The sequence below is a fragment of the Lissotriton helveticus genome, chromosome 3_1 (genome assembly GCF_964261635.1).
Source record: "Lissotriton helveticus chromosome 3_1, aLisHel1.1, whole genome shotgun sequence".
Classification (NCBI taxonomy): domain Eukaryota; kingdom Metazoa; phylum Chordata; class Amphibia; order Caudata; family Salamandridae; genus Lissotriton; species Lissotriton helveticus.
In genome coordinates this window covers 1,410,456,837-1,410,601,015 of record NC_136061.1, presented here as the reverse complement: position 1 = coordinate 1,410,601,015, position 144,179 = coordinate 1,410,456,837, and positions in this window count along the sequence as shown.

Genomic DNA, 144,179 nt, shown 5'->3' with positions numbered 1-144,179 from the left:
AAAAAATATATATTAATGGAATAAGATTCGGTATATAGGACTGCGTTTGTCTAAATTGATGCGTCGTTTTTTTTATCCAGTCTGCTGCAGCCCATCTACTCCCTCTGATGTGCACCCAGGCCTCACTGCTCACCTTTTCGTGAACAGGACACCTTCTACATCATGCAGTCCCGCTCTGTCACCAAGAAGTCTGACATATGGTGCAGAGTCTTGATATCGGTATGGCTAACAACATACTCCCATCATCATCGCAGGTTCCTCACCTGCTCAGTCCTTCCAGTACCACTAACTCAGTGACCAAAGAGGCCACGCACGTAGTGGTGGGCCCTTGTACTCGGTGGTTCGGGCCTACATGAGGCGTCCAAACCACTAGGACAGGCCATAACAGCGCTTGCGATGGGAGCAACTCTAAAATGGCATACAGCATGTGCGCCCCGTCTTTTTTATTGGTAGGGTCACGTGTGTAGTGACAAATGCGCTGGATGGGTGTGGTGTGGGTGTATATCAGCCATGAGGGAGTGTGTGTGTGCCGTTCCGACAACTAGACCTGGAACTCAGAAATCCCTACAATGGAAATCTGGGCAATGTTTTGTTTTTGTTTTTTCCTGGTAGCGTAAGTGTGTGGGCTGGTCTGATGTATGCCAGGGCTGTGCGAGGCTCTGAACCATGATTCCAGAGCTATGGGCGTGCTCTCGTTATGAGCTATATGAGAAATCAAGTGATTTGGGTGTCCGTTTTGTAGTGCTGATATCACCCGGTTCTTAAAAGCAAATGTGTCATTATATCTGTAAAGTTCCATAACTTGGCCAATATGGAAGGTACAGGGTATCACTGATTCTATATTCCTTTATAGTTGCATACATAAAAGATGGTGGACATGACGCATTTCTGCGATTATGAATGTTTGTTGTACATTCAGTGGAGTATCGTAGCTGTAATAATACAGGGCTGTGAAAGGTTTCAGTTTCAGTTTTTGGCACATGAAGGGCAGCTAATATATATACGTATGTGGTTATTCAGGTACACTGTAGAACTTGGTGCTGGAAATCAGTGTTCGAGGCTCGGAGTTGCACCCACATCCTGTTATTGTAGAGTAATGACGTAATGTACGCGTGCCTGAAAATGTATTGTAAATACGGTGCTCATGTAAATTGCTGATATAGTTTTGGGTTGATTTTGCGCTATATAAATATGCTAAAAAAAAGGAGGAATATCCCACACTTACTGGCACAGGTAAGATGGCTGCATACGCTATTTATAGCACAATATAATGTGGTAGGGCGGAGGAGCAGCATTTTACAAACACAATAAATACACAGACACAGATAGATAGTTGAAGTGGGTACGGGCACGTGTGCTCAACTCCATTTTATTACGTTGTTGTTGGTAACAAGTAGAATAGTAATCATGATATCATATACAGATATTTAAGCATAAATGGGGTATGACTTCTGCTGTACAAAGGTAGGAGCATTGTATGTGAAATAATACACAGAAGATTCTATCGTAAAGAGTTTATGAGTTGTGGTGCACTGAGGTAGGAGCGGTTTTTGTGGAGCCTGCGATGATGTATGGTCCAGGCAGACCGCACTGATAAAAATGTGTTTTGACTATTGAATTGTGCCTGAACAAGGGCACATGGCGATTATATACGGTGTACTGAGTTTGGGGTACATCTGGTGTTTATCGTGTGCTCACCCTACGATGATGCGTGGTCTGAGCGGGCTGCACTGAAATCATTCACTGTTGCATACTGGACTATTTGAACGTTGAGGGGGGAAGAAAAACTAGCATTGATGGTTATCAATTACTGTGCAAACTAGGTGTACTGATTGCTCTCCATATCAAATTAAACGATTCCACTTCACGCAGTGCATTCTAACTTTCCGAAATTGGGGACGTATGTCTGGTGGCGATGTTGAAGGTGATACCCGAGAGGTACTTGGTATTGCCGGTGGTGGAGGTACATTTTGGCACAATCTTCTACATTCTTTGTTATCATAGTTCACACGATGCAGCGATTGAAGGTTCTTGCACATACTAGCAGTGCAACAGCACTATTTTTTTCTCTGCTTTAAATAAATCGAGGCTGAATTTAATGCTGTCTGTAGTGTAGATGAAAAGGAAAATTTAAGTTGTGAACCCTACTGTGCACAGTGAACATCAAAGCTAGTAGTCAGTACAGTTATAGAACAATGTTTTTTTCATTTATTTTAACAAAATCTGAATACATACAGTATAATTGTCTCTGCATTAAATAAATCAAGGTTGAATTTCCTACTGTCTATAGTGTAGATGTAAAGGTGAATTCAAGTTGTAAACCCTGCTGTCCGCAGAGTAGATCTTAGGGTGGAGTGCATCATCTGCAATTATGATTGAAGTGGAAGATAGAACATGTATGCAGCGTGCATTTTATTATTCAACTAAATCTATAAGTGATATAAAAATGTTTTTGAAGGAAGCATACCAAAGGGATATTGTGTAGGGTTTGGTAGGTTTTATACTTAGTTTGGTTTCCACTGAGTTAGTGGTACTTGAAACAACAAGTTTCTGTGGACCCTGCAATGATGTGTAGTCTGGGCAGGCCGTACTGATAGTAATGTTTTTTGTCTTGTGAATTCTGGCTTAGTAAGGCCATGTGGTGATTTTGTGTAGGTTTGAGGGATGTTACTTTGTTTGGTACTGTACTTTATAAATAATGAATGAAGAATCAGTTAAATTCTGCCTGAATAGGGCCATGTGGCGATGAATTATGGTGCACTGAGTTAGTAGTACCTTTGGGACTGAGCGTGTATGTAACCTGCAATGATGCGTGGTCTGGATAGGCCGCACTGGGGATAATGTTTTTTGACTACAGAATTTTGCCTTAATAAAGCCTCGTGGTGATTATTTATGATGTACTGAGTTAGTGGTACGCCTGGTGTCTAGCGTGTGCTCACCCTGCGATGATACGTGTTCTGAACGGGCTGCACTCAAAGTATTGACTGTTGCATACTGGACTGTATGAACTTTGAGGGGGAAAAAAAAGTACCATTGATGGTTATGAATTCTTCAGCAACAAAATGATCAGAATCAGATGATTCTTCCAATGGTGTAGCCATTGTTATCTCCAAAAAAGAAATTGAGGTTTCCAATGAAGAAAAAGTGTGACCTATGCTATCCACAGTGTAGACTATCATTAAGTGTACCTTTTCACTTGCAGCGTGAAATTTATTATTCAAGTAAATCTATAAGTGATATAAAAGAAGTTGTTAAAAGAAGCATAATAAAGGGATATTGTATAGGGTTTGATGAATGTTATACTTAGTTTGGTATTGGTATTGTATTGTACTCTGCAAATAATAAATCAACATTGTAATTAATTGTGAGCTATGATGCCTGCAGTGTAGGCAGAAGGCAGTGGTTAGCAAGAGCCCACGACCACATGGCATTGATTAGAGCTGCACAGTATTGGTAATTTAGTGTGTGTGCAGCCAGCGATGATAAGTGGTGCACAGAGTTAGTGGCACCTGAAGCAAAAAAGTTCTGTGGAGCCTGCAATGATGCGTGTTCCGAGCAGTACGCACTGGTAACAAAGTCTTTAAAATCATGTTTTCTTATAAATATGGTAAATAAATAATTAATTACCGGTACTATTTTTGAATACATTAATGAAAACAGATAGCTCAATAAATAAGAGGCAGGATCCGGGGTATCTGAGTCGAACAGGCTTTAATCAGGCATAAGGGAAGGGACAGGATCGGAACAGCCTGAAAAGGAATGGCATGGACTGGCAGCTGCAATGTTTCATTAACAGTACATAGTATATATAGGAAAACATTACAATTGCATTGAATACAGTAGGCGTAACAAATGACAAACGTAAGATAAGAACACATGGGCGTAAAAAGAAGGCGTGCACAGGGCGTGCACGAAGACATGTGATGAGAACGTCACAGAAGTGTCATAAATGGGTGGATACATGGAGGGGGCTACCTGGGCAGCTGGAACCTTTAACCTAGTGGTGCGCGCAAACGGGCCATGACGTGTAACTGGGGAGAGCTGGGGGCTCTGACTTCTGTGCTAGAAGAGGAGACTAAAGTCTGCGATGTCAGGACGACATGTACCTATAGCATATCTGGTATCTTGTGTTTGGAGTACATGTTGATAGAATCTAAAAGTTATCAGAGCAAAGGCTACTGGACACTAAGGCTGGTGTAGGCATATATTCTACATGTATTGCGTGTGCTATGAATCTTCTATGAATATTAATACAGTAATTCACTTGCCTGGAGACAGGAAGACTAGACTATAGCTGAAGATGTTTATGCGGTTCGTTAGCTTAGGAATGTGAAGACGGAGAGCTGAACTGATAACTAGAGGCATAACATATTCTTGGCAGACAGGCAGGCAGAGCCAGGCCGGGCACCGCGCTGCGCGGCAGGAAGTAAGTGAAGGGTCAGGGATGCGGGTGGGGGCTGCATCGCTCCTCAGAGTGGTTTCAGGAGACTGGAGCTTGAATCTGGTGACCGGGCCCTTTTGAGGCCTAGTAACGGGGACAATTCGATAAATTAACGTGCACAATGTAAAACGTGGGCAACATAGGCCTAATACTCGTTGCTTTCACGGGGACTGGAAACTGGCATACTAACGTTTGACACAACTATAATTGCGTCTTTAATCGATCAAGAGGGATATATGCATATTGATCATGCACATATTACATAGGATGGGGAACACGTAGGCACACATGACAAGGCAAAATTCAATTTTCCTCATTCCCTCCTTGTGCCCTACGGTTCCATCAGGAAACATCAATATTCATGATACCATCTATCTGTTCATAGAGCATCATTTGCTCGTCTCGAATTTTCTTGGAACGGGACTTAGGACTAGGAATACAAGAGGTAGCACACAAGCCGCAAATCGCAGGGCCACATTGTAAACAGAGACAGCAACTGAATATGATCATTACTGTTATACCCAGGAATGACAATACTTTCCATCCCCAGGCAGATATTATACTCCAGAGCCAACCGGACCATGTCCAGGTGCCTGGATTCTGGTGTAACTGATGGGCAATTTTATGAAGTCTGGTTATAGCTGAATAAACAGACGGTGCGTTATTAGGAATGAAAATGCAGCAACTAGATCCGATGACTCTACAAGCTCCGCCCCTATCGGCCAGTATGAAGTCAAACACGAGACGATTTTGAAGCACGACAAATCTCATAGCAGATTGTTCTTCAGTTAAGTTACCTAGAGCGGAAGTAGTCTCATTCACTACTGCTTCAAGGGTTCCGGTTAGCCTACGTATTAATTAATTACTATTCTGGACAGGACCTATGAAGAAAAAGAAACCTTTATTGAAATCTTGATACTGTTCTAAAGCAGTTTCAGTCTGATCGACAATTGGGGACTCGATCTCCCTTCTATGTCTGACGTGTACTAGATGCGTATTTCTGTGGTAATCGGATGGGGCTAGGAAAACTGGTGGCAGTAGGAAGGCAAGGTAACATGTTCCATCCCAATCGAGGGGCAGACGAACATATGCGGTCTGACCACATACAAAATACGAATGACGTGAGGCTTTGAAATTAGATTTCCCACTGTCACTATACTTGACCACAGTAGTACAATCACTATGTCCTAGATGTACTGAACCATTCTTTCTGACACATAATTCGCCTTTCACTGGTAGAACTGTAATAGCAGGCAAATCTGGAGTAGTTTCGGACTGAACATTCAAAACCATGAAATACGAGGAATAATTACCTAGATCATATACTTCATTTTCTAGATCTAACCCTGTTCTATGGGAAAGACCTTCCTTGTCTGGGAAACATGTTCTATTCAGAAGGGACATATCATTTGAGGATGACGTTAACGTGGACCATGCTCCACACGAACCATTGTGTGTAAACGGATAGGGAAAGAGTGGCAGAACTCCCTTCGGTGTCTGAAAAGGGGGGAGTCGACCACACACCCAACAATTTGTGGCATTGCTAGTCTGGTGTGAATAGTGTAACATTCGGATAAAGGTATTATTGCGCATGGCAAGACGATAGGATAACTCGTGAGGAGGCAGTTCACTGAATGTGTGCTCTACTGTAACATTAGAAGACAAATGTACATGTGAATTAATAGGAAAGCATAAATGTAAGGCATAACTTATGCAGGTAACCATAAGACTCAGAAATAACAAAAATAATAGAGTCACAATGCAGCGACTTCGAAGATTCTTACAATAACGTATTCTCTTAGAGTTTTGACTAACTCTCTCACTATGTTGGTCTATCTCATACATGTCAGGAACCTGTCTAACCGTTTCACCCGAGAGGGACTTAGACAATTAAACTGGCTGACTTACTAGACCTTAACTTTTCTTTATACTCCTGCTGCGGAGTTTTCTCTAACAGGGGAAGTTTAGAGTCAGTATCTGGGCAGTCCTTGAGAACGGGGCAGTCCTTGAAAAAAGTTTTTGTACGGAGTCCATGAAATCGCTTCACGTGACTGGAGTGCAACCACCCCTTGCGACCTTCGACCTTGATTGCCGTTCTTGTTGTCATCAGTACGAGTTTTGGTTCTTTCCATCGGGGCTCCAGCGGACTTGAACGATCAAAATTTCGAATCAAAACGAGGTCGCCTGGTATGACCTCGTGCGGTTTCACTTGAGTGTTGTCTGGAAAAGCAGCGGCGACCTGTGAACGACAAGAGAGTAGTGCAGACATCAAGGAAGCCAGGTAATCTGTCAGCATATTACTGTCAACATCAGTTATTGTACGTGGTCTAGGTGTACCCCACATGTTTGGGGGACGACCGAAAATTACCTCGTAAGGGGACAGACCTGAACGGGAGTGAGCGACCATTCTCAGGTAAAAAAAGGGCGACTGGCAGTGCTACCAACCAATCTACGCCTTTCTCTGCGCATACTTTGGCAATGCGGATTTTCAGGGTCTGATTATGTCTCTCTACGAGACCAGCTGCTTCAGGATGTCGTACACAGTGGAACTTCCACTGGTACCCTAACAGAAGGGATACTTGTTTCATAAGTTCGGATGAGAATGGCTGGCCGTTATCTGAATACACGACCCTAGGTAAACCATAGCGGGGGAAATACTCACGAACCAACTGCCTGGCAGTGGTCGCGGCAGTGTAATCAGGGACTGGATATGCTTCTGTCCATCTGGACAAAGCGCATACAACTACGAGGACATACTTGAAACCTCGACATCGATCCATCTGAATATAATCCATCTGGAGGACTTCAAAAGGGTGGTCAGGAGGATGGAATCCACCTTGTTCCACCGGGACACCTTTACCTGGATTGAACTGACAACAGATCATGCAGGTACGCACTTTCTGTTTGGCTGCGGCTCGTAAATGCTTGTTAAACCAGAGATTCTGAATACTGTCTAACATGGCTTTTTCTCCTAAGTGTGCTGGACTATGTGCGGTGTTAATAATGACTTGAACCATACAGTCGGGGAGAAACCATGTGGCTTTTCCCTTCGTCAACCATCCTTGATCTGTCTGGACCCCTCCTTGTTCAGACCATTTCTTGATTTCGTCGGGAGTAGCATGTGACTGTATATCTAGTACGTCTTGTGTAGGGTCCTTAACTGTCATACAAGTCGTCTGATCTGGAACGTCTGTCTGTGTCGTGTTAACTGGAATGTCTGGAGTCTGGGCTGTAAGCTTGGCTGTTCGATCTGCCAGGTCGTTACCCTGGGAAATGATGTCAGTGACTTTCGTATGTGCCTTGCACTTCATGATAGCGATAGCTGTCGGTAAATGTATTGCATCTAACAGAGCTTGAATGAGGGGGCCATGCTGAATCTTGGTTCCATGAGAAGTCATGAAACCTCTTTCTTGCCAGAGTACTCCAAAGTCGTGTACGACTCCGAATGCATAACGTGAATCTGTGTATATGTTTACTTTCAGGTTCTTGGCTCGTATGCAGGCTTGGGTCAGAGCGACAAGCTCTGCTGCTTGAGCAGACAGGGTGTCAATACGATGTGTTTCTATAACTTCAGTTTCAGTAGTCACTGCATACGCGGCTACTAGTTCTCCTGTACTTGTCCTCATACATGAACCATCCACATAAAGTGTCAGGTCGGGATCAGGTAATGCAATGTCTGTCAAGTCTTGTCTTGGCTTTGTCATGGTGTTAACAACTTCCACACAGTCATGTGTGGCAGGATTTGAAGTAACTGAGGGTAACAGTGTAGCTGGATTTAAAATGTTGCAGCGTCTGATTTCTATGTGTGGCTGAAACAATGTCAGTTCATATCCTGTTAAACGTGCAATTGTCAAGTGTTGAGTCTGTGTTCGGTTTAAAAGAACTTCCACGGAGTGTGGAACTTGTACTTTCAGGGAGTGTCCTAACACTATGGAATCACTCTGTCTGATAGCTAGAGCTGTGGCTGCAACTGACTTGAGGCACGCAGGCAGAGCCTGGGCCACCGGATCTAAGGTGCTAGAAAAATAAGCACAGGGCTTGTATTGTCCTGCTTGATCTTGTGTGAGAACAGATAATGCAGTACCATCACGTTCAGTGACAAAAAGTGTAAAAGGCTTACTGTAGTTTGGTGTCGCTAGAACAGGTGCTTGGCATAAAGCTTTCTTTAATTCATTGAAAACAAGTGTATGTTCTTGGGTCCAAGGGAGGACAGTCGATGCGGCTGCCTCCTGTGTCGTTAACTGTATCAGTGGTTTAGCTAGATATGCGTACTGAGGAATCCATTGTCTGCAATAAGAAGTGAGGCCGACAAAAGCTCGCACCTCCTTCTGAGTCTTGGGCTGTGGAAGATGTGCTATTAACTGGATACGGTCTGGTGTCAACTGCCTACCCCTCTTGGACAGTAAGTGTCCAAGGTAGACCACTTGCTGGACACAGAATTGCAGTTTCGAAGGGAACACCTTGTGCCCCATCTCGGCCAGGAAATACAAAACTGTAAGTGACGCACGTTCGCAGTCACGTTCAGAACGGGCTGTGATCAATTGATCATCGACATATTGGAGCAGGGCAGTGTCAGTTGGCATGTGAATATTGTCTAGTTGTCTTTTAAGTGCTTGACTGTAAATGCTAGGACTTTCTGTGAAACCTTGAGGAGCTCGTGTGAATTTATAGCTTCTTCCATTTAAACAGAATCCGAAAAGAAACTGGCTGTCTGGATGAATGGGGACACTAAAGAATGCGTTCTTGAGATCAATAACAGTAAAGAACTCTGCTTCGGAATCAATAGCTGTCAATAGGGAAGAAATATCTGGAACCACAGGGTACTGGGGTATGATACATTTATTAAGTTCTCGAAGGTCAATCACTAATCGATAAACTGGAGGTGCATTGGGATCTGTACGTTTTAGAATCGGGATGATAGGGGAATTACATACATTGGAGTCAGTTTCTACAACCACTCCTTGAGCAATGAGCTCGTCAATAATTTTCGATAAGGCTGCTACAGCCTCAGGTGGCAATTTGTACTGTCGGATTCGTGGTAATACAACACCTTGCTTCAGAGTGACACGATAGGGTGTAATGTGCATACAACCTACATCAGTTGGACCTTGCGCCCATAAATGCTGTGGTACATTCAATAATCTTGGATCAAAATCACGTAATACATAATGACCTTTAAAATCTCGCAAAAACAATCGCACTCCTTCTGGAGAACAGCATATAACTGCTCCTAATTCTTTCAGGGTCTTAATACCTAGTATTTCTCTGGACATGATTTCGTGAGTAACAAGTCTGTAGTTCGGGACAATGGACCGACTTCTAGGGAAACTGGTTTCGATATTTCATTAACAATAGGCTTTCCTGAAAATCCATGGGAAACATTTCTAGAGCCTGAGAGCGGAGCCCCTGGAACCTCGTCATGACTGATGGTAGTCCTACTTGCCCCTGTATCAATCAGAAACTTTCTGTCTTTCCCTAATACTTGACTATGTACATAGGGACCCTCTTGATCTACAGGAATCTCGATGAGAGGCAAGCCAACCTCCCTCTCTAGGCTGTTTCATGAATACTGCTGATAGTCTGGATATTCTGACTGTGCATACTGGTACATCTGCTGTGTAACGTGTTGTGTGGCAGCTATAGGCTGCGGTACAGTAACTGTCTGTTGTGCATTCTGCGGTGGCTGAGAATTCTGCGGAACTTGTTCTTGTCTAGGAGGATGTGGTCTCTCTTTTGTTTTACCTGTAGCTATGTTGTGTTTCAGAACTGCACATTCGTTTATGTAATGACCTGGCTGTTTACAGTAATTGCATGTCCCTTTAACGGGAGCTGCAGGATGACTAGCTTGATTCGTACCCCTCTTCTGACTGTCTGGTGGAACAGACTGTGCAACTAGTACTTTCATTTTCGTGTCTTTCATACGCCTCCTCTCATGTTCCTGCTCTTCCCTGATTCTGTTCTGGTGATACTGGAGCATCTGGAGCATTTGTGACGGAGTATTAGCTTGCCAGGTACTTTCAACTTTCAGTACTCGATTTTTAACTTGTGGTAGAGAATTCTCAACTAGTTTGGTAACGAAAAGATGTGGATACGATTCACTACTTGTTTTCAGACCACTATTTATAATGAAACATTTCTCAAATCTAGAATAAAAATCACTAGTGTGTTCGTCTTGTTTCTGTTTACAGGCTGAGATGGCATCCCAGTCTTCCTTTTTCGTGGCTAGTAATCTTGGCAAGACTTGTATTAACAATTCGGGCAATGCTTTAGCTTTTTCCCCAAGACCGGTACCTGGGACTCGTGTATTATCTTCAGTCTCTAATGCGGTCCAATCTATCTTTTTCTCTCCCACCTCCCATTCTTTTTCTTTGAGTTTTTCATATATGCCCGCAGGCAACAGGACCTTTAACATTTTGATGATATCAGGATACGTGTATTCTCCCATACGAAGCATGTCTTTAAATTCACGGTGGAACCCTGCTGGATCTTTATCGTGACAGGGTATTAACTTTTTCATTTCTAGAAGTTCTATTTTCGTGATAGGGGTGTAAACAAATACTCGTTCTAGATCACCCCCCTCTCCCTTAACTGGATGTACTTCTCGCAACGGATTCTGTCTGTCTATGTAGAATGATTTTCTTACTGGGGGTGGAACAGGGACAAAATGTGGATTCAGGAACGTTCTGTATTTGTGGCGCTGTTCTAAAATGACACTAATTAAATCGGTACCTAGACCTTTCCATCTGTTTAGGAGTAACTCGTTCAGTACATCATGTAAAGGACCTGGATCAGAATGCTGATCCTCATACAGTGTAATGAGGTGCTGGATCATATACATACCCACCAGACGCTGCTCGGCTGGGGGCAGCTTCAGAAACGTTTGGGCCACTATTTCATCTGGAAACGTGGTAGAATCACTGGTCCATCGAACTGCTGATCGGGCTAGTTCTTGTTCATGCATGGTACTGAGTTCACTGTAACCTATTCGTAATTTCAGAACTTTATCGGTGGCCTGGAATACTTGTTCTAGAGAACACTGTTCTGGTACGGGAGAAGGAAAAAATTTCTTGTAATCTAGACGTGAATGTCTGTCGGAAAATCTAGTTTTACCTACATACGCTATTCTGACGGGATTCTCGCTGTCTACCTCTTCACCTGAAGAGTCATTCTCTTTCTCGGTTGCTCTTTTTGCTTCCTCCTTCTGGTGTATACTTATAATTTCCTTACGAATTTTCCTGTACATATTTTCTATACTACCTTGTGTCTTGTGTTTTCCCTCGGCTATATTGTCACTCCACCTAGTCAGGCCTTTCATCTCGTCTTTGTCTTTATCAGGATAATCCTGTTCTCTTATTAAACAGTTAATCAAGAACTGTAAAATCATATTTTGAATCTCGGCTTTCCTGTGTGCCATAGCTTCGTGAATACTTCCTGGATTCTCTCCTGTACGGACAAAATGATATATTCTGTCTAGATGTTCTTTCATGTCAGGCAGGGTGGCCAAAAAGTTGGCAACTCGTCTTAAACGTACCGAATATAATATCATGTGATCTTCGCCTGGAACTGAATCATATATGCAGTCAGTAAGATGTCGCTTGAGGTCTGCGTATGTAGTCATTTTTGGCGTACGCTGCTTCTCTCAGCATCATTCGTTTTACTTGAGGCGGGGTGATAGGAGCACCTCCCCCCGCTCCTCCTGAACTGGAATCGTCAGTTAATACTGTACGTGCTGGTAGAGTGACTGGCAAAACGGGCACACCTAATGTGGGCTGGTCCGGGGGTACTGGCACATTAACGTGGTCCCCGGGGCCAGTGGCTGGAGGAACAGGAATTACATTATTAACAGGGTGCTGAGGGTGAGCAGGCGGAATAGGATTTGCATATGCTGGGACTGTATCGTCCAAATAGGACGAAAGAAAAATTTCAGCTGCAGTCGGTTTATGACGTAGCTTAATCGGGACCAATGGTGGCGGTAAATTACAGGGTGCTTCCGGGGTTGCCTTCGGCAAGCCCTCGGCAAGAAGAGGATACATACCTTTAATAAGGGCATTTCTCTGTCTATCGGACTGTTCTGCTCTAACTCGTTCACCTTCTTCGATTAATTCCCTTTCTTGGGCTTTTTCTGAGGATTCCCTACTTAACTCTGCTTTTCTGAATTCTTTTTCGGTTCTTCTATGAGATTCTTTGCGCCATAACTCGATGGCATCTTTCTGGGACTGTCTAGCCTTATTTTTCCATAATGCTTCTTCTACTCGCATGATGCTCTCGGCATCCCATGTACCTGATACAGGCCATCTATATTTCTCTTCAAGATTCTTTGTATAATCCACCCATAAGTCTAGATATAATATGGCATCTAAGCCATGCTTGTGATACATAAAATGTCCAGGACTGTCCCTAGGAGGGACAGGAACTGATTCTTCGAGTAACCCTTTTCTGGTTTTTATCTGACGTAACTTCGAAAACAGAGGCATGTCTAAACACAATACACAATAATCACAGTAATGAAATGGCAAACAAATCACTCATACCACGCCATAAAAATACATTAATAACAGTTCGAACAGAATACTACCTGATACACTGAAAACATAACACTTGAATTTCTCGAGAACGGACTTACTAGAATTTCTGGATGCACTGCTAAAACAGTACAGAACATACCGGTCTCATAAAGAGACACGTCATACCGTATCCACCTAGGTGAATACTTCGGACTGGATCTGTGTACCCAAACCCATCGGACCAGGGACAAACTAATGAACCTGTCTAGATACTTCCCCCGCAACAGTACTCACCGGGAAGCAGAACTTGAAGGCCTCGGACTGGACTGGACTGCTATGACATCTGGTTACTACGCATGCGCTTCGAACTTCGGTGCTTCGGTTACAGGTGGGCCTCCGGATACCTCGGACCTTGCTCTCTCGGCTTGGGCTCTGGTCGGGACGAACTGCATTCCTCACCGCCTCGTCTGCATGCCGGACCGCAGTCTCCGTCTCCTCCGTGGGCCTGAGGGAGACTTGATGAAGCAGAAATATCTGCACGTGCACGGTAGAGTTCCGTCACGGCTGTAGAAGGGTCAGGGGGCCTGCGTTACATCGCCGGCGCGTGGGGAAGGGGCTCGTCCCTATTCGGGCGCCATTATGTGGTAAATAAATAATTAATTACCGGTACTATTTTTGAATACATTAATGAAAACAGATAGCTCAATAAATAAGAGGCAGGATCCGGGGTATCTGAGTCGAACAGGCTTTAATCAGGCATAAGGGAAGGGACAGGATCGGAACAGCCTGAAAAGGAATGGCATGGACTGGCAGCTGCAATGTTTCATTAACAGTACATAGTATATATAGGAAAACATTACAATTGCATTGAATACAGTAGGCGTAACAAATGACAAACGTAAGATAAGAACACATGGGCGTAAAAAGAAGGCGTGCACAGGGCGTGCACGAAGACATGTGATGAGAACGTCACAGAAGTGTCATAAATGGGTGGATACATGGAGGGGGCTACCTGGGCAGCTGGAACCTTTAACCTAGTGGTGCGCGCAAACGGGCCATGACGTGTAACTGGGGAGAGCTGGGGGCTCTGCCTTCTGTGCTAGAAGAGGAGACTAAAGTCTGCGATGTCAGGACGACATGTACCTATAGCATATCTGGTATCTTGTGTTTGGAGTACATGTTGATAGAATCTAAAAGTTATCAGAGCAAAGGCTACTGGACACTAAGGCTGGTGTAGGCATATATTCTACATGTATTGCGTGTGCTATGAATCTTCTATGAATATTAATACAGTAATTCACTTGCCTGGAGACAGGAAGACTAGACTATAGCTGAAGATGTTTATGCGGTTCGTTAGCTTAGGAATGTGAAGACGGAGAGCTGAACAGATAACTAGAGGCATAACATATTCTTGACAGACAGGCAGGCAGAGCCAGGCCGGGCACCGCGCTGCGCGGCAGGAAGTAAGTGAAGGGTCAGGGATGTGGGTGGGGGCTGCATCGCTCCTCAGAGTGGTTTTAGGAGACTGGAGCTTGAATCTGGTGTCCGGGCCCTTTTGAGGCCTAGTAACGGGGACAATTCGATAAATTAACGTGCACAATGTAAAACGTGGGCAACATAGGCCTAATACTCGTTGCTTTCACGGGGACTGGAAACTGGCATACTAACGTTGGACACAACTATAATTGCGTCTTTAATCGATCAAGAGGGATATATGCATATTGATCATGCACATATTACATAGGATGGGGAACACATAGGCACACATGACAAGGCAAAATTCAATTTTCCTCACTTTCACAGGAGTAAGTTGCAGTAGATCTCAAAAAACTATGATAGTTTTTCTTCCAAATAAGACATCTGACTCAACACGGTCACGTGGCGATGATTTTTGGTGCACTGACTCAGTAGTACCTTTGGCGCTTAGCGTGCACGTACCCTGCGATGATGGGTGGTCGGGGGGGGAACAGTAATTGAAGTAATGTCTTTTGTCAATTGAATTCTGCATTAATTCCATTTAAAAGTGATAGTATGCCTCATTGCTGACATACAACTGTTCACTCTTGTTTGCAATGATTTATGGTGCACTGAGTTAGTAGTATCTTTGGCTCTGAGCTTGTACGTACCCTGCAATAATGAGTGGTAAAGGGGGGCCGTATTTGGACCAATGTCTTTTCTCTATTCAATTCTGCCTGAATACGGCCATGTGGCGATGAATTATGGTGCAGTGAGTTACTGGTACTTTTGGCACTGAGCGTGCAGGTAACCTGCGATGAAGCGTGGTCCGGGTAGGCCGTACTGGAAGCTATGTTTTTTGCCTAGTGAATTCTGCTTTAACAAGGCCACGTGGAGATGACTTGTGGTGCAGTGAGTTAGTGGTACATGAAGAACCCAGCGTGTGCACACCCTGCGATGATTCGTGGTTCAGGCCGGTCGCACTGGTACAATGTCTCTTGGCTATTGGAATGCGTCATGTGCAATCCCAATTCCACCTGAATCGTGAGCCCTCACAATGTAGATTGAAGGCAGTTGTCAGCACAGATATCGACAAATGATTTTTGTGACTTATGTAAAACAAATCTGAACACATACAGTAGAATTGTCTCTGCATTACATAAATCAAGGCTGAATTCCCTACTGTCCATAGTGTAGATGGAAAGCTGAATTCAAGTTGTGAACCCTGCTGTCCGCAGAATACATTTATGGCAGTAGTCCACAGAAACATCGACAAATGCTTTTTTGGCACATACGTTAACAAAATCTGATGACACAGTAGAATTGTCTCTGTCTTAAATAAATCGAGAATGAATTCAATGTTGTCTGTAGTGCTATTGCGCTTCTAGTATCAAGTAGTGTACTCTGTTGATCGCAGTGTACATTTGAAGGCAGTACTTAGTACAGACATTGAGGAATGTTTTTTGTGACATCCATTAATAAAATTGTCTCTGCCTTACATAAATCAAGGCTAACTTGAATGCTGTTCGTAATTGTCTCTACATTAAATAAATTAAGGCTGAATTTCCTACTGTTCAAACTTTAACATAATCTGAGGACATAGTACAATTGTCTCTGCTTTAAATAAATCAAGACTGAATTCAATGTTTTCTGTAGTGCTGATGCGCAACTGGTATCAAGTTGTGAATTCTACTGACTGCAAAGTAGATTGAAGGCAGTACTCAGCACAGATACCGACAACAAATTTAGATCGAAAGTTGAATTCAAGTTGTACACCCTGCGGCCGCAGTGTAGATCGAAGAGAGTAGTCGATACAGACATAAGTCTCCGGTGCTGTGGCGCTAAGTTCGCAATGGGCCTATATCGAGGAGGCACGCGGTCATGGCGGCAGCCACGTGGCAGGGTGCAGAGCTTTGCTGCGGCGCAGTCTCTTCTCTTTGCAGAAGTGAACCACGCCCAAGGCGTAGCCTAATTATTTATAGTCTTACGTTGACGATGTTTACATTGGACTAGCCCACTCTGCTTCTGTTTCAAAGTGGGGGTGAACACAGCTACATGCCTGAAATATTCCCCAGTGTCTGAGATAATATGGTTGCGCTCACTATTCAGTACACTACACGTATCAATGGTATATCTACACACTGAAAAGTTTTTAGTTTGTATAGTGAATTGTGTATAGTATTTCACCGGTAGCCTTAGCGCTGTGTACATTATTGTTGATGTTCGAGTACTTTCCCTTACACATACTTGGTTGCCACATCTCTGTAGATTGAGCTAGTGTACTGTTGAGGGGATATATTATTTTGGAAAGGTCTGTTGTCCTGTTTTGTGCTGCCTCTGAGGTAGTAGGGGGGAGGGGTTCGGGGGTGGATGTGGTGGTGGTGGCATTGGGTATTGTGATTTTCTTTGGAGTCGGAAGTGTATAATTAGAACCTCTATCACATATTGATCTTTAAATATGGGTGTGAGTTGGATGTAATTCACGCAGTACATAGTCGACGTTCTTACATTAGTTCAATGTTGATGTTAATTTGTTAGTGGTAAGTGGAACTATTGCCTGATTTTTTACGTAGCATTGCAGATTTGGTTTCTTGTCTAAAATATGGGGAAGTGGTCAACATTATAAGTAGGAATTGTCATTTAAAAAAAAACCTTTGAAATTCACTGAAAAACCATTAGTTTCAGGCAGGTTTATAGTTAGGAATTATAATTTAACAAACCTTTGAAATTCACTGAAAAACCATAGGTTTCAGACATGTTATAGTTAGGAATTATCATTTAAAAAACCTTAGAAATTCATTGAAAAAAACATAGGTTTCAGTGGTAGAAAACCATTGAAATTCCTCTGTTATAGTTAGTTGTACTAACTGTAACTCTCGCTCCCGCAATCCACTGGTGATGATGTCACATATTACATCATTCATGACATGGTCAGTGACATCACTGATGACATCTCAAATGACATCACTGATTACATCACTGTTGACATCATCCACGTGACAATGAGATACACCTCATCATACACTACTATAACCTTTCATCACTCAGTGAAAAATACAGAGTACCCTATTTGAATCAATTGACACAGCAATACAATTATCTAAAAACCCACTCAGTAATTCCTAGATCTACACACACATCAAATAATTTACCTATAGATTCACTAATACATATTGACAATGATCAATAGAACACTATCGAATATACTTATACACGTATATTAACATTACACGCCAGCACACATCCTATTCAGTTATGTAGTCATCCTACTCACTTTTGCAAACAATGTACCTTATTCATATTTACTCAGCTACACACTTATACAAATATCACTTCATTTATTCATATAAATAGTAACTCATACTTAGTGTGTTATGAAATCACTATTACAAGTATAGAATTATCTATACAGTCACTCATGGAATCAATGAGTTTTATATACACTGATTTATATACAACAACTGTCACATACACTGTCTTTTATTTTTTCTACTTTGTTGAACATGTACCATTGAGAAATGTTTTTGTTCATCATCACCCCCATAAAGATATTCACTCACCCAAACAACTATTTCCACAGGCAGTCTTAACCTCATATACCTACTAAATCAACTATTTAATCATCTTTGGACAATCACACACCCTCCACCCAACTACACATACATTCACTCTCCCATACAAATGCTCACTTAACTAAGGATGACTGCATAAGTGAATAGGATGTGTGGTGGTGTGTAATGTCGATGTAGGTGTATACGTATATTTAATAGTGTTCTATTCATCTTTGTCAACATGTATGAGTAAATCTATAAGTAAGTGTTTAGATGTAGGAATCACTGAGTGGGCTTTTAGAAACTTGTATTGGTGTGTCAATGGTTTCAAATATGGTACTCCATATTTTATAATGAGTGTTGAAAGGTTATACTAGTGTATGATGAGATGTATCAGATTGTCACATGGATGATGTAATCAGTGATGTCATCAGTGATGTCATTTGAGATGTCATCAGTGATGTAATCAGTGATGTCACTGACCATGTCATGAATGATGTAATATGTGACATCATCAGCCGTGGATTGCGGTCGCGCGAGTTATAGTTAGTACAACTAACTATAACGCAGGAATTTCATTGGTTTTATACGAGTGAAATGTACAGCTAACCATAACACCCCTAAAACCTATGTTTTTTTCAGAGAATTTCTAATGTTTTTTTAAATGCTAATTCCTAACTATAACGTGTCTGAAACCTATGGTTTTTTCAGTGAATTTCAAAGGGTTTTTAAATGCTAATTCCTAACTATAACATGTCTGAAACCTATGGTTTTTTCAGTGAATTTCAAAGGGATTTTAAATGACAATTTTTAAATGTAATAATAGTTATATGTATTTTTTTATACTGATTTACTACATTTTTTTAAACTATTTATTTTTAGATATTTTATTTTTAAAATTACATTATAATTACATTATATATTACATTACAAAATATTCTTTCTCAGAATGAATTACTTCAGCGTAAAAACTTTGCAAATAGGCAATAGACATGTCAGTACAGTAGTCACAGTTGTTGCAATGGGCAACACAGTTTCAAACACAATGCAACATTGAGCTCAATGGGAATTTCTAGTTAAATGCAATATGTTACTTTATGGATTACTTTTCTAACCACACAACTTGATCCTAGATTCAGTCCTGGGACATCTCCTGTAAATAGTTGAGTAAAAGCGTTTTGGTTACAGTAGTAATTTTTAAGGAATATTATTGTATTTTAAAAGATGACACTTAGAAACTTTTTCACATAGAATCACCATTGTTATCCCATGGGAGAAAATTCACTTAGCAGGTAAGTAGTTTTATCGTTATTTTTTCTTACTCAGTGGTGGATCCTGCATCCAGCACTTCTGCATCTCCTGTAAACAGTTAAAAGAATGCGTTTAAGTAATACAGGCGATTTTTTAAGGAATATTTATAGTTTGTGAAAATAGACACAAACTTTTCTGCTGAAAACCAGACAATGGATTCCTATGTTAGGACATACAAGTTACTGGTAAGTACGGTTAGAATTAATTTTCAGGGTCAGTGCTGGGCTAAAAGATGCAGCACTGGGTTCTCTCCTGATAACAGGTGTGTAAATCGAAATTCGTTGTTCGATGATTTTAGGTGAATATTCTAAAGTTCCAAAACTCCACACTTTATCAGAATTTCCAAGTGAAACCAGTCAATGTTAGCCTATGGAAGGAAATTCAAGTTACTGGTAAGTACAGTTAGAATTACTTTTCAGGACCTGTACTGGGCTCAAAGATGCAGCACTGAGGTCTCTTCTGATAACAGGTGAGTAAATCGGAATTCGTAGTTCGGCTCATTTTACTTCGGTCCAGTATATATAGAGCCACTTTCTTACACCATCCCCTCCCTTCACCACTGTGCAAACATGCCCTGTGGCGCGTTTTAAGTTGGGGAAATAATTCCCCTTCAATCCTGATGGTCCCTATGGTCCAACTATCCCACTTGGTACGTCCAGTAAGCGCCACAGACCTGCGTAGCAGAAAGATGTCAAAAGGGGCACGGCCTAGACCACCTCTCTCCAACGCAGCGCAATGGCGCTTACTAGAAGCATCTGATGGACTAGTTGGCCCCCAGGGTCCCTCAGGAATGAAGGGGAATTATTTCCCCAACTTAAAACGCGCAACAGGGCGTGTTTGCACATGTCACCTCAGGCCCCGTCCCCTCCCTTCACCACTGTGTAAACGTGCCCTGTGGCCATTCTAAGTTGGGAGATTAAGTCCCCTTGAATCCTGTGGGTTCCTAGGGTCAAACTCGCCCACTAGGTACCTCCAATAAGTGCCACAGAGCTGTGTTGCAGAGAGGTGCAAAAAGGGGCATGGCCTCTGAACACCTGTCTGCAATGCAGCTCCCTGGCGCATACTGGAGATACCTGGTGGGCTAGTTGGCCCCCAGGGACCCTCAGGATTGACAAGGAATTAATTCCCCAACTTAAACCGCGCCACAGGGTGTGTTTGCACACATGTGTACTCAGGCCCCGCCCCCTCCTTTCACCACTGTGCAAACGCGCCTGTGGCGCGTTTTAAGTTAAAGGATTAACTCCCCTTGAATAATGAGGGTCCCTGGGGTGCAACTAGCCCACCAGCTACCTCCAGTAAGCACCACAGAGCTGCGTTGCAGAGAGGTGTAAAAAAGGGCATGGCCTCAGAACACCTCTCTGCAACGCAGCCCCCTGGCGCATAGGGGAGGTTTCTGGTGGGCTAGTTGGCCCCCAGGGACCCCCAGTATTCAAGGGGAATTCATTCCCCCTCTGCAAACGAGCCAGCGGGCACATTTGCAGAGTGCTACAAGAAGGAGGCGTGGCCTCCAGCGCAATGGCGGTCTTTTGTTTAAATTTGGTTTAAGGAGGAAGGTTGTGTGGCCCCCTTCTTTTCCTAATATTTTGGCCCTGGGGACCCCATCCCCCAGGGCCTGCTCCCTAATTAATTTTTTTTTAATATAAAAATTTGGGAAGGGGGCCGCGTGGCCCCCTCCCAAGGCCATATTCGGCCCCAGGGACCCCATCCCCGGGGCATGGACCTTTTTTCTTTTTTAATTTACATATAGGAGGGGGGGTGCCTTGCCCCTCTCCTTAGGCCATTTATGGACCCGGGGACCCCATCCCAGGTGACAGGCCCTTGTAATTATTTATTTATTTATTTATTTTACATTTTGGAGAGGGGACGCGTGGCCCCCCTCCCGGGCCACTTGTATCCCCGGGGACCCCATCCCCTGGGGATGGCCCTCTTCATTGGGGACCATGGGGGGTCCCAATCCCCCCACATTCTCAGCCGGCTCCCCGATTCCTGTGGGAGCCGGCATTGCTTTTCCACATGGGGAGCAGCTAACATGCTGCTCCCCATGTGGAAATGCAATCTGCTTTGTTTCATTGAAGCGAGAGCAGGTTTCCTTGCTCTCGCTTCAATGAAGCAAAGTAGTTTACAATGAAGGGGAGAGCCATGGGACACTGCAGGAGCCAGTCCTGGGGGTGGCGGTACCCAGGGCCATCAATGGCTCCAGGAGTGGGACCGTGCTCACATTTTCAAAACCCCGGGGGATGGTGGTCCCTGGGGCTGGGGGGTCCGTCATGTACCCCCCCAATCTAAATATTTAGGGCCCCAGGGTCGTGGCGGTCCCGAGGGCGTGTGGGGGGCTTGAGCCCCCAAAGAGTGTATTTCTTTTAAATAAAAGCCCCAGGGGTGGCGGTCCCCGGGGCTGCAGAGGGGCAGTGTGCCCCCGCAATCCAAAATAAATTGAGCCCCGGGGGTGGCGGTCCACGGGTCTTCGGGGGGCCATGAGCCCTCGCCATAGATTTCTGAAAGACCCGGGAGGTGGTGGTCCCCAGGGCTTCAGGGGGGGGGGGCGTGATCCCCCAGCAATTGTTCATACTTTTCCCCCGGGGTGGCGGTCCCTGGGGCAGTGTGGGGGGGATTGGGCCCCCCCACACTTTTTTTTCAATAAGCCCCTGCGCTTCGTTTTTTTTATCGGCAAGATCCACGCACCCTGCGCGGATTTTGCCGATTTAAAAAAAAAAACTGGGGGGCCTTGGGGGTCCTTGTGGGCCCCGCTGAGCAGGCCTAGGGGGTCAGGGCATTTCTATCCTGCCCCCTTTTCACGTTTTGTGTGTTTTTTTATTAGGTTTCTTGTGCCTCAGTTCTACCGATGCACTAGATGGCTGCCAACACTTCCTGATTTGGAGTGTTGACAGCCAATTAGAATACAGCTTGTGCGTGGCAGGGTGCATTCAGGGTGCGCGGATCCACCGCGGCCATAGATATATATGTGATTTTGATTTTCTCAGGAACTACTGAACGGATTTACACCATTTAAGCAAAATGCACGAGTCTGAACCAACGTCCACCTTTCTGCCAAATTTGGTGTAAATCCGTTCAGCAGTTCAGGCTGTAGCCGCGATGAACGGTTCCTATGACAAATTGCATGGGGAAAACACGTTTTGGGACCCCCCTTTCTTCTCGGCCCTCGCTTCACGAATCACCCCGTGACTTTCAGGATAGGAGCGGACCGGAGCGCCCCACCAGTTTTAAACATTTCGCGAAGATTCGTCAACCGGTGCCAAAGTTATTTTAAATAGAATGTTGTGGATTTCCTAAGGATAATAGGTCCCTAACTATAACTACCTACTGGCGACCGCTAGTAGGATATGTAGTAAGACAGCGGAAGCATAATACATTTGTACGTGATGCCGTTGATTATGCTGAGGGTCACATCTTCACTTTTGGGCGAAAATTTGATCCCTTTAAGCAGCAAGGTTTTGCAAGTATTATGGCAGGTGCATAGAGTAGCCTCTCCTCTCTAACCTCCATGGACATGAGTGGAGGAGAACGAGAAAACCCACTGGATGGTGATAGATCAGCTTTTTTAGGGGACATGCGCCTTGTCCTTCAACAACGCCAATAGGAACAAAATCAAACGGTGCAACGACAATCGCTAGGAGGGGGAAGAGGAAAACCATGGCACCAAAGAAATCGCAATGAAGGGGACGAAGATGCAAACAGTTCATCCGAAAGGATTGGCATGAAAACCAGGAGCATGAGACAGAGGAAGGACCAGTAATCGATAAGCTCCAAGTATTGAATCTTTCAAAACGAGAACTCTCCCCAGCAGAACTTTCACTTTTAAAACAAGGCATCAACTACTGCCCTGTGCAAAGAATGGATTTAGCGCAGACACGGATAGATCTTGACCTATACATCCGGAAAATAAAATTGGCTAAATATTTGATGAAAAATCAGAATAGACAAAAATTACCAAGGAGAGTGGAAAAACCAACATCCACGCTTTTGGCGAAAGATAGTAATGATTTTCTGACACTACTCAACTTGAATGCAGAAGAGGAGGAAGACATATCTCTACAGACAGCATGCCCCAAATTAGGGGCAGGTTTGAGTAAAAACTGATCACAATCAATGTTCTACCCACAACTTGCCCCAGGAAATAAAATAGACACTTTCCAAGAAGCAGTCATACATGATTTGTATGAAATGAAGAAATCTAAGTTTGAAGATAACTTATCAAAAATGGAAAGGGATGCCCTGGAAAAACTGTCCAATGACGACCAAATAGAAATCCAGATGGCTGATAAAGGTGGCAACGTAGTATTATGGGATCGGGTACTTTACACTATGGAGGCAACCCGGCAATTGAATAACTGCATGTTTTATGAAAAACTACAGACAAACCCCACAATGCCCATCAAAAAAGAAATTGATAAGAAACTTAAGGTATGGGTAACAAAAAATCATCTGATTGATGAGGAAGAAAGTAAATACTTGATTGTGGATTTTCCAACATTGGCAACCATATATTTCCTCCCAAAGTTACATAAAAATCAAAATGAACCACCAGTGAGGCCCATTCTGTCAGCTAAAGGCTCATTATTGGAACCTATGGCAAATTACATCGACCATTTTCTCATTTCGTATGTGGCAGATTTGAGTTCTTACATAAAAGACATAACTGATCTCCTTAGAACTTTGGAGAATATAACATGGCATAATACTTACCAACTAATCACAATGGATGTGATAGCTCTATACACTAACATTGATAACATGCAGGGATTAAAAGCCTGTAACTACTTCCTACAGGAAAGGAACATCCACTACAAAGACCATAATGAGATGCTGACGGAAATGATATCCTCCTGCTTGACAAGCAATGTAATCTTATTTGGTGAGGATATATACCGCCAGCGGAATGGAGCAGTTATGGGTTTTTCTTTCAGCCCAAGTTACGCTTGTCTAGTAATGGGCTGGTGGGAGAAGGAGGTCGCTTGGAATATAAAGAATGAAAAACACACAAAAAGGATAGTAAGTTGGAAGCGTTTCATAGATGATCTCCTTATCAGTTGGAATGGGAATGAGGATGATTTCCGGGACTACTTTGCAATCTTGAATACCAGCATACCTAATTTGAATTTCACATATGAGATCAATAAAGAAAAGGTGATTTTCCTGGGTGCAGAAATCTATGTCAAAAACAACCGTCTGGAAACTACACTTGATCACAAGATCACAGCGGCTAACGCCACTTTGGAAGCAACTAGCTTCCACCAGCTATCTTTAATATCCAGCACCCCATATGGGGAGTTCCTCCGTTTATGAAGAATATGCAGTGAAGAGGAAGAATGGAAGAAACACAGAGCTAAGCCGACCGAAAGATTCACAAAGAGAAAATACAATAAAAGCATGGTGAAAAGATGTTGGACAAGAGCTAATGATAAATCAAGAGAGGAATGCCTCATGTCAAAAATTTGTGAGAATCAATCAGAAACAGAATCAATAAGATTAATGATCGATTTTGCTCAGGATTCTAAGGAAATTGCTGGCATAATAAGAAAAAATTGGAAGATCTTACAGCTGGATGGAACAATAGGTGAAAAGATGGGACCTCATCCCATAATAACGTACTGCAGAGCCAAAAATTTAAAGGACAAGTTGGTGCACAGCCATTTTAAAACCAGGAAACAGAAGAAAACATGGCTCAAAACAAAAGGCTTCATCAAATGCCACAGCTGCAAACTATGCCAAATAGCTTCACCATTAAATAATGCTAAAAGATTAAAAAATATGTTGTAATTCTGTAAAATTGCAGGAGAATAAAAACTGGTAGGTAAGATAGTTCTTCATAGTTAGTAAAATAGTTCGTCATAAGGCTTATTCTCGTGGATGGAAGCACCCCGTGAAGTGATGTTTATGGAGAGTACAAAGTTCAATGAACTCAACGCCGGCCCATGAAGACTGCTGACAGCCTAGCAGCCAAGGTAATATTCGTAGATCTGATCAAAGCCCTAGTGGTCGGGGCTATTATACATGTCTTATGAACCGGCTGGCGTAGCATAAAGACCGGTAACTTGCGGATCTTCCAGACTTAACTTTACGTTTGCTTCCCTCATAAACCGAACGAGGCTGCAAGACAGGCAGATATTACTGCCCTCAAAACAGGCCTTTACCGCCTCCCTGCAAGATCGAACCTGACTTGCAATCAGGAGCTGTTTTAGAAACTGTCTCCTTTCCACTCTCAATCCATTGCAGATACATAGTATATGTATTATATCTTCGTTTAGATCTCCACACAGTCTGCAGTAATTAGAGGAGATTGTTCGTTTCCATGGAGGAAGGTGGGGCTTTGCTGGTTAGATTCCCAGCCGCAAATGAAGGAACCGTTCTTTTGTTATTCTTGAGAAACCTGTTCCTAAGTATAATTGGGGCTTTGATGACTTGTAGCTCTGGATTACGAACAAATAGCAAAACCTATCACAGAGATTAAAATGGCCAATAACAAAGTCTGGCAGATCAGAGACCTAATTACTTGTAAAAGTCAATACACTGTGTGTGTCATTGAGTGTCCCTGCATGCTAAAATATGTGGGCAGCACCATATGCGAACTGAAAAAAAGAATATTGGAGCATGTCCAAGCCACAAAAAACAAAGACAGGAATAACGCAGTGGCCAAGCATATGGAAACACATCACAATGGGGACCGGCAAACACTGAAACTTTATGGGCTTGAGACCGTACCTGCTACTGTACGTGGAGGCAATAGGGGAAAAAAAATCTGGGACGAAAGGAGTCACGTCACATTCTGAATTTCAGAAGTATGATGCCCTACGGTTTAATCAATCAGAGGAACCGTACATACACATCTAACTTCAATACTCTTATTCTCCCTCAGTGTGCAATAGAATCCGAGAAACACTGATTAGACATCACCACAAACGGAAAGAATTAAGATCCGCATGGGAACATTTCAATGGAGGGTATTAAAAAGGAACAAGTGTAATCCCATAAAGAAATAAAATTGAACTACTGAAGTATTTGAAATTGGTAACCAAAATCCACTAGATGGCAAAAAAGGAAAAGAATGGACTGGCAAAAAAGCCGCACAGGAGTGGCACAAGAATTAAGCAAGCAGCGGGACATTGTTTAATCAGGTTTTTTAAATGAAACAGTTGATGTCTGTGTATGGTGATACACTTGAATCATGATTTTAATTCACGCATTTTGCAATGATTATTGTTTTGCACTAATATCATTAATTTTGTACACTTTCTTCACATTGGTAATGGTTAACAACAGGGCACAACATCTCCCAGAAGTCTGGGGAGGGTCCCTGTGTTACACACAGGAAGTGATGTAAATTGTCTTTCCTGTTAATTAAATTTAAAAAACAAGGTACATTGCGCCAAAAATCAGCCGTGAGCAAGGTATCAGGATATACCGAAACATGTTGGTTTGGTCTGTGCATGCTTTGAAAAGGATTCAAGAATAAATTAACTTGCGGAACAATCACTGCTGGAGTGCGACCTGCTTTCTTTCGTTCCGGAGAATTTGGTGACATTTTCAAAACTAATGGCTCGCTCCAGTGAGCTCCTGTCTTGAAAGTTTCGGGGTGATTCGTCAAGTGGAGGCCGAGAAAAAAGGGGGTCCCAAAAAATGTTTCCCCATGTTGATTTCATAGGAATTTTGAAACAGGTTACAGCCTGAACTGCTGAACGGAATTACACCAAATTTGGACAAAAACGTAGCCCTTGGTTGAGAAAGAGACCTTTTTTTTAACTGGTGTAAATCCGTTCAGTAGTTCCTGAGAAATGAAAAAAAGAAAAATATTGATATCTGAGCACCGAAGAGGAGTCGCGACTCCTCCTGAGCATGAGCTGACTTCTAATTGGCTGCCAACACTCCAAAACCAGGAAGTATTGGCAGCCATCTTGTGACTCGGTAACCGAGCCACAAGAAAAGAGTGGGAAAATGGTTGAAAAACAAGAAAAGTGGGCAGGGTAGAAACACCCTGACCCCCCAGTCCTGCTCTGGAGGTTCCAGAAGTACCCCCAGGTCCAAAAAAAAGCATTTAATTTTTTTTAAAAGAGTCCCAAGTTGTGCAGGCTGTGCAAATCCGGATGAGAAAATTTTAAAAAATGAAGCGCAGTCTCCCGCCAGGTCCCGGGCACGGTCCCGGTGGTGATGCCAAAATAATTTGCAGGTGCCAGTGGGGGCCCCAGCAGCCCCGGGGACCTCCACCTCCCCGGGCTTAGTTATTTGATTGCAGGGGGCACGCGGCCCCCCGCAGCCCCAAGGACCACCACCTCCCCGGGGCTCAGCAAATTTAGGGAGGGGGCCATGCGGCCCTCCTCCTGGAGCCCTTGATGGCCCTGGAGACCGCCAATCCCCAGGGCCGGCTCCTGCAATATCCCAGGGTTCCCACCCCTGGTACATTGCTGTGTGCTATGACAGGTTGGGAGCACAACTCCTGCCCTGTCATAGCAAACTTGCTTTGCTTCATTGAAGCAAGAGTAGGAAACCTGCTCTTGTTTCAACAAAACAAAGCAGAATTGCTTTTGAGCAAGGGGAGTTGCATGTCTGCAGCTCCTCTTGCTCAAAAGCAATGCCAGCTCGAGCAGGAGGTGGGGTGCCGGTAGGACTGTGGGGGCATTGGGGCTCCCCCCACGGTCCTCAACGGTAAGGGCCGGCCCTGGGGGAAGTGGCCTGGGAGGGGGTACACGGCCCCTCTCCTCTAATTAATTTTTATAAGGGCTGGCTCCGGGGGATGGGGTCCCCAGGGCCAGAAGGGGCCTGGGAGGGGGGCATGCGGCCCCCTCCTCTAATTTGTTTTTAAAGAATAGGCAAGGCCCCGGGAGATGGGGTCCCTGGGGCCACTATTGGCCTGAGGAGGGAGGCCACACTGTCCCCTTCTTTTTTTTATTAATGATATAATGCTGGAAGGCCCCGGGATGAGGTCCCCAGGGCAAATGCAAAATAAAGGGGATGGGTTTTATTTTTGTTTCGAGTTTGGAGTCGCGACTCCAAAGCGGCTCTCTGCGCGGCCCCCCGTGTAATCACGTTGGGTTAACAAAACCAAGTTAAATAAATAAATAAGTAGTATATAATGTAGAAGGTAGTGTTGTATTTGTGAAGTTGTTTTAAAAAAGGCACTGTGATTGAAGTTAATGACAAGATTACAATTGATAGAGTTGGTAAAAATATATAAACTTAAAAAATAATAGTCAAAGTTGAAATGTGTCTTGCGTTGTAGTGCATTGAGTTTGTGATTTTGTTTTGTGAATTTGCCCTGGGTGCACAAATCCACAGAAAAAAAAATGTGTAAGTGTAAAAAGATATTCTAATCAGTATTAAGTTATAGGGTGGCACTAAAAAAGAGGCCTTGTTTTCATTCTCAGTGTGTTGTAGCTACATGTAAGTGCCGATGCAGATCTTTAGGTTGTTGAGAAAGACTCCGCTTCCCTGATCTGTGAAGTGTACTTGATCACATCTGTAGATTACATCCATATTAAAACATAGATTGTTGTTGTTGTTGCCCATCCTATGATCTCTGAGGTAAGCAGAAACAGCTTTATTGTCATTTTTCTAGCTTTCTCAATCTGTGGACAGAATTGATTTGACCAGTTCCATTTCTGTCTTTGGCATATGTTAGAGTATACAAAGACAGTTTGAGGTAAAAGCAACATCAATTGTCCAAAAGTGCCATTCATTAGCATTCCCAGACCTACCCAGTCACTGTGCCTAGGTCATTGCCACCACAGTGCACAATCATGAAGTCAGGGGGTTGGAGATGCAAAAAAGTTTTAACCAAAGGCATCAATTGGTGCCACTTTAATCCTCTCTGTGCAATCCATTAATATCCACATTTTGTAAAGCTAAATCTTTGTCAATACCTCTGTGCATACCTTTTGCACCAGAAAACATAGCTGTTTCCAACAATCCACACTGTAAGCATCATGCCGGGATGTCTGGAAGTAATGAAAAGATGTCTGTAGCAGAGATAGTCAGTTGGTAGAATGAGAAGTATGTAAAAAGGTGGACAAGATGCTGTTTTAAAAAAATTAGAGAATTGATTGGCTGTTTAAGAACATTCTACATTCAAAAACAGGGTGTTTTTTTTTAAAAAGCATGTTTCTAATTGCTTAGTAAAACATGTTTGAAAGGTACAATAGAAAGGATAAGGTCATATTTTGCAAAGTCAACCACGCCTGCTGTTTGCATTTGCAGCATTGTGTGGTGAACTTGAAAATATGGTGAACTTGTGATCTGTCAGTTCAGTCCATGGACTGTTACTATGGAAACTGGCATTAAGCAGTATGGGGGAAGGGTTGAAACTTAACTGTGCCCTTATAATGTGAATTTTTAATTTATATATAAGTAATATATTATTACAGTGTCATTTCCCAAGTCAGTACTGTCTTTAGAAATGGTGTGTTATTAAAAAATAGTGGTACATTTATTTGCAATATATTTTTGAACTCCTGTACGAATTTGCATCTCCATCACGCTGGTGCACGGTGGGGTCGCGACTTCCCCCAAAAAAAATTTGAAACAATTTGGGCACTTTTAGAAGTCAGTTGCTAAGGGTTAATATGTGAAACCAATAGAAATGTGTTTCTACTTGTATATGTATTTTCATATGTCATATATTTTAAGGTGCATGGTGTATAACAAAGGGCTGTTGTTGCTTTTTAAGTGGTAGGTTCAAAAGTGTGAGTACCTGTAGAATGGTGAACATGCAGTACAAAAGAGTGGTTTCAAAGATGCTCATATAATGTGATATTAACTAGGCTTCTTTTTTACTAGTCTGTACAATGGTATAGTTGAATGATGGCGCATAATTTTAGATTGAAAGGTGAAGACGCAGCACAAAAGTGTGGTTTGAAAGATGCTCATATAAGGTGTTACTAATTAGGCTTCGTTTTTAGTCTGCTTAAAGGTATTGATGCTGCATAATTTGTGATAGAAAAGTGAAGATGAAGCACAAAAGTGTAGTTTCAAAGATGCTTATATAAGGTGTTATTAATTAGGCTTCTTTTTTCTAGTCTGTACAAAGGTATAGTTGAATGATGCCGCATAATTATAGATAGAAAGGTGAAAATGCAGCATAAAAGTGTGGTTTGAAAGCTAGTCATATAAGGTGTTATTAATTAGGTTCTTATTTTTAGACTGTAGAAAGGTATAGTTGAATGATGCTGCATAATTTTAGATCGAATGCTGAAGATGTAGCACAAAAGTGTGGTTTGAAAGATGTTCACATAGAGTGTTATTAATTAGGCTTATTTTTTTCTAGTTTGTAGAAAGGTATAGTTGAAAGATGCCGCATAATTTTAGATGCATGGTTGAAATTGTAAGTTTGTTGTTTGAATTTTTAAGGTTTGGATAGTGTTATGATACATATATATTTATGTATGCTTTTAGTAATATGGTGAGACTTTTACTCAAGATATGTGAAGATTTCCTTATTTGTGTATGGGTAGATTGTACCTCAGTAGTCCTGTAATCAGCCAAGAAGTACCCATGCACTTATAAAATCACCCAGTCACTTGCTATGTAGTCATGTAAATCCCCAGACATTATCCCTGCAGTCAGGCAATCGCCGAGGTGTTAACTATGTAGTCCTTTAATCCCCTTGTACTCTTTCAATGACATAAGCACTTCCCTTGTACTTAGGTAATCATTCAGCCAGTACTCATGGACTTTTAAAAACACCTAGTCACTACCTTTGCACTCCTGTAATCAGTCAGGCAGTATCTTAGTAGTTCAGTAATCATTCATTCATTTCTTTATTTGATCAGTTTAAAAAGATCATAAAAGCACAGAATAAATACAAAGTAACAATTTCATGTCCATAAAATACTTCATGTTCCTTGTATAAGAATAAAAAATGGGAGGATAATAATATAATACAGGTACCCGTTTAACCACGACCTTATGTGAGCCACTCTCTGAGATGCTGTAGTGGATAACATTTCCATGGCCCTTAGATACAAGCAATCCCCCTCTTCCTTTTTCTCATACAGGCCCAAAGAAAAGAGGCTAGTGAAAAACATGCTAAAAAGTCGGGTAATGATTTTAAAAAGAACAGTGCAACTCAACACTGCCTAATGTCCTTCTGCTTAAAAAGGGGCTTAAGAAAGTGATACCTCTCTTTCTTGTAGAGCCTACAAAATAAAAACAGATGCAGTTCAGTTTGTCTTGAGAGGGAGTCACATGGACATAAGCTGAGCTCCGCATGGTTATACTTTTTCTCAGGGTATCCTGACATTAAAGGAATCGCGTTCATACGGAACCTCAACAGTATAAATCTGTGTTGAAGAATGGTGATATCTGCTAGATAATAGAACCCTCTCTCTGACAATGACGGGTTCAGGCGGTAGGTGATGACTGTAGCTTTTCCTTTGTAGTGCTCCTTCCTCCTATAGTCCGCCTGTGCAATAAAGATACCCGAGAACTTTTTCTTTGAGACCCTTCTGCACGTTGAGGGTTCCTTAAATAGACCATGGAGGCCAAGCTCCTTCAAAACTGATTCTACATAGCCGAGCCACGGCAAATCTTTGCTTTTTTCCATGCTCAGACAATCCCTTAGTATAAGTTGTGTGAGTGGCACTGTTTCCCTGCGCCAAATTGAGTGCCACAAAAGGATTGGGGCCAATTGATTGCATCTTGTATGTACGGGAGACCCAATTCATGATGTAAGGTATAGTTTGATGAAGAGGAGGGAAGTCCAACCAGGGACTGCGTAGGTGCTGAAGAAAAGGTGGAAGATAGTACTACTGAGAAGTTTGTAGAATAAATTACTAAGTTTAAGGTAATTTGTTCTGAAAAACCTAACTATAGGGCCTATTAGGATGGCGGACGGACCTGCGTCCGTCCGCCACCCCCGAGGTGGAGGGACCGTCCGCAGGGGCAGCGGCGGTCCCTCCAGTGCAATTAGGATGTGACCGCCAGCCTTGCGGTCACATCCTGTATCTTTAACCTTGCGGCGGGTGCTGCTTGAAGCAGCACCCGCCGCAAGGTTAAAAATGCATGTTTAACATTTACATGCACAAAGCGGCAGGCACCGCGCGGTGCCTGCCGCTTTGTGCATGTAAATGCTGGGGGGTACCATAGGTAACCCCCATGTGCACCCCCCACCCGCAACGGGCCCCCAAACGCCAAAGACCACATGCTTTTCCTCGGCGGAAAACCCGCCGTGTTAAAGCATGTTTCCCCATGCATCCTAATATGGCTGGCGGTGTCTGATAGACACCGCCACCATATTAGAGCTTTTCCGCCATGGGACCGTGGCGGAAAAGCGGCGGACGGTCTCCCCGTCCTCAGATGACCCCCCTGCCATCCTCATCTGGCGGGGGGTCTTTTCTCTCACCGCAGCGGTGCATACGCATCCTCTGGATCGGCGGTGGCTTCCGCCGGCCCAGAGGATGCGGATTCACCGCAATCCTAATCGGGCCCTATGTTTGTATTTGTTGTTGACGTACTCACTCTAGAAATCAAACTAGGAATGTTGTTGTGTATTTAAAAAGGGAAAAGGAAAACAATCATAAGTGGGAGGAATTTGGTGCTTATTTGTTGGTGGAAGTTCTTTTTGAGTTGGGTAGTGATCAACGCATTGTAAATATTGTTACAGCAAATTAGAAGAGAACAAAATGCCAGCTAGAGCTGTACATAATAATCTAGAGTTGGTAGCTATTCCTCCAGAACTGGTAGATTTAAATACGTATGAGTCCATTCTGATTTAATCTGTGCACCCGTTTCAGGCTATAGTTCATATAGAGCCTAAAACAGGTAAGTTGCCTCCCTCAGATTTACAAAGAGGATTAAAAGGAAGAGTTGTGTAGTTACCATTACATTTAAAAACAAAATATTAAAACTATTGGTGGAGAGAGAGAAGAAACTGAACCTGTAGTCATTCTAGTTAATGGTGTTCCAATAAAGAGTCGGAAAATATGGCAAGAGTTAGTAGATGTCAACAAAGTTCAAAAGGCTATGTTATATCCTACGAAAAACAATATTTATTATAAAAATGTATATCTGGAAGAACAAGAAATTTTTGTAGGAGATGATAGATACATTTCTACTGGCCAAATCGAAAAAGTGCACATCCCCAGAAGTGAACAAATTTATCAACATTATAGTATACATCCTCTACATTCAAAAGAAGTGATTGGAAATACTATTGAATTATTCCAAATGAATAAAGCGAAGGGAACTCCTATGAGTGTTTGGGAAAAAAAATTCGAAGTCTGTTCTTTTCCACTTCTCTTCTCCACTGGAAAAGGTGGACGAAATGATGAACGACCTGTGCAGATTCCAGCTTCAGAATATCGTACAACAAGACTGTACTCAGAAGATCCAAGATTTTGACAATGTATTCCATATATATTTCATCTTCTCTTTGAAAGTAACTTGTCTGGACTTTCATATGCAGTGAACCACATATTAAAAACAGGAGTACATCTCACACATGTTTCTGCCATGGAATTCATGGACAAAGTACAAGAAAGAGACGATTATTTAGAATCTTAAACGATTGATTTGATGGCATGTCAACGGGGTACTTATGTGTATTGGTATCATCGGTATGGAGAGCTTAAATGTATGTTAAGGAACTTAGGAACCCTACATGGTTTGTTACGCATACCTGTGCTGAATACACATGGGACGATTTACATGAATTTCTATGAGAAGCAGATTCAAATATTAAGGACATTGAAATGAAGACAGCTGGAGAACTGTATTCCTTGGATCCTGTAAATGTGTGCAGATATTTTAATCATAGGTTTCAAGCTATGATGTCTTTTATCTGCAATAAAAAAAACATGTCTTGGAAAAGTTATTGATTTCTTTTGGAGAAAGGAGTACCAAGCCAGAGGTGCTCCTCATACACATATGCTATTCTGGATCAAAGATGCACCTAAATTTGGAACCGATTCTGATGAGACCATTTTATCTTTCATTGAAGACTATATTACCTGTGGTATTCCAAAAACAGAAGGGGAAAATACCTTAAGACAACAAGTTTTACGGTTTCAAACTCTTTGATGAGGCAAATATTGTCAACATAAATACAAAATGTCGTTTTGGATTCCCACGTACAGTAATTATAAAAGGAAGAGTAAACAGCTTTATGTCAACAGTGAGGCATACTATAAGTCAAAAATCTCCAAAGAATACTTACAATATAAAAAGAACTGAACATTCAAAGTATATTATTAATTACAATCCAATAATTTTGACGATGTGGAATGCAAATATGGATATCCAGTATGATGCAGATAATTCTATTGCTGTTGCTCATTATGTTACATCATATATAACAAAATCTGAAAAGACGGAGTTGAAAATAATGTGGGAAGAGATTTTACAAGAGAAGACTTTTAGTAACAAAGTGTACAGCTGTAGTTTGAAGATGCTTTCCCATTGAGAGATTGGATCCTATGAATGTTCGGATCGGTTGACATCTACAAGTTTATATTCAAAGTCAAGAGGAATCATTTGGGCAAGTGTAGGTCTTGCTGCAACACAAAATCGAGTATTGAAATCTGTACAAGAAATTGAATACTTAGCATTAAATGAACCAGAAAGTACAGATTGGGGTGGGCGGAATTTGCGTAGTCGTGATACGCATAGCTCCGCGAAACAGTAAAAAATCTCCGCAAGCGTGCAAAAGTTCCCGTGAACACGCAGAATTGCTTGTTCCGCCCGTTCGTGATGCTTTTTTCCTGTTCGCGAACGCTGTTTGCATGCTCGGGAAGAAATATCTTGCGAACACGCATTTTGAAAGCGCAAACAAGCAAACAATTCCGCAAAGCAGTGGATCGCGGAATTGCGGGGGATGTGAAATTACCCAAATTGCGCAAATTCTGCAAGTGGAACGGAATTTATAGCCCAGGCCAATCCCTCACTAAAACTTGTAAATGCATGTGTTTCTGGTTGAGTACAATGATGCTCCCTGGATGATTGGGTAAGTGCTAGATAGGGTGATTCTCTCAGAATATAAGTAGTGCCTACATGATTCCCTGAGTATGTACGAATTACATTGGTGGTTTCATATCTGCATAGTTAGTGCCTGTGTATTCACATGACTCTATTGATATATCTGGGTGATTCGATCAACACAAGGGTGTTGCTTGTGTAGTTCAAAGAGTACATAATTAGTGCCTGCCTGATTGGAAGAGTGCATGTGCAGTGCCTGGATGATTGAATAAGTCTAGACATCCCACTTCATATATAATTTCATACTTGGCTCTCTAAGAGCATACGATTCTCTGTTACTCAGTGTCTACATGCATCAGTGAGTTTCTAAAACTGAAAACACAAATTCTCACTTTTTCAAAGCACAAAACATTTTCTGAACCCCTTCGCTGCTAGGCCTTTCCACCCCTGACCCCCCCACCCCCTCACCCCCCGCTGTGCTAAGCCTTTTTTTGCCTATTTGGGGTAGTTTGCGCTTAGGCCCCTGTAACTTTTTGACCACATAAGATATCCATGCCAAATTTGCGTCCTTTTTTTCATCATCATGGGGATTCTAAAAGTACCCAGGGTTGTGGATTCCCTTGGAGGGGACCCAGAAATTAGCCAAAATACAACCACATTTTTGTTTTGTTTGGGAAAAATGGAAAAAAGGGCTCCAGATGAAAGCGTCTGTTTTTTTCCCTGCAAATGGTATCAAAAAGGGGTTGTGGTGCTGAAATCACCATCTTCCCAGCTTTCAGGGACATGCAGACTTTTGTCAGAAAACCAAGTTTTTTACACAGTTTTGGCATTTTTCTGGGACCGTGCCTATTTTTGCTATTTTTTGTGCTTTCAACCTCCTTCCAATTAATGGTAGAAATGAGTATGACAGCAATAATCGATCCTGGAAAGCTATACATTTTAGAAAAGTAGACAATATTTTGAATTCAGAAAGGGGTTATTTGTGTAGATCCTTCAAGGTTTCTTCATAGAAACTAACAGTTAAATATAGTAAAAATTGAAAACTTATTGAAAAAGACAGCCATTTGTGTCAACGTTTTCATCTGTAACTTCTTCTAATCATGACAGCTATTTAAAAGCAATATACCGTTACGATTGCTGGACCTTTCTGGTTGTGGAGATATATAGGACTTGTAGGTTCACCAAGAACCTGACAAACCCAGAGCTAATAACTGAGCAGTGTCTTGCAATGTTTTTTTATTATGTATCGTGTATATAGCAATTATTTTGGGAAAATGTATACATGGAAAAATTGGTATGAAAGACACCTACGTATTTCTGAAATGGGAACAAAATATAGAGTTTAGAAATAGTAGATATTTGCACATTTCCGAAATTGGGAGTACCCATCCTAGAATGAGAATTATAGGTCATTTTTCAAAATGACTTCTTTTTTACACATTGTCTTTCATTTGGAAGGCAGAAATGCATCACATGTCAATAGGTAATAACAGTAGTTCAACAATTCTGTGTTACCCTAAGTCTCATGATAAAAATGGTACCTCACTTGTGTGAATAGCCCTTGTGCCCACGACAGGAAACGGCTCAAAACGCAACGTGGACACATCACATTTTCACAATGAAAAATGACCCTTTTTTTGCAAAGTGCCTAGCTGTAGTTTTTTAACCCTAGCTCTGCCTGCACCTAGGGAAATCTAGCAAACCTATACATTTTTGAAAACTGGGCACTCAGGGAAATCGATAATGGGGTGAGTTGACTGGCTCTCACCAGGTTCTGTTACCCATAATCCTTTGCAAACCTAAATAATTGTCAAAAAGAACACATTTTCCTTACATTTCTTTTTTTTTTTTTGAAACTTTTTATTGATTTTATAACACAAACACAAACAACTTGAAAGGAGAGAAGAAAAAGAGACATCAGTATATACAACATTGCAGTACATGGTGGCGGAGCGGGAAGGGCAATACCATAAGCATTTGTTCCATCGAGAAAGAATCTCACAAGGGGGGGGGCAGAAGAGACAAATTGCAACCAGTATACAACAGCATGTGAAGGAACCCTCGGGTTACGGGGACGTGGGTGCTACATCTGGGTCAGGAAGAGGAGGGGCACATATATCACCACGGTAAGTGTTCCACTGAGTCCATATCTTCCCCCATTTTCGGGGGGTACCTCGAGAAATATATACAGTTTTTTCTCTGAACATGCACCAGTCCATGTTTTGTTTCCATTTCCGAATCCCGGGCGGGCCCTGAGCGCCCCATAGTTGCGCAATGTCTCGTTTGGCAATCATATTGCCCAAGGTCACCCACCGAAGCTGCGACACGGAGTAATCATTCGGTTCCCATACATTCAGCAGGCATCTCCTAGCTTCCGGCATCGATCGCACCCCCGTAACCTCACTCATCACCTCGTGCACACGGGACCAGAATCGCACTATCTCAGGGCACTCCCAAATGATATGTAAGAAGGTGCCCAGGAGACCGCATCCACGCCGACACAAACCATCCACAGAGAAGCCCATGTGTACCAAACGGGGACCAGTGACATACACTCTATGCAGGATTTTAAGTTGCACAAATCGAAGGCGCGCCTGGATGGCCTGCCAGTCCTCATCGTCCAGCTCCAGCCCATCACCAGTCCAGACCTCTCTAAGGCGAACCAGGAGATCAGATCTGGAGTTGATTAATTTTTTATAAATAAGCGAAATCGTACTATCAGGAACATGTCCGTCCAGTACCCTGTCTTCAAGCGGGGACGACTCCGGTATCTCCACACCCGAAGGGAAGACCGAGAGCACCGCGTGGCGGACCTGCGCATAGCGAAAAAATTCACGATCGCTCAAAGCGTACTCGGTTTTCAATTCCTCGAACGTCTTCATTCTCCCCTTAGTCCAGACATCATCAATCCTGCTGATACCAATCAAGTCCCACCTATCAAACCCCCGGAACTGCCAAAGTGAGCCAAGTCTATCAGACGCGTACAGGGGGGTGGCACGAGTCAATTTACCAGTCCACCCAAGCGCCATGGAAGCATGTCGCCACACCTGGACGGCAGTCCTGGTGGGGCCCGTCACGTTGCGAGGGGTGATTTTCGAGTAGAGGGCTCTATTAAAGTCGCCCCCCGGTAACAACCATTTGTCCATCTCGAAGGCCGGATTCGGCAAAGGGCCATACATGCAATGATTTATCGCCCCCAGTTGAGACGCCCAATAATAGCGACGGATATCAGGTAAAGCAATTCCACCGTCGTACCACGGGAGCGACAATTTAGCAATGGCGATCCGGGGCCTACCCCCCCCCACACCAGTTGCCTCTGTAAACTTTCAACCTCACGGAAGTATGTAGCCGGGACGACGTCAAGTGTGTTTTGCAAAGCGTAGAGGAAGCGGGGCAGTGACATCATCTTAAACAATGCCGCTCTACCCAGGGGAGAGAGAGGAAGTTTCCCCCAAGCGACCACATCCGCCCGAAGGCGCTGAAGAGGGGGCAGTAAGTTACGGTCAAACCGCAGTGCAGGGCTCAGCGTGATAAAAATGCCCAGGTATTTAAAGCCATCTTTCACAATCGCGATAGGACAACCACTTGGCAGGAGGGGGGCGGCACCCGACAGGACGTATACACAGGACTTCGACCAGTTGATGACAAGACCCGAGTTTTTGCGGAAGGACGTTAAGACATCAAACAGTACAATGAGGGATTTACGGGGTGATGTAAGATAGAGCAGAAAATCATCAGCGTAGAGGGATACACGGTCTTCAAACCCCGAGTTCCACCTAATGCCCTTCAGGGACGGTTCCCACCTCAACCAGGCCGCCAGCGGTTCCAAGGCGAGAGCAAACAACAAGGGGGACAAGGGACAGCCCTGTCGCGTCCCTCTGCTCAGAGCAAAGGGCGCAGAGACCCGACCATTGACCACTACCTGAGCCATGGGACCGGCGTAAAGCAATTTGACCCACCGAACGAACTCCGAACCGAAACCAAACTTAGCAAGAACCGCCCACAAATACGGCCATTCTATTGTGTCAAACGCCATCGTAGCGTCTAAGGACGCCAAGATGGCGGGCTCACGCAGCGTCTCGGCCCGTGCCAGGACGCCATGCAACCTTCGGAGGTTAAGCGCCGTGTTACGATGCGGTATAAAGCCGGATTGATCAGGTTGAACCAGTTCCCCAATAACGGTCGCCAAACGTGTCGCCAGCAACTTGGCCAAGATTTTAGGTTCCGCGTTAATCAACGAGATGGGCCGAAAAGAGGCACAGCGATCCCGAGGTTTACCATCCTTGTGGATGACAACAATAGTGGCCAGTCTCTGGTCTGGCGGGAGAAAACCCACCTCCAAAGACTCAAGAAACATAGAGCGCAGATGAGGAGCTAGCGAATCCGGGCGCAGTTTATATAGCTCAATGGGGAGCCCATTAGGGCCCGAGGCCTTGCCGGATCGGACCGAACGGACAGCAGCGGCAATCTCGTCCACAGTAGGCGGGGCATCCAGAGCATCTCTATCAATGTCAGACAATCGGGGAAGCGCAATATCACGCAATAGTAGGCAGGAGTCCTGCTCTGAACGATCAGACACCTGGGAGTACACCTCGTGGAAATAATCGGCAAAACATGCAACAATATCAACAGGATCTGTACAACACTCTCCATTCTCCGCAACAATCATAGGAACGACACGACTTGCATTCTCCCTCTTATCCAACCAAGCAAGCAGTTTCCCAGCCTTATCACCCACATCATACAAGCGTCCCTGCTGTTCCCTCCCCATTTCCTTAGCAGCCTCAGTGACCAGAGCTCTGTATTCATGTTGCTTCAACTCCAGTAGATGCAACCCCTCAGCGGTAACCCCAGATTCCAAGCGCTCCTCCAGGGCCGTGACCTCCCCCTCAAGTCGAACCATCTCAGCACGGTTGGCCAACTTCACGCTACCAATCAGTGAGAGGGCCTGGCCACAAATGACCGTCTTGTAAGCTTCCCAAAGTTAATTAGGGGAGGAAACAGAGCCCACATTTTCCTCAAAATAACAATCGTGTGCTTTAACCAGCTCACCCCTGACCCTGGGGTCCTTCAAATACCAGGGGTTGATCGGAGCCACTCGGCCCGCCGAACCCTGCCGTGCATCAACCACCAGCCAAAGAGGAGAATGGTCCGAGATGCCCCGTGCCAGATGTTTAACTTCCCGTATGAGGGATGCATGGGCCGAGGGCAGTAATACGTGGTCCAACCTTGAGAGACTACCATGAGCACCAGAATGATAGGTATATTGCAACTGTCCTGGGTGAAGCAACCGCCAGCAATCAGTGAGCCCCAGCGTCTCCAGGAAGTCACTCAACCAAGTCTGGGCCTTCGGCAGTTCCCTGGGAGGGTGACGATCACGCATCCCCGAGACCACTGCATTAAAGTCACCCCCAACCAAAAGCAGACCCTCGGGGAGACCCAGGATAAGTCCACTGAGATCAGCAAATGTGGTGGCCTGGAGGCCCGGGGGCACGTACACAGAAATCAAAATAAGAACCTTCCCCTCCCAGCGCCCCACAATGGCGGCGTATCGTCCCTTATCATCCAGAATGACATCATCTATGGCCAAGGGGAGGGAGGTCCGAACCAGAATGCCCGCCCCCCTAGAGCCCGAAGTGAAACCCGAGTGCGCCACAAGGCGATAACCACGCCTATTCAAAGCGTAGCACTTGTTGCCGAGCAAATGAGTCTCCTGCAGTAAAACGACATCTGGAGTCAAACGTTTCAGCAATTGCAACACCACCCTCCTCTTAATGCCATCCCCCAACCCGTTCACGTTCCAACACAATAACCGAAGGCCCCTACCCCCCATCCCCGTGTTCAGCCCCTCCCCCGCCCCACACCCAAAGCGACCGCAAAAAACAGGAGTGCGCCCTTCCTTCGCCTTGCAAGTAACAAGAAAATTCAAACAAACAACCCAGTTCCCCCAACAATGTCAAAACAACTATACCCCCCACCCCGCACCCCTGCTGAAGACCAAAAAGCCCCATAAACTTGCAGTGTGCCTGTCGCCCAACCACCCAACTAGTCTACGAAAAGAAAACCCAGGAGGAGAAAGGACCCGTTCACCCCCCACCCACCCCCGAAGAGACTATTACTTGCAAACATTAAGAACAAAACATAGCACAGTTCAAAGCCATCAGGAAGGGTACGGGGTCAAAGTCAACAGCTACTCCTGCTCTGTCGGGCCACCTTCCGCCCGATCCGACTTGCCAGAGTCCTCAAAAGGTTCAGGATCCGTAGGCAGCGTGTCAAGCCAGTCACTCACGACCCCAGGATGGTCGAAGAAAAAAGTACGATCCCTATGTACCACCCGCAAACGGGCCGGAAAGAGCATGACATACTTCATAGACCTTTCCCGGAGCCTCTTCTTGACCCCTTGGAACCCCAACCTCTGTTTCTGGACCTGTTGTGTAAAGTCCGGATAGAAGCTGACAGTAGAGTTCTCAAAGGCAATGGGACCAGACTGCCGCGAAGCCTGCAGGATAGCGTCTCTGTCTCGGAAATGAAAGATCCTCGCAATGATGGGTCGAGGGTTCGCACCCGATTTAGGTGTGTCGCCGGGGATCCTATGTGCACATTCTACAGCGAAGAACTTGCTGAGACCCTTGGGCGCCAAGTGATTCAGCACCAGGTCTTCCACCAATAGGTCCGTCGAAGCAGCGGTCGATGATTCCGGGACCCCAATCAGGCGGATGTTATTGTGCCTGGCACGGCTTTCATAGTCCTCTAGGCGCCCAGAGTAGTAATCATTGGCTTTCCTCAAATTCCCGACTTCAGCCTGTAAGTCAGAGACATCGGTGACCAGGCTAGAGGTTTTAAGATCCAGGGATTTGACCTTTTCGTTTGTCTTCGCCAAGTCCGCCCTGATCAGATTGACATCAATCGCCACCGTATCCAGTTTGAGAGTCAAGGCCTCATATTGTTGCCCCAATGAGGCCTTCATACCGGTGATGGCACCCATGAGATCTCGCAGCGAGGGCTCGTCTTCGATCGACGAGTCCTCCGGCATTGTCGTCGAGGGTTTAGCGACCGCTCCCGGCGATCCCTTAGCTAGAGTGTACCGGTCCATAATATTTGTTTGCAGAGCACTCCCTCGAACGCCCGGTTTAGGCCCACGCTTCCCACTCTCAGGCTTGGTGGCCATCTTGGATCCTGGACCCGTACGGGTCGCCTGTTGATGGGTAAAAATGGTGACTGCGGAGGCAAATGTAGGACCAAAAGGGCGAAGGTGGTGCCAGTCTCAGATCTGGAAGCCGCTACAGATCGGTAGTAGGAGCGGAGAGACCAAGGGTGTAGGAGCGTCCGGCCGTCCACGGAGCCAACAAAGTCAGGTTGAGCTCCGGACAGGAATCGAAACCGAAAGCTATCGCCTGCCCACGCAAGTCTGGCAGTCCGTTGTTGTTCACTTACTGGACGGCAAGCGAGACAAGATAGCGCGGGGCGTCACCCTGGAGCAGGCCAAAGAACTGCAACAGGCTGTAGCTCTGGACCCCGAAGTCCAAAAAAGTTCGCTGAAACAAATAAATGAGCAGTAGAACTGTGCCAATAAACACCCGTCGTCCGAATCAGGATAAATTACAGGATAGTCGATGGAGGTGGCGAGGGTCTGGGAGCCCTGTGCTCACGCGACCATCTTGGGTGCGCGCGAAGCTCCTCCTTTCCTTACATTTCTGTGGTGTAAAGTTCTGGAATCTGCGTGGATCCACAAAATTCCACCCACCCCGCGTTCCCCAAACTCTTTTGAGAAAATTGGTACCTCACAGGAAACGGCTCAACACACAACGTGGGCACACCACATTTTCACAATAAAAAATGACCCTTTTTTTGCAAAGTGCCTAGCTGTAGTTTTTTAACCCTAGCTCTGCCTGCACCTAGGGAAATCTAGCAAACCTATACATTTTTAAAAACTAGTCATTCAGGGGAATCCAGGATGGGGTGATTGACTGGCTGTCACTAGGTTCTGTTATCCAGATTCCTTGCAAACTTAAGAAATTGTCAAAAAAACACATTTTCCTCACATTTCTGTGGTGGAAAGTTCTGGAATCTGCGTGGATTCGCCTCAATACGTTTGTCATGGGTACTTGGGCCTCCCACATGAGTCAGGCACCATTTTTATTGGGAGACCTGGGGGACCACTGGGTGGTAGGAAATTTGTGTCAGCCTGGTGATGCCACAACTTTCCCACACAAAAATGGGTGGAAAAATTAATTTTTTCAGCTAAATTTGAGGTTTGCAGGGGACTGGGTAGGAAAACGTTGGAGGATCCACGCAAGCCATATCTCACTGGAATCCCCTGGGTATCTATTTTTCAGAAATGTGTGGGTTTGGTAGGTTTCCCAAGCTGGCCGCCGAGCACGGGGCCAAAAATCCAGGTGACCCCCCTTGCAAAACCAGGTAGTTTTGTGGTAGGTAATCTTGATGTCGCCTTAATACTTTTTGGGCCATTCCCTGTCGTGGGTACTTGCGTCACCCACACAAGTGAGGCACCATTTTTATTGGGAGACCTGGGGAAACGCTGGGTGGTAGGAAATTTGTGTCAGCCCCGTGATGCCACAACTTTCCCACACGAAAATGTGTGGAAAAAGTGATTTCTTCCGATAAATTTGAGGTCTGCATGGGTTTCTGGGTAGGAAAACGTTAGAGGATCCACGCAAGCCATACCTCCCTGGAATGCCCGGATGTCTAGTTTTCAGAAATGTATGTGTTTGGTAGGTTTCCCTTGCTGTCCGCCGAGCACGGGCCAAAAATCCAGGTGACCCCCCTTGCAAAACCAGGTTGTTTTGTGATAGGCAATTTTGATGTCGCCTCAATACATTTTAGGCCCTTGCCTGTCACCGGTACTTGGGCCTCCCACACGAGTGAGGCACCATTTTTATCAGGAGACCTGGAGGAACACTGGGTGGTAGGAAACTTTGTGTCAGCCCGGTGATGCCATAGCTTTCCCACACAAAAATGAGTGGAAAAAGTTATTTTTTCAGCTAAATTTGAAGTTTGCAGGGGTAAAAAAACTTTGGGGGATCCATGTAAGCCATATCTCCCTGGAATACCCTGGGTGTCTAGTTTTTAGAAATGTATGGGTTTGGTAGGTTTCCCTAGCTGGCCACCGAGCACGAGCCAAAAACCCAAGGTGACCCCCCCCTTGCAAAACCAGGTCGTTTTGTGATAGGCAACTTTGATGTTGCCTCACTAGGTTTTGGGCCCTTGCCTGTTGCGGGTACTTTACCCACCCACACAAGTGAGGTACCATTTTTCTCTGAAGACTTTAGGGAATGCGGGTGAGTGGAATTTTGTGGATCCACACAGATTCCAGAACTTTCTACCACAGAAATGTGAGGAAAATGTGTTTTATACACATTTTGAGGTTTGCAAGGGATTCTGGGTAACAGAAACTAGTGAGAGCCAGACAAGTAACCCCATCCTGGATTCCCCTGGGTGTCTTAGTTTAAAAAATGTATAGTTTTGCTGGGTTTCCCTAGGTGCCGGCAGAGCTTGGTTCAAAATCTACAGCTAGACACTCTGCAAAAAAGGGTCAGTTTACACTTTCAGTTTCGTTTTGATCGCAATGACGTCTGCGCGCCATGTGCGCGGTCGTCTTTGCAAAGAAAATGTAAATTGGCCTCGGGAGGTTGGGGAAGCTCTTCCCCAACCTCCCGAGGCCAATAAAAAAAGGGAAATCCTTCTGCTGTACAGCAGAGGGATTTCCTGTCCCTGTCCTCATGACGGAATGGTTCTGTAATGAGCACAGGAGCACCGGTGCTCATGACGGAACCATTCTGTCATGAGCACCGAAAGGGTTAATGGCATACCTACATCATTTCTCAAATATTTCTTGTGTCTTTATAATAAATATCTGGCATTCCTCAAAGAAAAGTTACATGTCAAGTGAAGCTAGTACAAGAACTCTCAAGAGACATTCTGCGATATTGACCCTCATCAATTTTAAATATAGCATGTTTAAAGAAATACACCACCCTCATTATATACATGAAATTTTAAACAGCCTTAACGAACATAGATCACTAACAAAACATATATGTGATTTCATAATAGATATAGGCCTTCAGGCCACAATTCCAAAAATATATAGTTCTCTGCATCTTAAAGTACCCCCAAGAGTCTCATCTTACATATAACTGTCTGCAACCAGAAAAACCATATCTCACCATCTATACATATGCAAACCGGTCATAAAAGTTGAAAATCACATTGACTAACACTTCCTAATACATTTCTAACAAGTATTGCTACTTTACAATTTATACACAGGCACAACACATTTTCGTATTTTTTATTCATGACTACACTACTCCTATTTAATAATGTGACTAAAAGTACTACAGTTCCCAGAATGCAAATAACAAATACCATAGATCTCTCTGGTCTGCATATGATGCTTAGACATTTAAAACATTGTCATTTTTAAAGGCATTACTCATGTTAACTTTCAAGTTCTTATATCTTAAACACATTCTATCTGTCAGATACAGTTCATCTTATACATTTTTATCACATTACTGTGATACTCCTTTTAAACAAACTCCCATATACATCTTCATTTCTAATGCACATTTTGTTAAATAATTACAGAGCTTTTTACATAGCAGTGAATTTAGTTTGTAGATTATATTGTTGTTCTAGCTCTTTCTGGATAGTTTTGACACTGTAAACATATAAAAACTGAGCACAAAAATGGTAAATATAAAATGGCAACTCTTCAACTTTCCACTCTATGATCATAAGAAAGGCAGCAAATGAAATCATGTCTTTCATTTTAGACTACTGTATCTCCATTTGTGAATGGTAAAATATACTCATAGCTCAGTGTACCTTGCAATCCAGTGGAACCAGTTGGTCACAAGTTCACAGCACATTCTAGAAGGAACATGCTATTTCCAAATGAGATACAGCAGGTGTGGTTTACTCCACAGATTAAAAAGCATATCCATGTCTGTATTACATTTCTTTTTTTAAACAATAGCCAATAATAGGGCTTCTTGCTATCCAACACACTACCTAACTTCATTTACTTTCATGCTGACAGCATCCAAGGAAATATATCTTTAAAAAAAACACTTCGTGCTTTTCATTTGGAAAACTACCTCATTCAACTCCAGCCTTCTCCTAACTGCTATTGCTCCTTCACTTCAAAATGCCTAGAGTGTAGACTGTGGGACACAGCTATGTATATTGGGCTAAAGAAGCTGTTAAAAAGAGAGGTATTGACAGGGACTTGAGTTTGCCAAATGTGGAGATTTCTCGGTTTGGCTAGAGAGGGTTAAAGTTTCATCAGTTGATGGCTTTGGTTAAATCCATTGTGAATTCCCGAGCTCCTGGCCGTATGACTGTGCACTGTGGTGGCAATTACCTAGGCACCTTGACTGGAGTAGGGCTGGAAACCATAATGGAAGAAACCTTTGCAGAACTGATGTCCCTTTTCCCTCACACTGTCTTGGTGTACTCAAGTATATGTCAATTACAGACATGGAACTGGTCAAATAAATTCTGTTCACAGATTGACAAAGCTAGGAAACACTTTAATAAAACTGTTTGTGCATTGCTCAGAGACCATTGCATGGGCTGTATCTATAACAACAATCTGTATTTTGGCATACATGGAATTTATAGAAATGGTGTAGTGCCCTTTACAGACAAAGGCAACAGGGTGTTTCTAAGAAAACTGAAACGGCATCCAGTCTTATGTGTAGCTCTCATATACACACAATCAACATAAAAGCTCTTGTCAGAGCCACCCTAGTGCCCAAAATATTGTTAATTTTCGTTAAAAATATCCCTTTTCTTAGTTTTTGAAAACTTTGCGATGACGTCACCATAGTTGTGGTGATGTCACAAGAACGGAAAACAAAAGCAAACATTCAACGGCCACCAGAACATCCAAAAATAATAAGTGAAAATATCCATTCTAAACATTGAGCTACACATATTACTATATACATGCTTCTTTAAAAACATGTTTAAACTCATGTTTTGGTACTAAGTTTCTTTAAAATTCATCTTTAAGACCTATTTTCCATGGTTATTCTGTAGTCACGACCACGCTGTTAAGTGCGACGATTGCGTCTTTTCCATAATGTGAAAAACACAAATATACTCACATATCACAGTATTTTACAAACTAGGGGTTTATTACTATTCACTTCAAACTGCTGTTTTTTAGTGCATTTCTAGAACAACCATCTCTAATATCTATTTCCCAATTTCGCAGTGAGGCCGGAGATCGCGATGACGTTGGTACTCATGATCTCCGCAAATACGTCGCAGAAGCAAAAAGCAAAAGCAGGAATTCAGTATCCCCCACAACATTAAAAAATTATAACTATATAATTCATTCTAACCATCACACTAAATAAATCACTATCTAAATAACTCTATAAAAAGCATAATTAGAATCTCAATATCTCTATAACAATGAGTGTTAATAATTCACAGTTTTTTAAATATTTCCACCAATATTCACGATGATGTCACAATAGCTGCAACGCCCCCGCGATGGTACACGGGGAGCCGCGCTGGTGGTCTTGGTGTCATCGCGAATATCACACGCAATTTAAAAAAGCAATTTAGGACACATAACTTGTATTACTAACACATATTTCATAGGACAATTATTTAAAACTGTAGCTGAGATAGCTTAGGTATATTTGATAGAATTAGGGAATTCTGGATATTGGTCAGAAACAGAGAAAGTGCGTTGTTATCAACATTGTGGTAATAGAATTCAACATTGGGGCATAGATACAAAGGTTCCCTGGCAGGGTGAAATATCTTGATTCTTCTGAATCTGCTATATTCTTTCCCTCTATATTATGTTCCACTTAGAGGTCCTTCAATTCAATCCATATAGATGTAAATATGGACCTGCAACATAGTCCACATGCAATTGTGATGACATATACATTGAGGATGAGAGCCACATTCTCCTTTTGACTCCCTTTTATACAAAACATCAGACATAAATGGCTGAAACCGCGCCTTGCGCTGTTTGGGCTGAGAAGAGCAAGTTGCTTACCTTCGGTAATCCTCTTTCTGGTAGGGTCCCTGTCTAGCAGCATATTCTTCACCTTTTGAATTTTCTCCAGGTGTCAGACTGGTTCTGTCAACTTTTCAGCAATGCCTCTGCATGCTAATAGATGGCACTGTGTGCTGCCACATTGACACCGTTCTCTTCGTAGCCTAGAGAAGTGCCACTCCCACCCACTGACATCAGTTGCTTTCAAGTCTGTCTGCGCCCCCAGATGCAGAGACTCAATAGCATATTAGTTGTGAGCAGCGTGCACACTCCTAGACTTTGGATCGTAATAATGGACAGAGTTTAATTTCAGAAGGGGGAGGGTGAGACGGTTTGTGAGGAATCTGCAGCTAGAAAGAGTCTCTATCAGAAAAACCATTACCAAAGGTAAGTAATTTGTTCTTCTGATAGAAGCTTTTAGCCGCAGATTCTTTACCTTTTGAATGGATATCAAAACAGTACCTATTTGGATATGGGTCTGTGAATGGCCTCAAACCAGAATATCCTGCAGGACCGAGTGGGCAAAATGCCCCTCTCAACGAACCAGGCTGATCAGACAATAAGTTTCATGATAGTATGGATGGACCCCCAGGTAGATGCCTGGCAGATGTCCAGGACATGGACTCCACTCGCCAACGCAATGGTAGCAGCTTTGGCCCTGGTAGAAAAAGCATGCAGTCATTCCAGAGGATGCTTTTTAGACAGTGCATAAAAGCTTAATGCAAAGCACGATTCAGCGGGAGATGGTTCTTTTCTGTAAGACCTTGCCTTTTTTTACCCCAGAGAACCCTACAAAGAACTTGAACTGATCGTCCACCAGGTATTCTCTGTCACAATCATAATAAAATCTGAGTGCTCTCTTGGGGTCCAAACAAGGAATCCCTTTTCCTTCTTTAGAGGGGTGTGACGGAGCATTGAACACTGGCAAGGTGATGTGTTGACCAACATGAAACTGCATCACAACTTTAGGCAAAAAGGATGCTCTTTTCCATAGAATCAGCTTGTTTGGGGAAAAAGGTGTGTACGGGAGAGTAACACAAATAGTTTCATGCTTACTCACATGAAGTGCCAATGTAATAGTGACCAGAAACACTGTCTTGAGTGTCGGAAGCAGCAAGTTCAGCTATGAATGGCTCAGTGATGTTCTGAACTAGTCAGTGACTGAGGAGATTCACATGCTCAGGACATGAAGTGATCAAAAGTGTGTATGCAGGTCAAATGAAGAACGGGTGCCTCTTATCAATATATTTCTGTGACGACATGGGAAATTCCTCAAGGGATGAGCCAGATCAGATTGTGTTCCGCTGTTTTATTTTTCGCAATGGGATTTTTTCTTTTGCTGTTTTGAATTCAGGTTTCATACTAATAAAAGCATCTGCACAAGTAAGTCAAGAGGCATAGCAACAGGCATCTGGATGTCTAACAGTGTAGGTGTGTTTGTAAGGAGAATACCACCAGATCCCTATAGCCCAAGAAGTTCCGCTATTGTTATTCAAAGTCAACCAAGTAAAGTAATATTCCTTGGATGCATTAAAGTGGGTGGTGACTTTCTGGGATGCAGGACATGACCTGCAATTTTTAAACAGACTTTGACTGCAGTTGGTCATCCGATCAAGCTAGCTGATCAGTTCCTGTAGACACAGTATCACAGACACAACATAACAAGCATCTGTAATGCAATAGGTCTCACATTTACGCGAGTTTGAGCTATTGGCATTGTAAATGACAATGCCTTTTATTTATGTTTTGGTTTTTGAAACATAAATAAAAGGTATTGCCATTTACAATGCCAATAGCTTAAACTTTCGCAAATGCAAGACCTATTGCATTCCAAATGCTTGAAGGCATCGCTGAGTTGCCCCCTTCTGTCTTCCATGGCCCCTGAAGAGCTCCCCATTTGCTATGAGTCCATAAATAAACAAGCAGGTGGTCACAACTGCGCACGAGAGACCCTCCTGCCCTCCAGCAGTAAGCGAAACTCATTGAAGAAAATAGTTCTTAGAGACTAAACCATGGACATATCGGGTGAAATCTCAGCTAAAAGAACAGGTAGGTGCTGAAAAATTGAAGCCAAAAGCCAATTCAGTAACACAAGGAATCAGTCTTCAAAGTGTATCCATGGTAAGAAGTAAGTACCACGGAACTCAAATGTAGAAAAGGGTCCGCATGGTAACGCGACAACCATGCGGACCTTTTTCTACATTTGAGTTCCGTGGTACTTACTTCTTACCATGGATACACTTCAATTTTTCAGCACCTACCTGTTCTTTTTGCTGAGATTTCACCAGATATGTCCACGGTGTTGTTGCCTTCATAACTCGTTCTGATCGCTTTGAACTTTTTCGATCTCATTTCAACCAGTGGACAATCTATCCATCAAGCCAATGTTTTGACGCCAGTAGATTTTCTCCTACTCTGTGCTAACATCGATAATTTACGGCATTTCGAATCATACGCCCTATTGAGGTCTTATTGGACCAGGACGCTCTTTACTTTTCATGTTTATCATCCTATTACACTCTAAACCTGTCTTTTCAGCCTTGAGGAAGTTGTGGTACTTACTTGTACTAACGAAACACGTGTCGGCTGTTTCCATTGTGATGATAATTCTTTGAATAAACGGAACAACGGTTTCCAAAAAAGGAACATTGATTTGACTCACCTGTTTCAAGAAAGGGAAATTGAGGGATACATATGTGCTGAATAACATGTGTTTAGAGATATTGTGATTAATACGTCACCGCTCTGTTACTAAATTTAGGATGGTGCACACTTGACCCAATTCTGTTTTATTTGTGATTGTTAAATCTTTTGATTTACATATAGTCACCCTTGGTAGTGAGTGACGTGGGTTCCTGTAGCACTCCGCTTATATTGTGTAAATACCGTTGTACTAGTGTCCAGTGACAAGTAGCTTTTTTACTATTCCTGTGATTGTGTGGTTAGTCCCCTCTGGGGAACACCACTACCGACCCCTTTTCTCACATCTAAAAAAAGGCATGTAGATTCGACATATGGCTCATGATTTTTCTTATTAGGGACAGGATCAGGGCTAAAAATTCAAGTATTGTGAGTAATATCAACTTTTATTAATTAGGAAAACCTGCTGTTTCAGTGATTTTTGTTACAAATTTCCATATAGATCCAGGAACACTAGGATTGACATCAGGGGGTGCTGTAAAATACTGTATGATATGATTTATGTAATTCCAAATATAATCTCAGACAACTAAAGAGAGTTTAGCTTTCTCCTATAGGGTACCAAATCCTGATAAAAGCTTTTTACCAGATTCAACAGGAAATTAAGCAGAAGAATGTTGAATAATTGTTAAAATAGGCACGGTCCTAGAGCCCACCTTCATTTTTATGTTCTCGCTTCCGACAGCTCCACCTGCCTGTTGCAGACAACAGTGTATTCAATACATCACATAGCCAAATCTTGCTCAAGATTGGAAGGCTTGTGTGTCAGTGTCAGTTGCTTTGCTCTCATTTTTGCTTGTCCTCAATATCTTCGTTTCACCCAACCATATAAGCTTTTCGGTGTTGCCTTGGGCAGGTTTATCATTCGTCCTACTCTGAAAGCAGCATTCCATCTAAGAAAACAGAGCCACTTTTACACAACACAAATCTGCTGCATTTCATTGCCACCTAGTAAAAGCTAGGAAGCTAGGAAAATTGTAGCAGAAATGTGGAAGATACAACGTCAATCTTGACAGACATTGAAGACTACTTTAAACAAGTATTGGCAGCGCCAATTGGTCTAGTTTGCTTATAACGGGAAGCGTCAGAAATTGGCATTACCGATGCTCTTTAATCTTTTTTAAGAGGGGAGACCGTCCACTCTATGCCCACCACTACACAATCTCATAACCGACCAACTATTTTAAGAAAAGTAACAGCAGTAACAACTATGCTCATCTAGATAAATAAATAAAAGAACCGGAATAAGGTCCATCTTGAAGTTCATCCTTGAGGATGTAGCAGCTCGATGATGAAGTATGTCACCTTGTGTGAGTGACGGTTATGGCCTTATTTAAAAATGATCATTGAACAAAAGATACAGGTAGTCTCTTCAACTAGTGGAAAACCCATCTCCTCATCCAAGATTACCTTTAGATGCACAAAGGTTATAAGTTTTTAAGATTATTGTGTTCAAAGGGAAGGTAATTTCTAACCCCTGACACAAATGTATCTCCTATAACTCAGCTTTTTGTGTACAAATAACTACATTATAGCATAAACATAGTCTTTGTAAAAGCTACTGAAATACATGTCACAAAAGAATAAGTAAAAGAAAGTATCTTCCTGCATACGTCATATAGTTGAGTATCATCGTGCTCACAACAGCACCTCCTCCAAGCAACAATATAAAGTTTAAGCACAGCACATTAGACAGTACGCTGTGGAAGCATTCAACACAGCTCCAATACTTCATGTAGTATGGTGTCAGCAAGCTCGCATTTACAGATGTATTAGAAGAACATTAACCTCATACTCAATACTGTTCAGATAGTCTATATGGTTGTTCTTCACCAAGCCCACAACTGTACTAACCTGAATAGCAAACAATCACACCAGCCAGGGGAATACATTTGAAAGAACAAAGCACAGAGCTCTGAAGTACAATATAATTTGAACTCACTGAGTTTGCAACAGCAGCCCACTTTTCCACCCACTTTTCACAAAAACAATACATATTTTCACCCTAACACAGAAGACTATTATTCCAACATCACAGTCAGTCCATTAAAATATAAGCCCTCCCAGAGGGCATGTATCTGAATTGGTAAAGACCTCTCGCTATTGACACTACTAACCATGATGACACAGATACAACCTTAAACATGAAAGCAGTGAATGGACCACTTAAACACTACTGATAATTCAGATCAGTGATGGAATCCTCAGGACAAGGTCACAATGAATGCCTGTTATGCAAATCGCTGTATCAAACCACAGCCAACGGCAAAACATGGCATAACATAACATAACATGACATGCCACAACAGGTTATGCGATTCGCCACAGTTGAAAATGTATGTGAATTTGTGTACATACATGTTTGTGAGCCCAATACAAGGTACCAGAGTTGATGAGTTCTAAGAGGGAAATCACCACACATGACAGGAAAGATCCAAGGGGTGGATGGGTTAAGAATTGTTTGAATGCCTGCAGGAACCTGATGGAGCACCATCCAGGGAAGTGGTGGTGTGTCTCATATGTGAATATTCTGGACGATGTGTGTAACATGTGGTGTTAACTGAGAGGAGGTGCTAAACAGAAGGATCCCACAGAGTAGTGCTTCAGTCATGCACACTCTCAAGGGGACGGGGTAGCAGTCTGTGGTCCAATGTGAAATTCCTTCTGCAGGTCACTAGGATGGAAAGTACTTCTGTATTTGTATTTGTGGTATTTCTAAAGCACATTAGACAAAAGGCATCAAAGCGCTGAAGGAAGTGACCTGATTAGGCCCACCTGGGTCACTCGTGACCACCTCTCAGCCGTCCATACAATTGAAGAGTTGGTCAGACACTAGAAAGTACAAACCAAATATATTTTATTCAGGTATACTTGAGCGGAGTCCAGTCAGACCAGCCTCCTAGGATTGCTGCAGAGAGACAGACATCAGCAAACATAGAGATACATTATGTACATTTCTGTTGTTAAAAATATTTTTATTCGGAGGCAAGATGGCGGCCGGTCACTCGGCTGAGTAAGCTGCTTGCGGACGCTCTCCCGGTGTAACCTCCCTTCCCCCTGCTGTACTTCTTATTTGGCTGAGAAAGCCAGGATGATGATTTGGACAATTCAGATTTAAAATAATAAGGAATGATCTGGCAATCTCGGCTCCTGCATACTCGAAAAATCGTACTTGTCTGGGCCTGGAGTCTGTGGCGTGCCCGTCTTTTGAGCTGGCCCTGGGCTGGCTCTGCGTGTCAGTTGCGCTCAGAGCTCTCCCTGTGCTCGTCAGCTTCTGCAATGGCCCCGAAAAATGTTGCAGGGGCTCCGAGACCCAGGCCCCAATGGCTATGCCAGCAGCCCCCTCTATTGATAGCCTGACGAAGGCTGGCTTCGAAAAAAGCAGCGATGGAGGAGCACGCCGCGGGGCTATTGGTTCCTCCCCAGATCCGGGGCGGAAAGGAGGCAGCATCACTCGAAAACATCTAACGGTCCCGGGCCTCTTCAAAAAGCAATTGAAAAAAGTGAAGAGCCCGGCGGACGAGGAGGTGAGTGCTGTGTTGGAAGTCTGTAACAAAATTATAATAAGCATCATTGTTGCTGCTACTAAACCGCTACCTCTCCCAGCACACAGTACTGATCTTGCTACCGAGATAACTGTGGGTGTAGAGAGCGGTGATACTGGGACTATTCAAAGCAGTTTAGTGGACAATAGCGGCAATTTTTATAGTATTGGTTCTGTGGTGGGGAAGGCAGGATCCATACAATCCTTGGCATCCAAGAGCGAGCAGGTCCCAGAGGGGAGTTTGATTATTAGTGAGGCAACACCAAAAAAGGAACCTATTATATGTGCTGCAGATGCTCTGCCTTTGCTCGATTTTTCAGAGGTTAAAGAGGCTAAACAGGTCTTGGAGAAATTAAATAACATGCAGGTAATCATTTGGAAAGGGGAGAGGAAACTTTGGGGGTATGGGCTATGGAGCAACGGTTTAAACAGGGGGTTAGAGATGTAGACTCGGGCGATTAGTTCTATTCCATGTCAGACCCCTCTTATTCTTCTGAAAATGAGAGTCTTGGGAGAGAGTGGGCAGATGGCAATAGTTATATAAGCAGTCAACTGTTGGATGATGATGAGATGAATAAGGGGACTGTTATATCACCCACTGGAAAAAGGCTCTGCTGGTCTTGCTGGATCATTAGTTTGGGACTCTTTGTTCTCTCCTCAATCTGGTTGCGATGTGGAACAAAGAATGAAATCGAGAGAAGCTGAAGGCTTAGAAATGCCAGTACAAGGAGAAATTAACCTCTCCACCATTTATCAAACTATGATGGCCCATAGAGAGGAGACAAGGGCAGAAGGGTTCTGAACTCAGGGCGCCATGCGAAAACTACAAAATACCGTGCTTCGAGTAGCAAAGACCTGCACAGAATTCTCAGCAAGAATTGGGGAAGCCGATGCCCAAGTTTCAGTACTGGCGGATGAAACAGTTCAGCATAAGGCCACTATTGCATCCTTGCAGTGCTTGAAAGATGATACAATGTGGAAGCTGACGGAATTGGAAAATCGCTCCAGAAAGAACAATTTACGGATCCTGGGAATACCTGAAGGACTGGAAGGCAAAGACACACAGCAGTTTGTAATTGAACATTTCTCTGAAGCCTTTCCAGAGCTTATGCAATGGGACTGGAATGTGGAGCTCCAGAGAGCTCACAGGTTTCCATTTAATTTGCAGACCAGAGCTGGTGGCTCAACTGAGATGCCCAGAGCAATTTTGATTAGCCTTAATAATTTTCTGTCCAGGGAAGCAATCTTTGGTTTGGCACGACCAGACAGAAAGAGAGAGGGAAAAGGATGTGAATTTTTTGTTTGTCCTGACTTTTGTCAGGCGACAGTGCAAAAGTGGTGGCATTTGCACCAAATGATCCCCTTATTTCAGGAAAAGGGGACACAGGCCTTCTTATTTAACCCTGCTAAATTGAAAATTATCTATAAGAGGTACTCGCAGTTTTTCACATCCAAAAATGTAGCTAAGGAATTTTTTAACTCAATCTGAAGGGGAATGGGGGATAATAGGGCTAACATATATATAGAGATAGATAATATTTAGTCATCCCCTCTGGGATTGTTTGATATGTGTATTGCCCTCTTTTCTCATTTTCTATTTATTTATTAAAAAGAAAAACATTTTTGACTCCTTTTCCTTTTGCTGATGCAAGGAGAGTAACAAGTGTTTTTTTTCCTTCTTCTTTTTACTTATGTATTTGTATCGGGGGGACGGCAGAGCGTTCTTTTATCCGCTTCCCATCACAGAGGACTAGGTCCTTATGCCTCATTTGGGTGGGGAGGGGGGATGGGGAGGTGGGAGGTTTGGGTGAGTTTGGGGTGGGGGAAAGTGGGGGAGTTGGGGGATGCACAGCTGGAGTTCATTGTTTGGAATACATTCAGGTAATGGTACTGTTCTCAATATGAAAGACTATAACTTTTTCTTTTCGTGGAGTGACAATAGGTAGTCTTGGGTTTAGGCTGGGTAGATTAGTATCGATAATGTTTAGCTACAATGATGGTTTGTAAATTGCATATATGGTCATGGAACATATGCGGTTTAAATGATAAGAGAAAAAGGGGTATCATGGCTCAAATTTTGCAGGCTATGCGCATTGATGTGCTTTGTATACAAGACACCCATATCCCTTGGAACAATCGAAGTTGGTTGAAAGATCTGGGCATGGAAAAACTTGCTTGTAATAGGCAGAGTATAACTACCAGGGGGGTGGCGATTCTGATAAAGTATGGTTTGGATGATAGTAAACGGGTAAGGAGGACACTCTTGGGAGATGGGCCCTTGTTGAGACTCAAATTAATGGTTCCCCACTGACGATATGTTCCATTTATGGCTCTAACTTAGATGATCCAGAAGTTATGTTTTATTTGAGTGTCAAATTAGCTTTATGGCCATACCCTTTGATCCTCTGTGGAGATTTTAATTTACATTTAGAGAGTTGCTTTGATATAACAAGTAATCTCCCAAATGTAGGTAAAAAAACTAAGGTCTTTAAAGCCACCCAAGGCTTGGTCAGAGAATTAGGGTTGGTGGACGTATGGTATACCCATAAGAGGGGTGACTTTGGAGCTACTTTCTATTCAGTACCACATAAAAAACGTGTACATTTAGATTATTTTTTTATCTCAGCTGAAAAATTATCGAATGCTCTGATAGAAATTATTCCCAGGATCATCTCAGGCCACAACCCGGTAGTCTTAGAACTTGTTATTACTCCTAAGAATCAACGAAAGGCTTGGACATTTGAATATAAACTCTTGCTGGATCCCGATTATTGTTAATATATGGGTAACTGGATTGAAGAATTTATGGGAATTAGGAGAGGTACAGCCTCTGACCCTATTGTATGGGATGCTTTCAAGGCCGGTGTCCGGGGCGAAACACTTAGTTACTCTATAGCTAAACAACGGAAAATTCAGGTGGAAATTAAAGGCTGGATAGATCATGTTAAGAATTTTAGAAATAGGTCTTATGGGGGAGATAATTTGGCAAAAAGATAGCGAGGCTACCCTTAAATCTATTGCTGTTTTAAAAATGAAGATTCATCAATATTTTGCTATGAGGGTAGCCGCTAAAGCTGTCCTTTATAGGACTCAAGTATATGAAGTTGGGGAAAATACCGGTAGGGTGTTAGCAAAAAGACTACAGCAAAGGGAAGTAGCCAACCGAATCCATAAAAATCAGGATCATCTAGATCAGATTCAGGACACCCCTGTCGAAGTTCTGGGTGTTTTTAGCAGGTATTATCATCATTTATATACAGAAGAAGAGACAATCGGTGTAGAAGATATGATGCAGGATTTTAGACGTGGAATAGCAACTAATAGGATTACTCAAGATCAGAATGACAACTTAGCCGCAGCTATAACCTGGGATGAAGTGGAGGGAGCAATACTGTCTTTGGCTACGGGTAAAGCGGTAGGCCCAGATGGTATTCCTCTGGAATTTTTTAAGACATTTCGACACACGCTTCAGCAGGAATTAATGTTATTGTTTCTGTCTGCTCAACGTGTCTCGGTACCGGATTATTGGCGTAAAACCACCATAATTGTCTTTAAAAAAAAAAAAGGAGCTGTATCCTTATTCGTACAGGTCTATCTCGCTCATTAAGTCTGATAGCAAAATTGTTTCAAAAATCCTGGCCCACTGCTTAGGGATGGTTATTACTCCCTTAGTTTCCAATTTTCAGCATGGGTTTATCCCGGGTAGGGATACTGCTGATAATGTAAGAAGAGTAATAGCTTTGCTTGATTGGGCACAGGCTACCGAATCCCCGTTGGGGGTGATCCTTTTGGATGCCGAGAAAGCGTTCAACAGGGTCTCTTGGCAGTTTTTGTGGGAAGTCATGCGGTGGAAGGGATTCTGCTGTGAATTTATTCAAGCAGTGCAGGTGTTATACTTACGACCAGAAGCATCCATACGGATTTCCAGACAGGAGTCAAGCCCGTTTAGTATCAATCAATCAATCAATCAGGGGATATGTAAAGCGCACTACTTACCCACTAGGGTCTCAAGGCGCTGGGGGGGGAGGAGCTGCAGCTAGTGGTCAAAGAGCCAGGTCTTGAGCAGTCTTCTGAAGGCCAGGAGGTCTGCTGTCTGTCGTAGGTGGAAGGGGAGGGTGTTCCAGGTCTTGGCGGCGCGGTGGGAGAAGGATTTGCCACCTGAAGTGGTTCTGTGGATGCGCGGGACGGCAGCCAGGGACAGGTCGGCGGAGCGGGGTTTCCTGTTGGGTGCGTAGAAGGAGAGTTGGCTGTTGAGATAGGCTGGGCCGGTCTTGTGGAGTGCCTTGTGTCCGGGGATCATGAGTTTAAAGGTGATTCTTTTGTCGACGGGGAACCAGTGCAGGTCTCTCAGGTGCGGGGTGATGTGGTCTCGGCGTGGGACGTCTAGGAGCAGGCGTGCGGAGGCGTTCTGGATTCTTTGGAGTCTGTTGATGAGTTTGGACGGGGCTCCGGTGTAGAGGGCGTTTCCGTAGTCGAGTCGACTGCTGACGAGGGCGTGGGTGACGGTTTTTCGTGTGTCCGCCGGGATCCATCTATAGATCTTGCAGAGCATACGGAGGGTGTGGAAGCAGGAGTAGGAGACTGTGTTGACTTGGTTGGTCATGCTGAGCTTTGAATCGAGGATGACTCCTAGGTTGCGTGCGTGGTTGGTTGGTGCCGGGGGGTTCCCAGTGATGTTGGCCACCAGGAATCGTCCCACGCTGGGGGGTTGGGCCCAAGGATGAGGATCTCCTTCTTGTCCGTGTTCAGCTTGAGCCAGCTAGCCTCCATCCAATCGGCGATGGCCTTCATACCCTGGTGCAGGTTGGATTTGGCAGTGAGGGGGTCCTTGGTGAGGGAGAGGATCAGCTGGGTGTCGTCAGCGTAGGAGATTATGTTATGGTCGTGTAGTCTGGCGATGCGAGTGAGGGGAGCCATGTAGACGTTGAACAGCGTCGGGCTGAGGAAGGATCCCTGCGGGACGCCGCAGATGGTTTTGGTGGTTCCGGATTGGAACGAGGGGAGGCGGACTCTCTGGGTTCTGTCGGAGAGGAAGGAGGTGGTCCAATCCAGGACCTTGTCTCGGATCCCTGCATCATGGAGGCTTGTGCGTAGTGTGTGGTGGCAGACGGTGTCGAAGGCGGCGGAGAGATCCAGGACGATGAGGGCTGCTGTCTCGCCATTGTCGAGTAGGATTCTGATGTCGTCTGTGGCGGCGCTGAGGGCGGTCTCGTGCTGTGGTCACTGCGGAAGCCTGACTGGGAGGGTCCAGGATGTTGTTGTCTTCTAGGTAGCGGGTGATCTTTTCGATGACTTTCGCTGGGAATGGGAGCAGGGAGACGGGCCGGAAGTTCTTGAGGTCGCTCGGGTTTCTTTATTAGGGCGTTGATCTCTGCGTGCTTCCAGCTCTCAGGGAAGGTAGCAGTCTCGAAGGAGAGGTTGATGATGTTACGCAGGTGGGGTGCGATGAGGCTGTCGACTTTGTTGACGATGTGGTGGGGAAGAGGATCAGACGGGGAGCCTGAGTGGATGGTGCTCATGGTCTTGATTATGTCTTTGGTGCTCACGTTGGTCCATGTGGTCAAAAGGTCGTGGTCGGTGTGGTTCGGAGTGTTCATCGTGGGGGGGTCCGTAGGGTTCAACCAGAGGGTGTCGCACAGGGCTTGTGAAGGCGGAATGTGTTTGGTGCAGGAGCTAGGATTGGAGAGTTCTTTCACGATGTTGAAGCGCTCTTTGCTGTTGTGGGCGTTGTTGTCGAGGCGGTCTTTGAATGAGGCTCTTTTGGTGGACCTGATGAGGTGGTGATGGTTGCGAATGGTGTCTTTGTGGCTGCGTGGTTGGCGGGCGTTCTATCGCTGAGCCAGATGTTTTCAAGTTTCCGGCAGGTGCGCTTGGAGGCCAGGAGCTCCAGGGGGAACCAGCTGGCTCTCTGGCTGGTGTCTCTGTCGGTGGGTTGTCTCACTGGTGCTAAGGTGTTGGCGCAGTCTTGCATCCAGAATCTGAGGGTGCGGGCCCCATCCTCGGGGTCGGTGGGGCTGGTCGGTGGGTTGAGTGCGAGGTGTGTTTCTAGTAGGTCCTTGGTGACTTTGCCCCAGCGTCGGCGGGGGATCTGTGGGATGCGGTGTGTGTGACGGGTTTCTGGAAGGTGAAGTGGACGCAGTGGTGGTCGGTCCAGGTGAGCTTGGAATAGTGGCTCAAGGCAACGTGTGGGCTGGAAGAGAAGATGACATCGAGCGCGTGGCCGGCGATGTGGGTCGGGGTTGGGATGATCTGTTTCAGTCCGAGGGTGGCGAGGTTGTTGACCAGGTTGGAGGAGTTGCTGTCGTTGTTGTTTTCCAGATGGTAGTTCAGATCGCCGAGCAGGATGTATAAGCAGAGGCACCAGGCAGGGGTGCCCATGTTCACCCTTCCTATTTGCATTGTATATTGATTTATTCCTTAACAAATTAAACCTGAGTCCAAATATTAAGCCAGTCAGTTTTCATAATCTTGAATATAGAGAATTGGCATATGCCGATGATATTGTGGTACTCACTGCCGATACGGTATTAGCATTCACTACCATTAAATCTCTGGCTGCGCAATTTGGTAGATTTTGCAGGTATAAATTAAATGTAGAAAAACCCCATATACTTTATTCTGGCCCTGAACCCCCGGCAATGTTACCAATTGTCTCTGAACCAACATACCTGGGAATTAAAATTACATCTGAAGTGGATCAGATCCCCGATATGAATATCACTCCGGTAATGGAAAAGGTGAATTCGACATTGGAAAGACTCGATCATCTGCATCTTTCTCTTCATGGGAGGTGTAATGTTCTACACATGCTGATCCTCCCTAAGTTTCTCTACATGTTTGGGATAATTTGCCTCAAATTTTCCTCTTCCTGCTTCATTAAGCTAGAGCGGATTTGCTCTAGATTTATTTGTGGGTATCGGAAATCCAGACGGTAATTTAAAAGGATGGTTCTTTCAAGGGATCATGGGGGTTGGGGTATTCCATATTTTATGGTATATGATTGGGCTGCTACACTGCAATATATGGGTACACTGTTAGTTGGGGTCAAAGCTGAGATTCCCTCATTTAATAGGCCATCTATCTATGCATGTGGGTTGGGGGATAAGGCTAATGGATGCCTAGTCAGGATAGTAGAGCCTAGTTACTACACGAAGACTAAGTTTAAGATACTTAAGGCGGCTTTTACTATCTGGAAACAAACTAAGCGCAGGCTGCATGTGCCTAATTTAAACGCTTATACCCCCTTCTCAGCATCCGGTCTGCTTCCTATAATCTTTCGGGACCAAATCACATTTAGATGGGCCTCAAAGAATCTAATGTGTGTGGGGGATTTGTTTACTAAGGGTCAACTGTTATCTTTTTTAGAGATACAGGAGAAATTTGGTTTAGGTAAACAAGATTTTTTTAAATATTTGCAGATTCATAGTTTTTTGGGTCGGGAGGGGTCAGGATCAGCACTTCAGTTTGCCAGAATACCATTGGTTGAAAAAGTGAGGGAAAAAAACCCTATAGGACAGCTTTATCAATTAATTATGGAAACATTCCCTGAAGATATTGGTTTGTGGATTTTTAAATGGGCAAACAAATTAGGAGTTCTTGGTATAGATATAGAAAAATCTCAGATTTTGGGGAACCACATTCTAGTGACTGGAAGATTAAGAAATCAGCACTATATGTCTCTTTTTGATCTGAATTATACTCCTGGTAAAATTGCTAAATGGGGTGCCACAACGGGGGACAAGTGAAACAGGTATGGTTTATGGGCAGCAGATTCGGCTCATATGTTTTTCTCTTGTCCTAGACTAACGCCTTTTTTCCAAGAAGTTAAGAACTTCTTGAGTTTAAATCTGGGTGCTCCGATTAACATTACTAAGGAATTAGTAATTATGGGCGTAGGCCATGATAGGGAATGCAATTTAAGAACCAGAGCCCTAACTGCTTTCTTATTTACTGCCATGGCGCTGGTACGTGCATGTATAACTAATGAATGGATTAGCCCGGACCCCCCCAACTTTATCAATTGGCGATCAAGACTACTAGCAACCTATAATTTAGAGATGTCAATTTACAAAACCAAAGGTTGAAGAAAAAGGGCTATGGGCCTTAAAATCTGGGCCCCAATCTCTGAATGGATTTAGTAAATGCAGGATATATAGTGTTTAAATGTTTATCCTAATTGCTCTACAATGAGCGGGTCTTGTGTGTTTGTAGGTTCGAAAATTAAGTGTCCAAATTTTTATTAAATGTATTGTTTAGCATGAATGATTATTATATTGTCTAAACTACCCAGTCCATAATTGACTACACAATTGTTTCTTTTTTTGCTTTTGATCTGTAATTTTATTGGATCTGATTGTATCATAACCTTGTAATGTTTTTCCTTTTCAATTTTGTATATTTTCCTGTGAAGGGCACCTCACCAAAGAAAAAGGGGTAAAATGTAATAAAAATATATATATATTTTGGGGGCGCTAGAGGGTGCACAGCGGAATGGCTGCCTCTTGAGATAGCTCTGCCGGCCAGTATCAACAAACGGGTAAAAATAGCGGCTAACTGGTAGCTACACGAACGAAAGCAGGCTGTAACGGAATCGGAAGATGTGGGGAACGTGATGAGCTGCAAGAACTGCCAAAATACAAGTTGGTGTTCCCGTGATCGGCCTTTGCGATCGGAGCGGATGCGGTCTGACCGCGACTAAAATGGCGGCCCCGTACATCTGACGAGGCGGGGGATTGGCCGCACTACCCGACTGAGCAGAACCACGAGACGGGCTGTCGGAGGTCAGTGTTGGGTGGTACTATCCAGCCCTGGTGAAACGTGTACACTGCATTGATAGTGCAGCCTCGGATGTGGACTAATTCAGCCGATAAGAGAGGATCGGGTGGCGTGGAAGAGACTCATGCGCTGATCGGCGGCTCAGCCTGTGTGGTATCTACGGAAGCTCGGCACAAACGTGACGCTACCGCTTCCCTACGAGGGAGAGTGCCCTATAGCAGCACAACAGACAACACCCTGGTAGCTGTACAAAACGGGGAGAGCGCGCCTACAGGATCCTGACTGCGCTATACCGAGTGGTGCCCTGGAAACGCAATATGGCGGCGCCCATGTTCTGGTAAGGGCTGTGGAGGGCGCGCGACTGGCGCCCTAGAATCGGGAAAGTCAGGGAAGGCGGCCGGCGAAGTGATGCTGTGAGACACTGCGTGGAGACATATACACGGGCACTGGCTGTGAGGTGCCCTGGCCACTGTAACGAGGGGATTTTCGTCACTGGCGGAGCCCCGAGAAGGCACGAAAACGGGGCAGTGACACCGACCATTCCAGAAGGTGCGCGCAAACTACAACGATCACCCACGGGGAGCCCGCACTCTGCACAGTGCTGCACTGAGCAGCGCAGCATAGCTGGGGACAGCGAGCCAGCCAACAGGACAAGAACATTTATATAAAGCGTGGCCCTTTGCCTGCACGCTACTGAAGCGTTCGACTGGACATCAGACACCCAAGGTACTTGCTAACTTTTATATGTTTCCGGAGTCATCTGGTTAAAAAACGCAGGTGTAGTGCTTGGGGTGGACATAGTGCTTAGAAGTAACTCCCCCGACACAATCGAACGCATCGGATTCCACTGGCCATAGAGTACCTGGCAGGAAATATGGGAAAACCGGAAAAAGTGCAGTCCAAACTGCCCTTTGATAACAGGAAGTCTTCAAAAGGGGCCACGGCGCCAGCTGATAATGTAATGGAAACAGACACAGATTCGCAAAACACCATGGAACATACACTGAGAGCCATCCACAAAAGCTTGCAAGACGTGCACTGCAAACTGGACTCAATCACACAGAGAGTCGATAACATGGCGGCAAAACTCGACAAGCACGGGGAGCGACTAGAAGAAGCGGAGACAAGACTGTCGGCTGTGGAAGATGAATCACATGCGACGACGCAAAAATGCACTGAGATGGACAGAGTATTGGAAGTTATAAAGAACAAGTCCGAAGAGTTGGAAGCGAGATCCCGCCGCAATAATGTACGCATAGCGGGGGTCCCTGAGTCGACCAACACCGGGAAGATGGAGCCGTATGTGGATGACTTGCTGCGAACAATATTTGGGTCTGAACAGCTATCGACAGTGTTTATTGTTGAACGTGCACATAGGGCCCTGGCACCGAAACCGGGAGCACCACCGCGCCCGATAGTGGCACGTCTACTTAACTATAGGGACAGAGACGTGATCCTGAGATTGGCACGGGAAAAAAGAGACATCGAACATTAATGCAACAAATTGCACTTCACCATTAATGTACAATTGGCGCGGAAAGAATTCGCAGTGGTGAAACAGAAACTGAGAGAAATGGAGATTCCCTACGCGATGCTCTATCCTGCCAGGCTGAAAATAACCAAAGATGGCAAAACAGTGATATGCCAAACTCCTAAGGAAGCCAACGACTACATTAAACGGATGGGGCAACGTCGACGGGAGCAAAGGCGACAGGAACAACACCAAGACTCAGAGTGAATGGAAGGTGCCACGTGGTTGGTAAGATATGGCTTTCATTTTTCCCCATAACATGATATACACTGACTACAGATCTACGAAATTATCCCGTGCGTGCTACAGGGTATCGGCCTACTGGATTTGTGATCGGCATACAACCGAATTGATGGTGCGGTGGACGGTTCCTCCACATTAGTGTGCACACCTGAGACTGAGTGGAGTGCGGCTGAAGTGCACATGATTGTAGAAAATGGCATGGTGGACCGCGGGGGTTAGTCGCTGCCCTATCACGCTGAGCCTGTGGTACGGGGTGCTACTAAAACGCAAGGACTCAGTGACTGCCACGGTAACGAGGAGTACAGCTTGCACCCAAAATGTCTGTGATACATAAAATTTGTGGGAACTATTCTCTAGCTAGCGCACACATCCAAATAACACAATGTCATGTTTAGCAGTTGCTCACCACTGTCTTTTGTGGTAGATATATAGTTGTATAGTTTGGTGCGCGGCCATTGAGGACGCCGTGGGTAAGTGATATCGCTGGCTGCAACGACAATATACCAGCGCCACACGCATTATACTGGCCACATCCACTATGTTGGATGTAGACGTGTGACCCGAGCGGACCCCCACATAGGGTGTCCCCCAACAATAGTACTGTTCTGGTTGTTGTTCCGAATAGGGTGTGTCTTTGGCATGATTGGGGTGCTGAAGTGGGTGGGGGGGGAGGGACAAGTTGGGGAATGTTGGTTTGTAGAACTGTATTTGAGAAACACTGCTAGATTCCGTAAGACACGAGCATTGCTTTTTGCGAGATATATACAACAATTGTCACATAGTACATGCCGGACCACTGTCCACACCTTGCAAAAGTTGAAATCAGAGCTCAGATATGGTAGAGGGAAAAAACACGGGTAACCTAAAACTGCTAACTTGGAACGTGCGGGGCTTAAACAACCCAAAGAAAATCAGGCAGGTACTAGCGTATTTGACGAGACTACACGTAGATATAGCTTATCTTCAGGAGACGCACATAGCTCCACATGCACAAACACATATTGGTAATCGGTGGGCGGAAGCGACCTATGGTGCTGTCTACTCCTCATATTCGAGAGGAGTACTAGTTTTAATGTGCCGTGGGTTAAATTTTAAACTGGAACAAGTACACTCAGATAGTGAAGGAAGATATGTAATCGTCACTGGCACTCTCAGGGGACATAAACTAAACCTAGTGAACATTTATGCTCCAAATATTGACGATCCCCAATTCTATAGCGCCATTTGGACAAAATTGACTGACCTGCCAGATGTCCCAGTGATTTGGGGTGGTGACTTTAATATGGCTCTAAACTATACTGTTGATAGATCTGGATCATCAGCAGAACCACACAGAAAAGCGCTGCAAACACTACAAGACATAATGTTAGAAAGGCAACTAGTGGACCTCTGGCGAACGACACATCCACACCAAAGTGAGGCAACACACACGACAGCGGCCTACGGCAGCTGGTCACGAATAGACTACTGGCTCGGTTCTCCTGAGGTGTTACAGTGGATGGTGGAAGTGTCCCACCTCCCCAGGACGCTGTCGAATCATAATACGGTATTGCTTACACTTATGTTGCCCAACTACGTACCCCCCCCCATTCAGTTGGCGTTTTAATGCAAAAGCCCTACAGGACACAAGTTATAGTACCACGATACGTAAGGCCATAACTGACTATTTCGAACTGAATGTAGATAGCACAGATGATCCAGGTATCTTGTGGGAGGCTTTTAAGGCCACAATTAGAGGAGTATGCATTAGCACAAATGCTGGTATATTAAAAGACTTACGGCAACAATTGGAAAAAAGAGAAACGGTCATAAGGAGGTTAGAACTACAGTACGCTGAGACTCGTGACCCAGCAATTTTAGGGACAATCAGGCTGGAACTATCAGATTATAAAAAAGATGCAGAAACAGAACTGAACTATGTGCACAAAAAGCAAGTGGCAAGACAATATGGGGAGGCAGGTAGACCTGGGGCCACACTAGCAGCAAAAATTTGCACGCAGAAACCTCCAACAGTGGTGGAAACAGTGAGAGATGAAAGTGGTGTACTGCAGCATAACACAAAAGGTATATTGGAGGCATTCAGACATGTTCGGGCAGTTATATAAAGCCACCACAACAGCCTCGGCTGAGGAAATAGCGAACCATTGTGACACGGTGGCGCTGGCTTGGTTATCAGATGCGCAGAGGCAATACCTCTCCCAGCCAGTCACAGTAGAGGAAGTGACAGAAATAATAAAAGCATTACCAAATGGTAAAGCACCTGGCCCGGACAGATTCACGGGGGAATTTTATAAAGCTTTTGTGGACCTGCTGGCCGCACATGTGGTGGCTATGCTGGGAGATGCGCATGAAAAGGGAAAACTGCCAGACTCCTTAAGAGAAGCCATGATCATTGCACTGTTAAAACCAGACAAAGACCCAACCAAATGCGACTCCTATAGACCACTCTCACTTATAAATGTAGATACCAAGATACTTTCTAAAATTCTGGCAACGCGACTACAAATTTTAATGACGAGACTAGTCCTTCCAGACCAATCAGGCTTTATACCCACTAGATCGACTTCTCATAACACGAGAACATTGTTTGCACTGTCTCATTACCTGTCCCCAGAGACGAATGCTGCGGCGGTACTGTTAGACGCTGCAAAAGCGTTTGACTCTATTGCTTGGGTGTACCTGGACACGATATTGCGCAGAATGGGTTTCCCACCAATGTTCCTGCAGTGGGTGACACTTCTATATACGAAACCCGTAACACGTATTAGGATCAATAAATATGTTTCAGATCCCATAGATATTGAAAGAGGAACGCGGCAGGGATGCCCACTCTCCCCCCTGCTGTTCGCTGTCGCAAAAGAGCCATTGGCGTGCAAAATTAGACAGGAACACCACTATTCAGCACTGCAGTTCCCCCAAAGACCACTCCACATATCGCTGTACGCAGATGATGTGCTGCTGTATGTGCAGGATCCGAACCCGCTGCTAAGGGAGTTTGTCAAATTTGGGTACCATACCCCTCACCGACAGCACTCATCCCTCCACTCTGGACTACCCATTAGAATGGCAAACGGACCCAGTTAGATACTTGGGAGTATGGTTCCATAGAGACCCTGGAGTGGTAATCCGCACAAACTACGGCAGGGTATTAGAGGGGCTAGATCAGAAGATAACTAGGTGGATTCAATTACCATTGTCCATGGCAGATAGAATTGCCATAGTTAAAATGGTGCTCCTACCGAAACTGCTTTATCTATTTACCAACGTCCCGATAAAGCCACAGAAACCTGTATTCCAAGCGATAAAGTCGGCAACTTTGAAACTGATCTGGGCAGGGAAAACAGCCAGAATAGACCTCCACACTCTGACATTGCCTTATGCAAAAGGGGGATTTAAAGTCCCAGACTTCCTACTGAACTATTTATGTGCGCAAGCACAATTTGCACACTTCTGGTATCATCACGTCCCATTCCTCACGCATGTGGCAGTGGAAGAAGGAGACGCAGTGCCGGTGCCAATGGATGCAATCCTGACACATGTCAGACCGCCATTACACAAACAAGATATTAACACAGTGGATACTACATGAGCAGCGTGGCAGACAATAGCGCGAAAAGTGGGAAAGCAGCCGATATATGCGCCAGAAATGCCCCTACACCACCACCCGGCATTGTCGGTTACGCAAGAGAAGGTGGGAATGGAGCTCCTTAAACAAGTGGGATTTGATACACTAGGGGACCTATATCACGATGGTACAGTTAAAAAGGTAGATGACCTCGCATTTATACAAAACCAATCCCTGCTATTTCGATTCACATACCACAGACTACAGGGTGCACTGAGAGCACACTACCCCACCTACCCACCAGAGCCAGATACTCTTCTGACGCTGCAGCTGCTCATCACCACCTCCGACTCCAGTCATCTAGTATCTAGACTGTACAGTACACTGCAGACCGAAATAGGTGACACTGCAGACAAAGCGATTCACAAATGGAATTTGTGCTTGGAAACGCCAATTACTGACGAAGAATGGGCCACAGCAGGTACGATCACTGTAATACTCCCTCCCAACGGGAACCTAAGGCTCATACACATTAAATACTTACATCATACCTACCATACACCTCAACGCCTGCACAAATATGGTCTACGTGACGACTCACGATGTCAGCGGTGCGGGATGGAGGATGCAGATTTTATACATATGGCATGGTATTGTCGGGAGGTGGCTCAGTTTTGGGTGGCAGTTACTGAGATGCTGAGTAAGATAGTGGGTATTGAGATACAATGTCATATAAGATCGTGCCTACTGAATATACTGCCGACTGTCAAAGCAAGAAAACGCAAATTTTGTGTGCTGGCACTACTAATGGCCAAATGCAGCATAGCATTATGTTGGGGTGGCAAAAAGGTTCCACGAGTAAAACAATTGGTAAGCGACATGTTATACTGCAAGGACAATCTCAAACTGTATGAAGAAGGTCTACCAATATGAACTCGACCTAAAGACTATTGGCATTACCTGGTGGATTACCTGTCTGGTCAAGTAGAGCAGATAGAACAGTGAGAAGGTAAAATGTATAAGATGTGACATAAAATAGCTGTCATGCACTTACCAGGCTGGATAAAAGAGTGTTATAATGCAGTTCAGTTGTATGGGGCTGTTATGCCCAAATGTCGGACTTTGTGTGTCCACTGTTGATTTTTTTTTTGTGTAAAATCAATAAATAAAAAAATAAAAAAATATATATATATATATATTTTTTTAAAGAAAATGTTTTTATTGGTTTTCACTTTAATCGTAGTTACATACATAATCCAGTCGACAGTTTGGCTATTTACACAGCAATTAGCTACCCTAGGGAGAAAACATCAATTACAATCACAGCAAAGTCATGTGTCGCTCTCCAGTGCATTGCAATTCCATTTCTACTGATGAGGAAATGCAGATGTCACCCTGATAGGCGTTCCACTTGCCCCACTTTCTGTCCCATTTCTTAGGACAACCTCATACTTTAAACACTTCTTTTTCTGCTATCATGCAGTTATCATATTCTCTAACCCATAGTCTAAGTGAAGGTCTCTCCGCTACCCCCACCACCTTGCAATCTCCCGTTTAACTAGAGTGTATCCCAGTGTTGCCATTTGTTGTTCTACCTCCGTGAGGTCAGTCTGTTATCACATGTTAAGGAGCCCCAATCTTGGCGTAAGGCTGAGTTCCTTTCCCAGGGCTTCATAAATATGACCAGTGGCCCACTCCCATAATGGTCGTACCCCTGGGCATTCCCAGATCATATAATAAAAGGTTGCATCTTGTTGGCAGCCCCAAAGACAGAGCGAACTTGTGCTTGAGACTATTTCACTAGGGTTAGTCCGGTCAGATAAGATCTATGTAGGATTTTAAATTGAATAAGCTGGTAACGAAGGGTAATGGCGGGCTCCCGGGGGGACATTAGTGCCGCATGCCAGTCTTCATCCTCAATGGGCCTGAGGTCCATCTGCTACTTCTCCCGCAGTTTACAGAACGTATCGGGTAGATTGTTACATAGCTTTTTATATGTTAATGATATGGCTTTGGTGAGTAACGGCCCATCTAGTAGTCTGTCCTCCAAGGGGTCGAATCCGTCAAGTCCCCCATATCCGGAAGAGCAGCGGTGACGGCGTGTCGGATTTGCAGGTATCTAAATCAACCAATCAATCAATCACTGCATTTCTAAAGCGTGCTACATACCCGTGAGGGTCTCAAGGCGCTGGGGGGCAGCTGCTACTGATCGAAGAGCCAGGTCTTGAGAAGTCTTCTGAAGGTCAGCAGGTCCTGAGTCTGTCGTAGGCTAGTAGGGAGAGTGTTACAGGTCTTGGCGGCGAGGTAGGAGAAGGATCTGCCGCCGGTGGTGGCTTTCCGGATACGAGGAACTGTGGCGAGGGCGAGGTTGGCGGAGCGGAGGCTTCGGGTGTGGGTGTGGAAGATGAGACGGTTGTTGATGTATGTAGGTCCGGTGTTGTGTAGTACTTTGTGTGCGTGGATGAGGAGTTTGAAGGTGATCCTCTTGTTGACGGGGAGCCAGTGCAGGCCTCTTAGGTGGGGTGTGATGTGGCTGCGTCGGGGAACATCGAGGATAAGTCGTGCAGAGGCGTTCTGGATTCGTTGTAGTCGTCTCAGGAGCTTGGTTGTTGGTCCTGAGTAGAGGGTGTTCCCGTAGTCGAGTCTGCGGGTGATGAGGGCGTGGGTGACGGTTTTTCTCATGTCGGGAGGGGATCCATTTAAAGATCCTGCGGAGCATTCGGAGGGTGTTGAAGCAGGACGCGGAGATGGCGTTGACTTGTCTGGTCATGGAGAGGGTGGAGTCGAGGATGACCCCCAGGTTGTGTGCGTGGTCTGTGGGTTCCGGAGCTGTGCCTAGCGATGTGGGCCACCAAGAGTCATCCCAGGCTGATGCAGGGGGTGGGGGGCACAGAGGGCAGTGGCGCAAAAAGGAGCGCCTAGGCTGGGAGACAAAATGTATAAAAGTAAAAACCAAACACAAGTGACAAAGGCAAGTTACAAGAGGCAAGTTACAGAAAGACAAGTATGTGAAGAAGAAAGGATTAGCAGTACGCAGTACAACCAGTCACCAGGGGCGGCAAACCCTCGGCAGCAGCTGGGGGGAGACATGGGCACCCAGGAGGAGCTGTGCGGCGTGGGAAGCGACCCGAGGTCAATACCTCCCCTTAGACCATGTCATATTTCTCTCTTAAGTCTTTGAATTTAAGGATTGCACCCCTCTGCACCAGGTCTCGTATAGTAGAGATCCCGATAGTATCCCACTTGTCGAACCCTGGTTGATTACATAAAAGTTCCAGCTTTTGAGTAAACCACAGTGGTGTGGCTTTGGTGAGGACATTTGACCAGCCAAGACAGGAGTTTGGCAGGTGCCATATGGCCACTGTGTGGGCTGTGGGGCAGAGATATTGTCCTTTCCGAGCCCAAGAGTACAGTGCCCCCAAGTAGCCAGCGCGTCCCATTTGGTATTCATCCAACATGTAGGATGGATCAATCGGGGAGTGGTAAATCTAATGCTTCACTACCACCAGCTGTGAGGCCCAGTAGTGGAGCATAATATCTGGGAGGGCAATGCCTTCGTCGTTCCACCCCTTGGTTAACTTGTTCAGTGCTATGCGCAGGGCTCCCCCTTCCCACCGCAGCGTCCGGACTTCATTCTCCACCCCTGAAAAGTATGCATCCAGGAACTTGTGTGGACAGTTTTGAAGAATATAGAGGAATCGTGGAAGGGCCAGCATCTCGAAAAGAGCTGCCCGAGCCACTAGAGACAGGGGTAGAGACCACCAGCGTTAACTTCTGCACGGAATGGGGCTAGAGGAGTAGCCAGATTTTGGTAGTAAAAAAGTTGGGAGTCTGGGGTTATAAACACCCCCAGGTATCACAAACCCTCCGTGGTCACCTTTACCTTGCATCCCGGGGGAGCCTGACCCCTGAGAACAAACAGTATCGACTTGCTCCAATTTATAGCACACCCCTTATATTTTCTGAAGTTTGTGAATATATTTAATACCCCATGTAAGGATCTATAGGGGGAGGCGAGCAATATGTCATCAGCATATAGCGATATTCGGTCATCATGCCCTTCCGCCCACTTCAACCCTCTTACCATGACGTCTCGTATGACCCAGGAGGCTAGCGGCTCCAACATTAAGGAGAAGATCAGGGGGGATAGAGGACACCCCTGTCTGGTGCCTCTTTTCAGTGAGAAGATTTGAGATGTGTAGTTATTTACTCAAACTTGCCCACGAATATCTGTATATAGCAGCTTCACACACCCCATGAATTTCGGGCCAAGGCCCATATGTTTTAGTACCTCGATTAAATATGGCCATTCGAAGGAATCGAATGCCATGGAGGCATCTAGGGATAGGACCACTGCGTCTTCCTCAATACACTCACGGCGTGCGAGCACATTGTAAAGGCGACGGATATTGAGCGCCGTACTTCTCCCTGGCATAAAGCCAGATTGATCTGGGTGGACTAACGATGAAATAAGCGTGAGATAGGATCCACAACTGTCAGCGGGTTTCTCCGGCTTTCGGATCACAACGATAGATGCTAATCGCTGATCCTCTGGTAGGATCCCCTTCTCATAGCTCTCATCATACATGGCCCGCAGATGAAGCGCCAGCTGGGTAGTAACCCCTTTCAGGAATTATATAGGGATCCCATTAGGCCCCATTGCTTTTCCCGATTGAATTTTGCTCATGGCCTGCTGGATTTCGAGGTCTGTCAGGTCCTCATCTAGGGTCTCTCTTTCACTATCAAAAAGTGTCGGCAAATCACTGTCCGAGAGGAGGAAACAGGAGCCCTCCACCGTGTATGAGGCGAAGGAGGTGTATATTTGTTCCAGGTGGTCCGCGAATGCATCCACTATATGTTTTGGGTGTGTAATCTGTGACCCGTCCCTAAGTGTCAACCAAAGCACCTATCTCTCACCCTTCTCCCTCCTCTCCAACCAGGCTAGCAGTTTACCTGCCCTGTCTCCCAATTAATATAGCCTATGTTTAGTATGGAGAAGTTTGGCCTTCATCTGTTCATTCACCAGGATCCTATACTCCTTTTGTTTGAGCGTCAGGCGGTGCCTGGCCTCCACTGAGGGGTTATTGGTACTATCGTCTTCTAAGACTTGGAGCTCGCCTTCTAAGTGGGCTATTTGCTATTGCCTTTTTCTAGTATATCCTACCTTAAGGGCCAGGGCATGGCCTTTGACAACTACCTTAAAGGCCTCCCATACTATCTGCACCAATTCCACAGATCCCACATTTTCTTTGAAGTAGTTGGTGGTCTGGGTGAGTAGTTCCTCCTTAGTATCAGGAATTGTCACTAACCAGGGGCTGAGAACTATCGCGGCTCATGGCTGACGACCAAAATTTGTGAATTCCACCCTTACTGGGGAATGATCTGATATGCCTCTTGGTAGAGCGTGGGGATTGCAGAAGTGACCAATGGATGCAGAATGTGTTAGGAAATAGTCAATGCGGGAGAAACTCTTGTGAGCGTTGAAGTAATAAGTATATTGTATGTCATCCGGTTGGAGTGTACGCCACACGTCAGTGAGACCCATGGCTGAAGGGAATTCCTCCATGTGTGTGTGGGGTCGGGACTGTGGTCGCTGGGGAGATCTATCCCTCTGATTATCCATGGTCATATGAAAGTCCCTCTTAGTATCAGGGTGCCTATGGGAAGGACAGCTAGTATCTTCCCCAGGCTGACCAGCACCTCCCTACCCAGTGCCGGTGGGAGGTACACCGAAACCACATTAATCGCCTTTCCCCCCCATTGCGCATCCAGGACCGCAAACCTGCCCCGGGGGTCTGCCCACGTACGCGTCTATGTGAGTGCCAGGTTCTTTTTGACCAGGATACCCATCCCACGCGATCCAGAGGTGTATTCAGCATGGTCCAGTAATTTGTAACCCCAACGTGTAAGGGTTTTACATTTATTGCCCACCATGTGCGTCTCTTGCAATAACACCAGGTCGGGGCCTGTCGTTTCAAGGATTGCTGCACTATTCCCCCTTTGATTTTGTTTCCCATGCCATTCACATTCCAGGTCAGTACGGAGAGTGACGTATCCATACTAGCCCCCGTCATCTGATGGCAATGCCCCTGGAACTGAGTCCCTTGTAACTCTCCATAGCATGGTATTTATAATACGGAGGTGTGACCCCCATGCACATATTGGCCTGAACAGATGCACACATAGACAGCAACACAAGTTACATCTAACGTCCCTGTAAAGTTGCTTTCAACAGGAATGAAATACAACAATACTGGATTTGTGGGTTGCATATTCAAACAGTCATAACTCCCCAAACCCCTCCTCCCAAACTGCCATCCCTCCCCCCTCCTTGCCACCCTGCCTGTGGATTTAAAACTACCCACACCCCAACTAGGCAGAGTGCCTCTTTCCACCCCAGAATGTTTGTAGGTGCTGGCTGCGCTGTATAAACACGGGTTAACCCAAGAAATCACTGGGACCTGGGCAGATAGGCGGTACTGACAAAGTGGTCCCAAATGAACAATCAATAATTGCAAAATTTTGAACTCATACAAAAAATGTTTATAACACCATTGTTTTTAATCACAACGTGCAGTATACTGCCAGAAATGTACATAATGGGGGGCATGGCTAGCAGCCGAGGAGAATGGCTGCTCTCTAGCGAGGCTCCCTGGCCCTTGCCATTAATGCGTCAATAATCCTGTCTTTAACCTTTTCGCGATCCTAGATTTACGGAGTCTGCAGGTCCCAGCACCTCACAGACCTGCGACGCCCAGAAATACGACTCCGCTGTGTATGGAAATGCGGAGAAGAAGATCGACTGCGGTGGACTTGGACTAAAATGGTGGCATCAACGCTCCTCTGAGGGAGAACTTCGAAGATCCTGTGCCAGTATACTGCACGTTGTGATTAAAAACAATGGTGTTATAAACATTTTTTGTATGAGTTCAAAATTTTGCAAGTATTGATTGTTCATTTGGGACCACTTTGTCAGTACCGTGTAGGTGCTGGCTGGCAGCTCTCAGTCCCTCGCCTTTGTCTGAATCCACTGTGTTACTCAATACAGTGATCAAGGTCTGCCCTCCGGCATCCCTCATGTCCCCACTCTACTCCGCGGTGCTTGTCATACACATGCAAAAATATTTAGTCTATTTCTTGGCTTACAGTAGCCCTTCAGTCATGAGCAACATTCAATTCCCCCCCCTTTCTCTAACCCCAAAAGGCCACTTATCTGTGAACAGTACATGTCTGCCCCAATTCGAGGATCGGTGTGACCCTCGGCGCGCCATCTCTCTCATGTCCACCTGGGAGTGGGCTTCTGCTTGTGCTTTCTCCTGATAGGAGATGTTGGGTCGGAGTCCACCAGTTTGTCCTCTGCGTGGGCCATCCACCCTGCGCCAGCCTTCCAACCAGGCCTAAGCGTCTTCCGGTGAGGAAAAGAACCACATCTTCCAATCTGATTCAATGCGCAGTTTCGCTGGAAAGAGCATGGCATATTTCACTTCCCGCTCACAAAGCTATTTTCTCAAAGCCTGAAAGCTACGTCATTGGGCCTGGACCTTTGCTGTGAAGTCGGGGAAGAACGTGACCGCATTGTTGTCCAATTTGAGCGGAGGATTAGCTTGTGCCACCTGAAATATTATGTCCCTGTCTCTATAATTGAAGACTTGAGCGATAAGCGGACATGGTGGGGCACCCGGCATAGGGCGCCCTCCGGGGACCCGATGTGCTCTTTCAATAGAGAAATAGCTAGAGAGCCTTTTAGGCTGCAGGTGTTTCAGAATCAACTCTTCCACGTAGAGATCTGCCGCAGGCCCCTGAGGTTCCGTGACAATTATAAGTGATGTTTTCGACTCGCACGAATATGGTCGAGTCTGGTATCTAAGAACCGCAAATGACGAGTTTAGTAAGTATGCGCAGTTTCGCTGTGCTAACTTAAACCGTTCGTTTGATATGTGGTTTTTTCATCTGTACCCACGGGTTCCATCTTAGATACGGCATCCATTTTGTCTCTTGCCCTCAAGTAGCCAGCGAACGGACACTGTCCGCTTCGTTACCCTGGGACTCTCAAGATATTTGTGGAAGACACATGTTCTTTGTAAATATCTTTTACGATGAGGGGGATGATACTGTAAGGCAGATGGCCCCGCTTGAGCCGCTTCTGCCGTACCGGTTTATTGTCTCAGCCGTGCATCTCATTAGGCACGTCCCTTTGATGCCTGTATCTCGTGTTTCCTGATACCTCCCCTTTTACACCCTTCTCGATCTCCCCACTGTCTCCATCTTCCTCTGCACCTGTCTTTGTCCCTATTTCGATCTGTTTTACTGCCGATTGGAATTCACTAATGTTGGGAAGATAGGTTTTTACAGTTGGGAACCGCCAAATGTTTCCGCACTTATGTTCCGGACCTTATGTGTACCAAAGGGACCAAAGCGACCCCTCTGGGGGATAATTATGGGAACCAGGTTGTAAACTTTTGTGTATCATGTTGTCCTATGAGTAAATTCTGTATAAAAGGAGCGCTCCACAGAACCAATTTGAAGCAGTCTCCCCAAGTTGCACGTGTTGTACTTGTTGTGACTTCTGTGTTCCCTGCAGTAAATAAACCTTGAATCTTTGACGCCGAAGGAAGTGTCCCGTGTCTCTGTAGTTTGTGCGCCGAAACAGGTATCCCATGAAGGTTATAGGTGTTGTTCCCTGGCACCGCTGGTACTGTTAAAAAGTCCAGTCCTTCAGTTGGCGCCCAACGTGGGGCGACTTCAGCGGTACCGGTCCAAAGCCTGATGATCGTGAGGAACTTCGTGTGAAATCTCCGAGGGAAGGTGCACCCCGCTTCATCGATCCTGTTGTCGAAATAAGTGGCCCGAAGTTTTTCCCTGCGAAGATTCCCGCCTCCTGACGGCTGCGACGGACCGATGCCCTGACTGTCGACCTGTCTTCGACGCCCGGCGTAGACCTTATGTACAAGCGAGACGACAGACGGGCCTTCCTGGTGACGCCATTGAAGTTCTGAGTTAAGTATTTGTGGGTCGCTCCCAGTCCTTAGTGGTTGTTCTAGCTTTTGAAAGCTTTGTGGTTAGCCTTTAAGGCTTTGTAGTAATAGCTCACTGAGCTTTGTAATAGCCTCCTCAGGCTTTGTGGTTAGCTCTCCGAGCTTTGTGGTAGCCTTAAGGCTTTGTTGTATTGCATGGTTCCATTGCATTTGTGGTTCTTAGTATTAGTCCTTAGTATTATTTGACAGTTGCAATTGCCAAAAACCGAGGGTTTTGACTTACACGAGGTTTTATTGCTTCGGTAATCCTTGAAGTTTGATACTAGGTTAGTGTGCACGATGCCTAGCCATAGTGGTTTGTTTCGTATTTTCAAATGTTGCGCAATGGATTCTCGGTTGGAGGACTCGTGTCCGATACCTCCAGTTGGAACTCCGATACATGATCTTTATAGTCGACATGGGGTGGGTCCTATAATATATAATGATTACTGGGTCCGCTATACAAAGAAAGACGGTGATCTTAGATGGCCACCACATGGAACTTTTGAACTTTCGATTTTAGATAATCTTGAGGCTAAACTATTTTTAAAGAAAGCTAGGCCAGCTATGTTTGATTCCTTTCGGATATGGCGTAAAGAGGCCAAACAGAAAGAAATCAAACAACTTAAAAAGAATCAAAAACAAGAGTTCGTTCCTGTAATGCAAGCTATAAAAGAATGTAGGCAAGACAAAGAAGAAAAAGACATGGAAATCGCTACTAGATTGCATCACATGAAAATAGATAAATGTTACCCAGTTTTACCGAATAATCTAGAAAAGAAAGAAGAAGATTTGAGGGAGGATTCCTTGTTATCATATTTGATGAAATCACCACCTCCTTATGTACAGGGTGCTACTGCTCCTGTAGTTGCTCCTGTAGTACCTCCTGTTGTACCTCTTGTTGCTCCAGTGGCTGCGGGCCAGCCCGCTGTTAACCCTACGTTTGTTTCACCACCTGTTCTTGTTCCTACTGCTCCTGTACCTGTACCTTCGCAGACTGTTGTTTCTGCTACTCCAACTATCTTGTCCGTTCCTACTATGCCTTCCTTCACCTCTAGTGTTGTTGCCCCTGTTTTTCTTTCCCCTTCTGTTCGTAAGCGTGTTCCTAACTCTGTTGCTACTCTTTATTCACCTCTTTCTGGTCCGTTATTTTCGTCTGATTCATCTGAAACTCCTCAGAGACGGAGTCAGATCCCTAGTGGTAGGGAGAAAGAGACGTTAGTAACAATGGCACATAGGTGGATAAGACATCCTGCTAATTACACTCCACGTGTAGTCTTTGATACGTTTTCTCAGTTTAATGAGCCTACGCAGAGATTCGTATTTGAGGAGATGTGTAACTTTTTGAGAGAAGAATGGTATAATGATGAAATAGATAATGTACCGTCCGACATAATTGAACTTCAGAGTCACTTTTCGAACGGTATGATTATAGGAGACGATGTACGACGTGCCGTGGAACGCTTATTAGCATTCAGACCCACAGCACATTCTCGGGTATCATTGGATGATACCACTGAGAACTGGAAAGCGGTTCCTGGTCAGTATCCTATGAGAGAGGTTCCGCCACTGTGGGTGCCTGGTGACCCTGCTGCTAACCCTGCAGTGCTACCGCATTTTCGAAGAGTGTGGATACATCTTCCATGGAAACGATCAGAAGTTTTGCAAGTGAAGCAATCCTTACCTGATCCGCGTAAAAATCCGGCTGGTTATTATAAGGAGTTATCACAACTGGTGGAAGCTACTATTATGAATATTGCCGACATCGACATGTTGTTTGGCAATGTGGTACCGCAACCAGTTTGGGCTAAAATTCGTCAAGCCGATCACGCAGTTGAATTAGGGGGTGATTGGGCTGCACTGCTAGCAGCTGATGCATTACACGTTGGTGGGGCCAAGCCTGAACAGCTGATTTTGGATTTGCCTCAGAAAATCATTACGCTCATGAAAACTCTCATGCCAGCGATGAAGGTGAACTGGGATAAGTTATCAGCTTGTAAGCAAAAGAAAGACGAGAGTGTCTCAGATTTCTTTACAAGGTTTGAGGAAGCGTTTGTCGACCACAGCGGCCAGGACATGGGCGCTGAGGGAGGCCAGCGATTATTCGTTGACAAATTCGTGTCGAATTTGCTGCCTGAACTAAGCAACAAATTGAAGAATTCAGAAAGTGCATGGGCAGTTTCAACCCCTGCGCAAATACTAGCAACGGCTCAGTATTATGAGAATAGGGAAAAGGAAGAAAGTGATCGTGTAGAAAAGAAAACGAAAGAACTCAAAACGAAGGTTTTGTTGCAGCAAGCATACCCTCCACGATCAAACCAAAATGATTCGCAACAGCAGTATCGACCACGAGCACAGCCCGATAGGACACAGCCGCGCTCTGACAACTTTGATTCCAGATCTTCACTTGGGTATAATCAGTGCGCATATTGTAGGAAAGAGGGACACCTAAAATATGATTGTCTTGCCTTACGGGACCGTCTGAATGGTGTGTCGATACGTGGAAACCGTGGTGGTGGTCCTCAACAGGCACCTTGTGGTAGAGGTCGTGGTTCATTCCACAATCAGAGTGATCATTATCAAAATCAATCAGACTCAAATAATTATTTTGACCAGCGAAATGCGGGGTCAGTTCGATCTGCACAGTATAATGTTGATGATTATTATGCAGAGCATGAAACTGTTGTAAATAACAACTACTAGGACAGCCGACGACAAAGAGAGGGAGTAGTGTCAGTTCCGGTCGATCAGAGTGGGCCTTACGTTGCAGTGGCTACATCAGGTGTAGTTGAGCCTTTTCTGTTAGACACTGGTGCGACGAAAAGTTCCATCATGCATTCAAAACTCCCTGGCGCACCTTTGTCTGGCTTAACGAACGTTTCTGTTGGATTCTCTGGCGCCCCTGTTAGTAACCCAGTCTCTAGTCCTTTACCTCTTATGATTGGACCCCGTGAGCTAACCGCTCCACTGATTCTATCTACAGGTTGTGGTGAAAATCTTTTGGGCCTGGATTTGTTGAAACGATTATATGCAACATTGTATTGTTCCCCCGAAGGAGTGGAGCTTACATTGGGACGGAGGGTGATCTCTCCCATGTATTTATCGGTCGATAAATTCCCACCGGAATTGAGTTCTCTCCCTGCGTCTCTATGGGCCACAGGTCCCAATGACGTGGGCCTGTTAGACATTCCACCTTATGTGATTCAATTGAAACAAAATGCGCGATTACCGCGTTTACCTCAATATCGTATTTCTCTTGAGGGCGAACGAGCGCTGTTAGCAATTGTTCATGATCTCATTGGAAAAGGTGTTGTTGAAGAAACTCGTGGAAATGTATGTAATAGCCCTGTATTGCCAATTCTGAAACGAACTGACCCAACTAAACCTCCTGTGTATCGCTTTGTTATAGATTTGCGAGAGGTAAATAAAATAGTGGTTCCACAATTTCCCGTGGTCCCTGACATTACGGCTTTATTAACAATGATTCCGGCAACTGCCTCCTGGTTCACAGTGATCGATCTAAAGAATGCTTTCTTTAGCATCCCAATTGCAGAGGAAAGCAGAGACCTATTCGGATTTTCATTAGGAGGTCGCAGTTTTAGGCTAAAACGCGCTCCACAGGGCTACTGTGAGAGTCCGTCAATCTACAGCCAAGCACTTAAAGGTCAGCTTGATGCCTTTGTATTACCTAATGGTGCAGCTTTGATTCAATACGTTGACGATCTTTTAGTGGCAGCTGATACGGAGGCCATTTGCAAGACGGCTACAGTATCGTTATTGCACTATCTACATGACTTACACCACAAGGTATCGCCTTCAAAGCTACAGTATTGTTGTCAAGAAGTTACCTATCTAGGTCACTTATTGTCAAAAGAAGGGAGAAGGTTGACCCCAGAGAGAATTGCAGCGATTTCCCGAATGACTGGGCCAAAAACCCAAAGAGATGTTCGCGCCTTTTTAGGTATTACGTCCTACTGCAGACAATGGATTCCAAATTTTTCATTGTTGGCGAAACCATTGATAGCCCTTACATGCAAAGACGTTTCATCCCCAGTACCTTGGTCTGAAGAATGTCAGAAAAGTTTTTCTGAATTGCGTGATGCGTTGTGTTCGGCTCCTGTGTTGGGCACTCCTGACTACAGTAAGCCGTTTACACTATACGTTCACGAGAGGGATGGTTGCGCGTTGAGTGTTTTGACACAACCTTTTGGTGGTAAACAACGCCCATGTGCCTATTTTTCTTCGACTTTAGACCCAGTAGCAAGAGCCTTGCCAAGTTGTTTAAGAGCAACAGCGGCAGCTGCGGCGTCCATTCGACAGTCCGCAGGTCTAGTCATGGATAATATGCTCACGGTAATGGTTCCGCATGCAGTCGACACTCTATTGAACCGAACGAAAACTCAACATCTGACAAGTGCAAGATTGTCTGGTTATGAGTTGACGTTACTGGCCAGTCACATACGGATAAAACGATGTAATGTGTTGAATCCAGCAACATTGCTGCCGATCGACACAGAATCAAGTGATGAAGCAGTACATGACTGCTATCTCAAAACTGAAGAGGAAACTAAAGGTCGCATTGACCTAAAAGATACTCCATTGACAGATCCCGATGGTACTTTATATGTGGATGGTTCCTGTTTCAAGTTGCCGAACGGTGATGTGACAACTGCGTATGCTGTAGTTACATTGAGAACGATTGTGGAAAGCGCAAGGTTAAGTCAGAATTCGGCTCAGGCTGCTGAGTTAATTGCTTTGACGAGAGCGTGTGTGTTGTCTAAAGATAAACGGGTGAATGTGTTTACAGATAGCCAGTATGCGTTCGGTGTGGCACATAGTTTTGGACGACTGTGGAGAGAGAGAGGATTCCTTACGTCACATGGTACGAAGATTCAACATGGCCAGCTTGTAAATGATCTTTTGGATGCACTTACGTTGCCTAAGCAAGTGGCGATTGTTAAATGTAGTGCGCATCGTAAGGTGACGGATGATGTTGGTCGTGGTAATGCGTTTGCGGATGAGACTGCTAAGGAGACTGCCTGGAACCTTAGCACTCGAATGTATGTGACGAGTTCGGTTAGGTGGCCTGCAGAATCAAGTATGTGTGAAAACACTATCGAGAGTGTGAAAGCAATTCAGAATGAGGCCACCGAGACTGAAAAGGCGAAGTGGAAAGAAAGTACGGGAAAGTTGGATGCGAATGGTTGTTGGATTGACTTATCGGAACAGAAAAGATGGATGTTGCCTGATGCGTATGTGCTGGCTGTTGTGACTATGGCACATGGGTTAGCACATATTAGCGCGAAAGGTATCTGTAAATTGCTGTTTCCTGTGTGGAAGAATGATGGTATTACGAAATGTGCTGAACGTTTGGTTAAGAATTGTATGGTGTGTATGTTGTACAATCCTGGTAAGGGAACCCCAACTCCTCCTGGTAGTTTTGCTCCCCCTTCATGTCCCTTTGAGGTGATCCAATTGGACTTCATCCATATGGAGCGATGCAATAACTTGAAATACGTTTTAGTTGTTGTTTGCGCATTCTCCCGATGGATTGAGGCCTATCCTCTCAAAGACAATACTGCTTTGTCCACTGCGAAAATCCTACTGAAGGAATACTTTCCTCGGTATGGAATGCCTAGAATTGTGTGGTCAGACAACGGAAGTGAGTTTGTGGGGAGTGTGATGAAGAGTGTGTGCAAGGGCCTCGGAATTAATCAGAAATTCCATAGTGCCAATCATCCTCAGTCAGCTGGTTTGGTTGAAGGGTACAATGGCACCCTTAAACTAAAACTAGCAAAGATTCAGGCTACGACAGGTCTTTCATGGCCTGACGCTTTACCCTTAGCATTGCTGTCAACAAGGGCAACTGTACACTCCCGAGTAGGGCTCAGCCCCTATGAAATAGTGTTCGGTCGTCCTGCCAATGTTTGGGGGGTCCCTAGACCGGGTGCCTTTTGTGATCTTGAGTAAACAATGTTGATCGATTATCTTTATGACTTGACTGCTAAACTGAGGTTAATTCACCAACAGGTTCACGAAGCATTGCCGACGCAGACGGAGGGTCCAGGCCACCCGCTCCAGCCCGGAGATTGGGTGGTAACGCGAAACTTTTCGCGCAAGAACAATTTGGATCCCAGGTTCACTGGACCCTATCAGGTCCTTCTTGCCACGAGAACTGCAGTTCGTCTCGAGGGGCGGAAAAATTGGGTGCATGCCACCCATACCAAGAAAGTCCCCATCCCGTTGCCAGCAGACTCGTGGGTGAGGAAAGGCATTGCATCAACTGAAACCGAAGGATTGCCGGCGTTTGTACCTTTCAGCGACGCACAACCTGTCGGAGAATCCTCAGTGCAGCAAAAAGGCATTGTTGAACACTTGTCATCCGAAGACTCAAGACCAGAACATTCAGCTGATCAACAGGGCGTCGTCCCTTCGACGGATCTTTTGTTTAACGAACAGACACGTCCTGGGAAAACCCGATATTTTCTGCGATCCAGCACTAAAGACTAATAAAAAAAACCCGTTCTGTCCCTTGACAAGTGCATTATCCCGTTTTCCATGATCAGTTTGAACACTCATACTATTGTAATTATTTTGTACATATTCATTGAGCTTCGTTCCTTACACTTTTGTTTCCACAGCTGAGAGACATTGTTTTTACATATATATATATATTTGTGAAATGAAGGCCGTAGGGCCGCGCGCGTACTTCCTCCTGGTTAGTAGGTCTTGACGCTAGGTTAAAGACCGTCGGTTCCTGGGAACTCCTAGGAATTGACTATTGCTACACAGAACGAAGTGCGTCAAGAAACGTTGCGGACGGTCATAGGGAATGGCATTTTCAAAGCTGATGGACTTGGAAAGAGCTCAAGCACAAAGATTCAAGCTGCAGCAACTCAGTCGTACCAAATGTTTTGTGTTTCAAATATTCGTACTGTTTGTGACTGTTTCTGCGTTATTGGCGGGTGGAGTATATTACACAATGTCTTACTTCTTGCCTTCTACCATACCTACTCCTACCCCTGACCTTAAACTCACCTCCACTGTTTCTCCTCATTCTTTTCACATTTTACCTGAACACGAGCAGGCTAGACGTGCAGAATTCCGCAACAATTCCTTCATTCAGCTCCTTCATCAGCATCAGTTAGTGGTTAACACTACTAATTGTTGGGTGTGTGGGTTGATGCCGAATACTACGGATAAGGGAATTCCATATCTGGCGTTACCGTATAGCTCCCAAGGGTCTGCTCGAGCATTTCAAACAATGTTTCGAAGCGCACTAGGTTTCCACCCCATTTGAGAACCACGTTCCCCCTACTCTGGTCCTACCTCGTACCAAAAATCTTTATCTATAGCAATAGAGGATTTAGATAGCGATATCTATGATCCCACGCTTATCCCTGAAGAAGAGGTACAAGCCTATAGGGTCCTAAGTAGAGGCGAATATAGTGTGTTCACTGGTGAAAAACAGCTTAAAAGCTCGCCTCCGATATGGGTCGTACCCCACATTGGCAATTTTTGTACGTGATCTTAGCAGATCGAGGTGGGGTATGTAAGGTGATCCATTCGAGCTGCTGTATTTTCATTCCTGATAACGCTCCGACTGTCTATCAAGCCATCTCGAAGTTACATAAGATCTCCGAATCCATACACGTGGATGTAGGGGATTGGACGCTACTTGGATGGTTTTGGGGCCTGATGTCGACTTGGGGTTGGAAGATTCTGATGATCATTGGGGTCGTTGTAGCGTTCCTGTTCACGTGTTGCCTTTGCGTGCAGTGCGGTCCTGCCTTATGTGGCCTCTGTGCTACAACGTGTATAAGACAGCCACCTGTTACCAAAGGGTCTCGGTTGGACAGAGCTATGCTACAGCAACATCTCGAGGGTCTGATGAATATCGAATATGATTCCGACTAGTGCTTGCCTACATGAGGGCAAAAGGAGCGTCTGAGGTTCTGTGACAATTATAAGTGATGTTTTCGACTCGCACGAATATGGTCGAGTCTGGTATCTAAGAACCGCAAATGACGAGTTTAGTAAGTATGCGCAGTTTCGCTGTGCTAACTTAAACCGTTCGTTTGATATGTGGTTTTTTCATCTGTACCCACGGGTTCCATCTTAGATACGGCATCCATTTTGTCTCTTGCCCTCAAGTAGCCAGCGAACGGACACTGTCCGCTTCGTTACCCTGGGACTCTCAAGATATTTGTGGAAGACACATGTTCTTTGTAAATATCTTTTACGATGAGGGGGATGATACTGTAAGGCAGATGGCCCCGCTTGAGCCGCTTCTGCCGTACCGGTTTATTGTCTCAGCCGTGCATCTCATTAGGCACGTCCCTTTGATGCCTGTATCTCGTGTTTCCTGATACCTCCCATTTTACACCCTTCTCGATCTCCCCACTGTCTCCATCTTCCTCTGCACCTGTCTTTGTCCCTATTTCGATCTGTTTTACTGCCGATTGGAATTCACTAATGTTGGGAAGATAGGTTTTTACAGTTGGGAACCGCCAAATGTTTCCGCACTTATGTTCCGGACCTTATGTGTACCAAAGTGACCAAAGCGACCCCTCTGGGGGATAATTATGGGAACCAGGTTGTAAACTTTTGTGTATCATGTTGTCCTATGAGTAAATTCTCTATAAAAGGAGCGCTCCACAGAACCAATTTGAAGCAGTCTCCCCAAGTTGCACGTGTTGTACTTGTTGTGACTTCTGTGTTCCCTGCAGTAAATAAACCTTGAATCTTTGACGCCGAAGGAAGTGTCCCGTGTCTCTGTAGTTTGTGCGCCGAAACAGGTATCCCATGAAGGTTATAGGTGTTGTTCCCTGGCACCGCTGGTACTGTTAAAAAGTCCAGTCCTTCACCCCTGTGCGCGTTCTGGCACACCTAGGATGCGTATGTTGTTCCTCCGTGCCCTTCCTTCATAGTCGTCCAGCCGTTTTGCCATCATCGCCTGTTGATCTTGCAGCTCGCTTACTTGTTTTTGGAGTAGGGATGTATCCATCTGTAGCGCAGCCATCATGACCCCGAGATTCTTGACTTTGTCGTCCATTTTGCGGAAATCAGCACGGATTAAGGACACTTCCACGCTTACGAAGTCAATACGTGCTTCTAGGGAGGAACGCACCTCCGTGATGGTTGCCATTATATTATGGAGCGTGAGATCTTGTTTTGGTGGAGGGCTGCTTCTATTACCTTGAGCTTCCGACTGCACCTTGTCCTGTTCATCCCCATCTTATTCGAAGCAAATTTGGACAGTTTAGCTTGGGCCGACACCTTGGGTCCCCTGCCACTCGCCATTTTGCACCCACCTTGTGAAGAATGGGGTCTTGTAGTCGAGACCGGTCCCGGTAGTCTCCGCCGCCTACCCAGTGGAAGGACTGTCTCACTGGTGGCCTGTCAGGTTTCCTTGGGACCGGCCCCTGCCAGTATTCGCAGGTGTCTCATCGTTTGCTCCCCACCGGTGACTCTCTGACTTCGCTTGACTTAGGGAGCCCGCAGGGTCCCGAGGTATATCACTGTACAGGGGTATCATGGGTAACCTCCTGCGATAGGCGGGGGGCCAAAGCTACCCCCCTCCTTCCGTGGCCTGTTTGTGTTTCCAGCAGCAGGTCGCCACCAAGCCCCTCTACTTTCAGGAGAGCCTTGACTTGCCCATGAGACCTCTCAGTGTGTCCGACCGGGTGGCAGCCCTGCAATGCCCCCTTCATGCTGTTTCCCTCTCGGCCTCTACTCCTGTGTGTTCAGAGGGGGGCACCACAACGCTCCTCCGACTGGTGTCCAAATCAGGGTGCACTGCCCACACTCTGGGACTTCAGCGGGAGTAAGGGGGGGCCATGTAAGGGGGCCCGCTGTATTGTGTCCTGGCCTCACAGGCCCTGCAGGCCTCTCCCGTCAGGGCCTCGATTTCTGGAGATGCCGCTGCTCTTGTGCTGCTCCGCTCCCACTCACTCACCGCTTGGGCGCCAGGAGCACTGCCTTTACTGTCTGGTGTTCCGCTGCCTCCCTTGGTGTGACGGGGGGGCGGCGCCCACCGCCCCTCTTACCTCAAACTCCTCTTTGTCATCCCTGCAGCAGCCTATCTCCGGGGCCGGACTAACACCATGGCAGACAGTCGACTCCAGAGACGAGGGTGACAGCTGTTACTTTAATTGGGCGGAGTTGGAGAGAGACCACGCCCCCAGGTCAGTGGAGAATCCGGAAACAAAAGGCGACGAGACAGGAAGCTCGGTGTGTTCATCACCCGGAGGAGTCAAGGCGGTGGGAGGTCGAGAAAGGAGAATCGAGGACGAGAACGAGCCGGAGGACGGAGAGACGGAGGAAGAGAGCCCAGCTGATCCTGAGCCAGGAGGCCACCGACAAGGCGCTTCGCCCAGCCACACTTCAAGGGAAGTGTGGCTATCCCAGGTACGGGCTCGTATCGTGGGCTGGGCGGGGAGGAGAGGTCTTAAACCTCCTTAGAGCACCCGCTATCGTTTCCATTCACAAACCCCCCCCCCTTTGCACTCTCGACACGGCGTTGTATCCTGGCTGCACGTGTGTAACTCCCCACACCCCCTTCCCTTGAAATCGTATAAAACCCAGAACACCCTGCTGAGACCGGTTTTTCTTTTCCTTACATGCACCCCATGACCGGCGGACACCACGGACGCTACTACAGCTCCCAGAAGCCAGCAGGAGGGAGAAAAAGCGGGTGGAGATCACCGGAAAGATCGGAGCTCCTCCTCACGACGAGGAACCGAACCGCCCCTTCCTTATTACAGAAATCCACCTCAAAGAAAGCGTGTGTTGAGAAAAACAATAAAACCTTCTTTAACCAGACGGTCTGAAATAGCGTTTCCATTGATCCCGCCACACTTGGGCTCCGGCGACTCGCCAGGAATGTCAGATAGCCTGCGGGGGGCACAGGATCTTCGAAGTTCTCCCTCAGAGGAGCGTTGATGCCACCATTTTAGTCCAAGTCCACCGCAGTCGATCTTCTTCTCCGCATTTCCATACACAGCGGAGTCGTATTTCTGGGCGTCGCAGGTCTGTGAGGTGCTGGGACCTGCAGACTCCGTAAATCTAGGATCGCGAAAAGGTTAAAGACAGGATTATTGACGCATTAATGGCAAGGGCCAGGGAGCCTTGCTAGAGAGCAGCCATTCTCCTCGGCTGCTAGCCATGCCCCCCATTATGTACATTTCTGAACCAAGAAAGTCCCGCTCATAATGGAATTCTACTAGCAGGTGCAGCTAAAACTAAGAAGTACAGTAAGATGTGTTTAGACTCTGATGCCAGGCACACATTATCTCTATGCCAAGGTCGTTCTTTTGAGCCTACCGCTAGACTAGTGGGAGAAAGCCTCTATCTTTGGGAAAGGAATGCATTAATAAGAGCAGTGCATTCATTAGCAGAGGAAGATTTAACCTTGGCCAAGTGGAACTTTTCCACGGCCTGCTTCTCGAGGAGGGAATACGCAGTTGACGACATGATACAAAATGGTGGCTAAACATAAAATGATGCCACAAATACTAACTTGACATGAGAACAATTGCACAAACAAATAGCTAGGGGTCGGTGGACATCTCCGTTCCACCCACGGAATGTGCGGAGATTTGCCCCTTCCGCCTTTCGCAATGAAGGCAGAGAAATAAGGCAAATCTCCGCACGCTCGGGGACGTAACGGAAGTTGGCCGCCCGCCTCCTGCCCGCCTCCCGCCCGCCTCCCGCCCGCCTCCCGCCCGCCTCCTGCCCGCCTCCCACCCGCAGTATTAAATTACATTAAAAAGCCTAAAATAACATCTAAATAAAACTTACCTTATCGCGGGCGCATCCTTGTCCATCGCGCCTTCTTCTGGGAACTGCGCAGGCGGCGGCGCATCCCCAGCTCCCGAGGCCCGCGTCGCGCTGACGTCGTTTCAGTGAAACCGAAACTGAAATGAGCCACGAGGCTCATTTCAGTTTCCCTTTCTACGTGCTCAGGGGGCTATCTCAGCCCCCTGAGGACGTAGAAAGATGGAAGAGGTATCGTTGGAAAGGGGAGAATCTGCCCTTTCCAATGGTACCCCTCCCCAGTGGATTCCTGCTTGGAGATTGCCACAGGAGGGCAATCCCCAAGCAGGGATCCACTCACTAGACACCAGGGAGGGGGGAGGGCCCCTTGGGCAAGGGCCTTTGCTCCCCCCAATGTAAATTGGCATAATTCAGTCTTTTTGCCCCCCTGGGGGGCAGATGGGGCAGTAGCCCCCAATCTGCCCCCCCGGGGGGCCAAAAGCCCACCAGACACCAGGGATTTTAAATACATTTAAAATAAGGGTGGGGGCTGCCCAAAACAGGCATGCCCATGCCCCTGCCCCCCTGCAATCATTACAGTCTTTCTGCCCCCCTGGGGGGTAGATGGGGCATTGGCCCTAATCTGCCCCTTCGGGGGGGCAGAAAGCCCACTAAACACCAGGGATTTGTTTTTTTTGTTTTTTGATGTTTTGTTTTAGGGTGGGGGCTGCCCGAAACGGGCACGCCAATGCCCCCACCCACCAACCACTATTACAGCTTTTCTGCCCCCTCCTAGGGGGGGCATATGGGGTATTGGCCCCTAATGTGCCCCTTCGGGGAGGCGGAAAGCCCACTAGACACCAGTTTGTTTTTTGGAATGTAAAAATAAGGGTGGTGGCTGCCCAATACGAGCATGCCCATGCCCCCCCACAATCATTACAGTCTTTCTGCTGCTCCTGGGGGGCAGATGGGGCATTGGCCCCTAATCTGCCCCTTCGGGGGGGGGGCAGAAAGCCCACTGAACACCACAGATTTGTTTTTTAAAGTTTTTTTAGGGTGGGGGCTGCCCGAAATGGGCACGCCAATGCCCCCAACCACCCACCACCATTACAGCCTTTCTGCCCCCCCTGGGGGGTAGATGGGGGCAGTAGCCCCGAATCTGCCTCCCCGGGGGGCCAGAAAGCTCACTTGCCGCCAGGCATTTTTTTGGGCACAATTATTTTTAGGGTGGGGGGCTGCCTCAAACGGGCACACCAATGCCCCCACCCCCACCACCATTACAGTCTTTCTGCCTCCCCTGGGAGGCAGATGGGGCATTAGCGCCTAATCTGCCCCTTCGGGGGGGCAGAAAGCCCACTAATCACCAGGGATTTGTTTTTTGAAGTTTCTTTTAGGGTGGGAGCTGCCCGAAATGGGCACGCCAATGCCCCCACCCACCCGCCACCATTACAGCCTTCCTGCCCCCCCCTGGGGGCAGATGTGGCAGTAGACCCAAATCTGCCCCATGGAGGGGCAAAAAGCCCACTAGACGCCAGGGATTTTTTTGGGCAAATTTTAATTAGGGTGGGGGCATTGGAATGCCCGTTTTGGGCAGCCCTCACCCTAGTTAAAATTTGCCCCAAAAAATCCCTGGCGTTTAGTAGGCTTTCCGCACCCCCTGAGGGGCAGATGGGGGCATTAGCCTCCAATCTGCATCCCCGGGGGCAGAAAAGTTCACTAGTCACCAGGGATTTTTTTGGGGCAAATTTTAATTAGGGTGGGAGCTTCCCACAACTGGCATGCCGATGCCCCCACCCCTTCCCCTGCACAAATTACAGCCTTCCTGTCCCCCTCCTGGGGGGGAGATGGGGCAGTAGCCCCCAATATGCCCCCCACCAGGAGGGGACAAATAGCCCACAAGATGCCAGGGAATTTTTTGGGCATATTTTAAATAGGGTGGGTGCATTTGCATACTGTTTTGGACAGCCTCCACCCTAATTAAAATTTGCCCAAAAATTCCCTGGCATCTAGTAGGCTTTCTGCACCCGCTGAGAGGCAGATGGGGCATTAGCCCCCAATCTGCACCCCCGGGGGGAAAAAAGATCACTAGGCGCCATGGATGTTTTTGTGGCAAATTTTTATTAGGGTGGGTGCTGCCAAAAACAGGCATGCCGATGCCCCCACCCCCTTCCCCGCAAAAATTACAGCCTTCCTGCCACTCTCAGGGGCAGATGGAGCGCTAGCCCCCAATCTGCCCACCTGGGGGGGGAGCCTACTAGACACCAGGGATTTTTTTAGCAAATTTTTATTGGGTTGGGGCATTGGCATGCAGTTTTGGGCAGCCCCCACCCTAATTAAAATTTGCCCCAAAAAATCCCTGGCATCTAGTAGGCTTTCTGCCCCCCTGGGGGGGCAGATGGGGGCATTAGCCCTCATCTGCCCCGCCGGGGGGCAAAAAGCCCACTAGTCACCAACGATTACGCTGGCTTTTTTTGTGAGTGGGGGTGGTGGCTTCCCAGAATGGGCATTCCAATGCACCCACCCCCCCCCAAAAAGTAGCCTCAGTGTTTCTGCCACCCTTGGGGGCATACTGGGGCAACCCCCTCCCTGAAATCCCCCCAAGCAGCAGAAAGCTGACTAGGCATGGAGTTGTTTATAGCAATATGCCTACCTGTGGATTGTGGGCCCTAGCGGCACATAGGGAAACCTAGCAAACCTGTAAATTTTTTTAAACTAGACACCCAGGGGAATCAAGGATGTGGTGACTTGGCTGCTACTAACCAGGTTCTGTTACCCAGAATCCCTTGCAAAACTTAAAAATGTGTCTCAAAAACACATTTTCCTCACATTTCTGTGGTGGAAAGTTCTGGAATCTGCGTGGGTCCACAAAATTCCACCCAACCCGCGTTCCCCAAAGTCTTCAGAGAAAAATGGTACCTCACTTGCGTGGGTAGGCCTAGTGCCCGCGACAGGCAAGGGCCCAAAACCTATTAAGGCGACATCAAAATTACCTATCGCAAACCAACCTGGTTTTGCAAGGGGGTTCCATGAGTTTTTGGTCCGGGGCTCGGCGGCCATCTGGGAAAACCTACCTAACCCACACATTTCCAGAAACTAGACACCCGGGTGAGTCCAGCGAGGTATGGCTTGCATGGGTCCCCCATCATTCTCCTACCCAGAATCCCATGCAAACCGCAATTTTCGCCAAAAAGTTTGATTTTTTCTCACATTTCTGTGTGGGAAAGTTCTGGAATCTGCGTGGATCTACAAATTTCCTACTGCCCAGTGTTCCCCCAGGTCTGCCGATAAAAATGGTATCTCACGTGTGGGTAGGCATAGTGGCTGCAACAGGAAATGGCCCAAATCGTACTGTGGAGACTTCAAAATTTCCCATAGCAAAACTACCTGGTTTTGGGGGGGGGGAACGTGAGATTTTGGCCCCGGGCTCAGCTGCCATCTAGGGAAAGTACGAGGAAGGAAATTTGTGGATCCCCGCAGATTCCAGTACTTTCCACCACAGAAATGTAGGGAAAATGTGTTTTTTTGGACATTTTTTAAGTTTGCAAGGGATTCTGGGTAACAGAACCTGGTGGGAGGCAGTCAAATCACCCCATCGTGGATTCCCCTGGGCGTCTACTTTTCAAAAATGTATAGCTTTGCTAGGTTTCCTTAGGTGCCGGCAGAGCTAGGGTACAAAAACTACAGCTAGGCACTTTGTCAAAAAAGGGTCATTTTTCACTGCAAGATTTAGGTGCGACCACGTTGCGTTTTGCGCCGTTTCCTGTCGCGGGCACTAGGCAGACCCACACAAGTGAGGTACTGTTTTTCTTGTAAGACTTTAAGGAACACAGGGTGGGTAGAAATGTATGGATCCACACAGATTTCAACACTTTTCACCACAGAAATGTGGGGGAAATGTGGCTTTTTTGACAATTTTTTAGGTTTGCAAGGCTTTCTGGGTAACAGAACCTGGTGGCAGGCAATCAAGTCACCCCATCCTTGATTTCCCTGGGTGTCTAGTTTTCAAAAATGTATAGGTTTGCTAGGTTTCCCTAGGTGCCGGCAGAGCTAGGGTTAAAAAACGACAGCTACACACTTCACAAAAAAGGGTAAATTTTCATTGTGAAAATGTGGTGTGTTCACGTTGGGTTTTGAGTCCTTTCCGGTCGTGGACACTACGCCTACCCACACAAGTGAGGTACCATTTTTATCGGGAGACTTAGGGTAATTCAAATTTGTAAAGCAACTGTTATTACCTATTGAGTTTTGCTGCATTTCTGCCTTCCAAATGAAAGACATTGTTTAAAAAAGAAATCATTTTGAAAAATAAGCAATATTTCTCATGCTAGTATGAGTATTCCCAATTCTGAAAATGTGCAAATATGTACTGTTTCTAAACTCTATAGTTTGTACCCATTTCAGAAATACTTAGGTGTCTTTCATACCGATTTTTCCATGTATACATTTTCACACAATAATTGCTATATACCCGGTACATAATAAAAAGCCATTTCAAATTGCTACTCAGTTTTTGACTCTGGGTTCGTCTGGTTCTAAGTGAACCTACAAGTCCTATATATCCCCACAACCAGGAAAGTCCAGCGGATTTAATGGTATATTGCTTTCAAAGAGCTGTCATAATTACAAGAAGTTACAGTTGAAAATGTTGACACAAAAGGCAGTTTTTTTCTACTAATTTTCACTGTTAGTTTCTATAAAGAAACCTTGATGGATCTACACAAATGACCCCTTGCTGAATTCAGAATTCTGTCTACTTTTCTAAAATGTATAGCTTTCTAGGATCCATTATTGCTTTTATACCCATTTCTACCATTAACTGGAAGGAGTTTGAAAGCACAAAAAATAGCAAAAATAGGTTATGTCCCAGGAAAATGCCAAAACTGTGTAAAAAATGTAGGTTTTCTGACAAAAGTCTGTCATTCCCTAAAATCTGGGAAAATGGTGATTTCAGCCCCACAAGCCCTTTTTTGATAACATTTGCAGGGAAAACCCAGACTCTTTCATTTGCAGCCTGTTTTTTCCATTTCCCCCCCCCCAAATAAAAATGTGCTGTATTTTGGCTAATGTTTGGGACCCCTCCAGGGGAATCCAAAAACCCTGGGTACCTTTAGAATCCCCATGATGTTCAAAGAAAAGGACGCAAATTTGGCATGGATACCTTATGTGGCCAAAACGTTATAGGGGCCTAAGTGCGCACTACCCCAAATAGCCAGAAAAAGGCTTAGCACACGGGGGAAAAGGCCTAGCAGTTAAGGGGTTAATAGGCCGACTATACAGATGTATTATGAAGCAAGAAAGAGAATGCAGTAAAAATTGATAACAAAGGCAATTGTTCCCAGTGTCCATCTGAGCTTCTCTGGTACAGGCTCCCATTGCTCATCAACGTTGGTGCTCTTGAGCACTGGCCGTGGAGCTTGCTCAGTCCTAAGCTCTCGATGAATCCCATGTCAATCAGTATAATGTATCCCCCTCCAAGGGAGCACATTCAATCTATCCTGTCCAGTGTTAAAACAGTGCACCAATCTCGCCTCTCTCTAAACTAACTCCGTTGGTACTATAGCAAAGTAGATCCTAACTTGCACAGTCCATCCCTAACTAATCTGACTTCTACTTTGGTGCACCATTCTTCCGCCAAGTACGCAAATTGTACCTGGTGACTCTAGGCACAGAGGCGTCAATGAAAAGGGGCTCTTTAATGGCTCAGATTTCTGGAGGGATTGCTGCATTTAGTACATCGTCGTTCTCAGCATTCGTTTGGGTCCATATAAGCTGCACATCACCAAAAGGGACGAACTGAGGTACCTTTTCACCCTCTGCATCCCCAATGCCATCCCTTACCCATTGGTCATAGGGCAACGGCAGGGGTATCCGGCGACAATGGCTGGAATGTATCCAATTATTTCGGCCGGCAACCTTCACAGCGGTCTGAGTTGCAAGGAGGACCTACTCGGGCCCCTTCCAGCAGAGGTCCAAGCTCTTCTTCCGCTGGAAATCACACAGCAGAATCCAGTCCCCCGGCTAGATATTGTGACCAGGCCCCTCTGGAATGGGTGGGAGGGACTCGCGAATCTGTTGGTGAATAGAATGCAAAGTTCTATTTAACTCATACAGGTAATCTGTCAACAAAGAGTACTCAATCTCTGAAAACCTACGCGGCAGCGGGACGCCCCAGACATTTGCAAGGCACCCAAACACGACCTTGTAGAGTGACAATCCTGTTCTAGAATGTGCTGTTGTTCTTGTTGACAAAATAGCTAAGGGCAAAGCATCTGGCCACTGTAACCCTGTTGTCTCCTGAATTTTTGCTAATTTCAGCTTGAGAGCACCATTGTACTTCTCAACCAAACCTGCTGAATGGGGGTGATTTGAAGCATGGCATTTCTGTTTTATGTGTAGACCCTCACAAACTAACTGAATAACCTTGGCATTGAAATGACTTCCGTTTCACGCCATATCAAACGGGGCAGGCCGAAGTGAGGAAAGAACTCCTTCAGGAGTACCTTTCCAGTTGCAATGGCTGTATTTTCTTTGATGGGGTAGACCTCAACCCATTTACTGAATGCACAGACAACCACCGACACATACTTCAAATTATTGACCCTGTCCATCTCTATAAAGTCAATTTGAAAGACCCAAAAAAGGGAAAGTGGGAGGTGCAAAATTACCTGGTGGTGCAGGGGTACCATTGTCAGGTTTGTGCATCATGCACACCATGCAGTATTTCACTAAATGTGTAGCTGTCGTTGAGATGTTGTCATTTTGCCATACCCGGTCTAACAACTTGCAAATACCCTTAGCACTAATATGAGCTGGGCCATGGGCCATTGTGACTACAGGAAGAACATATGCATCTGGCACATCCATCTTTGCTTCCCTGACTTATCAATCCAACATCCCTCATCGTTCAAGTTTGCTGTACTTTCTTGCCACAATGCTAATTGCTCCACCGTGGCCTCACTCTGTATTTCCTTCACATTCTCTAGTGTATCCTCAAACATGGTGACCTCAGGCACCCACCTAGTGGGACCTGCCACAAACATTCTTTTCATCTTCGTTCAGGCTGTTTCCTTAGCTGTCTGATCTGCAAAGGCGTTCCCCTGACCCACGTAGTCGGTAACTTTACTATGCTCTTTGCCCACTACCCCGACGCCATTGAGCCGACCGCTGCTGGACCAGTTACCATGAGACACATCTTCAGAGTAACCCGTTGACCAGGATGGGAGGCTCCTCTGTGCTGCCCCAGATGTTCCTCTGCATCCTTTTCACTCACTCAGCATCCAGCTCAGATCAAGCGGCTGCCAGTCCACGCTCAGAGCTCACGGGGAGCCCGGGCTAGGGTTGTGCATTCCTGGGTAGGTTGGGTTTCCGTGGCTGCTGTTTGTGCTCCGTTCAACAATGTTTGTAGAACAGGAAAAAGGCGGCCTGCCCGAGGGCGGAGACAGGCCCTCGAATCAATCATCTTCCTTCAGCATGAAGTCTGACTGTGCCAAATGCTATTCTTCATTTATTGCATCTTTAAAGATATGAAACACGTTTGATCGTCCACATTGCAAAGATTTTGACCTTTTCTGCCAGATCGGTGCCAACATTAAGTACAACTTAAGTTCGGTAGTGGAGGCATGATACTGCCTTTAGATTGTCTGTTTTAAAAACACACTTTAAATAAGATGGACTCTGATGATTAGCGTCTGTGGCTTTGTACTGTCTAATGTCAAGATTGCAGGGGTGTGCCCGCCTTTACTAAACAAGAAGCAACGGGTGCAGGGAGCTGCCTGGCACAGCACCAGGAAGAGAGGGGTGGCCATTCTAAAACAAGCATTTCAATTGGGAAGAAAGGGCTCTTCTTAAATTGTTATTTGTGTCAGGTGTTTCAAAAGGCCTTTCCGCAACAATCACTCCCTCCTCTCTCTTCCTTGATGTGTAGCATTTCACTTTGCCTGCATTTCTAGCTAAAAAACAGAAAAGATGGGTAATTGTTTTTTTTTTTCGATGAAGAAAATATTAGCTCCTTCCCCCCTCCCCTGAATCTTTCCCCTTGCCTGCTTTTCCCCTTACGTATTTGTGCTTATTGTTTATCTTGACCTTACAAGTAACTATGTTGCCATGTTCTAATAACTGTGTAACCTTTGTAACGATGTAACCTGTAACTGATCTGATGCTCATGTAAAGCGCTCTGATACTTCCGGGTCTAGCCAGCGCCATATAAAACCTTTAAAATAAATTAAATATAATAAATAAATAAATATGTGTGTTGCACTTTATTATTGCCAATTTCTTAGGGAGTGTCAAAGTGGCTAGAAGCCTATATATGAGAGGGCCATGTTGATTTCTCATCCAATGAGACGTAAGGAACCCTCTCTCTGTCTATAGCTTCCAGAAAGTATGGGCGACTCCAAAGGCGTATTGACTGTCAGTATAAATATTGACAACTAGTCTCTCACTCAATTCACAGGCTCGAATAAGGGCGACATGCTCTGCAGCTTGGGCCGACTGATAGGGAACTTGTGATGTCTCAACTACTGTATGCAGTGTAGAAATAGTGTACGCAGCAGTTGTAATGCCATCTGGTAACTTAAAGCAAGAGCCATCGACATATAGTTCCCCTTGAGGATCAGATAAGGGAACATCAGTCATATCTACTCGTCCTTTCGACTCATCCACCGTCCGAAAGATACAATCATGTATGTCAATCTCCTCATTCTCAGAAGGGAGGGGTAGTATCGTGACTGAATTCAGAGAGGCACAGAGTTTGACTGTAATGTGTTTCGCATAGAGCATTAACTCATAACCTGTCAGACGTGTACTGGTGAGGTGCTGTGTCCTTGTCTTATTTAAAAGGGTATCCACAGCATGGGGTGCCATAACTGTGAGGTCAGTATCAAGTACAAGTCCAGCCAATTGTCTTATTGGGATAGCCACAGCCGCAACCGCTCTTAGACAGCTCGGGAGGGCTTGTGCGACGGGGCCAAGCACAGCAGAGAAAGAAGCACACAGTTGTTGCTTATCCCCGAACTTTTGTGTCAAAACAGAAAGCACACAACCACCCATCTAATGGATGTACTATACAAAGCATTTAGCGTAGTTAGGGGTACCAAGCACGGGAGCCAAGCTAAGTGCAGTTTTTAATTGCTCAAAAGACTGCTGACACTGTGCCGTCCAAGGCAGGGATTCATGCACATCTTTTAGTGTTAACTCAAGCAGGGGCTTAATAAGCAGCGAACAGCCAGGTATCCACTGCCTGCAGTAGGAAGTGATACCTATGAAAGCGCACACCTCTTTCTGAGTTTGCAGAGCAGGCATTTTAACAATGGTACTGATGCGCTCAGGGGTCAATCTCCTACCCTCCTTTGACAATAGGTGACCTATGTGTGTGACCTCCTGTCGACAATACTGAAATTTGGAAAGGGAAACTTTATGGCCATGTTGACCTAAATGTAGCAACAATTTAACTATACTGTCTCTGCAACCTTGTTCTGTATCAGAGGTGATGAGAAAGTCATCAACATACTGGAGCAATACATTACCTGTAGGGAGCGACAAGGAATCCAGCTGACTTTTCAATGCCTGACTATAAATACTGAGACTCTCTGTATAGCCTTGAAGAGCCTGACAGAATCTTAAAATTCTACAAGCTAGCGTGAACAAGAACAGATATCTGCTATCAGGATGAATGGGAATAATAAAGAATGCATTTTTTCATGTCAATGACGGAGAAGAATTTAGCAGAAGAAGTAATAATTGTCAAGAGAGTTGTAATGTCAGGGACCACCGGGAACTGGGGAATCACTATTTTATTAACTTCACGCAAATCAATCACAAAACGATAAACATCTTCTTGATACTCAGAGGAACCCGAAGGCATCCGTTTGAGGATGGGAGGAATAGGGCTGTTGCAGACATTTGAAGTTGTCTCCTCAACTACACCTTTCTCAATCAAATCCTGCACAATTTGTTTCAAAGGTCGTTCACCTGCCTGCGGAATTTTGTACTGAGGTATACGGGGTAAAGTGGCACCATCCTTGACACGTATCAAAATAGGTGATAGCTGCAACAAACCCACATATGGGTCGCCCGTTGCCCACAGAGTGGGTGGCACATCTTTAAATTCAGCAGGGAGGGGTGCATCTTTGGATAGACACTGCTTAGCGTACACCACATCAGGACCCATTTATGTAAACGCCTGCCGGGGAGCAATAAATCGTAGCATGCTATTTCTTCAACAAATCCAAACCCATCGAATTCTCTCCACAATTAGACATCAATAAGAATGGCGAATCCACAGTGAAAGGACCAATAGTCAACGCAAGGGGTTTTGAAATTGGGCTCACAACCGGTACACCAGAAAAACCTACCAAAACATTATTATGGCCAGTCAGAGCTGCCCCCGGGACCAAGGAATGAAAAATAGAGATGTTCGACGCATCTGTATCCACCAAAAACTCCTTAGTCGAACATGCACAACGTACGGACCTTGTTGATCTACAGGTATAGAAACTGGTCACTCAAACTGTCCCCGGCTGTCCTAGCTCTAGGACATCCCAGCTACCTCATCCATATAATAGTCATCATGATAATACTGTTTCCCCTGAGAGTCGTCAAAGTAGTTCTGATCAGTACGACCCTGGGATGCCACAGCGTTCTGAGTCCTGTCCCGGCCACCCTCTTCCACAAGAACCCTGTCCACTTGGGACCACCACCTCCTGCAAAAGCACAGGACACTCGCTACACCAGTGTCCCTCCTCCTTACAATACGCACACTGATTCGGCCCTACAGGTGTAGTGTTCCTGCTAGTATGGGGAAGCTGTCGCACCAAACCACCACGTCCTCTACCATTCCCTTGAGAAGCCTGCTGCAGCAACACCTTTGACTTCAAATCCTTGAGCTTCTTTTCCGTCTTCTCCTTATCCTCTTTTTCCCTGTGCTCATAATACTGTGCCATATTCAAAATAACAGAAGGAGAAGATGTGGACCAGGTACTCTCGGAAGCTTGTAATCAAGTCGCAATCTCGGGGAGCAAGTTTGAAACAAATCTATTGACAAACAATCGAATGCCATCTTCAATTGACAAATCTTGTCCACTGTATTCTAGAAACACACCTTCAAGCCGAGTGAAAAAATCAGACACACACTCATCTTTCTTCTGATGACAAGCTGATAGCTTGTCCCAATCAACCTATCTGGGCGGGATAAGAGAATGCATATACGTGATAATGCGGCCTGGAAAAGCAAGTATCTCTGCTTTAGGCTTCTCACCAGACTTCCTGTTGTAATGAATCACCACATCCGGTAGGTTCCTCATATATTTTTATTAGTTAAATGATAACAGGTGCTTCCAGCTTGGCGGCTAATCTCACACACCCTCAGCGTTCTAACTCGCACTCTAAGGAGCAGTGCGGACCATACCAAGGAGGAGGGAGTGAGAGGGGTGTGTGCGGGAGGGTCCGGCTGGTGAGGTTACAACACACCTTCCCCCCTAAGGAGAACAGAGGGAAGAGGATCCCAGGGCCCCGGGCTGGGGGAGAGAAGGAAGGAGAGAAGGGAGGCAAGAACCCCAGAGGAAAGACAAGAAAGGGGAACGGAAGAGGTAACCGGGGGGGGAAGGGAGGAACTACGCCAGAAACCAGAGCAGGTGGGACTGAAAGGTGAAGAAGGGAGACAGGGTAAAGCGACCCCCATAAACTTGCAAATAAAGAACAACATAGACGCTGAGACTTGAACCCCAAAACAGGAGACAGGTGGCTCCTTACACATTGCCCTGAATGAAGGGGAAAAAATCCAACTGGGCGCCTGTCTAGTAAGATAGGAGATGCTTGCACTACAAAAGTTAGTTCTTTTAGCGGCCCAGTTATCCCGGGAAACGTTGACAGCCTCCCAATTCTCTTCTGAATTTGGCTACTTTCGTCATCGAGGTGATGATCACCACCGCTTCCGGCGGCGGAGTTGCTGAGAGATAGGGTTGCTGGTTCCACGTGGTCAATAGCCACGCTTTATCCCTTCCACGGGGTGGGTGACTGTTCCGTTCACTAAGATGCTTTTGTTCGGACTCAAATCTGAACAAGACTCTTCCCTTAGGGTTCACTGCACACTTTGCCCCTCAGAGATATCCTCACGCAGCTACTTGACGCTGTTTCAAAGCGCTACCTAAGTTCCTTTTCACGCGTTGCAACGGGGATTGACAGCCTTCCCTGAGGGGAAGATTATGCTTCCTGCTCCGCCTCCTGCTTCCCTTCTCGGCTTACAGGGTTTACTCAAAACTGCTTTGCGCCGATACTCGTGTGAGCTAACTACAGGTGCTCGCATTTAGATTCCTCACACTGTTATTTCATATATTCCCTAGAAAGAGGCTATCATGTACTTCTTGACGCTTGTAAAATCAACATCCTTTTCAACCATCGGTTACAGTTCTTGAAGAAATGCGCATCACCTCACGGCTCGCTGCCTCAGCTCAATTTCATACGCTGCACCAGGGGTTTGCTGGACACCCTGTTCTCAATTTCTTCACGAGATGCTTATCCCCTCACGGCGCTCTGCCTCAGTTCACTTTCATACGCTGCACCAGGGGTTTGCTGGACACCCTGTTCTCAATTTCTTCACGAGATGCTCATCACCTCACGGCGCGTTGCCTCAGTTCACTTTCATACACTTCACCAGGGGTTTGCTGGACACCCTGTTATTCTTAATTTCTTCACGAGATGCTGATCACCTCACGGCGCGTTGCCTCAGTTCACTTTTATACGCTGCACCAGGGGTTTGCTGGACACCCTGTTATTCTTAATTTCTTCACGAGATGCTTATCACCTCACGGCGCGCTGCCTCAGTTCACTTTCATACGCTGCACCAGGGGTTTGCTGGACACCCTGTTCTCAATTTCTTCACGAGATGCTTATCACCTCACGGCACGTTGCCTCAGTTCACTTTTATACGCTGCACCAGGGGTTTGCTGGACACCCTGTTATTCTTAATTTCTTCACGAGATGCTTATCACCTCACGGCGCGTTGCCTCAGTTCACTTTCATACGCTGCACCAGGGGTTTGCTGGACACCCTGTTCTCAATTTCTTCACGAGATGCTTATCACCTCACGGCGCGTTGCCTCAGTTCACTTTTATACGCTGCACCAGGGGTTTGCTGGACGCCCTGTTCTTCTCAATTTCTTCACAAACTGCGCATCACCTCACGGCGCGCTGCCACAGTTCAATTTCTTCACGCAGCACGCAAACACCGCCTTAGATCAGTTTCAAACGCGGGAACAGGGGTTTACAGCACACCTTGTCCCGCTCCCGTCTCCTCTCACGGTTTCAATGGCTACCCACATGCACTTGCACCACTTTTATGTGTTTTTCTCAACTTGGGTCCAGCCTTCGGGAGTATTTTCCTCACCCGCTTATACAAACATGCCCAGGTTGACATAAGCTGTTCCACTCACTCATGCTTAAATAGCTTGACGCACTGCCTCATGTCAGTTTCCACTGCGATGTCTGAGGTTTGACTTAGTTCCCTGCACTGAACACCTCTCCTCCGACAGCTTCAAAAGTCTCACCTCCTTGACTTGCACTGATCCCCTTGTTCTCCTCGCCTCGGATAATACTGTGAGTGAGAGATCTCCGCTTCCCCGTGCTGTCATTCAATCCACTCACAATAACCCAGCACTCTGTCTCGGACAAGCGTCAATTCAGCTCCTTTTTCCCACACGCAGATTCCTAAGCTCACCTCATGCGCTTAGATGAATCCCTCTGTCTTTGTCTTGAGTTTTGCTTCCCCCACTCCGTGACATTTTCCAGAGGCACCACAGGGAAACCGAGTTGACTTTCTCCTTTCTCCCTTTTCTCCCACAGGCCACCAGAAAGGGAAATATGCTGCAAAGTCCTCTTTCTTCTTCCAGGATTAAGTAACAGGAACTTCCTGTCGACGACTCAGCAGTTCCTCGGAGCAAGCAAGTCCTCTTCCTGAATGATTTTCCCTGCTTCTCACGGCCTGCGCACAAATCCTTTCAGAACACGGAGGGGGCACGGCGCCGTTCGGGAAATCACCTCATAGATGCCAGGAATGGAACATTTCCTCCGTTTTACGTGCGCCCTCACAGCTTCACTCCTAGCGCCACGTCCCTTACCGGCAACACATCGGGTTGTAGACTGGGTGGGTTCCAGATTTCAGCTCCGATTAATGGCTATGGACCATCAATCTTCATTCATCACTTTACGAGCCTCATCTCACTTCGTCTCTTCGCACAAGCATAAATTCATCCAGGGGGAATGCACCTAACTGACCCTGGCTCAGCTCCACGTCCTCGTCGCCAAAATGTTGTAATGAATCACCACATCCGGTAGGTTCCTCATATATTTTTATTAGTTAAATGATAACAGGTGCTTCCAGCTTGGCGGCTAATCTCACACACCCTCAGCGTTCTAACTCGCATTCTAAGGAGCAGTGCGGACCATACCAAGGAGGAGGGAGTGAGAGGGGTGTGTGCGGGAGGGTCCGGCTGGTGAGGTTACAACACTTCCCCTACTGGTCCCATACTTTAATTTGATCCCAGGTACCACCCAATTCTGAAACATGATCTTGTGTGTGTACTTGTCTCCAAATATCAACCCGAACCAACAAACCAAAGAGCATTTCGATATCCTCAAGCGTCATTACTGTTGAAGAGGCTGCCTCAGTAAATTCTTTATAATATGCAGTAGGATTTTTCCTAGGGTCAGGTAACTGAGTCTTAAGAGACAAAACCTCACTCCTTTTCCATGGAGTATAAACACACTGTTCTTGGAAACGGCCGCTATCCCTGGTCTAGTAACAACATTGTGCTGATCCTGCAACTTTGGTATTTCAGGGTGAAATATGGGATGGACATCCCTCATTGGAAACTAAGATACTGTTGTCAGGCTCTTCTCAAGCAGCCTACCCCGATAAGCAACCAACGTCATGTCATTACCAAAAACTTGACCAGGCACCATATCAGCAATGTATATGTGATCTTTAATATCGTATATAATCTGCGGTGCTGCATTATTGAAACACTGCTCCCAAAGTCCAATCAAAGTAGCCAACATGTGCTTAAGGGCATGTTGCTGTACAAAAGGCTCATAATCTTTCATCACACTCCACACCTCCTCCACACCATAAATGGAGTTTTGGGCCCACTGCGCTGCCTGATTAGCACCTACCTGGATGTCTGCCTTTCCCATATCAGATCGCACCAACGTTCGCCTCTGGCGTTCCTTAAATTTCATCCAGTCTCTATCCTGGGGGCAACGTACTGGTGTCCCACCACTCCGTGATGTTGGGGAATGGAGGAACACAGAGGGAGTAATAACAGAGGTAGTGCGCATTAATGTCACTGCTGGCTGGGTCGTGGGTGTAAGAGCTGGCGAAAGGGATGGCGAAGCAATAGGTGTTGCAGGAATGCTAACAGTCATGGTTGCCACAGGCGGCGAGGAGAGAGAAAGGACAGGAGGTACAGTGGCCAAGGCAGTCTGATCAACTGCAACAGAAGCAGAAACAGCAGAGACAGAAGGACCAGGAAGCTGGGCCTGTGTGGGAAGTGTGGGATATACCCTCTGTGTGGCATACAGAGGCGGGGGTCGAGTATCTAACAATTGTTCCACGAACGTATCAATTTCTTCTTGGGCCACATAACATTTATCAATTTGCAAAAGGAATCTCCTATCTTCACGTTCAATCCCTATCTCCTGCTTCTCTCTATCATATGTTACAGCTTTCTGAGTCAATGTTTGCATTCTCCCTTTCCAGGCCTCTTTCTCCTCTTTCATTCGCCTCTGTTTAACCTCTTTTTGCCATTTTCTGAGGGAATCAAACATAGACTGCCTACTTCTTACAAACAACTTCTCCTGTAGGAAAGCAATTTTTTGTTCATCAAAGGTGCCCGTCAAAGGCCACTGCAACTCGGCATTGTCCCTTGTATATTTGTGCCATAGCGTACTAGACTTAATAGGGCCAAGGTCATGCTTCACATGCATATCAAAATTCAGAGTGCCTTCCGGAGGCGCTGACTCACTTTCTTCCAATCGAGTATCAGCAGAACAACAACGACAACAGGAAACCAAAAGCCGGCTGAATGCAGGCATTTTCAGAAGTAAGCCAAATTTGTTATTGTCACAACTCAGAACAGATTGACCCACCTTATGAATCAAACACAGCGGGAGCGATGCAGATGTATGTTTCACTCTCCCCTAGGAGCGGTACCCCAAGTGAGCAATAATAATAATAACACTCCCCTGAGAGGACCTCACCCAGGGAAGGGGAAAAAATGGAGAAACAAAACATAAAGGACTAGCATCCAGAGATCATCTACAGCACAGGATGACAGGTAGAAACCTCACGATAATTCCGTGTTCCTGCAGAAAAACACAAGAAACACTATGAATACACCCCCCTATCCTATCCCAGCATAATCCACATATACATACGTTAAGTAGTGGAAGATTCACTCACTGGTATAATCTGCTACAAACATCCAAGCAAAAAGGACATCCAAAAAAGGATAAAAATAAAGTAAAGAAAAAGAAACACGAGCCAACAGTGGGTCACTGGGTTGCAGAGCAATAGTCTATGCACAAAGTCTCGAGTCAAATACAAGAAGAAACCACTTAGCTCTCTCTCGATGCTGGCTCTTCCAGGGATGAATAATACTTTCACCAAATCCAGAGCACAGTTTAGAAACAATCCGTCTTGCCTCCCAAACGGCCTCTGAAGCACAAAATCCGAGCCACTCAACAGCTCATAGTTCTCAGAAAGAAAAATAAACGCGATTCAAAAAAGGAGAAGAGCAAACGTCCTATTACTCCTCTGTAGTTTCACAGTACAAGGTCCTTACACCATAGCATTAAAAAAAAGCGTCTCTCCCTGCCTCCAGCGCGGCTCCACACAGCGCGGCTCGAGGGATTAAAGGTCAAGGGTACCGCGTTCACTGAAAGCGTCTCTCCCTGCTTCCAGCGCGGCTCGCACTGAACTCACATCGCGTCTCCAGGAATCTGACGTTCTTCAACCCACAAATACGAGATACTAAACCCTCTGGAATCCAGAATCGAAATACACTCAAGGCAACCACCTCAGGTGACAAGCACCGAATGCAGCCAGAGGGAAACAGAAATAGAAAATGGAAAGGGTATAGACACAAAGAACAGACTCACACACAGGCATTCTGGGAGATTGAGTCCAATGCTATCACACCTGAAATGTGACAGTTATGTTGCCTGGCAAAGTGTTCACAAACACTTTGTATCCAAATCAGTCCTCAGACGCACCAAATGCAAACCAAAATCGGTCCTCAGACCGTACCAAAGACAAACCAAAAAGGTACCATATCCACAAAGAACAAGAACAAACTCACCTGGTGTACACAGGTCAAACAAATGTATTCTCCACTGCCGACTCTTTGGACCAAACGGCCAGATCCAAGGGTTTCTCCATTCAGGACCCAATTTGGGATGACCACTGGGCGAGGCACTGCCCGGCCAGATAAACTGGGCAGCTACGAATTCGGTAACTCTCTTGTGCAGGAATCACTGGTCTGCCCGTCGGACCCGACGATAGCCCCCTCCTCCTCACCCGTCCGCGGGCGAGGATGAGTCACCCGATGGGGTACCTGTTCGGGCGCCAACTGAAGGAAGAGACCCAATTAGAGCCACCCGGGTCACTCACGACCACCTCTCAACCTTCCATACAAATGAAGAGTCGGTCAGACAGTAGAGAGTACAAACCAAGAATATTTTATTCAAGTACACTCAAGCGGAGTCCTGTTTGACCAGCCTGCTAGGATTGCTCCAGAGGGACTGCCTTCAGCAAACATAGAGATACATTATGTACATTTCTGAACCAAGAAAGTCCCACCCATCTTGAATTTTACTACCAGGTGCAGCTAAAACAAAGAAGTACAGTAAGATGAGTTTCAACTCTAAGGCCGGGCACACATTATCTCTATGCCAAGGTAATTCTGTTTGTGCCTACTGCTAGACTAGTGGGGGAAAGCCTCTATCTATGGGAAAGAAATGTGTTAATAAGAACAGTGCATTCGTTAGCAGAGCAAGGCCTAACCTTGGGCAAATTGAACTTTTCCATGTCCTGCTTCTCGAGGAGGGAATACGCAGTTTACAACGTGATTTAAAATGGCGGCTAAACATAAAATGATGCCACGAACGCTAACTTAACATGAGAACAATTGCACGAAATAGCATAAATAAATTGTTTTCATCAGCGCTAAACAAGAGAACAAGATAGACTGTCCCGTGAACCCTCAAAAAACAAACAAACAGACAGCCTCAAAACCTGATCTAGCTCACAAACAGCCACGTTTTAACTTGCTTGGGGAATATCAAGAGAGAACTATGGCTCCCAATGAGTTCTGGAAGAAATTTCCAAGCCCTGTAAAGGCGTGTATCCCCTACTTGATTTTCTTGCATTATGGAACGACTACCAAATGGCCTCCTGCAGATCTCAGAGATCTCCTGGGAGCATACCACTTTAGGGTTGTCCTAAGATAGCTCAAACTCTTAACATAAAGGACTTTATGTGTTAAACATAATGCTTTAAAAGAAACCTGTTTCTTTAATGGCAGCCAATGAAGAGATCTCAAGCCTTCCCTGATTAAGGCATATTTGAGTACACCCAAGACCAAGCGTGCAGCCGCATTCTAGATGACTTGGAGCTTGTTCAATGAAAGTTGGTTAATGTTTAAATACAGGGCATGTGGTAGAGAAGACTGAATCTTTGGGTACCCAATGTTGGAGGGGACATCACGAGGCTGGATCAAGCCACCAGCGGCCAGACTCCCCTGGATGTCCTAGTTTCTCAACACCTTTGCTTTGAAATATGAGTTAAGATAACCAGGGTAAGATTAGAGATTATTTAGCCAACATCCCCATTAATGAGCTCTACTTGAACGAATGTGAGGCAATGGAAATCCCCCAGAATGGAATGAGATTCTAATAGCAATGTCTTCCCTCTAGGATGGGAAAGCCACAGGGACTGACAATATACCTGTAGAATTCTAAAAACGTTTTTTCGCAGCAAATAAAAGAAATATTCATTGAGGTGGTGAGATCTATATTTGAGGGCGCCAAACCTCCAGATTCCTGGTCATCAGCTAAGATAATCATCTTCCCTAAAAAAGACAAATCACCATTAGAAATGTCATCATATAGACCCATAACACTAATCAACACTGACTCAAAAATATTTTCCAAAATCATCGCTACCAGACTTGCTAATAACATTGAGGCTTTTGTCTCAAAATGGCAACACGGTTTTATACCCAAAAAAGGCACCACTGAGCACGTCTGTCGCACGATCACCTTGTTCGATGCCGCAGAAGTGTCAGGAGACCCGATCTCTTTAATTCTTCTAGATGTAGAAAAGGCATTTGATCGGGTCTCCCGGCAATTTCTGTGGGCTGTCATGAGGCAGATTGGCTTTGGACCTAGAATAATCCAGGCAATTCAGGCATTCTATCTAAATCCTACCGCCAAACTCCTTATCAATGGGCAGCTGACTAAACAAATCAAGATCACAAGAGGGACGAGACAGGGGTGCCCATGCTCACCCCTGCTCTTTGCAACCTATATTGATCCCCTGATAAAAAGAATCGAGCTAAATCCTTATATCTTACCAGTCAGCAGGTTTGGCATGTTATGTTATGTTAAGGGGGTGCTTCTATAGCGCACGGCTACTCCGAGGAGTGTCCCGGCGCTGTAAGAGCCTCAGCAAGTCCAAAAGAAAGACAGACGGATGAATGACAGAAGCATAGCTCCGCATGCGGTGTTATTGCAGAAAGAGGAAGGTCTTGGCCAGAAGATTAGGGCTGGATCTCAGAGAGAAAGGGAGATCATTCCATAGCTGCGGGGCGAGAAATTTAAAGGAGCGCCCACCACAGCGGGCACGGCGGATCATGGGAGTAACTGCTTTTGCTTGAGAGGAAGAACGCAAGGATCTGGCAGGAGAGTAGAAGCAGACCCATTTCTGAAGATAGCGGGCACCCGTACCATGCAAAGCTTTAAATGCAATGGTTAGGGCCTTAAAGATGATACGCTTCTTCATGGGGAGCCAGTGAAGAGTCTTGAGAAGCTCACTGGCCCTTGCTCTCCTGGGGAGGCCAAAAATGGTACGAGCCGCAGAGTTCTGTACCACCTGAAGACGCGATAGGAGGTAGTCAGGCAGACCAAGATAGAGAACATTAGAATAATCCAGCCTGGAGCCAATCAGGGCCTAAACGGTGATCTTCCTGTGTTCCAGGGACAGAAACGGTAGGAACTTCCTCAGCATCTTTAAAGTGGCAAAGCATTTGCCAACTAATCCCGACACTTGGGCCCCAAAGGAGAGACGGTTGTCAAGCTGAATACCCAGGTTTTTTGCAGCCCCTGAGTCGCCAGTAGGAGGAAACATGGCTGCCGGCCACCAATCTTTCCATTTGGGGTCGGCGGGGCAGCCGAAGAAAAGAACCTCTGATTTATCGGAGTTGCACTTGAGACTGTGCCGACTAAACCAGTCAAACACAGCCCCAAGGCAACCCCAGATGGAGGCCCCGTCAAAGTCCTGTCCCTTGTCACAAGTGAACAGGAGTTGAGTGTCGTCAGCGTACGACACAATCTGAGCCCCAAAGTTCTCCACAAGTGCCGCCAGAGGGGTCATGTAGATGTTAAAGAGTGAGGGGCTCAGAATTGAGCCCTGAGGCACTCCGACCTCCAGGGGCGGCATCGCGGCAGAAAAAGGTGGAGCCCAGATTGTTTGCTGACGGCCAGTGAGGAAAGACCTGAACCATCTGAACACCGTCCCCCTTAGACCTATCTCCCAGAGTCTAAATAGGAGGCGGTCATGGGGGACGGTGTCGAAGGCCGCCGATAGGTCAAGCATCACCAGCATGGCTTTTCCTCCCCTGTCCAGGGTCTCTCTGATCACCTCCGTGACCTCGAGCAAAGCTGTTTCTGTGCTCAAATTTGAGCGGAAGCCAGACTGGGATCTATGCAGGATGTCATGAGACTCCAAAAAGTGGGACAGGGTGGAGTGGACATGTTTTTCAGCCACTTTCGCCAGAGCTGGCAAGAGGGAGATGGGTCTATAATTAAGATGAAGATCCGGGTTCAAATTAGCTTTCTTCAGAAGGGGCAAAATGAGGGCCTGCTTCCAAGCTAGGGGGACTACCCCAGTGCTAAACGAGAGATTAAGAGTAGGATTAATAAGATGATTAAGGATAGGGGCCATAAGTGCAAGAAATTTAGCAGGGCACGGATCTAGAGGGGAACCAGATTTTAATTTGGAAAGCAGGTCCAGGGAGGACTGAAGGGATAATGGAGGGAAGTTCCAGAGGGAGGGAGTGGTCGGTATCTGTGAAGGGTCAGGGAAAGTAAGAGAGGGAGAGGGATCCTGAGTAGAGGTTCCGAAAGAGACCTGGATAGTTCTAATTTTAGTAGTGAAAAGGTTTGCCAATTCAATGATCCAGGGCTCAGAATGAGTGAGTTTGGGAGTGGCCCAGGGAGGGGAGATGAAGTCTTTAACTATTTTAAAGATTTCTTTACAAGAGTTGGAAGCAGCATCAATTTTGCTGGCCAGGTAAGATTTTTTACAAGCTGCGATATCATAGTGATAGTCCCTGATCAATGCCCTGTAGGTTTCTTTAGCACTGGCGTCATAAAATTTGCGCTAGGTCCATTCGGCTTGTTTGCATTGTCGGCGTTTGACGGCCAGTGCCGGCGAGAACCAAGGGGCAGAAGACCTCACAGAGCGAGGTTTAGGCTGAACAGGGGGAGCAAGGATGGCCAGTTGCTGCGTCAACCAGTCCTGAAGAAGATCAAGATCGGAAAGTGATCCTGTTAGTGGGCAGGGGTGGGTCTCGAGGGCCTTGGACAGTATGGCTGGAGAAATATTCTCAAAAGCCCTAGAAGGAAGCGCATCACGCCAGTGTCCATTAGCAGCTTTCTTAATAATACGGGGGATCTCAAAGTCTGCTAAAAAGTGGTCTGACCACAATACAGGGGCGAGGGAGATGAGGACGATAGGGACAGTGGAAAAAATTTGATCGAGAATGTGTCCTTTGCAGTGAGTGGGTAGGTAGAGGTACGGCAACAACTGAAGGGTAGATGTGATGTCGTTAAATTTAATGAAATGAAATGAAATGAAATGAAAAATTGCACTTGTATAGCGCGTAACTACCCGGAGGCCTCGCAGCGCTTTAACTGATTGCTAGTGGCGGGCTAAGGGTAGATTAACACGCTTTTGCGAACAAGTGAGTCTTTAAAGCCTTTCGGAAAGACAAGCGATCATTGCTCTCTCGCAGGGAGAGGGGGAGGGAGTGCCACAGTTTAGCCGCCGTATGGGAAAAGGAGCGACCACCCCAGCGGGCTTTGGAGACTTTAGTAGTGGTCGCTAGAAGTAACGAACCAGAGCGCAGAGCTCTGGCCGGGACATAAGGCCTAGCTATGGGATGTAGAATTGCCGGGCCGGTGCGGTGAAAAGACTTGAACACAACGCACATAGCCTTAAACTGCACTCTGGCCGCTACTGGGAGCCAATGAAGTTCTCTCAGGGCTTTCTTGGCTGACTGCCAACGGGGAATATTATACAGTAGCCGAGCAGCACAGTTTTGTGTGACTTGGAGCCTGTGGGTCACTGCTGCCGGGGCTCCTATATAAAGGGCATTCCCATAATCCAGGCGAGAAAGGATCAGGGCCTGAACCAAGATCCTCCTAGCCTGGAATGGGAGCAAAGGGAGCACCTTGCGAAGCATCTTCATCAACCCGATGCATGTAGAGGCAGTTTTGGTAGCCTGGACTGAAAAGTCAAGCGCTTTATCCAGCCATATTCCCAAGCTCTTTATTTGGGATTTGGGTGGAGGAGGCGTGCCAAGACAGGGGGGCCAGATGGAAGCTAAGGTGGACGGGGAGGGGTTGCCCAACAGCATGATGTCAGTTTTCTCTCCGTTAAGCTTAAGATAGGAGGATTGCATCCACCTAGCCACCGCCTCTAGACAGGGGCCTAAGGTGGAAGACGATACCTCAGAGTGGTCAAGGGAGACCACCAATTGGGTATCGTCGGTGTAGGTGACAATACGCACACCAAAGGGCTGGACTATCCCTTCTAGAGGTTCCATATAGGCATTAAAAAGAGTGGGGCTCAGGGAGGAGCCCTGAGGCACCCCACAGCTAAGTGGATGCTTGGGGGAAACTGACTCGCCCTCAAAGACCTGAAAGAATCGTTCATCGAGGAAGGAGGCTAGTCATTCCAGGGCCGCGCCCGACACGCCCAAACCACTCAATTGTTGTAATAATGTGGCATGGTTGACCGTGTTGAACGCGGCACTGAGATCAAGTAATATGATGGCCGCCTTTCCTCCACGGTCAAGCACCGCTCTGGCTTCCTCTGTCACTGCCAGAAGAGCAGTTTCAGTTCCATGCTGAGGACGGAACCCCGTCTGAGAGGCCCGGAGAAGACTATTGGACTCTAAATAGTCCACTAAAATGGTGTTTACGTGCCTCTCAAGCAGTTTACTCATCCACGGCAGCAATGAAATAGGACGATAATTGGCCAAGTTGTTCTGGTCCAGTGTAGGCTTTTTCAGTAAAGCTTTCACCATTGCACACTTCCATAAAGATGGAACAGATTTAGAAGTGATAGAGGCGTTAAGGACATCCAGAACAACCGGACCAATGACGTCAATGGCCTTAATGAGGGTCTGAGGGGGCGCTTGGTCATTAGGCGATCCCGAGGTGGTTTTCCGAATCAGCCTATCTAGTGTGGTAAGGTCGAGGAGGGGAAACTTGTCGAGCACACAAGGAACAGAATGGTCGGAGACTGTAGGAGTGGAATCAACACTGCCAGTGGTAAATGAGGAACAAATGGTCTGGATTTTCTGGGCGAAGAAAGTGGCCAGATCGTTACAGCGAGATTGTGCGCCGTCTAATGATGGCCGCTCATGGGGGGGAGAAATTAAAGATTTAACTATTTTAAAAATTTCCTTCGGGGCATTAGCAGCCAACTGAATTTTCGAATCATAAAAATGAGATTGTACAGATATTATTTCCTTTTTATAGCGCTTTATAGCAGCTCTGTACTCAGCCTTCCTCTGTTGTTGGTGGTGCTGCCTCCAGGCTCTCTCCAATTTACGACAAGCCTGCTTCATTGTTCTAAGGGCAGGCGTGTACCATGGGGCAACTTTGGGTCGTATTATTGATTTTAAAGGGTTCCTGGGGAGAACTTGATCCAGGGAGCTAGAGATCCAGTTATCGAAATTAAGTGTAGCAATATTAGGATCTCTCGCCCTCTGGGGAGGGTATTTGGTGAGCGCCCGTTCCCAGTCAGGGAGCGAAAGCGAGGACCATTCCCTACCCCAGTGCTTATTAAGACTTTGAGGAATGAAGGGGAGATTACTGGACCATGTAAAAGGAATTAAAAAATGATCTGTCCAGGGTAATGGGATAGGGGTTTCAACCGTTAGACTGTCCAGATTACTATAGATGTGATCCAAAAGGTGCCCCTTGGCATGTGTTGCAAGAAAACCCTTTTGGCGCAGGTCAATAGCATGAAGATTGGATCGAAAACTAGTGGCTGATGTGTCACAAGGATCGTCCAAGTGCAAGTTAAAATCGCCCAGCAAAGTGAAGTTTGCCGCAGTGAACAAAGCATTGGCGACAATATCAGTCATATTAGAGACAAAATTATTAAGGGCGCCAGGTGGTCGATAGGCTAACATGCTGGAAAATGTGGTGGTAGGAGAGAATTCTAGGGTAAAATACAGGCTCTCACAGGCTGATGAGGTAGATGGGGTAATGCGGCATTTATAGCTGTCTCTATAAATGATGGCCAGTCCACCACCTCTGCCTGTCTGACGATCTAAATGTTTAAGAGTATAGCCTTGTGGAATAGCCCCCACAATAGTCGGATCACTTCCCAACTGAAGCCATGTTTCTGTCAAGAAGAGGGCCTCAGGATTGAGCTCTTCTATTAACATGGATAGTTCAGTATAATGTTTTGATAGGGACCGACAGTTAAGGAGCAGCATCTTCCATTTATGTAGGGACTGCAATTTTTTGATGTGTAAAGGAGACATACTCCAATCACACCATTTACACTGGGACCCTCTATTAATAGGGCGGATCGAGTGGAGACACAGTGGGTTAGTGGGGGGACGTAGGGAACGAAGGGAGAGAGAACTATATGTAAGACGATTTCCTACCATGATGAGGGGCCAAGCCTAAGTCTGGAAGCGTCTGGACGCGGACTGGCGCAGACTGGCTTCTCTTTGGCGCGTCTATGGCGCTCCCGCTGCGCGTCACCGCTGCGCGAAATTACAGGATATATATAGATTGGGAGGTGAGGGGAGACTAGAACGTCACCCTCAGAAGATGGCCGCCCGCCGAGTGACAAGCAGGAAGTGAGAGCGCTATTCCTCCCTCCACACAAACAGCATGAATTTGCTGCGGTGGACCGGGGAGTCAGCGCGATGACTGGCAAGGTAACAGAAATTTTTTATAAAACAGCTTTAACAAAACAGGTTTAAAAACAACCTTGCAGCAGTAGAATTCGATATACACCCTCGCGCTACCGTGCTATTAATCAATCTGCACGAGCGCGTGTATCCCAAGCCCTAAATAGTCAGGGAGGGAGGGGAGACTAGAACGTCACCCTCAGAAGATGGCCGCCCGCCGAGGGACAAGCAGGAAGTGAGAGCGCTATTCCTCCCTCCACACAAACAGCATGAATTTGCTGCGGTGGACCGGGGAGTCAGCGCGATGACTGGCAAGGTAACAGACAATTTTTATAAAACAGCTTTAACAAAACAGGTTTAAAAACACCCTTGCAGCAGTAGAATTCGATATACACCCTCGCGCTACCGTGCTATTAATCAATCTGCACGAGCGCGTGTATCCCAAGCCCTAAATAGTCAGGGAGGGAGGGGAGACTAGAACGTCACCCTCAGAAGATGGCCGCCCGCCGAGGGACAAGCAGGAAGTGAGAGCGCTATTCCTCCCTCCACACAAACAGCATGAATTTGCTGCGGTGGACCGGGGAGTCAGGGCGATGACTGGCAAGGTAACAGACAATTTTTATAAAACAGCTTTAACAAAACAGGTTTAAAAACACCCTTGCAGCAGTAGAATTCGATATACACCCTCGCGCTACCGTGCTATTAATCAATCTGCACGAGCGCGTGTATCCCAAGCCCTAAATAGTCAGGGAGGGAGGGGAGACTAGAACATCACCCTCAGAAGATGGCCGCCTGCCGAGGGACAAGCAGGAAGTGAGAGCGCTATTCCTCCCTCCACACAAACAGCATGAATTTGCTGTGGTGGACCGGGGAGTCAGCGCGATGACTGGCAAGGTAACAGACAATTTTTATAAAACAGGTTTAAAAACACCCTTGCAGCAGTAGAATTCGATATACACCCTCGCGCTACCGTGCTATTAATCAATCAATCAATGCTGTCTGGGTCGTCCGCCTTATCCATATGGATATTAAAGTCGCCCAACAACAGACAGTGGTCAGCTCTAAGGCACAATATGGAGATCAGTGCGTGAAGTTCTTCAAGGAAGGTGCCAATGGGGCCAGGGGGTCTGTAGACCAGCAGTCCAATACAAGATTGGTGAGAGGAGAGAGAGAGGGAGAAGGCAAGAACTTCGCAGCCTGTGATATTGTCCACTGGAATAATGGAACATGCAATGGTCCTGTCAACGACCAGAGCGACACCACCCCCCTTCCCCTTGACTCTATCTTTCCTGTGAATCACATGGCTCGGGGGAATAGCGCTGGCAATGTCTGGGCCCGCGCCCTCCCCCAACCAGGTTTCAGTCAAGAATAGACACTGAGGACTAGAGTCTGTCAGAAGGTTGTAGATATCGACCGCATGCTTGCTTAAAGATCTAGTATTAAGCAACATGCACCTAGTGCTAGAGGAGGGAGGGGTCAGAGAGGCGATGCAGTGATCACCAGGTTGCCAGCCACAGGCTGGACATTTATTGATCGACCTGGGCGGTTTAGGAAAGACCGCAGTGCAAGAGCCATTAGTCTGTCTCAGAGCAAGTAGCTCATCCCTAGTAAAAGAAATCATCCTAAGGAGAGCCCCAACGAAAGTGGCCCGCGCCCGGGCGCCTCCGGGACGCTGACGGGCGCAGACGGGCTTTCCTTCGGCGCTCCTTAGGTGCCTCCGCAGCGCGCGTCCGCTGCGCGTAGAGGAGGGTACTTAGTTTTATGGTGTCGCTGGCCGTCCGGTGCGAAGCTGCACCACTAGACTGCCACCCGTGCCACTGCCTACCCCCAAGATGGCCGCCACCAAATGCGCGTCAGCAGGTCCCCGGGAATCCCTAAGCACCTCTCTGTGCCGTTAGGAAGACTGGGAAGGCTGCAGGCAGGGTAGCGCGGCGCGAAAGAGATGAAGGTAAGGGGGAAATAATTACCAGTGTAAAGAGCTCTAAGGTCAACCGGCTTCCGCCTCAGGTGCCTGAAAGTGCGAGGTGCGGAGGAGAAAGCAGTAGTACACAGAAGCTAGTAGTCAGCTTAAGAACTATGCATAAATGGCATCACAATAATAAGTAAGGAACAGTTAAAAACACGTGCAACAATATTAGTTAAGAACCGCTAGTTTTCAGCGCTAGTCAAGTCACTCGCACCCGGCTTCCGCCTCAGGTGAAATGAGCAAGCGAGGATCAGTCATGGACACCAAAATTATGGCCTACGCAGACGACCTCACTATTATAACCCCTGAGACTGCCATCAGGGCATTAGAATTAGAAGCGCAGGAGTTTGGATCAATCTCAGGTTACGCCCTGAATAAAGCAAAAACGCAAATAGTAGTAAATAATATGATTAACTGGGTAGATAGCAGGATAACGGAAAAGGCAAAATATTTAGGAGTTTGTATAGTCTCTGATCTGGACAAAATAGTGTCCGAAAATCTAACTCCACTGGCCGTCACAATGGAAAAATCTCTTCGGAAAATCGACAACTTACACCTAACCTTAGTAGGGAGATGCAATGTTTTAAAGATGACATTCTTCCCAAAACTACTGTATTTTTTTCGAACCATACCTCTCAAGTTCAACAACCATTCAATGGCAATATTTGAACGAATATTTACTTGGTTTATCTGGGAATACACTCAGCCAAGGAGAGCATTTAATCTCCTCTCACTTCCTAGGGAATGGGGAGGCTGGGCTCTTCCTAACCTAAAACTATACTATTGGGCCTCAACACTTCAGTATTCCAGCGATTTATTAAAAGAAGATTGCTCACTAAGCCCCTCAGGGCTGTCTTCTCCTTATTGTTCCCTCCTGGGGGAAAGTGCAAAGGGCTGCTTATGGCGCCAACTGGAACTCAAATACTACAAACGTGTTCGATTTAAGACTCTACTCAGCGCTTACCGAGTATTTAACAATGTCCGTAAAAGCTTCGGAATTTCTAAACTACACCACTATACCCCGATCAGAAACAATGACAAGCTGCCACAGATATTTCAGAACATACATCTGCGAGAATGGTACCTAGCAGGGATTAAGAAATATGGAGACTTTTTTAGCTCTGGCCGTATCCGAACATTTCAAGACCTCCAAGCCCGCTTTAAACTGAGCAATAGCCAGATTTTTCAGTACCAGGCTATAAAAAACTATCTTAAACATAAAACCGGCGAATCTTCTGGCTTTGCCACGATCGGACTCATTGACAAATTAACAAACCTTAACTCGCCAAGGATAGGAAGCATTTATTCCACCTTTGAATGAACAAAGCCCAGATGATTTGAATAAAACTGACACTAAATTGCAACTTATGGTTAAATCCCCGCGGAATGCCTTCCTTTCTGCTTTAAGTCTAGCACAGCTATATTTATTATTCTCGAAATTACAAGCTCAATTCTATAAAACCGCGTTCTTCTTGTATATAACACTCAGTAGGGTTGCTAAATGGACTTCTGGTTCCGGGGCAAATTGCCTGCGCTGTGCTGCGTACAGTGCAGATGCTGTACACATGTTTGCTACCTGCCCTAAACTCCAACCATTAATCCAAGAGATACAAAATTCTCTGAGTAATATCCTTTCGCTAGATATTCAGCTCACACCACGTACGATCCTGTTGGGATTAAATGGCCAAATAGATCTTAAAGCCGGCGGCGCATTAATCTTTGTTGCAATTACTGTTTTACGGATATGTATATCTTCCTATTGGAAAGACCTGAACCCTCCATCTTTCGGTCAATGGCATGCGAGCTTACTCGCCACATACAGGCTGGAGTGGGCAATTTACGCCCAAAAAAATCAGAGGGCAAAGAAATGGGAAATAACGGTGTGGGGCCCTATGACCAACTGGATTGAGGCTATAATCCGTTAAGGTTTCTTCACTCCAGCAACTCACTCACTTCCCACTTACTTACGCTGCTAAGTTCGAGCTTTCTCTCTCTTGCTTTGTTTTTTTTTCCTTCTCTAGGAATGACCCACTCTCATTGGCATGAAAGGGAAAAAAAGGAGAAAAAGGAAAAAAAAACAGCACTTTTAGAATATGTATGGAATGTACTTAATGCATATATGTACTTTTTTCTGGTTTTCCTTTTTCTTTTTTTTTTTTGTTTCTTTACTGTTGGATTCCACGGACCCGGGGAAGTGGGCCGATTTGGAAGTAACCAATAGCATGAATTGTAAAATGTTGGAAAATTCTTTTTTTTTGTAATAAAAAAAATATTTAAAAAAAAAAGCGTTAAGAAGGGAAGGAGTTGTTATAACCTTGATTGTTGGACTCCAACCATGGCAGATCACCACCACGGGTGACACCAATCAATTATTTGAGCATCTGGTCCATTATCCAGGGGGTGGGTAGGCTTCAGACCATCCACATAAGCTCGCCGACCCTCATGTTTCTTATTTCATTCATTATCAGCTCAATAAGGAAAGTGAGTATTGCCCCCTAGAGAGGTTTAGGATGGGAGAAGTACCACAGTCATGGTGCCAATGTACTGGTGTATTAGGGTATGTGTGCTCCAGTGTTAGATGACAGTTAGGGCCTGACTGAAGGTGGAAAAGAGTGCCTTAGTTATGTGTAAATAAAATATATACGCAGATGAGAGCTGGATATCTCGTTGCCTGTGTGTGTTTGTACATGGGTTCACTTCCTTGTAGGCAGAGAGAGAGCTATAGGTCCCCCTCTATATATGGAAGATGTGAAATAAGGATCTTAACTTGCCACCTAGCAAACTGAACATGAATTGATACCCATGTTTGAACTGCTAGCCAGGACTGGGCGCCTATGTGAACAAGTGTATCTATAAAAGGTTGGGGAACAATGGGGAACTCAGCCAGTCTGTTTTTTCTGGCGGAGCTGAGCGCTAAATGCAGACACGCTAGTGATCTTCTAGACAGGTTAGCACCACACAACTGTTTTATATTACCTAGGCAGTCCACGAGACGTTTGGACAAAGGGGTGTAATAGGATCTACAAGCACTGTGCCACATCTGCAAATATATATTTAACAAACAATGTTATGTTACCAGCATTGCCGAATGCGTAATAAGTCGATAAGGGAGGTGCGATTTTAACTCATAGGTGCTGATTCCGAGTTTGTCAGAATCAAGGTGCTATCCATTACACCTCATAAATATCCATTCTGCAGGGATTGCTATTTAATATATGAAATAAATAGCATCTATCACAAGTGTTAGGGGAATAACATGAGGATTTTGCAGCTTACCATACCACAATCCACACGGTACAGTAAATAACGTACATTTTTCCACTGTTAAATTCCAGCAGGTTTTAGCCTGACAAAATTTAAAGAACTGTGAGATATTGTACAATCCAGTAGTTGCTGGATAAGTTAAAGAACACCCAACTCGTGGGGTTGAAAACATTGACACTCTCCTAATAAGGACTATGGACTCTGGTTACAAGTGAAGGGGTATATTCTGATGCCTGTGCAAACTGTTTGCACAGGGATCAGAATTGAGAGTTGTGTCTTAATTATCACAACCTCCCAGTTGTTCCCTGATAAATTTCTGTAGGTCAAACCTGTCGAAATTTATAAGGAGAAAAGGCTTGTGAGAAAGGCAAATGCTGCGACATTTTGATTAATTTTTAACATGGGAAATGTGAAGCAAAAGTGGCGCAAGTGGCTTGTAAATCTGCCCCTTATTCCGCAAGTTATATCTCTTGCAAGTTAAAAAGTCGGACTAGGAGGTATTTACCACGAGTGGTAAATATATTATTACTCCCGGGTAATAGTGGTAAATATTTCATCTATTTGGTCTAACTTGTAATGAGGGCCAAGGACATTTTCTACTTTGTCAAAAATGGCTCTGCAAAACAGTTGAAAAAGTTGTAAGTAATGAAGGAGACTTCTTGCAATGTGCTCTGCGCTGCCACTGCCAGGATCTATTTCTGTTTGACACCGAGACAAAATGTCCCAGTTAATGATTAAGGAGCGACTGATGTTGCACAACCATTGCTCACGGGGCGGGAGCCGGGTAGGCTGCCTTCACGCGTGATTGGGGAAAGCAATCAAAGTGAGAGATGTCTGGCGTGCTTACCTAGTGACGGGCCGCGTCATTAGCGTACAGAAAACACTCAGGGACATTTTATGCAGAGGTTTCAAATACATCTCCTCCCGACAGGGCCCGCCGTTGTACCTAGATATGTAAATGTGTTTTACATCAATGGGTTGGGCAAGTGCTATTTGTTTACGGGAGTGGCAGCTAGTGATTGCTAGGACAGATTGTACGGCGTCTGATCATCATGTCAGTGCAGGGCCCCAGTCACGCGAACCGGTGAGAAAAGTCAAAGGTGAATATCGTCTGGTTCGTTAGCCTACCACACCATCAGCCGAATGGAAACATTTTAGAATTGCACAGGTGCCTTTGATACAAAGACGGTGGTATTGTCCACGATGTCATAGCTGCAAATGGCTCACGTGCCTGACTCGGGCCTTATTTACAAGCCCCTTGCGCCGCCGGAGCGTCACTTTTAATATAGGAAAACGTGACGTACCAGCGGCGCGAGGATGCTTGTAAATAAGCCCCTCTATTTGTTGTCTTTTTTCTTTACTATAGTTCAATAAAACGTGTTGCACTAAAAAGTGTGTGAAATGCATTGAACCTGTTTGTGACTACCTACAAAGGTAGAACACCGTGGCTGTTATCCTTAGTGGTATTGTGAAGGCATGAGCACTCCTCTTAAATTCTGAAAAGGGCCCACTTATACACTTTTAAGTGTAAAATGCCAAGTCAGAAGTCCCTGGTACTTGCAGCAGTCGCAGGTGACACCTGTGCGACTGCGAATGCATTTCACTCAATTCTTACTGGGTTACGCACGAGTGAATCATGACGTTTTACTTGTGAAGGAAACACTTGCACAAATAATATGTTTAATAATTGTGCTGTTTTAAAAGCTGATAGTTCTTTACTAATAAGTTGACACATATGTAGTCATTTACACGGCTAACCTAAAATGCTAAAAGCAGCTTGTCCATTCGAAAAGAGTTAATTACTTATCCTTAAAACATTAACTGGAATGTTTAATATTCCTTTTTAAGTGCCAGTTCTGGAACCTTTCAGATCTCCCTTTCTTGAGGTAATAATACTTAATGTATTAAACGTGCAAGTGCATGGAAAGATGCAAATGAGTGACCCAAGAGCTGTTCTGCAACGCACTTCAAATGACTTGAAGGTCTGAGGTTACCCATTTTGAAAAACCCAAGAGGCAGATTTGCTTAAATTCACACAACTTAATGCTGCGTGAAAAAATTAAACGTGCAGTGTGGGTGGTTAAAACATTGCACAACGTTATCTTTTCAACATGTGTGCGCGGATGATGTAATGGGCGGTGCATATGCAAATACCTTGCTGCTGGTGTTACACTAGGGTCACTGGTGTAAAGCTTGAGAACGTGGAGTATATTGCATGGTTTCCCTAATCGAGGCAAAACCTTGAGAGTAATCCTCACATGACAAGCTCTGCTGGGAGAATAGCATCATATGCGGGACTCCTGCACAGTTACAAATATTTTTTAGAAAAAATGACACTCTGCCGCCCACCCCTGATAGTGCAGGAACTTAAGAATGGCATTGGCACTGAGGAAACTAGGCGCAAACCTTGGTCGTGCTCCACATGCTCAGATAAACTTTGTTCTCGAACTGAGGCTTGAAATAATTAAATTTGGCATTTTAACCACAGTGAAGCATATTCTATCCCAGAGAGGAATGGCTTGCAAACTGTGAAGATTTAGTAACAAATTGGTAAAGTTACAATCTCAAATTAGTAAATTCAATCATAAATCAATAATCACCAGATTACAGTGTAGTTGTAAATCAGCCAAGCAAGTCAAATAAGCAAATTAAAGTGCAGTTATTATAAGGCAGAAGTTTATTACATGAAGATTCAGTTTCCCTTAAAGGAAATGGTCTATGCTAATCTAAAGTGGCAGTTAAAATGGGATCATGTTTAAGCAGCAGGTGTCAGCAGGCATACAATCTCAAAAAGTACCAAATTAAGCTTCCAATTAAAGTAAAGGAGAAGTGTACTTTCTTTATAAAAGAAATATATATAAGGAGCATGGGGGAGAGAGAGTGAGAGAGAGAAAGAAAGAGAAAAAGAGAGAGATATTATGACTTTGGGTCATCTAGTCTCCCCTTTAATGGCTATGGGAGCCATTATGTAAAACACCCACTATTTTACTTCACAACCATTCAGAATCTGTTTGCTGACTGCTTCTGTTTACGTATAGATTCCGCCAACTCCTTCAACTCATCATAGACAAAAAACTGTATCTCTCTGTTTCCTCTCTTCATTTTAAATCCTTTACCTTCATCTGATTTTCCACCACCATACTGTTCTGCATTCTGTTACCTTTTCATCAGTTTGAATCCCTTTGTCACCGGGAACTGAACAAACTAGTGACACAACCTCCAATAATTAATTTAGGCAATCATATAGCACCTAAAAGTCCACATCCAAGTCGGTTAAGCCAACTATCATTGGCAGAAAAATCTTTCCCAAGTGAATCTTAAGCACCTATCTGTTCTAACTCCTGCAAGTCTTTAGATAAATGGGCAATATTCTTCACATACATGTTGATCTCCTTGCTCTTGTCTGGCACATAAGTGCAGCATTGTTGAACGTGTAAAACTTTGAAAACTGTCCTCTTTTGCAAGCAAAATTTCTAAAGTTAATCTATTTTGAAGGACTATGGCTCTCATTGCTACCAATTCGGATTTGATGTCACTTAATTCACCCGCAGAATCTGCTGCCACCCTGTCAACCAAAGTAGACACTTTCTAATGTTCACATCATTCAAAATCACACCAACGAAAGGGATGAGAGCAACAAAAAATAATGCACGCTACTTGTGACGAACTATGAACAGATCTCCCATGAGGGGCATTATTCATCTTCTAATTTGTCTACACAATATACCTTTGGAAACAATAACCTCATATAAGAACTACTTACCCAATTATAAGGCAACTGAAAATAAACAGTAGTTCCACATATATTATACACTCCAGAGAGCTATGGGTTTCTTCTAGCCAAAAAATAATAGTTTTTAACCTCTACTCTTTATACACACTTACTCCATCCCATCTTTAGTGGATTCTTAACCCCTCGTTTCAACCTTATAAAACATAACTTCCATTCATTCCCCATATCAAAACTATATCTAGAATACATTCCTTATTCTTTTATTTCCTGATCTTCCTTTTCCCAACAATTAGCCTTGCTATTCGCTGATTCCTTTGCAAACTGTTCCCTTCTTGCCTTTAATTCATCCATAAAAATCCTGGGGTACGGTTAACTGTAGGGGTAACCAGCTCTGCACGGTGACTTATTAATAAGCATATCATTAGTATTATGGAGACTAGTGACACTATGACCACTATTGCTGTACACTGGCTTAGTGAAGGCATCAGCATGGTTTCTTGTAAATCATTAAGGAAAGAAAATGCAAGTCTCAAAAATAACATAAACAAGCAGGCCACAAGTTACTTCTTATCTGTCCAAATCGTGCACAACTGTTGGCTTATTTACAATGTGTGTCAAGTTCAGCTTGGAAGTCAATCCTTATCCCTACATCAATCTTCAAAAATGACAATCCTATTCATTTACTCCAGCCTGGACCTTAAAGTCATCACATAGCTCAGTATAAAGTTCATTCAATCAGAAACCTCAGTTGACTTTAGTTCAAACAAAATCAAAATACAATCAAAGTCAGTAGTCCACTATTCCCAAGAACTTACAGACTTCTGTCAGCATTTTGGGAGGGGACCTCTCCAACATCGAAGATATTCTCTCTTGAGACACTTTTCTTGCTCTTTTCTCAATGTGATGACCTAGATACAGGACCTTTTTCTGACAATACTGCAGTTTGGTTAGGGACACCAAATGGCCATTTTCAGCTTGGTGATTCAACAGGGCAATGGTATCAATCCTGCACACCTCTTGTGGTGTCTACGCCACCAGTAGGTTGTCGATATATTGAATCAGAACTGAGTCACATGGCAGCTTTAGGGTCCCCATATTTTTTTCAAGATATGGTTGAAGATTGAGAGGCATTCTAAATATCCTTGAGGAACTTGGCGCCATGCCAGAACTCTGTTTCCAAACCCGAAGCTGAGGAGGAACTTGCGATCTTCTTGCAGTGAAATGGAAAAAACACTTCGTACAGGCCGATGGCTGTGAATCTGTCAACTCAATAAAGGATCTAAAACAGTATTACAGGAGGATTTGGTACAACAGGACAAAATGGGACAACAATATTTTTTGATATTTATGGGGTTTTATAAAGCGCGAACATTCGCTCCCAGGGGAGCATCTTGGCGCTGAGCTTGCGAACAGTAGGTAGATGAAAAATGAAGTAGAAGAAACAATGAAACTAAATGGCTGCCAGTACAGAGGTATCTGATTGCTTGTACACCCATGTCTTAAGGAGTTTTCTGAAAAGACCCTCCTTTTCAGTCAGTCTAAGGTTGACTGGTAGGTTATTCCATGCCTTGGCTGCCAAGACAGTGAAAGTTTTCCCACCCTTGGTGGCAGGTCCTATATGATCCACCATGTTTTTATTTTGTTTCTGAATCACCATGATTAGAGAATTACAGGGAATCCCTTATATTTGTTTCAAATGCCCTGCTCTAACATGGATTCAAGTATTGGGGTAATTCTGGTTCACCACCTTTATTCAAACCAGTGTCATTACTAGAATAATCCCAGACTTCCTCCATTACAGAGTTCCTTAAGCCTGGTGGCAAACCTTCCTATGTCAGAAATGGGAATAACTCAACAATGAGATTCTGAGTGCTCAATATAAATCTGTATCTTCATCATTTGTTTGAAGCTCAATGCTATTTAGTGTACTAGATCATACAGTTGACCTTACAAAACAAGTCCCTGCATAACAAACTCACAGGGCTTAAAACACAGACTACAAACCGATGAACATCTTCAAAGGGACCAATCTTCACAGGGACTTTAACTGAAACAGGATTGATTATCTGCTTATTGGCAAGACCTACGACTTGGATTTGTTTTCCTTAGAGGGGAAGGTTTGGGACTTCCACTCTATGGCAGTAGAACAAGGAGCACCAGTGTAGATCATAAAGGGCACAGGGTGGCCATTCACCTCTGCTTCCACATATTGACCCCTCTGGCCTATCTCTAAGATTGTGCCAAGTATGCAAACCATCCCTCCTATCGGGCACCAACATTGTGATTAATCTGACCCTGGATCTCTGTAGGAATCAAAGATCAGAAATAGTTCGAAACTGTCTGGAAAGAGTTTTGATCAGCTCTGGGCTGGCATTAAACATTGGGGTATTCAGGTTGTGCCGCATCAACTTGGGACATATTAGGACTAGGATTTGGAGGTCTTTGCTTTGGTACTTTTGGAGCTGGCATAACATTCGTATTTGGTCCCTGACCATAAAACAGCATTTGGGTGGTATTAGATGTGCACCTGCGTTTCCAATGGCCCAATTCATTACAATAATTGTAAAGCATTGTTTTCTTCAACATAGCTGTATCAATTCCTCAATACTGGTCAACTGGTACTCTTTACCCTCTACCGTGTGGGACACCAGTCCCACCATGCATCATCTGGCAACCACCAGGATATGCAACTTCTTTACCATCTCCGGATCCATACCCTGAACCTCCCAAATTGGGGCCTCTCTGAAATTGTTTCTGAGCCAGTTTCGTGTGAACCAACATAAATTTCTAATTTTGTTCTCTTCTGTCTCGCCTCCAAATCATCACTGCAATACTCTGCATCGAGCATGATTTCGCTTAAAGGATTGCTAGCCAATAAGTCACATTCTGCTGGATGTGTGAAGGTAACCTACGGGCACAAACCAAGATCAAAATAGGACACAATATTGCTATGATCCCCTCACTTTCGATTTTCTATGCCACTATGCTGAAGAAACACTTGTCTGCATAAGCCTTTCATAATAGGCAGGCACTGACTCTTTTGATTCCTGAGTAGTTCTCGAGATTTTCAGGCAACCAATCTCCTTCTGGAGAAATGTATCAACTGATTATACTTTTCGATAACAACTGCAGAGGGAACATGAGTTTCAGCATCCCTCAGATGGGTTAGCATTTGGGCACTGCACAAGACACCTTACATTCAGCTCACAAGTCGGTCTGCACCACAATGTCAAAGAAGGTATTCAATCCTCCCACAACACCTTCTAGATTTTCGCACATCTGTCAATCTGAGTATAACACTCAATCAATCAATCAATCAATCAATCAATCAATCAATCAGGATTCCTAAATAACAGCTTATCACCCGATAAGGTATCCAGGCACTTGGAGGTTATGGAGGATTATTCAAATAACCAGGTCTTGAAAGCCATTCGGAATTCCGGAAGTGAGGTGAAGGTCCGGAGTTACGTTGGGAGGACGTTTCAGGTCTTTGCTGCAATGTGGGAGAAGAGGATTCCTCAACTTCTGCTTCGGCAGATATGGGGATTGTGGGCTAGTGAAAGGTAAGTGGTGTGTAGTCTTCTTGATGGTTGGTGGAAGTTCAGGCGGTGGTTAATGTATGCAGGTCCTTGGTTCTGTGGAGCCTTGTGTGCTTGACTCAGCAGCTTAAAGTGGCATCTTTTCCATATGGAAAGCCAGTGGACTTGCCTGAGGTGGGGTCTGATGTGGGTTCATTGGGGAAGGGCCAGGATGAGTCTGGCTGCACCACTCTGAAAGGTCTCATGACTCTGTCGGAGGTGTGCAGCAATTCCTACTTGGAGGGGGTTGCCATAGTCTAGTCAGCTGGAGATGACAGCCTGTGTCACAGTGCGTCTCATGTGTAGGGTTAACCACTTGAAGATCTTATGTAACATGTGCAGAGTGAAGAAGCAGGCGGAGGAGATGTCTTTGATCTGTGATTCCATGGTGAGCTTGTTGTTGATGATGATTCCGAGGTTTTTGGCATGGTTGAAGGGAGTGGGTGCAGGTCCTAGGTCTGATGGCCACCAGAAGTTGTTCCATGTGTTGCTGCTGTTGCCAAAGGTCAGTACTTCCATCTTGTCTGTGTTCAGCTGGAGGCAGTTGTTTTTCATTCAGTCAGCGTTGTTTGTCATGCATCTGTGAAATTGGTTCTGGTGTTGGCTGGGTCATTGTTGAGTGAAAGGATGAGTTGTATGTCGTCTGTGTAAAAATTTTGTTGAGACCCTGGTATGTGAGGATGTTGGCTAGGAGGGTCATATAAGCTTTGAAGGGCTGAGGATTGAACCTTGGGGGACACAGCAGGTGATCTTGAGTTCGAAGGTGAAAGATGGGCGGTGGATCCTGTGGGCTTTTCCAGTGAGGATGGAGGTGATCCACCTGAGCGCATCCCATTGGATGCCATCAGCATGTGGTGAGATATGGTGTCAAAGGCTGCCGAGAGGTTGAGGAGGATTGTTGGACGTGGCCCTTTTTGCAGAGTCATCCCTGAACTTTTTGCTTTCCTCCTATATTTTTTCTGACCTTTTGTTGGCTATTTTCTGACTCTGGGTACTTTACCACTGCTGATCAGTGCTAAAGTGCACATGCTCTCCCTATTGTAAATTGATGTATGGATTAGTGACTCCATGATTGGCTGATTTGGTTTACGTGTCAGACCTTAGTACAGTGCACAAGGAGTGCCCAGGGCTTGTAAATCCAAATGCTGCTAGTGGGCTTGCAGCACTGGTTGTGCCACCCACAGAAGCAGCCTTCTAAAATGTGTCTTAGGTCTGCCATTGCAGAGCCTGCGTTCAGTCTGGTCCTGTCATGCTGACTGGGCAGGTGCACCCACTTGCCAGTCCCTAAACCTTCCCTTTTCTTCATATTAGTCACCCCTATTGTAGGCCAAAGTGTAGGGTGCATTGTAAGTATAAGGTAGGACAAGCCCTGATGTATGTGGCATGTCCTAATAGTGAATTACAGCCATTTTCGTTTTTCACTATTGCAAGGCTACCTGTTCTCCATAGGCCAGGATGGGCTGTTAGAATTATTACCTTTTATAATCCTAACAGACTCAAACAACATGGTAGAAATTCAGGTTTAGTATGCCTGAACTCGGAATAATAAAATACTTATTTTAGTAAAGTTGGTTTTAATATTGTGTGTTTGAAAATACCACTTTTAGAAAGTAGGTATTTTCTTGCCTAACCTTTCAAGCCTGCCTCTGCTAGGTTGTGTATTCCTTTGTCTGGGTTTGTAAGTGACAGGGCTGGGGAATTCGAGGAGACAGGCTGGGGAAGCCCAGTGGTGAATAGAGAGATCTGCATCTAGATGGGAGGGAGGAGTTGCACCTGGGACCTGAATAGGGCTGGGCCTTCCCTCTACAATGCTGACTCCACCCCCTGTGGTACGTCTGATGTCTCTGCCCTGCACACTATAAGAAGAGAAGGAATACTGTCAACAAAGTGCTCCAGGACTGCACTTGCCTTCCACAATGTGGGCTCCAGCTCCTGTGGGGCATCTGATGTTTCTGCCCTGCACTGTGAAAGGAAAGGAGAAGTCTGGTAAACAGAGTGCTTCAGAACTGGTTTGGACTGGGCACAGGCCCTTCTCCCCTCAGTGAACAAAGGATTTTGGGGTATAAATATTGGGACCCTGATCCCATGAAATTAGATCACTTTTGGACTACAAGAAGAAACCTTTGCTGAGGAGAGGAACCTGAAGAAACTGAGGAGAGACTATTCCCAAGCTGAAGTGCTGCTTCGAGGATTGGCCTGCAGTCGTTGCCTGACTGCCAAAGAGAGAAGAAAGAACTTTGTGTACTTTACTTTCAACTTGTGAAAAGATCTCCAAGAGCTTGCCCCCTGACCGAAGTCTCAGGACCAGTAGACTTCACCAGCCTTTGTGGATTGCTGCTGGAAACGCTGTTTCAGTGGCTACAGAGGCAGGGAGCTGTGACCGACTCTCACGACCGGCCCGGTGTCCTGTAGGCACCGCATCAAACAACGTCCGCCTCGAACAACGCAAGCTCTGAGCTCACCAACTCCGTCCTGACTCCGTCACCAAGCCGTTGCCTGCATCGCGACTGGTGGACACCGCGACGTGAAATGCCTCGCTACACCGACTCTTACTGGTCTGACCGACGCGATCACTGCTGCTGACTTCGAGTCCTGTGAACGCACCGGAGTTGGGGACCGCCTCGCACGCTCACGACGCACCGCCCGACTCGCACTGCTGTCCGGACTGATCAACGCCAGCTCCCGAACTCTGGCTCTGTCGCCGCTCCGCAAGCTTGGAGCACTGCAACGAAGCACCGTCTCGCCCTGCAACACACACCTTGGATCCACCGACTCTGTCAACGGGCCGCTGCCTGCACCGCATCGAGGGACAATGCGTCCTGCAACGCTTACTTTCTACGCCGCGACGAACACTAGAACCGGCTCGTACATCCATGACGGCCGCCTCAAGTAAAAGGTACTGTTGACATTTGAGTGGGCCCGTACCAACGCAGTCCGCTGGATTTGCTAGACTCTGTGTTATTTCAACAACGCTGTGGCCAGACAGGGCTACCGACTCGCACAGAACCTGGATCTAAGCCTTTTAACCAGAACTCTTGAAATCTAATAGTACTGTGGATTATTTTTGTTGTTTATTAGTCTTGTGGTAACTCTATATAAAAGAATACTTATTTTTGATATACAAACTTGTGTGGTGTCCATTTGTAGTGTTGTCACTGGGTTACTGTGTGTGGTCACACATGCTTAACTTACGACGCCGCTGAGGTAAAGCCTTGCTGCTCGTGCCAAGCTACCAAGGGGGTGAGCAGGGGTTGTGTTAGGAGTGTAATTCCCTTATTCTGACTAGAGGAGAGGGTCCCAATTTGTCACCAGTACCTACCTGTGCCAACTAGAGACCCCCAATTCTAACATTGTTGGTCAGCGGAGGGATTCTGGACTTGCACTTGTGTCTCATATACAGTGATTGGTGAACACTACTTAGTGAGTGCAGACCATAACGCAACCATGTACTTCTGATACTTGTTTTTGCCAGGAATATCCATTTTTGCAAAGTAATGCTTGGTTCAGTCAGAATGAAAAATGCAGCATCCATTGCATCTGTTGACTGTGATTGGGAGGAAGAGAAACTAGAAAGCTACACCAACAACCAGCTCAAGAGCTTCTGCAAAAAGTTTAACATTTCCATGACCGGACTCTCCAAGAAGGAGCAGTACCAAAAGGTGCTGAGGGGCTGGGTCGAGGCAAGGGATGTCCCTGGAAATTTGATGGAATATGAGGATGCAGAGCAGCAGCTTGATGGACCACTGGGTCTTGGAAAGGGGGGGGGGCACCCTCCCCAGTGGGTAGCAGTGTTTCTGCCCGAGGTCTGTCCCCAGAAGAGTTGGCAGACAGGAAAGAAAACAGGATACATGAAATGGAGCTGGCCAAGCTCGAGTTGAGTGTACAACTGGAGCTAGAAACTAGGAAATTAGCCCTGGAAGAAAATAAAATGCAGTCTGAGCATGACTTGATAATGAGGAAGCTTGATTTGGAGCTTGAGAGGCTTGAGGCCATGACTGTCTAGGCCCAGCAACAAGAAATTTGGGTAGCTCAGGAAGTGAGCTTTGCTGAGTTGGAGGTGGAATCCAGCTCAGGTGGTGGCAGCAATATTCAGTTATCTAGTGCTGTGGTAATAGTACACACACCCAGAGATGTGACACCTGTCTTGAAGGGGGTTAACATACACCAGGAGGTTCAAGGACATTGGGTAGCTCCAGTAGTGTGCAGGGTCCCTGAGGGGAATAGGGTAACTGGTGTAGGGATTCATGGTCCTAGTGGTGGGAGGGACACTTTACTGACTCTAGATGAGAGGTGCATGGAGAGGGGTTCCCCTAAAGTTGAAGCCCTGGTATGTGAGTGTGAAGAACGCCCAGAAGAGTGTGGGTTGTGTGACAGAGACAGTCAGATACTGTCTTGCCAGTCTCAGGAAAGTGGTGTGGAGTACGTATGCGAGGCACTGGATGGTGAGGAGAAGGATAGTATGGTTAACCCCTGTGGGGGGCTGTGTGATCCAATTGTGGGAGAGCATATTGTAAGTCCCTGTTTTCCAGAGCTATGCCAACACCTGTTGGAGAGTGAGTTCTCTGACCCCAGGGAACTCACATTGGAGGCAGACCTTTTGGTGGATTCCAGAGGGTCTAGAGAGGCATGGGAGAGTGACCCTGTGGGGAGTGGCTCAGGTATCTTCCAACCCAGAGTGGTGGAAGTGGTTCAGTGTACCACAGATAGGTCCCAGTATAGTGGGAGGCGTGTAGGGGCTCACATCCTGTCTCAGTGGAGAAGGAGTGAGTGTGGGGCTGCATGTCCCCAGGTGCCCGAAACCCAGTCTCAAAGTCTGGATGGTTCTTTAGGGGAACACCAGGTGGGGAGCCTAGGATGTCCTGATGGGCCGCCCGTTGATGGGGATCCCCTATTGTCTGGTGAGCTGGGAGTGCCTGTATGCAGGCCTCCATTAGTTCCAGTGTCTGGCAGTGCCGCTCCTAAGTGGTGGGTACAGAAGTCCGGACTGAGGGGTGAGAGGGGGAAAGAGTCCCCAGTGGAAGAACCAGTGGGTCAGGGACCAGCCAGAAGGGCTGTGTCACCAGTGAATGACCATGGTGACACCACTTCTGTCCAGGGGGATCTTCGCACACTGTCAGATGGACAGGGGTTGGGAGATGTGCACCAGGCAGAGTATCACACAACACATGAGTTATTATTATTATTATTATTTTAAATTTATAAAGCGCACAGCTACCCAAAGGTTTCCCAGCTCCGCCTGAAGGACTAAAAGGGGGAACTTTATTTATTAAAAAGCCAAGTCTTCAATGCCCTCCGAAAATGAGTAAAGGTAATCTCTTGTTTAAGTAATAAGGGAAGAGAATTCCACAAAGCGGGGCCCAGGCAGGAGAAAGATCTACCGCCCATGCGGGACAGTCTATGCCTAGGCACCATGAACCGCGATTGAGTGGATGAGCGAAGAGAACGAGCTGGAACATATTGATGGACAATGGTATTTAAATATTCTGGGGCCTTGCCGATTTTAATTTTAAACATATAAGTTAAGGCCTTAAATTTAATGTGGCTTTCAACTTTAAGCCAGTGAAGTTCTTGTAGAGAGGGAGTAATAGAGTCAGATTTCAGAATATGGCAAAGTAGGCGGGCTGCAGCATTTTGTACAACCTGGAGCTTGTGTATGACATCCTTATTGGGTCCCAGGAAAAGGACGTTGCCATAGTCCAAGCGAGAGATGACAAGAGCTTGGACAACAGTTCTTTGGGTGGAAACTGGCAGCATCTATAAAATCTTCCTGAGCCATTTAAGGATGCCAAAGCAGGTCGCAGCCACCATAACGGCTTGATGTTTCATCGAGAGTCGATCATCCAACATAAAACCTAAGTTACGTGCTTGTTGCACGGGCTGAGGAAGGGGCCCCAGTTCAGATGGCCAGTGTTGGGGGCCCCAAAGTTCTTTATTCTTCCCCAGTATAAGCACCTCGGTCTTGTCACCGTTAAGTTTTAGTGAATTGGCATGCGTCCTGGACACTGACAGGGCGCAACTGTGCCTTGCTGAGGTGTTCCATTGGCTGGCCAAGGCTTCCCTGAAATGTAATGAGGATAAGTCCGAGATCCTTCTCTATGGTCACTTCCCAGTGGACTTCAGGAGCCGTGTGTGGCCTCCAGGCTTCCCCTGCCCAGCGCCCACATTGGGTCCTGCAAAAAATCTGGACATCTGGTTTAGTGAGGATCTCAGTTTTTTGGACCACATTAAAAAGCTTACGGGCACCTGTTTTGAGACCCTCAAAATGCTTAGAAAAGTTCTCCCTCTGCTCCCTAGGGCAGCAAGAGAAATGGTCACCAGAGCCATGATTGTGTCAAGATTAGATTACGCGAATGCATTGTTTGTTGGGCTTCCAGCTTTTCTTTTGCAGAAGCTTCAAATTATTCAAAACGCTGCAGCTAGGCTCCTTTTTAACGCCCCTACGCGTTCCAGTGCACGTCCGTATCTGCGGGAATTGCATTGGCTTCCGGTGGCCCAGAGAGTGCAGTTCAAGGCGCTGACGCTGGCACACAGAGCACTGCATGGATTGGGCCCTGTCTATCTTCGGAAACGCTTTGCATTCTATGTGCCTAATCGGCATCTGCGTTCAGCAGCGCTACGCATAATGGTTGTACCACGCTTCCGCAAGGCTCGACTGGGAGGAAAATCCATCTCGGTCAAGCAGCGGAAGCCTGGAACCTACTGCCTGTGGGTCTTCAACATGTTTCGGTGTTCCAGACCTTCAAGAAGCAGCTCAAAACACTCCTGTTCTGTAGTGTAGTTCCTATTATCCCAATAGGCTCTGCGCATTGGAATAATACCTTCAATAGTATAGGCCTAGACCAGACGTTAACTAGGTCTACTACTGTCGATATTAGACTTAAAGTTTTGGGTTTGCCAGCTAGGTCAGAGTTCACTAGAAACTTTCTCGAATAGGCAAGGAGGAGTTGAACCTCCCTGGATAGACAAGAAGGGATTTAGTTTCTGACAACCATAGAACATGACAACTTTGCTCTCCCCTAATCAAGAGTGTATCTCTAGAGTCGTGTGAAAACAAAAGACGACTTATTTTACTCGGTCAGTACGTGCATTCTTAGTCTCACCAGATTGTAGAGAAAAGGAAGAGACGGGCGTGTTCAATAAAAGATGTTATTTATTGATCAGTCTCTTTTCTCATACAAGAGAAATGGATCGATATTATTGCAATACTTATGGTTAAGTAAAGTGCATACATTAAAAGCAGAAGTATAAAATAATACTGTAAAAACATTGATATGGTTTCTAAGCCATATGATGGTTTAAAATGGATAAAATAGATACATACACATATACATTTGACTAATCGTACTCAACTGGTGTTTCTAACTACGCCTACCCCAGATGTACCTGACCTAAGCCTAATACGTGGGCGGGAATAGAAAGTAGCAGTTTAAGTTAAGTTTGTTTTGCCAAGTGACTGACTCAAGAATTCTCTGTGAGGGGTTATTCAGTTCTGTACCTGGAGTCTAGGATGAATGAGGGATGGTATCTCTCGTCTCTGGTCTCGATATTCCAGGCTGCCTGCGAGGGCTACCCGGAAGCGCCGGAGCTGGATTTCTCGGCAGGAGAAAACAGCGTCTCGTTCTCAGCGTGTCAGGAAGGCGGGGCTGCGCCAGCGGGGTCTGCTCTGCTCTGGGCTTCGGCAAGTCTGGCTGCTCCGATCTCGTCACCACCGCGTGTGTTTGCATAGGGCAATATCGGTAATATTTATACCTTTAAGGTGCCGAGATTGACGTAAGGATGGACATAGATACGTCAATAAGGATGTCATACGACCTGGTCGTTAGCACATTCTTTTGCTGAAGTTCTCGGTGAAATCAAAACAATGGCCGCAGGGTTTTTCCCAGGTCTGTCATAGGTTTGATTTGTTTTGAGAACTCCGTATGCCTTATCAGGGGCTGGAGGAATATCGCTTGTCTAATTAGATGGCAAGCGTTATGACCTAATCAGATAACACGTTCCTGTGCCGTAGTGTGGCTTAATCAGATAACGGTTCCTGCATCATGGGGGCTTTCTGCATCACGGGATGGCTGCTAGTTAACTTGTTAACCAGAATAGGGTCAGGAATAGGGGGATCGATACAGAACCTATAGGAATACATCACACCCACTCCACGCTAACTATGGACATATTTACGAATCTATGCATAGTAAAACATACTGTAGAGTATCGTGTATACCTTACCACCCCAAAATACATAAATGCATTTTGAAATTATCAAATATACGGAAAAAACATTCATATGTAATATATACACTCAAGCCGTAGAATAATGCTAAAGTAATCACGCATATCTATACATTATCACTAATTTGTATATGAGAATTTACACATGAAATGGCTCTTAATACAGAAAAAAGGTTCGAGACCATTCCATCACAGAATAAAATAATAATGAACATACCAGCGGGCAGCTAATGTCTATAAACTATCTAAAATAAGAAATTTTAGTTCTCTAAGAATAGTTCTTACTTCAAGCAGAAGATAAGTGTCCCGAAAAACATGTAAAAATATTTTGGGGCTGCTGAAAAAAATTGCTGTCCGTGAACTGGAGGGAAATTGTTCATGGTATTTTGCTATTCTAGCTGAAGGCCAAATTCAGGGAACGCCGTGTGCGAGCTTGCTCAAAAGTCTCTACTTCTGCTCTGGTGAGAACATCATATCATTTAGACTGTCGAAAAAGCTGTCAACAGCTTCCTGGGAGAGTTCCACTAACTCGGAAAAAGATGTAACCATGCATTCGTGCGCATGATTGTCTCCATTGACGTTTTGATTAGTATTGCTGACCGAAGGTCGTACCTGATCAATGCTGCTTTCATCTTGAACTTCACTACCCCTTAATCGTAGTGGTGAAGCTTCCACGAATGCCGTCATCAGGATTGGTAGCCGTTGAGGGCAGCACAAAGCATGAGCCTTTATTGGACTCAACAATGTTTCTGCATCCATTGGCGCATCTGATTGTAGCGTCAGACAGGTGTCTAACACGCATTCTTCTCCGCATAGCAAGCACCGCAATACAGGTAAAACACATCGTTGCCACATTGGTCGAAAAGAAAGAAACCAAGTCATGTTCAGGTCTCTAAGCCGGGATAGTCCCAGGATTTTTGATATCCGGTCCCGGTATCCAATGGCTAGGATTGTTTCTTCCCTTGTCGCAGGTGTTTTGTCTGTGACATGGTTTGCCATAACGAAATATAAGGACTAGGAATAGGATTCCTGCAATTAGTCCCAAAATGAGGGGAAGTCCGCCAAAAATCGAATGGACGAAATCTGGAAAAATACCGAGTATGGCTTTGAATGGTGTTAATGCCATCGAAAATACTGTCTTAAATACTTTTGAGACTCCACTGGTATCAGAAATATTTAAGATTTCATTCAGGATTTCTGCGAAATGTATGGGGGAATTAGTTGATAACAATGAGTGAATCTCTGCAGTCGTCCTTGCGACTAGGAGATCATACGTTTCTTTTGATGACGTGAGCCTTGTCGGCGTCTGAAGAAGCACTGTTTTCATTCTGCTTAAAGTATCTATTCGAATAGAAGTAATTTTCAAGTTGGGCCATGCCCTTGCCTCCCTGTCTGGAAAGGAGCTGGGGAACAATAAGCGTCCACAGCACTTGACCTTCGCAGCCGTAGTTACGAGATAAGGAGTCCCGGGCATAAGACTACAGCATCTGCGGTCCACAATTAGAATGTAACTCCCATTATAGAGTCTTTGAAAGAATGGTTCTATCTCTGTTGCAGGTGTGCCTAGCTGGTGACATGAAAGGTTATTTGAGTTCCCTTCACAGGTTCCATGCAAACTAATTCCATTACACAGAAGTGTACCGCTTAGTGACATCGCACAATTATTGCCACTAAGAAACACTTTCTGTCCTTTATTACTGACACATGCATGTGAATAGGGCAAGTTCCATGTTGTTTTAATGTACCTCTTTCCCAATTTTTCGTACATGCCAGCCTGTATATATTTTTGGCAGTATTGAAACCTGAAGGTTGATATTGGAATATTAATTATCCCATGTATTATCCATTCACTGACAGGTCGTTCTGACATTGTCACTGGTAATCTCTCGAGTTTCTCAATGCTCAGGATTGTATAATCAGCACCCTTTTGTGCCATACTGATTTGTTTATCAGTAAGGTTAAAGATATTGAATAGTGACGTTGTGTTGATTAAACGCCAAGGCACATAGCCTGAACGCAGATTTTGTAACGTCCAGCCTAGCTGTACAATAGAACGCAATTGAGACTGACCGTGTTGTAACAACAGTAAGTCTTGCGATAATATGTCGATTGCTGAAGACACAATGCTGTCCAGAGAAAAATTTCTGGAGGACAGAGTCATTAACCCATTGTCCACTACAGAAAGTGATTTTTCCAAATTAATACGGTCAATTTCCCGTATTCTTTCTGCTGTCTCAATTTGAGTCACCTTCCAGGCCTCGTTGTATGCTGCATATACAGAGGCTGCTATGAAACGTTTCTGACGCTGTTTGCGCGGTCCCATAATGAAATCACGCAAGTCAGCACCATCAGTAAGTAAAGTTAGGTGTTGCTTAATTTCTGCCAGTGTGGAAGTTTGTAGCCATTGAAGGCATAATTTGCCCACACTGTAGGTGGTTATTATTCCTGGGTGTTGTCTTTGGGAATATCTAGGGTCTGGCCTGGTCATTTTGAACCCCTGTGTTTTGTTCAGGAATCTGTCTTGACAGTTATTAGTATCTGTGGGCCAGATCAACCACTTTTTCCAATCAGGATGTGTTCTGTTTTGGTTTAATACATAATTTACGTCTATCTCTTCATCTGTAGAGCTATTGCTGTTCATTGTTGGTTTTGGAATAGACGGTTTATTTAAGTCTTTGATTTTGGCTAGGCCAAGACAGGTAGTTTGTTGAACAGTGTCATTTAAAAATATAATTTGTTCTGGGATAATGCAGGCTCTAAACAAAGATTCTATACCCTGTACTTGCCATTCTTTTGTACCCCAAACACTCTTTACTTCAACATTTTTGTCCCAATATTCAAAACCAAAAGTATTCATCTGTTCAAAGAATGAGTCTGAATATATCAATTTCGTGTTTGTTATCATGGTCTTTGTCCCTGTCTTATTTGACAATTTGAAATAAAATGTTTCAGCATTACTTGTGTTAAAACCTGAAAAGTATGAATATTTGTCATAAATTGTTCTTGGGCTTCCTTTTGGAGGGGTTGCACAATGTTCCCATTGATTATAATTTAAAACATTTCTAGGTTGTGCAGATCTATGTAGAAAATGGTTACCATAGTGGTTATAACAGTACATACTATCATAATTTGTCGAACCCTGCAAATAATCATGTTTGGTAAATTTAGCAGACATCACTAAGTCAGACATCATATTATTTATACTTTCAAAGTCCCAATCATCAGCAAATGAGCTTGGTTTTACAAAGTCACTCAACGAGATCTTAATTTGGTGTGGATATTTCAGGATTTCAACCGGACCATAAATTTCGTAGTCAGTGTTGTCCCATGCTACCCCACCCGGTATAGGATTGGCTGTGAAGTTGACTGAAGAAAGTTCTCTTTTCTCGACGTGTGAAGATGTGTGTGGTTTGAGGATCAAGTTGATTTTCTGACTTGCTGTGTCCATTTTAGCATATTTTCCCTCAATGAAGCGTCCCAAAGTTAGTACCATGATGAGCCAAAGTATGAGGATAAATGCACCAAAACCCACCCAAAATTCAATCCATGGAGAAATCAGATATGTTTCTTTCAGTTGTTTCAAAAGTACTTTAACTTTATCTTTAAAGGTTTTTGTTGATGGCTGTGTTTTTGATTCAGTGAAGCCTTCAGAGGAATCATCGAAGTTTATGAAGTAGCCGGATGCAGTTCTGTCAATTGTTCCAATTGTTTCAGGATTACTGTTTCTTGCATAGTCGTTTGTTACTTCAGTATAGATTGGTGTGTTTCTGCTAAATGTTTTTATTTGGGTTTTCAGAGGTCTAAGTTCCATTGCATTGTTGCTTAGTCCTTGTTGTAGTTCTGTAGGCGTTTCGAATGTGATTAGCCTCTTAGATTGAACCTCTGTGTTTGTAGCAAATCTTGGTGTTCTACTACTTATCGGGAGTCCACTTGGCCTACTATTTGTTATCGGCCACATGATTGTGGTTTTACCAGGTCGATGGATACAACTCGGTTCTCCTTTTTACCAGCAAGCGGCGGTAGTACAACTGATCTTGTCCCGTTGATAGACAAGACAGGAACTGCTTTTCTGTAAGAAGGCCCAAATTCCTTCTTTACCGCGATCTTTTCTCTGACTAGATCCCCGATTTTGGAATCCAGACAGGTCTTGCTGGGACAGGTGGTGGTTCTTCAGTGGTTGTTGGCTGCTGTTTCAACTTTATGTTGCTCAGGTCTTTTCTTGTTTCGTTTAAGTCCTGCAAAATAGCCAAACGATCGTTGATATCAAAGCATTTTTCCTTCACCACTGAAGTCTGACTGTCGAGGTCTAAGACCAACATCCTAGTTCCAAATAATAATTCGTACGGACTGAATCCCTTCAGAGAATTTCTTGGCAGGTTATTTAGACTACGTTGGACACTTATTAGATGTTTGACCCACCCAGCTCCCGAACCTAATATCCTTTCTGTTATAGATAGCTTTATGCCTTGGTTTTTTCTTTACACCATCCCGTATCCCTCAGGAAGGAAGTGAGAAGAGTCCCGCTGTGCTATGCTCATTTGGCCATGTTTCCCCTCAGGCTGGAGGGCTAGAGTGAAAACAATGGTCAAACGTAGCATGCTTCTAGCGTATATGCCATTTAGACACGCAAATCTTTGTATAACAGTCCAGATGTCAGCCGAGTGCTGGTGATCTACATTATAAGTGGAAACTAGCCTGTATATGTTAATCGGACGCTTTGCTTTTTACTGTTGATTTTTTCTGGAGTGAAACGACACGGTATTACACCGTTTCTCTCACCACTGCGATTTCTGTTACAGTTTGGGCAGTTCTTTACAAACATGGTATGATGCAGGCTCATGCCTGGCCACCAGTACCTTGATTGTAATTCTTCCAGAGAATCTTTTAGTTTGAGGTGTCTGAGACCCTCGCCCATATGTGCGTCTGCTATTAACAAGGTTCTCCTGTCCATGTTTGGAATCACTCTATCCCCCACTCCAGGGATTCGAGCAAAAGGGACGGAGTTTGCATCGATTATGTATGTATAATTGAGTGGATAGTTGATCGGTAGCGCTGAGCAGTCGCCTTTTGATGACGTTTTCACCGCCAGCACTGTTTCACCGTCAATATACTTCACTGTACGCTTTTTTCGAGCTACGGAAGCCGATTTAGTTGCTACCGCTGTGGCTGTCTCAGCCAATGAATTCCCTGCAACGTGAACGCCATCACGTTGATGACTCAGTGAGTGTGTCACGTGAGTCTTTGGTAGTTCTTTTTGTAAAAGAGCTATTTGTTCCCAAAGCAGTTTCTGCTTTATTGTTGCATCTGTGTCATCTTTGTAACCGTTTTGAATCCATGTCTTCAAATCGTTGTTATATGATTTGACGCAGTAATATGAATCGGACACTATAAGTGTCGGGAATTCGCGATCCGCATTATCTAGCGCCATTTTCAATGCTATTATTTCAGTCTGTTGTTCTGAATTAGTTTCTACTGAGTGTGTTTTTGTTAATAGAGGTCTTAGTTTACCTCCGCGCCACACTTCTTTTGTAATCTCACATGTTGGGTTGTATGCTTGTTCTCCCCAAACGGAGGGTTGAGCATGTCCGTCTGTATAGATTACACAAGCGTATTGTCGTAAGGGCAGAATGTCGATAGGCAGAGGGAATGTTCTTTCATATTCTAGATTTTTCAATTCCTTTAGTTCTGGATCAAAGTAGTAGTATACTTTGTCCGTTGTAATTGAATTCACCCATTGTATCCATTCCGGATTCAATGTTGTTGTTGGTAAATTACACGGTGTTGTTAATGCCTCAAAGGCTGATTCTGCTGTTCTGACTGTGATGTGTCTACCGTCCGCTTGATCTTTTTCTCTAGCTATTGCGGTTTGAACTGCATGAACAATGTTTTCTTTAATGCTGAATTTCTTTTCAGCTTCTGTGTACAAGTGTGATTTGAATGCAATTGGTACCTTTTCTCCCTCATTAGAGGTCAGGTATGTGAATCCGCATCTTCCTGGGATGACTCGAATCACAAGATTGCGTGTGTTATCACGTGTTTCTAATTTTGTTTTAATTAACATGTCTGTTTGTAAGGATCTCAAAATTTCTGTGTGTATTTGAGTCCAATTGGTTCTTTTAAAATCTGGTTTTATTAGATCATAAAGGGGTTTGACCCTTTCTGCGTAATTTGCAATGTATGTTCTTCCGAAATTTAGGAAGCCTAGAATTGACTGTAGGTTTTTTAGTGTTCTAGGTGCTTGGAGTACGGCACATTTCTCTAAGAAATTGTCAGCCAGGCTTTTGCCTTCACTTGATAATTCGTATCCTAAGAACAGGACTGTTAGATGGGCAATTCTAGATTTTTTAAAGTAGAATTTGTAACCCTCTGCTGCGAACCCAAGTATTATGGTGTTCACTCTCTTCAAGTGAGTATCCAAGTCATCATCTGTTAGGTATATGTCGTTGACATAAGATAATGCTTCGTCATCATATGTTTGTAGTAATTCTGTTACTCTCGCTGAGAATACCCCTGGGCTATTCTTGTACCCCTGGGCTAACCGACAGAATTGTTTTTGAGTGCCATTTATTGAGAACGCAGACAAATATCTGCTCTCTGGTGCTATGTTTTGACAAAAGAATCCATTAGAGATGTCTAATGTTGTTTTGTATTTTTTGCGCACTATGTTATTCATTAGTGCAGCACTATGCGAGTTTTGCACTGCAAAAGTTTTGCAACATGAGTTAAGGTGTCGGTAATCCAAAACTAGACGATATGAATTGTCTGGTTTGGAGACCGGAAACAAAGGGTTGTTCATTTGTGAGGTGCAAGTTTCAATCACCCCCTGGTATTCTAATCGATCTAGGATTTCTTTTACCTGTTTTTTAGCTTCTTGCTTAATTGGGTACTGTCTTTGTGCAGTAGGTTGTGATTTTAACTGGATTTTGTGAGGAGGAGAGTCCTCATCCCATCCTACATGATTTTTATATAAAGCAGGAGCTAGAGCTACTGCCCACTTTCTTGCAAGTGTATATTTTTTATGAATTGGAATATGATTTGAGAAGGCAGGCATAATTATTTCTTCTGGAAAAATGGGGTAGTGAAGGGTCAAGAAGGGCAGTTTAAACGACCAAGGCAACTTAGGCCCCTAGCTACTATCAAAACACAAAAGAAGTGGCCTGGTCGAAGATAGTTGTAAGTATGCCGTGTTGAGTCAGAGACCCATTAACAACACTATAGTGATGGCACTGGGCTAGAAAAAATTCCCATCAGCCCACCCATCTGGTGGAGTATCGTCACGTGGGAGATGTATCATGAATCCAATACTTAACCAAGGCACCTAAAGTTGATGCAAAGATGGATTCTGTTGATGTAATCTTAGACCACAGTGCTTCACTGGTGATGCCGATGGAGTGCAGTGCGCGTGATGAGTGAAAGTGAAACTAAAATCGACTCAAAGGACCAAAAATAAGTTTAATAAGTATGGTACTAAGGTCAAATCTAAAAACAGAGCCCAGTAGTTTTGAAAAAATAACTACATGAGGGCACAGTGTGGTGTGGTCGACATGTTTCAGCTAGATGGACATAATGGTCCTAGCTTTCTTCAGGACCTAGTGAATACTGCAACTGCAAATTAAAGTAAAATAAATTTACAATAACGGTGAATTTGTGCACTGTAAATAATGGATAAGTCCTACCAGTTACTCTGAGCCCAGATGTACACTGGTGGTGATCCAGTCATACCGTGTTTCCTAAAACAAGGAGAAAAGTGTACAATTCATAGCGTGTATAGTAAAGACACAATAGGCATACAGACAATACGGTAGAGAAAGTCTCCCCGCAACACAGCAATTATTAATAATATTGCTGGATTTAGTGTATATACATCACAAAAAAAAATTCTTTTGAACACTTACCCTACTTTATGTGGGAGTGTGCCTCACCTCGGTTTTGTCAGTGCAAATTTGAAAATTGTCACTATTTGGACCTTATTACCCCTGACATTTTTTTAGGGGTCTTCTATAAATTTGTTTTCATTCTGACAGAGCGGGGCCTCCCTATTCCCGAGTGGGTGACCGGGTGACCAGAGTAACTGGTAGGACTTATCCATTATTTACAGTGCACAAATTCACCGTTATTGTAAATTTATTTTACTTTAATTTGCAGTCGCAGTATTCACTAGGTCCTGAAGAAAGCTAGGACCATTATGTCCATCTAGCTGAAACATGTCGACCACACCACACTGTGCCCTCATGTAGTTATTTTTTCAAAACTACTGGGCTCTGTTTTTAGATTTGACCTTAGTACCATACTTATTAAACTTATTTTTGGTCCTTTGAGTCGATTTTAGTTTCACTTTCACTCATCACGCGCACTGCACTCCATCGGCATCACCAGTGAAGCACTGTGGTCTAAGATTACATCAACAGAATCCATCTTTGCATCAACTTTAGGTGCCTTGGTTAAGTATTGGATTCATGATACATCTCCCACGTGACGATACTCCACCAGATGGGTGGGCTGATGGGAATTTTTTCTAGCCCAGTGCCATCACTATAGTGTTGTTAATGGGTCTCTGACTCAACACGGCATACTTACAACTATCTTCGACCAGGCCACTTCTTTTGTGTTTTGATCATTATTT